At 40.6% G+C, this 119,594-nt stretch overlaps 4 protein-coding genes across 4 annotated transcripts; 3 read left to right on the plus strand and 1 right to left on the minus strand.

Annotated features, from left to right (window-relative positions):
* Positions 1-1,875: 1,875 nt before the first annotated feature.
* Positions 1,876-67,277, minus strand: veph1 (ventricular zone expressed PH domain-containing 1; the record flags this gene model as incomplete). The annotated part of the gene is made up of 14 exons (XM_083886915.1): positions 1,876-2,058; positions 2,198-2,251; positions 7,155-7,291; positions 18,688-18,805; positions 26,766-26,900; positions 27,240-27,379; positions 30,149-30,528; positions 31,856-32,068; positions 33,823-34,046; positions 41,121-41,330; positions 42,385-42,548; positions 64,391-64,565; positions 66,756-66,974; positions 67,140-67,277. The coding sequence occupies 14 exons, from the start codon at positions 67,275-67,277 to the stop codon at positions 1,876-1,878; spliced, it is 2,490 nt and encodes an 829-aa protein (XP_083743041.1).
* Positions 52,038-60,128, plus strand: ptx3a (pentraxin 3, long a). The gene is made up of 4 exons (XM_083887088.1): positions 52,038-52,233; positions 54,228-54,387; positions 55,446-55,885; positions 58,230-60,128. Exons 1-4 carry the CDS (start codon positions 52,092-52,094, stop codon positions 58,883-58,885), a joined length of 1,398 nt encoding a protein of 465 aa, XP_083743214.1. The 5' UTR covers positions 52,038-52,091; the 3' UTR covers positions 58,886-60,128.
* Positions 67,278-77,935: 10,658 nt separating the features above from the next.
* On the plus strand, positions 77,936-82,706 carry LOC310925048 (lysosomal amino acid transporter 1 homolog; the record flags this gene model as incomplete). Its single annotated transcript, XM_083886916.1, has 7 exons — positions 77,936-78,162; positions 78,248-78,377; positions 78,916-79,003; positions 79,796-79,905; positions 80,079-80,180; positions 81,700-81,885; positions 82,532-82,706. 7 exons carry the CDS (start codon positions 77,936-77,938, stop codon positions 82,643-82,645), a joined length of 957 nt encoding a protein of 318 aa, XP_083743042.1. The 3' UTR covers positions 82,646-82,706.
* A 3,318-nt stretch (positions 82,707-86,024) lies between these two features.
* On the plus strand, positions 86,025-104,979 carry golim4a (golgi integral membrane protein 4a). Its single transcript, XM_083886135.1, has 16 exons — positions 86,025-86,226; positions 96,111-96,185; positions 96,434-96,483; positions 96,676-96,729; positions 97,007-97,157; positions 97,504-97,586; positions 97,822-97,905; positions 99,464-99,649; positions 99,747-100,025; positions 100,348-100,634; positions 101,206-101,279; positions 101,375-101,451; positions 101,701-101,910; positions 101,996-102,064; positions 102,240-102,329; positions 103,960-104,979. Exons 1-16 carry the CDS (start codon positions 86,040-86,042, stop codon positions 104,110-104,112), a joined length of 2,109 nt encoding a protein of 702 aa, XP_083742261.1. The 5' UTR covers positions 86,025-86,039; the 3' UTR covers positions 104,113-104,979.
* Positions 104,980-119,594: the final 14,615 nt, after the last annotated feature.

Below are 119,594 nucleotides of genomic sequence, written 5' to 3' on the forward strand. Positions count from 1 at the left end.
GTCTGCAAATGGTTCTTTTTAGTCTGTTTTTACTGAAAATCATGAAAAGTATGAGTTTTCTCCTGTTGGTCTTTTTGTTGTTGTTTCCACTCCGGTTCAGTGACTTGACTCATTTTGATAGAACTATGTGGTCGGCTTCTTCTTCTAGAAAACAGCCAGGTTTTGTTTACTGGGTAAATGTGACAATACTTTAAATTATAATTGCTGGGAAGGTGTCGGCATGAGTAAAATAAAATAATGTTAGATTTTACATGTGGAAAACAGCACATTGATAGCAGGCCATCACACTGAGGTCCACTGTATTTTATAACAAGCTTTCAATCAGTTTGAATGAAACGATAAAGGATAACAGAATCATTTTATTGAGCAAAACTCATTTTAATTTAAAATGTCTCTTTGGAACTATAAACACAAGACTATATATGACTATAAAAACAAGCGTCTTCTCCAATACTGATGTGCAGCAGTTACTGTACCCTTTCAAACACATAGAGGACAAGAGCAATTCCTTTCCCCCTTCACCTTTCCACTTGTCAGAAAAGTGATTGCAGCTCCAACGTTGTGACCTAAAGGTTTACTGTTGCTCAAATTCAGGCCCCTTGACATTCTTCCCTCATCCTTGTTTTTAAAATTGTTTAATTGAATTAGCTCCAAGGGTTTTACCCATGGGTAATGTCTCCCTCTCCACTGGTCCTGCAGTTTAAACATGCTGTATGGTTTGAAAAGGAAAAAACAAATCCATCCCTCACACCCTCTCTGAATAACAAGTATTTATCTCAGATGCCACGTGAGACTCAACTGGAAAAAGGTAGTCACAAAGCATCTTATATCTATTTTAGAGACTCATCGTCTGTTTTCTCCAACTGCATCCAACAGAAAGAGCCAACAACGGTTCAAATCTGATAAAAACAGATTCTTTACAGATCAGATTCAATGCTTCACCTTCATTATAGTGTCTTACAACTAAACACAACTGCCCTCTCGTACGGCACACGTGTGCACTAATTCATTTTTGCATGTGTCAACAACAACAGAAAACGTCATATTTGTAAAGCAGAATACGGTAGAGCACTTTTGCTGACCATGGTAAATGAGGACAGACCAGGAAATGTGTGTGAACAGATAGAGAAAACTCGTCTGTAGCTATAGCATCTGTCAGCGATCCTCAAAAAAAGTCCCTATGACTTTATAAAAACATTTGCGAAAAGTTGGCAGAAAGAAAGTTCAGAGCAATGTTTCCCTTAATGTTTGAAACTTTGGTCATGTTTAATACAAACATTTGACAGTGAAATTATTGCAACAGATTTTTTTTAATGAAGTTTTTATGTTAACGCCTTTATTGCCAAATTTAAGTTTCTGTCGATGCTGCATTGATTTGGTGCTTGAAGCTCACAGCAGCACTGGTTTATTCAGTCAGTCTTTACCACTTAATGGACTGAAAGAAGTCAGTTATTCATGATGAAAGTATGAGAAATAACATGATGTAACAGTAAATATAGTAAATATGACCTTTCTTCTATAATGCTGGTATTGCTGGTTGAATACATTTTATTTCTAAAAAGAATATAATCATATCAAATAAAAATAAAAATACTGCATTATATGTAATAACTTTTGAATGGTGCTCCATCGTCACTGGAATAGAAGGTGTGTACCACAAAGTACACATATAAAGTTATAGTTACAGTGTTACTGGCAGTGTGTTGTAAAGTGTGAGTTGTTGAGTGTGTTTCCTCTGAGTGAAAACACTACATTTGCTTCTTCACAGCTCTTTGTAGGTTGATGCGTTGAAAATAAAAAACGCCTCACCACTAGAAAAGACATTCCTCAGTGTATGTTTGGCTGCATGAGTTTGCATCAGCGTCTGTGTCGGTCTTACAGGTACGTGGTGGCCTCTCTGTTCTCTCTCTCTCTGGCCTGAGCCACAGCCACGTTGATGCACTGCAGCCACTCCTCTGCGTGTTTCTCGTCCTGAGCTTTGAGCACATACGTCTTATTGTCGGTGAAGATCTCAAACGCCCGCGGCAGACTCCGATCTCGGCGCTTCTTGGCCACGACCTGTAGACAGAGAGGAGAGGCGGTGATGACTGACAGTGGGAAATGAAGTGTTTCTCTGTGATACCTTTAGTATGTAAGGAAATGGATGTTGTGAAAATATAGTGTAGTTGTTGTCATGATGACTTGATTAACACCTCACCTTGACACTCTGCACTTTACTCAGCTCGATAGGAATGTCGTCCAGCTCATCTTTCTGTGGGCAGGACAGACAATGAGAGTAAGGAATCCAGACTGTCAAATGACAGTGCTCATTTATCATTTGAAATTGTGTTCAGTAAGGTAATTAGGTTTCGAAATTCATTTATTCATTGTCTACCAACACACAAGGGTCGCGGGAACGCTGGAGCCAATTCCAGCTGACAAAAGGTTAACGACGGGGTCACACCCCGGACAGGTCGCCAGTCCATCACAGGGCGAACACATAGAGACAAACAACCGTTTAACCTCTGCATGTTTGGGGACTGTGGGAGGAAACCAGAGTACGAGGAGAATGCAAACTCCATGCAGAAAGATCCTTGGTCAGACCGAGTCTCGAACCTGTTTTTGCCACTATTCCACCGTGTGACCAAGATCCATCCATCCATCCATTTTCTACCGCTTATCCAAAGACGGGTCAGAGAAGACTTCCCTCTCCCCGGCCACTTTGTCCAACTCATCCGGGGAAATCTCAAGGTCTTCTCAGGCCAACTGAGAGACATAGTCTCTCGAGTGAGTCCTGGGTTTTCCCTCGGGCCTCCTCCCAGTGGGACGTGGTTGGAACCTCCCTAGGGAGGTGTCCAGGAGGCATCCGAACCAGGTGCCCGAGCCACCACATCTGGCTCCTCTCGATGTGGAGGAGTAGTGGTTCTACTCTGAGAGTCTCCTGGATGACCAAGCTTCTCACCCTATCTCCAAGGGAGAGGCCAGTCAACCAATTTGACCGTTTGTATTCATGATCTCGTTCTTTCAGTCACTACCCACAGCTCGTAACCATAGGTGAGGGTAGGAACGTAGATCGACCGGTAAATCAAGAGCTTCGCCTTTTGGCTCCTCAGCTCCTTCTTCACCATGACAGACCAATGCAGAGCTTGCATTACTGTGGACGCCGCACTGATACGCCTGTCGACCTCCCGCTCCATTCTTCCCTCACTCGTGAACAAAACCCCGAGATACTTAAACTTCTCCACTAGGGGCAGGATCTCACTCCCGACCCGGAGAGGTCACTACACCCCTTTCCAACTTAGGACCATGGTCTCAGATTTGGAGGTGCTGATTCTCATCCGAGCTGCTTGACACCCGGCCGCAAACCTCTCCAGAGAGAGTTGAAGATCACGGCCCGATGAAGCGACTACATCTACCGCAAAAAGCAGAGACCCAATCCTGAGCCCACCAAACCGGACTCCATCAACACCCTGGCTGCATCTAGAAATACGGTTATGAACAAAATCTGTGACAAAGGGCAGCCCTGGTGGAGTCTAATCCCCACTGGAAACAGATTCGACTTACTGCTGGAAATGCGGACCAAAGTTCATACAGTATATTACAATAAAAAGATAAATTCAGTAGGATAAAGAGAGAATAAAAACAAATTGCACGACTAAAAGAAACAGCACATGATGATAGAAGACGGACACAAGTTTTAAACAAAGTGAATCCACATCTTGGTGCACTGTATCGTTTGCCAGAGGGTAAAAGCTCATACTCAGTGTGACGGACATGCGATGGTCAGCCAGTGTCCTCTGTGCTCCTCTAAGCACAGACAGCTCGTAAATGGCTTGAGGGATTCGTTGTTCTTCTTTCCTTATAATTTTCATGGCAGTCTGAACAAGTCGAGCCACTGTATGGTTGGAGTTGTACTGACAAGTTATCATAATGTGATGTGAATTCAGTTCAAACCCGCTGTGAGACAGCTCTTAAACATATAACTACCGCACAATTTTAACACCACAACACTGTGTGCTCGTGTTGTTTCCAAACCATCTGCAGGACCAACAGTTAGACTTTATTGTGCTGCTGCTTTCTCCAGGGCAGGAAACTGGATTCTTCAGCTCTGCGTTTTACCCCTCTGTCGGTTGTAATTCTGAATGTGTGCACTTTTACGTCAAATTGCTCCAATATAGCAGAGTATTTTTTTTTTATCCCACATTTAGTCAAGGTTGTGGTCATAACCACATAACCAGAACTAGCTGCACGACTCGAGGCGACTGGCCACATCCTCTGTGAAGGATGTGACTGTTAAAAAGTGCTTAATGGGAGAAGACATGTTCACAGTTTTACCTCCAGGCTGCTGAAAGTCCCACAGAGAACCAAAATAGACATTATTTTTGATCAAGTATAACATTTTGTCGACACAGTCATACTAAACAAACTGTCTCATCTTTGTAAATGGGAGTTTATTCTGTACTGAGTGATTTTATAACTTTTTGTTACTAGTTTATTAACAAGTGAATTAACAATCAGAGATGGCAGACTTCACCCCATTCATGCAACAAGCCTCTGGCGGCCTCTGTTGGTCATATTGGCAAGTGCAAGTGTGGAAGCACAAAGAGCCACTAAAACAATATTTTACTCCCAGTGGAAGTGATTAATGGAATGCATAATGAACGGTCTGAATTAATTACATGGAGCCATCTGCCAACAACAGGTGTTGGTCGCAAACGAAAGACATGTTTTTGGGAAAGCTGCTGCCAACAATAAGGCTGATGCAGAGCGATCTGATCCAAGACCAGAGTGAACATCGGTGCAGCGTTTGAACGGTGGCGACAGAAAGCGAATCCGTATTCGTTGCGCGCATCTGTGCTCTGGACGCATAGCTTCGGAGGGAAGTCTGAAGAAAGGGGCTCGAACTTTGGAATTCAAACTGTAGCCTCCTCAAACACTTTTTCCAGGATCGCCAACCCTAGTGCATTTGTCAATTTACAGTTTGTAAGACCACAAGGGTTGAAAAGATTTGAGGAAAAAAGTCGAATTGTGATTGTGATTTGTTTGGTTGCAGTTTTCCTTCAACCAGTGAGACTATTAGAACGATAATGAGTAGTATTTGCTGTTGTATCACACACAGTTTCAAATTTACTTTGGAAACGTTTCACAAACTGAGTGCACGAGGACTCTCCAAAGTGCAGTATAGCATTATTCTTTGTCTGGACCCAATAAGCAAAATGTTCAGAGGCAAGCAAAATGCAGCTGAGCAAACAACACATTCAATAAGCATTCATTTTTTTAGTACATGTTTTATCAGCTGGTTGAATTCTTATTACAAAGTAAGATGCTCATCTCAGCTTTGTGGGAAAGCTTCAAAAATGGCTGTGTTGAAGCTGATTTGCATCATTCAATATTTTTTTTTGTGTGGTTCTTAATCTTAACTCTCCAGATGGAGAAAAAAGGTCTTTCACAACATTTTAACCAGCTCCACAACATGCTGGCAAAGACAAACAGAGCTGCGAGGACACAGACACAAAACCTTTCCAATGTGTGGCTGCTGTAAAAGGAAAGAGGAAATCATAACCATTCGGTTGGGAGCACAAAGACTATTGTTCACAGTGACAAAAAAAAAAGAGAAAGATACGGAGAATTAGATCTCTGTTTCCAGGTATTCCTCTGTGATGCTCTGCTTTAGTGTTTGTAAACTGAGTGAGAACAACCACACGTCTTGGCTGTGAAAATCTTAATCATTACTAATACAAAAATATAAACGCACAAACGTGAAATGGTGAACAAAATTAGAATGTCATGACATTTGCTCAGATTCTTGATGCATTTGTTTATGGAATGATTTGTTTTGCTCAAACCCAGTAGTCCAGTGTCACGGCCACTCCAAGGGCACACCAAAATGTGGACTTTTGTCACTTGTCAATATGCCACAGATCACAGTGACAAATCATGAGGGAGCGTGCCATTGGCATGCTGAGTGCTGGGTTGAGCGTTACAGCTGTGGCAACACAACTGAATCACGGCGTATTCACCAGACATGTCACCTATTGAACACCTTTGCGATGTTCTGGATAGGCGTGTCCGCCAGCGGGTTCCAGTTCCAGTTCCTCAGAACGGTGGCGGAAGGGGACAACATCCCCCAGGCCACGATCGACAACCTGGTGATGTCCATGCGTCGCCGGTGTACCGCTCTGCGTGAGGCTAATGGTGGACACACGTTATTGAAGTTTGTGAACCTGGATCATCGACCCCCATTGTGTTCTTCCTGCCATTACTCCAGGACTTTTGTTGTTATTTTTGGATAGTTTCTGTGTTTTGTCACATAACAATAACTACAAGTTTTTCTTTGTGCGTTTATATTTTTGTTGAGTGTATTTCACTCTCGATGTCTGCCGTTAACCAGGACATACACACTGTGCAGCCGTCTTTTGCACGCACGGTTACATTGTTGTGTCAGCCAGGAGTTTGACCCTGAAACATCTCACCTCTATCTTCATCCGCATGTTTTCAGGCACTGCGTGTGAACTGGCCTTAATACGACAAAAGTGCACTGAAACTTCCACATCAATCAACGTTTTCCCTTTCGTCAGCTGGTTGAAATCAAACTTGACCTCGCGTTTGCACAAAACATTGTCAGATCTCTGACCTGAGCTCGATTTCGCACACGCTGCTCACTCTCCGTGTTTTTGATTAAGCAAACTTCTGTCTTTGCAAACAGTGCTCGGCTCTGTGACCTCAGCCTTTGTTTAACCAATGAGCAAAGCAGCAGCACACAAACAGAGGGGAGCAGGAGGGAAGCGTGTGTTGTATCAGCCCAGAGGGAAATCTCCTCACCTATGCTCAGATGAGAATAATCAGTCTTTCTTTTACTCACACACACTGTACAAAGCAGTGCCTCTTTCTCTGTGTTTATGTTATCAAGGGGGACAATGACTCATGTTGCAGCATCATGCTTTGGCCCTGTCAATCCTTCCTGGGGCCAGTCACTGACACAGTGAAATTCACCAAATGCCCCTGAGGGACAGTTAAACCTATCACAAATTGGGATTTCCACTGTTTTATACAAAGGATCATCATGTTGTAAATGATACGGAACAGGAAAACATTAAGGACGGTTAAATAACTGAGAGGAAAACTGTGCGTGTGCATCTGTTAGTGAATAAGCATTTTTTTCATTGGCTACGTACTGATTTGCCTCTGCGGAAGAGGAGCTGGTTTCCTGCCAAGGTGAAGTAGCGCGTTTTCCAGCGCTTGATGAACTTCCAGCGGACTTGTTTTTCCTTCAGCTTCCCCTCAATCAGAGGCTGCCCCTCCTTGTTCACAACTGCGGGATGACGGAAACACAGTATTACAGAGGAATAGAGGTTCGAAAGAAGACGTTTGTGTCACAATACTGATACATGCATGGATGACGTCAGGAGACAGCACTGTGTTCATGAGCGAAGATGATTTAAGAATTTTCAGACACAAGCCAGTTGTGTCATAAAGCCCCCTACATGTTGAAATGATATTACTTGGCAGGAAATTTCAATTTAAATTGCTTTCTGTTGTGTTTATTACATCATAATATATATCGGAGCATTACATTGTTTTGAATAAAGCCTTATTTTAGATTGACGCCTCTGTTATTAACAAAGAAACCTTACGGAAGTGGCATAACATCTAATGCGATAATGTTCTTTGGTTAATACAATATGTAGTGCATGAGAAACACCCTGAATGCATTGTTTGCAAATGCTTGTAAAAGCAGAAAAGGTTAGTGCTCCCAAAGGTTGCACCAAATAAACAGAGCTACAATTCTCCCCACTGCTCTGACATTTCTATCACTTAATTACTACAAAGCTGCTAAATAAACCTCTCTCTGCTCTGCTCTGCACGTAGTCTCAGTCTCACGTCTGCTTCTTAATTTTGCAGTATTTTGCAACCTTGAAGCACTTAAAACTGCATTTGCATGAAATGTACTAAAACTTCTCCACTTCCAGGGAACATGGTTGTTTTTCATTTTAAATCAACAAAAGCCTTTTGTCTTTCACACACACGTGTGAGTGCGTAGAGGAGAACTCCCACATGGAAGCTTCTCGACTGCTGTGATTAGAAACAACCTCATCAACCTCCTCGACTGAGTCGGATCATGTTCCACTTTGAGTGTTTGTGTATGTGTGGGTGCGTCTATAACGACATGCATCGGTAATGTTTTCCTTTATGTATGGATGATGTGCTTGAGTATATGCTTATTTTGTCCAGTTAAATTAATTTAAATGTAATTACATTGGTAGAGTGAGCAGTTGTTTCATCATTGGTGTATTTTGGTTGGTTTTTACCCCGGGGATAAAAGCTTGATCCATGTCTACCCATGACGATGACTAAAACAGACAAGAGATTTCCACAATCTGATAAAGTGTCTGAGACAGTGTCTGAGACAGTGTGTGTGTGTGTGTGTGTGTGTGTGTGTGTGTGTGTCTTTGTGATTCACAGAGATGATTCACAGTAGTAACTGATGCCAAACTGGACAAATTAAAGTTCATCCCAATATAACCTGAGTCAGAGAAGAGAGGAAGCTGTGTTGCTTTTCTGTGTCAGATCATTTACAGTACTTACTGCTGCGTAGACAAATTAATACAGCCATTACCCTAACCTTAACCTAAACCCAATTATAACCATAAAGCCCAATTTATACTCCTGCGTAAAGTGCTCTATGTGCAAAGTGCTTACGGAGACCCCTCTACGTCGCCGGAGAGCCTCTCCGTTGTCTCCGGCTGCACAAAATATTTATTAAATGTCCGTCACTCCGTCAAGGGACAACGGAGACAGCAAGGGCTGCGATTGGTCCTCAGGACAGGCCGAGCTAACGCTGCTCTGTGCCGGCCACTGAGGCGGAGCTGATCACTGCCGACAACGTTGCTACACACAAACCACATGTTTAGACTCTAAACGGCTAATTTCTCGCCTTAAATTATCTTAAAACCTGCAACAACAACAACAACAGTCTTTCTCTCTCGGAGGCCATTGCTCACTGTAGCCAAAAGCACAACAACCTTGCGTAGCGACCCCTACTGATCGGGCAGAAAATTGCAGCACGTATCCGTCACCACGATGGAGAACTATGAAGGCTCGAGGGGTCTCCGTGGTTACGCAGTTGGATAACGTCTTACGCAGTTGTAGAAGTATAATGTGGCCTTAACTCTAAAACCAGGTCTTCACTCCCAAAAAGCACTTTAAACATGTGAGGTTGGACTTCAATGTCTTCACTTCCTTAGGTTTCCGAGTTTCTTTGGTCCTCACAAAGAGACCCATCCAAAACCTCTACTGTATATGCAGAGATATTTTTCTATCACATCCATTCCCACGCTGCCCTGACGGCTGCTGGGACTGGGAGTGATTTTTGTGGTGCAATGTCTTGCCCACACTTCACTTCAGCATGTAGACAATAGGAACCAGGGGGATCGAACCACAGACCCCCCCCCTCCCCCGTGGTTAGAAGAAGACCCGCTCTACCTTTACATTCTCAGCTGTTTGTTTTCAGGGAGTAGAATAAAGAATTGACTCTTTTTCAGCCTACAGTTCTAAATGTTTGATGTAACTTAATTAGGGTCCCACTTAATTATGTTTATACAGTACGTTATATACTTTACTCATGATTCACCAGGCTACCGAGAGTGTGACTAAAGCAGCATTCCTACCAAACAACTGTCAAACTTCCTGTCGGCCTCTTGCACAGAAACATTGCTCATTTCAAACTGGACACATGGGGTTGCCAGCTTGTCTGTGTCATCAAACAAAATATGTCTTATTTGGGTGCAGAAGTAAACGTGTCTGTTGCATAAATCATCAAGCGCCGTGCTGTCACTTTACTCTGAAATTAACACCTGGAAAGTGATGCCCGAAATTTGTGGTCAGCCTGAGGCGTGTGCTGGAGTTCACAACCCCTCATTCAACACACACTGATGTCAAAACAAAAAAGAAAAGAAAAAGGTTGCAAAACACACACACACACTGAGCCACAAACTAATGCCGTGGACACCAGTGCAAGCAAAGTAAACATACTGTATGCTTTTGTATAAGTTGTTTCTGTTTCCAGTAAAATCTTGACATCCATGAGGAGCCTGGAGCATTTTCTTCTTAATTCTAAAATAATAATAATACATCTACGACTGAGTTTTCTAATATGTTTTACAGTAAACTGCTCCGACAAGACGAGATCAATTGATGTCCATGTGCATGTGGGGCTGCTTTGCTGCCTCGGGGGCCGCAGTCAATCAAAGTATTTTACAGGTTAATGTCAACTCTAGGTAAGTGCTGTCAAAAGAGCTTCAGCGAGTTATTAAATCCCAACAGTTCCATTACTTTTTCCACCAGCGCTGGGAATTTTTAAGGTGTGTGTTCAAGTGCCATATTCAAGAGTATGGCTTAATTCATTATGATGCCGTGTTATTAACGTAACCACATTGTGTTTATGTATATATGTGACTATATATGTGCAATTTATGACAAACTGATCCTATAAGTAAACCAGCAAAGCCATCCTGGGGGAGATCCTGACTTTGTCTTATGTATGAGTCTCATGTTGTTCAATCACCCTGCCAAAACAGCCCTGTTCAGAACGCTCGGTTTAGTAGTATCTCTTTAGGTCCACCTTAACAAAAGTAAAACAAAACTTAAGGGACAGGAAATGACATCAGCCACAGAGGCTAATGGGAGCTAACAGCAGTTAGCAAGTGATCATTTGCAAGCTTGAGCAGGCACATTGCCGTCATATATAACATGTATCCACTGGACAGATAAATCCTCTGAGGCTGGAAGTTTGTGTAGAACTCTGTGCTGCACTGTGGAGCCAAGAATAGAACTTTTCGCGGACTTCCGGTTTTCGCATACCGTTGCCCTCAACGTAAACAACAATTCCAGGAATTTAGTGCATTGTGACGTCACAATGAGCGCGGAAGTCAACATCGCGTGTTTCATCTCCTGTACTTAGACTGAGGAGGATCACACTTTGGCGACTGATAGGGCCTCCAGAGTCCCAAATATAAATGATTAAAAAGTTGATTTTGCATAATATGGGACCTTTAATATCACTATGACAACAGGGACATGATATGAACATAATTCAGCTAACCTTGTATCACCATGGTAACGGGGGCTGCGCGGTGCTATAAGCAGACTTCACGCTGATGCTATGATGTCTGTGAGTTGTGAGCTTTAAGGCATAAGAATAACCAGGCCACATGGAGAGCAATGAAAATGTGAAGCTCCGCTGTCTGGTCCGTCCCTGCAACGCCTACGCAATTACTTTTTTATTGTCAGGCCGCATTTGACAAAGTTATGGGAGTCACTGAATTTCAAAACTGTAACACGAGTCAAAATGCAATACATTTACCAGAAACAGCTGTTCCCCCAAATGACACCCTCAGGTCCACATATAAAAAGACCTTCTTGCGTCATATGTGTTCAGTTGGTTGGGTTTTGTAATGTATGTGTGTAAGTGTGGATCAGTTGACGGTGTCGAATGTTTGCTTTGGGAATAACAGCAGCAAATTAAGGCCTGAGGTGAAAATGATGGTCGTAAACCACAGACGACAGTACATGTAGCCTTGTTAAAAATCAATTGTAGTTAAAAAAAGGGTTTTATTAGAAACAAGACCACCACCCACCTCCTGTTAATTAAATGTTAAGACTTTCTTTTGAAAAAAATGTTTTTTCATAGCTAGAAAAAAACGCAGTCATTAAAAAAACTAAAATGTCACAACCTCTGCTGTGAGTCCAAGTTTTTGTTTCTCCACTTCCTCTCCCCCTCTCTCGCTGTGTGTGAGACATTTTCAGACGTAAAAGACAAATGAATTAACTTATATTTTATTTTATATAATTGAAGCCCAGATAAAGTTAGTATTGATGCCAATACTAATCCTTGATATTTCATGCAGCCCAGTTACCTTTGTTTAAAGTTAGTTTTTTATTCTCAGTTAAAGTGGCGATGATTATTTTTGTAATATATATCACCATTAAAAGGTACAAATGTTGATTGTTACATGTGCAGTAATCACTGTTCTCTCTTTGACAGGTAGAGGCCGCTCAAGGGTTCAGGTCCTCTTATTATTATTATTATTATTTTTTTATGATTAAAAAGCACATTAGAAGTAATATTATGATAAAAGACCTTAAAAGAAAATGTTCTATTCTGTTTTAAATAACCAGAAACACAAGTCCACTGTTGGGTGTTGTAGAATGACAGTCCCCTGAAAGCCTGGTAAATGTGTGTGTGTGTGTGTGTGTGTGTGTGGCTGCTCCTCACCTGGCCTGATTAAACTCCACACCTGGGTCCAATCATCTCCAATCACCTGGCAGTACAAAAACCTCTACCCATTCCCAGACTGTTCAGTGAGCTCAGTGGCAGTCACTGTCTTTGGCTGCACAGGATTTTATTTTGTGAGGGTTTGGGGATTTTGTTTTTGTGTCTGCTGATACTTTTATTCCTGTGCCTAGATCTCTGGTTTTTCACCATCTCCTCAGTACATGCCACCATTGATATCCGTCCACTTTAACTCTCTACAGCTACTTACCTGCTTATCTTTCACATTTACCTTCTCCAGCCTCTGTGTTCAATTTTCGGTCCAGATCACACACATGACCCCTGTTTTCTGGTACATCAATATGAAATGACGTGTACATGGGTCAAATCATTTTGTACACATTCAGTTTGTTTCATGCTAACTGTAATCGGGAATGCAGTTTAAAAGCCACTTTTTTGGGGGACAAGGGTTGTTTTCTGAATTCCATCCATTATCTACTGCTTTATCCTCCAGTGGAGGGTCGCGGGGGGTGCTGTGCCTATCTCAGCTGGCATTGGGCGATAGGCGGGGTACACCCTGGACAGTTCACCAGTCCATCGCAGGGCCACATACAGAGACAAACAACCATTCACTCAAGGCCACATTATACTTCTCCGACTGTGTAATGCGTTATCCGACTGCGTAACCGCGGAGACACCTCGAGCCTTCATACTTCTGCGCCATGGACGGATACGCGCTGCAATTTCCTGCCCGATCAGTAGGGGGCTCTGCGTAAGGTTGTTGTGCTTTTGGCTACAGTGAGCAATGGTGTCCGAGAGAGAAAGAGAGAGAAAGACTGTTGTTGTTGAAACACTGGCCGTTTCTCACTTTTATGTGTCACGGAACACAGTTTTAAGATAATTAGAGATATGTGGTTTGTGTATTAAAATAAGACGTATTTATAGTTTGGCAGCAACATTGTCGGCGGTGATCAGCTCCGCCTCTGTGGACGCTCGGTGCGCACTGTGAGCCGGCACAGAGCAGCGTTAGCTCGCCTGTCCTGAGGACCAATCGCAGCTCTTACCGTCTCCGTTGTCCCTTGACGGAGTGACGGACACTTAAAAAGTATTTTGTGCAGTCGGAGACGACGTAGAGTATACATTGGGCTTCACACTCTCATGCCTGAAAGTTTGAATACAGATGTGATCAAGTTCCACTGAGATGGTGTCCTCCATGTAGTTTGTTCTTAGAAAAAAAAAGTTATTTTCTTGCAAAAAAAATAAACGCAGACTGAAGTAAAACCTGAACTCAATGTTGCCAAGATTAGTGTGAACATAATGGAACTTCACAACTAGAATCTAGAATTGAGCACTCCATATTTCCCTGTATTTCAACATCAAGGATGTTATTTTACTGGACATAAGAGCTTGATAGATTAAAAAATAACATTTCCTTATGACCACAACTCCTCACCCATGAGAAAAGTAAATCTACAGTGACTTTGCAGCATAATTCCTGGTATGTCCAGCATGTCTCCAGTGACTGATAGTGAAATGATGGAGAGTACTGCTCAGGGTTTTCCATTTTTACAGGCAGAGGATTTGTCTTCCAGGCATGAGTTAATGTCAGTGAGGCTTAAGAGAATTTGATTACATAAGCACATTTTGACAACTGTGTCTTCGGTGCCAAAAGTCCAGAATTACAATTCTGCTTTCCCCTTTTTATGGATATTCATAGAAACGAGTTACCTCTTAATGATTAGGGTGCTGGCAAGTCGTAGTAAAACTACTCATCTGCGACGGAAACGGTGAGAAAACTCATCCAAATGGACGTGTCAGATGTGCGTACCTTCTTCTGACATGTCCACACATACAGTACAAGCACAAACACACACACACACACGCAGGACTGCTCATTACCGCTCACTTCAAAAGCATTCCAGTAGTTAAACAGTTCAACAGTATATCATAAAGCTTCATGGGGCTGCAGTATCTACTGGCTTCACGTTGGCCTTCACAATGGAAACACTTCACCTTTCCCTCTTTCCTCCTTTATCATTAAAAACACGACTCTGAGCCACTTGCACCATGTCAGCAAGTTTTGATTATAGCAAAGGAATGTAGAGCAAGTAAAATGTTAGCTGGTGGCAGCTGGTAACTAAAAATATATACACACTTTGAACTGCTGATTAACACATATCTTGACAGCACCTAACTGCATTTAGGCATGTGGACATCGTCAAGATGACCAGGATGGGGAAGAAAGGTGATTTAAAGGTCTCATATTATAGCCTATTTTTCCAAGTTAACCTAGTTCCCTGTTCTGGGTTCTGTGACATGCTTTGGTCAAAATATAAGGATGAAGCACCACAGCAGTTCAATCACCCTGCCAAAGCAGCCCTGTTCAGAACGCTCTGTTTAGCAGTATCTCTTTAGGTCCACCTTAAAAAAAGTAAAAGTAAAACGAATCAAGGGACAGGAAATTACATCAGCCACAGAGGCTAACAGCAGTTAGCATTTGGAAAAGTGATTATTTGCAGGCTCTAGCAGGCACATTGCTGTCATATATAACATGTATACACTGGACAGATAAAGCCTCTGAGGCTGGAAGTTTGTGTAGAACTCTGTGCTGCACTGTGGAGCCAAGCATAGAATTTTTCGCGGACTTCCAGTTTTCGGATACTGTTGCCCTCACCAGCACTCTTGTGTGTTTTACGGACAAAGCGGAGCTCTGTGAGACAACAATTCCAGGAATTTAGCGCATTGTGACGTCCCAGTGAGTGTGGAAGTCAACATTGCGTGTTTTATCTCCTGTACTTAGACTGAGGAGGACCACAAAAACATGAGGGAGTCATCTTTTGTCACACTTTGCCCACTGGTAGGGCCCCCAGAGTCCCAAACATAAGGATTTAAATGATTTAAAAGTTGATTTTGCATAATATGGGACCTTTAAGTCACTTTAAACATGGCATGGTTGTTGGTGTCAGAGAGGCTTGTCTGCTCTACTGCGATTTTCACATACAACCATGTCCAAATATTCAGTGAGCAGCAGTTGTTTGAGCAAAAATTGGTGTTGGTGTTAGAGGTCAGAGGAGAATGACCAGACGGAAAACTACTCTTTACAACTAAGGTATGCTGACAAACATTTCTGAACGCACAACACATTCATCCTTGAAGCAGATGGGCTAGATACCAGATGTCCTGTGTACATAGTGAAGTAGTCAGTGATTTTTCTGTGTTGGGGGTGGTAAAAATAAAAAGTTGTGTCATCTAAAAGTCAACGTTTAAATCACCCTGGGTCTGAAGTGAAGTCGGTGTATTGTTTCCGTGCGATGAGTCATCACTGTCACTTACTGTAACTTGAGCTAAAATACTTGGTAGAGCTGGACACACTTTTAGTGGAAACTCTGACAGGACATTAAACTCGTATAATGGATATTTTCATTTTGGTGAAAGACAACACCATAAACTGTCATGTGCATGACCCATTTGAATTTGTCAGCGGTTTCTGTCCAATAAATTCACATTGCCAGATTAGGTAGGATTTTAGGGGGTGGAGAGGTGGGGGTGATCACCATTATTTAAAAGTTACACGTCAACTGTGTGATTACGCAATCGAAATCTTCCTCCAAAAATGCCATTTTCAGCACGCAGGTTGCCAGCTCGGAGGCTGTTGTTACCCGTATCCAGGGGGATTTTGAAAACAGAAAGATGCCAAAGGCAGACTTTACACACACTGTCGAGATGTCACTACCTTAAAAGTTCTGATTTTTTTTCTTCATCAAATCCAAGAACTATCTTCCACTCAATGTCTTTAAAGTTGAGTTGAAGCTCAAAATAATAGAGACTGATTTATTGCATGTGGAAAGTTCTGTATCCTCCAAGTGGAACAAACAGCCCATTAAGTAAGTGAGGTCTACTGGGACAAGAAGACAAATGACCACATTATAGGGATTGGACTATACCGAGTATCTACCGATATTAGTCCTATACAGTCATTTTAGACCATTTATGAACTGTGAAGCTGTTCACAACACATTTGTGCTGAGTCATTTCAAACTTGTAAGCCTCCAACAATAAGAAATAAACAGTCTGTGCAGAGTGAAGCATGCGACATAGGATTTTTGGATTGTATTTTACATTTTTATCTGTCCACTCATTCACCAGTGATTTTGAGCAGTACTGGACCGATATCAATACTGATATAAATAGTATGTCGAGCTGCTCAAAAAAAACACTACTTTTCAACAAGAACAGTTGCCTTAAAAGTTTTCCATTTTCAGATGGGCCTTTTGTTTATCTTGTAAACTATGACGGTTATGTAAGAAACTACTGTTTTTGTAATTTGGGTGAAGTAAGAAGGACCATCAAAGGCCACAAATGCTACACATTAAGTGTGTATCCACATGCACACACTTTCTTTCACTTTTTTATTAAGTCCTTATTTAATGAAGCAAAACTTGAGTTAATCACCTGTTCTTCTCAGCTCCCTCACTGATTATACTGAGCAGCAGAGTTGAAAGGATGGCTTTCGTTTGGCTTGTGTTCTGTTTGGATTGAGCAGCCTGATGTCTGTGTTTACTTCTGTGTGTGGCAGGGTTTGTGTATGTGACACGGGTGATGATGATGATGACAATGAAGACAAAGAAACATGGAAGACGGAGAAAATGAAAAGCTGTGAGCCAGACTTAATGACAGCTTACAGCACATCTAAGTAAACCATGTCGATGTTAATTTCACTCGAGGGGATGAAGTTCAATCCCAGATCACCAAGTTTATATCTGAAGACCTGATGACTCAACAGCTGTTTCCAACTCTGTTGTATTGTTGTTTTCAGGTATAGTTCCGTATTAGGTTGCCTACATCTACACTCCTGACGATTTGTTCTCTTGAGATGTCAAAATAATTATTGTTGTCTCATGATCTACTGTTGATCTCTAATCTAAGTCTCCCTCCAAAGCCTGTGAACATCCAGTCCACTCACATGCACACAGTAAATTTTAATGTGCTTTTTTTTTCTGTCCTGCCCAAACAATTTCCTGCCTCTGGCTGTAACTTTGAGAAATACCTGCTGCTCTCTTATTGTCTGCCAGAAAACAGCATGTTACTGTATGAAACACAGCATTTAAGTAGTTATTAGAGGCTCTCTTTTTACTTTCACAAGCTACTCCCTCTCATTTTTTATCTCTTCTTCCTCCTCCTCCATATTTTCTCACCAGAACACGTGCCACAATCTGCCTTCATCTGACTCTATAATTCTATAACTAATAGCTGCTTCCACGGAGCAGATGCACGCAGATTTAAAGCCCGTTTCACTACTGTACGTGCTCCTAAGGCTAAACTGTCACTCATTGATTTACAATACGGGCTAATTTACTGTCTCATTGCTCACCTCTCATCGCACAATTTGTCGTCTCCACGATCCTCAGAGTAGATTAATGATTGAAAAGAGCCAAGTAACATGAGGAGAGATGATTCATCGCATAAATCAACCACAGGCACTAAAGTTTGAGTAGTGAGGAACGCAGAGTATGAAACCTATTTGCTGTGTGTTGTGTTTTTATACGTTTGGTCGTGTTCATACTGTTTAATTGTTTAATATGTAAATGTTGTAGAACAGTCATCGTGACACGGTGGCAGTGACTGCAGTCATTACTGTGATGACTCACGACAATGCTCAATACTGGCAGAGGCTTTGCCCACTTTTCCCTTAACAGTTCTGGGAAAATATCTTTTGCCTTGAAGATGTTTTTAGTGAAAACAACACATGGATCTCTGCAGCATCTGAGGAACACAACTGTGCCCAAGAAAGCCAGATAAATGAATATATGAGAAAAAGACAATCTCTTGTTAGAGATGTAACTCCACTCTGTACGTCCAAGCTGATGCTGTTAATGTGTTTGCTAAGTTGTTTTTAAAGGCGTAAAAGTGTCACTTGACCAGGAAATAACAGCTTTTTGCTTAATTTCGTTTTCAACTTTTTTGACTTGGCTTTTACACATTTAAGAAAAGTGCTCTTTAAATAACATTTTATTATTGTGATTATTTTTGCTCACAATTTGTCTTTGTTTGGTTTAAGTAGGAGTTCAATTTAAGGGTACACAGAAAAAATGTTTTTGCAGTCCAACTACTTGATGATACAGTGTTGAACTTCTGTTGGACCTCTAGGGAATTCTGAGTAATTACCAAAACACTGGAGATGCATTCATGCCTGATTGTTCCCACCTTTTTGCTAACCTGCTGAAATAAGCATTTATCCCATCAAACTGCTGAACAGAATCCACTTCTGAAACACTAGCACATGAACATGAAGCATTTTCAGCTGCACTGAAACCTACTAGTGCCAGATACATGTACTCTCTTTCTGATTGTCTGTGTGAAATCAACTAGTTTATACCCCTTGAACAAAAGATCTTCAGCTGAACTGAGATTTACTTTAAGAGAAGGCAAATGTGTACCTGTGGCCTTGTCAGGATTGTTACACATGAAGCACAGCCAACCTCCCTCTTCTTCACTGTATCCAAACAGGTCAAAGAAACGCACCTCGTCCAGCTGGATCTGAAGACTGTCCAGGTCCTGAAGACAGAAGACAGACTCAAATCAATAAGCCTGTCCATGGAAATTTAAACATTAAGACATTTTTAAAGCTCCTATAGAGTGGTCCTATTGCACATATGTGAGTTATTGAGGTCTACTTGCTCCCACAAGGAGGTCAAAAACCTCCTAGTTGCTGTAAATGGGCCGTTGGAAATCTCTCCTCACTGAAGCTCTCGTTAGCCACAGTGTTTCAGACATAAATCTCACCCCCAGAAGACAGACTGTGTTGTGATTGGCCAGCCAACGAGAGCTTTCCCAACTGTCTTGTGAGTGGCCAATACCTGGAAGTGACATAATCAGCACATCCGCTCTCGGAAGCGCAGCTCCCCCCTCTGGAACGGTGGATGCACTGCTCCTCATTATCAAAACATTGTTTTAAAAATGTTTAAAAATGGCTTCATCACAACTCCCCACCACAGTCCCTTTTATGACTTTGACCCGGAGTCAGACCCAGAGTCAGAAGACATTGTCGCTCATGAAACACCTCCACAACGGACGTTATTCTTCTTCTGTGGTTCAATGTACGCAACTGGATGTGCCCGGACTAGTGCCCAGAGCAGGAGGATCTGCTGTTCAGGAGAAATGCTGTAACCATGCTGTAAACATAACCAGAACGGGTTTTTCCAGAGATGTCGCTGAGCCCGAGATTACAATACAACACAGCGTTCTCAGCAGTGGCTGAACTGTTTGTTTCGAACCTTCAGGGCTTCGTAAACGAGATAATGGCGCTACACACCAAAAAAACAGCGTTAATTGGTACTTCCGTTCTATGGGAGCTTTAACTCTCTTCTTCTAAAACCCTTAATTCAAAACACAGCAGCCAGAATTTTAACCAACACCCACATCACACTTGTGCTTGCAACTTACATCAGTCTCTCTTTTAAGTCCCATAAACAATAAAAAAGTATTAACTATATACTGTATATTATGAGACCCAGAACTGCAGGAAGGCCTGTTTTTTTTTTTCACACCACACTTGTACATAAACGAGACCTGAAAGCAGAAGACATAAACCATGGGGTGGGAAGCTCCAGCTCTGGAATGCAATAGACAGAAGCTCCCCATCAAAGTGAGCATCCAGAACAGACCGACAAGACCAGATGGGGCAACGAGTGGAGAGAAAGAGAGAGGACAGAAGATTTTTATCACCCGCTGTCAGAATTTGAGCAGAGAATTGAGACAATGAATTTAGACACAAACAGACCAATGCATAATACGCTATTGTCTTGTAGGCAGAGGGAAGTCACTGATGCTAAATATTACTTGATCCCAATAGCATTTCTGAATAATCCACGCACTGGTGTACATGCTCACAAAGATAAACAGTGGGGTACCATTATGAAATTGTTTTATATACTGTTTAAACATAATAATTTGCCTGGTTTTCTTTGTATACATTATAAAAGCACTGTTAGAGTGACACGAATATGGTGAAAAAAAGCACTAAGAGAGAAGTTTCTGCTCAACATAAACAAATCAGTGCGTGACAAATACTAGATCCCCATTAGAAACCTCGAAGGACTGCAACACATGGTAAGAGCTTTACTCGACTTGAAATACACGCTGTCACACTTAAACCCTTGAGATAATATATTTATGTTATGGTGCTGGTAAGATGATGATGATGATGGATTACTGTCATTAGTCTTCATGAAAACGAGAAGGTTTTATCGCTCTGAGCATCTACAGTGTATTGACACGAGTTTATCTATGTGTCTTCATACTGTGATTTTCTGTCATGTGATCTGCAGTTTAAAAACAGAATTCTGACTTTGCTGTCGTCCTTTGACTTTTTCTGATGATCCACTGAAGTTCAAAAGCACCATTTCTCATGTGAAAGGGGCGTGAGGGGGCAGGATCTAAATGAATGTTGTGAAAAACAGGTAGCTGTAATGGCTGAGCTACTGGTGTGTTTGACCTTTTGACTCGTGTTCCTTCAGCCTTTGATATTAATGAGCTCGGATGTAAATGTGAAAGCTGTTTCTGAAGAGCGTATTCCCCTGTGGAACCCCCGAGTCGTGGACTTAAAAAGCAACATTTCAGCGCACGTTGAATGATTGTCAGAGAATTCAGATGAATCCATACATCAGAGCTTATTTTGTGTTGTTACAACTTGGAATTATTGATGTGAAAGGGCTTTGCTTGTGTAAACGGATAAACGAGGACCATGTGTGGCTGTGACAGACAGCCATCTGTGGGTTTACATGAACATTAAGGACCCCCTTCCAATGGAAATCAGGTTTTGACCTTGTTATCATGCCCATATGGAGGTTTTTATACAGAGGTCAACGCACATCATGAGTGAAATAAGCAATCGACACAACAGCTCTCTATAATAACCCTCACATCTTCTAACACGATGTCACGTTTCATTTACTGCATTCCAAAGGAACAAATTATGTCACCTTTTTGTGATTTCTGGTTATCGTTTTGCTGTAGCGTGATGAAGGATGAGAGGATTATGTTATGGCTGTATGTGAAGAGTTTCCCTCCTACCCTTCTCACCTGCACATACTCCCTAGAGCCATGGTTCTCAAACTGTGATACATGCACCACCAGTGGCACGCACGCTTCCTCTGGTGGTACTTGGAGGAAAATCTTTTGTCCTAGCACTCACCTTTACTGCCTCCCTTGCACAATCTCCTTCTGCACTTGGATCCACTTCTACAATCTTCTACAATCTCACCCTCTGTCAGTCCACTGTTCCTATCTAGTGGATTTCTTTCCAAGACTTCATCTATGTAGCTTCTTCCTCTAATGCACCTTATCGCTCGCTCCATCTTAATCTAATTTTCGCTATATCGGTGTCTGAAGTTTATGCAAGGAAGAGGAGGAGGAGGATGTTAAAGTTAAATTGCTCTTGAGTCCAAAAAGAAGTGGAACAGGTCCCAACAATTCCTAAGTGAATAATTTAATATCATACAGTGACAGTGACAATAAAAAACCAAAAGGAACGGTTGGTTAACATTGTTTTCTCGTGACAAAGCAAAGCTCATGTGACTCATCTACACTCTTAGAAATAAGGGTTCCTAAAGGGTCCTTCTAAAAGGGCCGAGGTTCTACCTGGAACCATCTGCTTCTGAAAAACCCTTTCCCCAAATAAAGGGTTTGTTAAGGGTTCTTGGTAACACTAATGCTTCCAGTAAGAACCATTTTGATCCAGAAAACCCTTTAAAACCCCCTTCCTGAATAAAGGGTTCTTGGTGGAACCCTCCAAATGGATTCCAGGTGGAACCTTTTTATAAAGCTTCCACCTGGAGCCCAAAAGGGTTCTCTTGTGAGGACAAGCCGAAGAACCTTATATGCAGAGCTCAAATCTAAGAAAAATGAGAAAGATAACACATTTGTTTCTATTACCAGAAAACAATCTAGCCAGAGTCTGTGTGGTGCCAGGTTCATCACCACAGTGTAACCCACAGCTGACAGCCCATAATGCACAGGCTAAATGACTCGTATATGGTTTGAATAAGCCATGTTTAGAGTGACAGTGTGCAGCAGCAGAGTAACAGGGCCGACGTGAACAAAACACAAGCCCATATCGGATTTATCAGGACCAGAGCAGTCGATTCAGTAAAGACACAAAGAAACAAAGGCTGGATTATGTGCGTCTGAATTTAATCTGTCTATCCTCATGTAACCCCCTCTTCCTTTTCAGTAAACACCCCCTTTTTTTTCCTTTTTGCAACTCTCTCCATCACTAATTATAACTTGAACAAGATGCGGCTGTAACTGCTCATGACATATTCTGATTGCAGGCAGTTTGCAAATGCAGTTATTATTCAGTATTAAATATGACCTTTTGGAGATATTTAATTTTTAAATTCCATTTACAAATAGAAGACCTCATTTTAGGCATTAAGAGTAACAATTTACTTTGCATGTTGTTTCCTTTTGATTTGTTTTAAAGTACTTGATACAATGTTGATGCAGTATGAAAACAAATATATTCTAGAGTTTGGTTTAGACTTTTTCAAACCAAAGGGAGAAAGCCAGTGGGGGGTGGAGGCAGGATGAGGAGGAGAGCCAGGAAGGAGTGTGGGCCAGGAGAAAGGTGAGTGGATAAGAAGTGGAGAGGAGATGGATGAAAACGATAAACCAGACACAGTGTTTATTTATTCATGCCCGTTTTGTTTGTCTTTCAGGGCATACGTGAATGAATGTGATGCTTTAAAAGCTTTCATTCCTTCAACTTATTCTTTCCATCAACTTTAGCCTCTTTCACAATAAAATTAGTTGGGTTTACCCAGGATTAACTAACTAAACTAACTCATTTCCATTGACAGTGGTTGGTTTTTTGTTGTGTGTTTGTTTTTCTCTTCACCACTGTGTCAACTGCGTGAACGGTGAAGTCGCTGACAGGCTGGAAACTAAACCAACAAGTCCTCCAATAGTGCTTTCAGACAGGAACAGTTCTGGTTCTGGCTCTGGTGCCGTTCTGGATCCTCAGAACCTTGGTTACATCCCCTGTTTACACCAGTTTAAGAGGAACCAAAGTGGGACGACGTTAATCCGCGTTATTCAGGTGGAAGTAAACACAACACCGGCAAAATCTGAATACTTCCTCTACTCTCTGCTTGACTTCACAACCCAGAATATGACACACCCACTGGTGATGTCACGGTTCACATTGAAGAACCAGGTATTTCTTGGTTCCCACGAGAACAAACTTTTCCGGGTTCCAAACCTGTTATTGGTTGGTACAAACTTGGTTCGGGAACCAGAACAGAGCCATGCCGGTGTGAAAGCCCTACAACTAAAACTTGTAACTATGGGTCATTTTGGCAAATCCCTGAATACGACCCATATGTAAGCACATGTGTAGCTTACCAGGACAAATTCCACTGAATCTTTGAACCTTTCTTTTGCCTTTCAGAACAAAAAAGACATGCAGACATCAAGGTCATACTCTTTAACCTTCAAACTTAGACTTAAATAAGCAGCTATTATAATAAATGAAGTGATTATAATTGAAGTGATGACCTGACCGTGCTCTTTCACTTCCATCCCATCAGAAACCTGTTTTCAGAAAACTTATTTTCAGACATTACACGGCAACAAGAAAGACTTGGCTGACAGGTTACTAATTCAAGACAGCTGTATGAATGGACTACGCAGAACAATCTGCCTTAGCATCATCAATTCATAGATTACTAATTTCTGTGTGGTGAGTTTTATCACTTCTCAGCGTGAGAAATGTCATGTGTCAAAGCCTAGCCCTGTTTAAAAAGACAAGGCTTTTGACCACACCAAAGTTCAGTGCTTTCACCACTATGCGAAATGCCAGTGGAAACCTTGTTGAAGCCATCAGTGATCATTTTACTGTGGTTACTATTGTGCATCTTTTACTTTGGTCTCTCTTTAAAGCAGTTGTAAAGATGATCTAATAGATGAAATAAAGGCGTTGTCCAAAGATTTAAAAAGTACGGATTTTCTACGAACATTAACACTAACAGCTGGAAGATAACTGCTCAAAAATAGAACAGATGAAGAAGTAATGAATACCCTTTTTCCACCTATGGTCCCAGGTTGCCTCGGCACGGTTTAGGTTGGTTTTCCACTACAAAGTAGTACCTACTCAACGTGGGCGGAGTCATCACTGCACGGCTGCATGAAACTGACATAAAATCAGGTCATTTAAAAGATTTCTTCAGTATTCCTCCATGACTGCAGCGCAGCAGCAGGGTTTGTGACGCCGCTGGATCAGCAGCGATGTCTCTAAATACACCAGACTCCTCTGTTAAATATTGAGATTTTAGACATTTCCCTGGTAATTGTAACCCACATTTTTATGATTGTTAATGATCTACTGTTCGGCTTGGTTCTTGTGTCGAACGACGTTCTGACCAATCAGTGGCCGGCTTCAAATGTGTTCACCTGGATCAGAGCCAAAGCTGATTTAAAAACCACCATGTATTGCACATATTGTCATATGACTCAGGAGTGAAACCTGATCCTCCTGGTGAAAACCTGTGAAACACGAAATTAAACATGTTTATGACCAGTGGGAATTGGGTATATATATAACTCTCCATCTTGCCTGAAAATTCTTAATCTAATCTAAGCTGCAGCTCTGCCTTTAGTTAAATTTTATCTCTTGGTTTTCAGCTGTCCTTCCTCCTTCCTCCTCTTCTTCTTCTTCTATCAGACTTTATCTCCCCCATACTTGTGTCAACATATGATCTCACTATGGACAATCAAAGGGGGGGAAAAAGGTAAAAACAATGCTAGTTTAAGTATCTCCTCAGTCTCAGACTTCCACTTCTCATCCTATCTCAAGCCACATCTTTCCTCTTTTTCCTTTCTCACTTCCTCTTCCCTCGCACTACATCCTCTTTTCTGCGAGTTACTTTGAGTCAACGCTCACATTATCCTGCATTGTCACAATCTTTACATTGACATGTTCTGTGTGCTTGCTGTCCTCCAGATTTGATCTTTCCAATTCTTTCTTTTATCTATAACACTCTTTATCTGTTTTTAAAAAAATTTTTTTTTTTCATCTTTATCACCAATTTTGTCCACATTCTTGTATTCCCTTCCTACTCCATCACTCTTATCTCTCTCACATCAGCTTTCTATTATTCCTGTGCCGTAAAACTACTAAACTGACTTCTCAGAGAAAACACAAGTCTCTCTTAAACCACTGAAGCCTCATAAAGTCCTTTAGTCTGCCCTTAAATCTCCCTGTCAGTACAGATATAATTGGTAACCTTTCAGTCTCATATATATGTAACAGCTTTCACATCTTTTCTCTCCCCGTCTTCCACTACATGTGTTTCTGATTGGCTGACGGTGACAGGGGTGAACCTGTAGGTTTGATGGAGAGAGAGAGAGCAGAGAGGAAATGCAGTGCATGCGGATGGCGGTAAAGGTTGCGACCTCTCTCCTGTTAAATCTCATCTCCTTCTTTCAATGGGTTTTTTTTTAGTGCTTCATGAAAATCCAGACTGAGCTCATTTAATAAGGAAAAAAAAAGAGACATTAAGAGTAACTCTACACTGGCAAAGCACATGGTTGATGCTCAGTTTTATGCAGCAAAGTAACATCCATATATCTGCTGTTTTAAACTTCACGACTTCCTGCATGGGCTTCACAAATAAAAACACACTTAAATGGGAAAGTAGTAGGACTGTACTGTGAAATGTGACTTTGTGAAGTAATCCACAAGAGGGAAGAGAAGTGATTTGAAATAAAATAAAGCAGCAGCAAATAAAAAACAGCGATGAAAGAACTTCAAAATGCTGTTTTTAAACATATGTGGCAAAGAAAACAGTCAAGTGTTTTACGGTGAGATTAGCAGGATGTGTAACTTCAATGGTGACTTTAAAAAAAAAAGTGTCTGCATGCATACACTGTAGAGAGGGACACAGACACGTCTCATCCTCCTTCTAAAACATGTGTTTGGTTTTACATGAATGAGACTGAATGTGTGTTTGTTTTTCAGGTTCCATATGGTAACCATAGCTGGTCCATTTCACTGCAGACACTGTACAACCTTTTTTTAGAGAAAGACAAACAACAGCTGTATTATCTTTGCAGGTCTAATTACTTCCTAGGAAACACTTAGCGTGTCACATTAAGGGGAAAGCACCACCCACATCCACGCACTTACAAAAACAAAGGCAAAAAAGAAATAAGCACATGATGGAACCACATATAAATTCACACCTTGCTTTTGTCTTCTTCACCCAATCTGTTAATTACTCCGTTACACACACACACACACACACACACACACACACACACACACACACACACACACACACACGCACAGTGTCTTCGGAGGCTTGTATACAAAAATGTCAGACCATATTGAACTTTGACACTTTCCTATCCTAAATGTTCTGTTTTTCACTCATCATGACTTCATCCTCTCATCCTGGACAAACACACACACACGTGTGCAGACACACACACACACACACACACACTGGTCCAGTACCTTCCTGTGTGGGGTGGTGTGCTGTGTCATAGCCATGGGAAAACTGTGTGCTCCTTTTAGCTTCGTCTTCTCCCAAAGAGAAGCCAGTCTTTGGACACACTCGTCCCGGGTGCACAGGGGGACACTGGACTTGCTCTGGTTGAGAGGGGGAAAACAAATGATTAAAATATAAATAAAACATAAATATGATACTGTGCGAACAGAAATGAGTGAAAGATGGAGAAAGAAGTTTGGCAAACAAACGTCGGTTTTGTTTGACCTACAAAACCACGTCTTACATTCCAGGACATTTATTAAATGCCAGGAATGTTCAGTTATAACAAAGGTCTCCTTTGGAGGATTGATTCACTGCAATAATCCCTGACAGTCATGGCTCAGGAGCCAGTGTGGAGTGTTATAATGCTTCAAAGTGAAACTCTGTGACAGTTGCAGATTCCATTTTTTATCTTTTGGAAGCAGAATGTCTGGACGCACCTGCAGATGCAGCAGCATCATGTGAATCCACAGGTGAGGCTGTCTGCTGGTCAGGCTGAAACAGGACTTGGCATACAGGCAGTAGTGTCCCTTCTGAGGACATGAGAACGACAGCTTGGCCACGCAGCCTCGGTTTATATCTGACACACAAAACAAACAGATAAGTGAAAATGATTAAAATACCGCTGAGATGCAAAGCTGACGTTCAGCCTCTCTCAGCTCTCTCTCTCTTTGCATGCTTCCTTGTGTCTCACATATGGACTTGTGCAATACTGGAAACATATTTAGAGGCTGATTCATAGCATACAAGGGCAATGCATCTTGTAAAGGGCTTCTCTTCCCACTAACACCCCCCACAGACCTCCACCTCTCTGCCAAGGAGCAGAAGTCAGTGAACAGTTGCGGTGCTCCACATTGAAATCATCTGCGACATTGGGATGGAGTTCAAAATAAAATAAAGGATCTACTTTCCGAGAGCTTCATTTTAGTATTCCCTTCCCACTTATATAATTATTGAATTTCATATTGGCAAAACAAAGTTATAAATAAAATCTTAATAACACTTATTCCGTGTTCCGAGTCTGCTTGAGGTAACGAGTGTTTTCACTTTTGGGCAAAGTAGAACATGACTCAAACCACAGAGAGTGACACAGTGTACACAAACAACCTCGTCGATGTTTACACCAGCAACATTTTTGATTTACGACGGAACTCCAATTTAATACAGACCAGATTGGAAGGCTCATATTCATAAATACAAACGCCATGGCATCAGACTTACATGTGAACGAGATCTTCTGGGACATGGCAGTCGGATAACTTGCCAAGTATACATGCTGAGGAGAAAATTCATTCATTGGCCATGTACATATGACTCTGCCATAGGTGGCACTGTATCTCTCTATTAGCTGTAGAGTGCATTGAATCAGTTTCCAGTGAAAGACGAGATAGACAGTGAGATGGGTCGTGCTGTGGTTCTGTATGTTTTGAACCTGCTGCACGTGTCAATCATGATACAAATGAGATCAAACATGGCTCTGGTAGTGGTTGCTATGCTGTCCGAAGAAAGAAGCTGTCACTGTAAGATATCCGGCAACAGTAGTGCAGTTTACACGTTGTCGTCTTCTACTACGAAATTTTAGCCAAGTCCGACTCCAGTCCGACTAAGTGTATACATGCAGGAGTAATCGGACTGTGAATCACATTTCAACGTATTTGCTTTGATATAAAAAAAATAAAAAATTATTATCTTTGTCTTTGCCCATACACCCCTAGAGCTTCAGTCATTGCAGCCTGGTCTTAGTTGAGCCGATTCTAGCTGTTTCCATCCAATTCCACTCGAGGTATTTACCAGCCAGAGGCTGTCAAAATGTCTCTTTGCCAAAAAAGCAACCACACTCTTCACCTGGCACTCATCTTCTGCTTTGAAAATTGCAAAAATCTGCTCCAAATTTAAATGAATCCTAACTGCAGGCAGCAGAAGTAATTTGCAGCAAAACTCGACCATAATTTGTTTTCCTACAAATTATCTTAAATGCCTAAGTGGTTCCATGACATATTTAAGCAGTAGCTCTCAACAGGCAGTGTGAGTGGTAATAAAACTCTGAGTATGATATTCTAAAAGATCTGTACCTTCCTCTTCTGAGGCAGGAGTTGAATAATGAAGCGAACACTAGGGATGTGACAAACATTACTATGTCACAGTATTATTTTCACTCGTAAGCACGTGTGTTCTATGTCAAAGATAATTTGTTCATATACAAAAACTAATGACACTCTATGTTGACGTGTGTGTGTGTATTTGCAGTTGTATGCATGTGTATGTGGACTGTTCATAATAATCCAAGAGAGGGAGGGTCAGCAGTTTATGTGTAATCAGCCAGCAGCGTGATGACATCATGTAGCTGAGGATGTATCATCATATTCTATTTGCCTTGAATTGTATTCACATTAGGAAGCAACAGGTAGAAGTGTGTGTGTTTGTGTGGACACTTGTGTAACAGTTCTTGTTACCCAGCTTAGTGTATTTTTTGTTATCAATAATGTTTCTGCTTCACTGTACATTCACAACATTAAATTCTTAATTGTGTGTCTCATGTAAGTGAAGTTTAGCAGAGTGGTTATTACAACACACAAGTACTTATTAGTTTGGGAGGGGCTGCATCAAGTAAATTAAAAACGCAAAGTTAAATATGTGTTGACAGGCGCTGCTAAAAGATGGTAATGAAGACTTAACTCGACTGAAGCAAAATGAAATTGAGAAACAAAAACATGAGACATGATTGAAAGTAAAATATCCAGTCCCTGAGAATGAGAAGGATAAGAGGTGAAATGCAAAAGTGGATTAAATTGTAGACAATGGATTGGATTCATTAAGAGACAAATGGTTTTGATTTCATTGCTGTCTCTACTCTGCACACACTGTTGAAAAGTACGGTATGAAACTGTGAGTGCATGCTCACAAAACTGTACCCACACACACACACACACACGTACACACACACAGTTGCATCACATTCATCTGTTTCTACTTAGACCTGGTTATGTTGTGTAGATGTAACTGAATACAATGACTCCACATTCTTTGACTCTATACCTCCATTAATGTTTCCATTAACAAACACGTCACATGGGGTTTCACTCACATTATAGTTCATCCTTTCTTACTTGTCTGCAGTTCAGCCATGTTCTAACAAAGCTCGATAAAGCTTTTTGATCAGTGCCTTAAGGCTTGAAATGTTGATGTTAAGACTCGATATCACACCAAGCAGGTCACATGATCTGAACTTTATATTGGACTTAACAACACCCACAAGGTATGCAAAGTTCTTAACATAACATCCTATATAAGCCATTAACGCTGTCATCAAAACAATAGCAGTGGTGACTGACATAGACGATTACATTACCTTCTATCACACACTGATCTGGGACTGGGATCTGCTTCACCATGTCTTTACAGAAGTCTCTGATTGTTTCCATATTGTCTCTTAAATGGACGAAAAGTCTGTCGGCTTCGTCCTGCTCCTTTTTAGCGTCGTCCTTCTCTTTGCCGTCACCTCTACCTGCCTCTCTTACCGCTCTGTCCAGGGCAGCAGTGACAGGCAGCGAGGAGCCATCGCTGGTCCTTTTCCTGTCGCTTGGCGGTGCTTTCTGGTTTTCTGGCTGCTGATTAGGTAAAGTGTTGGAGGAGATGTTGTCTGGAATTAGCTCCACTCCATCACCGTCCTCCACACTGTCCGAGTTGATGTAGTGCGAGCGCACAGCGTGGAGAGTCGGGCTCTTTGACCTGAGAGAGAAATAAAGAAGTCAGTCCAGTCTGTTTTACTCCTTTTCTTGTGTTCAACACCTTACATTACTAAGTTCAGGGTTGGTTTGGTTTCTAGATCTTGTGGAAAAAATACTGACCCAAAAACCTATGACCGCTGACTTTCCCTTTCCCAAGAAACTCAAGGAACTACGGTTTGTTGTTCGTTTTTCGTGTGTGTGTCGTAAGCTTCTGCTTAGAAACCTGAAAGGCAAGTTCGAGCTAGTTTGTCTGTTTGGGCTGCTCCACAAACATGGCAGTGCAAAAATGGTAGCCTCTGCATATACAAGTCTAATTCTAAGGCTACAAAAACCAAACCATTTTTATTTTAACAGTGTTTATGCGCATATACTAACAGACTTATGGGAAGGACGTTCAGTTTATGCCAATAAACCTTCTGAAACATTACACACTGGGTGATTAAGATAACAAAATTTAAACAGGAAAAATGGCTCAACTTCAGCAGAACTGTGGCCACGAGCCATGTTTCGACTTCAGTTACTGAACTACTAAGGTCTGTGTTGCCTTTATCAGAACTTACACTCAAACATACAATCAAGTCACGTCCAAGTTAAACTTGCTACATCGATGCAGTCCAAGAAACTACCGTAACTCCTTAAACTAAGAACATGCTTCCAAATCTAATAATAGATACCAGTTCCATATGTTTGCAGACATGGTATGGACATGGTTACATAGTATAAGCAGCTTTGTGCAAGGAAAAGTTAAGCAGTGCACTTCAGCCTATATTTACACTGTAATATAACTATTGTCTATCTTTTCCATTTAAGGTTAAGGAATGTTAGAATCATTGTATTGTTAGTCAGAGATTTATTTAACGATGATCTGGATGCTGGAACACTTGTTTAGCCCACTGTACTTGATTAAAATGTTAAATATTATTATTATTACAGCACAATAGCTGTAGGCTCTCTGTACATAAGCAGATGGAATAATGTCATCTTGGATCAGATCTCTTGTTAATTAAAGCAATAAAATGAACAGAGTTATACAATGACAGTAATAACAATCTCTTCCCTTTTAAAAAAAACAAAACAAAGAAATGTCCAGGTCATTCCACAAACAAGTTAGTTAAAGCTCCTTTGTGTTGAGCAGCTGGTCACTGGCTCGACTCCCAGCCAGATGAACCATTTACTGGACGTCTCTCCCCAAATCTGCATCACTGTTCCTTGTCTCATTTCACACTGTCTATCAAAATAAAGACCTAAATGCCAAACAATACTTAAATATAAGAAAGTTGTATGTGTATTTACTCGTTAAGTTAATGGAACAAACCAACTGAGCTGACCTGTTGGAGCTCTCCACTCTGACAGCTTGGCTTGGGCTGTAGCGTCTCAGGCAGGCAGGAGAGTCCTCCTCCACCTTCTCGCCCCCCGTTTTCTCCTCAATGGCCTGGATCTTCACCTGAAGTTGTTGTACTGACCCCCGTCCTTTTTCACTTCCCTCTTCTCCTCCTCCAGGGACAGATGCACAGGGAGATGATGGGCTCGGCTCATCCATCCTGTAACAGATGAAATGAAAATTTGGTGACTGGTTTTACAATCTGTACATGTACTTAGAATATTTTAACATGGCAAACATGTTGAGCCATAGAGGAAGGATTCTTCTAGCAGGACAGATGTGCAATCGATGTTATGTGACACACCAACAGCAGTATTACGGTTATACATAGACAATAATAATAAAAGTGGTACTATGGATGGAAATATGGTTGTTGGTAACGGAGGTAGAATTTGGCATGAAGATTACATTTGGATTTCAATTTGATTCCAGTTAACTGTTCTGTAATAAACATTTTCTCACAACGGTGACTCTATTTCAGGGTCTTTTTTCTCTCTCGCTGGCTAAATCTAATCCCGCCCTCTCTCTTTTTGCATCCGTTTTTTTCTTTCCCCCCTCTGAGGAGAATTTGTTCTATAACGTTTCCCGTTGCTGTTTGTTTTTCTCCAGGTTTTGAATCCCCGTGCTCCTCACCCCCTTCTCATTCACCAATAGGCTGCCTCTCTCTCAAGCCCCCACTCTCTCCATCTTTCTTCCAGTAGACCCCAAGCAAAGCCTCTGGAAGCCTCCAATCCTGCACATACTGTTCTTATTTTAGAGAGAAATGTGTGTTTCATTCCCACACTACAGGCAGATGACTCCCATTCAACTTATGCACATTAACACGCAAATTTCATGAAAGCACACACTCACACAAGCACATACATATGCTGTTTTATGTGTTGTGCATCCATACTGTTTTTCAAGCACATTCCATGACACAGACTTATTGGGAATTAGGAATTATTTATGGGAGAAGTCGGTTTATTAGGTTTTAGCATTTAAAAAAAAAAATCTGTTTAATGTGTGGATTGCTATGGTCTATTGTCTTCAGTGTCTCCAAACTCGTCACGGCTCGATGAGGCTTGCAGATAAATCAGTCACTTTTCAAAGGAAAGCTCTGTTGCTGGTTGCAATCTGTGTTGAAATAATCTTGAAATTGTGCAACGTGCTTTGTCATCATTAAACTAAATCTCGGGTATCATATTAAGGAAATATATGAGCAATAACGTGTCAGCAGTGCTCGTGATTCCCTGAGGTGCCTCAATGCTTCGCGCAGTTTGTCGGAACGTGTGAGCCAAAGTAATAATTTAAACATCTGAATTCAACCTATTCACTCAGCAATTCCACACAGGCACTTATGAAGTAATGGTGAGCACTCAGTGAGTCATGACTGTCTATGATGACAAAGAAGGATGAAGAACAACATCTTCTGAAGACGGAACTGAATAAAGGCTGTATAGATGTCCGTATAGAGTTTTAACAACAAGCTTGAACGATCTTTATTTCTTTTGGAGTCAGCTTTGGGTTTGGAATTAGCCTATTTCAAACTTAAAAACAATATATATCTACAGTCTTAATTTAAGTGCTTTCCTCCATTCTGTTCTACTATATATCATTCACACACTGACTGAACTGTCGCTGGGAGTTAAGTGTCTTGCCTGAGGACCCATTGGACACAGGAGATGGATATCAAACCCCTGACCTTCCAGCTGTAAGACCCTACATATTGAACCACTTGACAGTGGGCGGGCCTAATGCTTGGTGCTAGAGCTGGCTATCAGGGTCAGCAGAGCAGTGTATGTCATGGCCGACTTATATTGCTCAAGTGATAATGATGTAATGCACCATTTTTGGCTGCACTTTGTATGACATGAACATTATCAAGAGGATGCACGTAACGCCTGTTACTCAGGTCAGCAGGACTTTTCCAACCTGCAGCGTGCAGTGGCCGAGCTCTCTTCCAGCCTTCTACCCATGAGCTTGGCTATGGCTGTAAAGGAGTTGCTCATCCTGTAAATGTCTTTCCCACAGCCTCCCAGTAATAACGGGTAACGGTCAGTCAGAGCACGGATCTCCAGCAGCAGGGTGTGGTGTAAGCTGTGCTCCATGCTGCCCAGCAGTGACACCAGGAAGACCAGCGAGCTGTGAGCATGAGCCTGGAGAAAGGACACAATAGAGTCAATGAGTCAACGACAGTGACGTGATCCTGATATCAACAGTAAAGATAAAGAACAGATGAAACCATACAGTTGAGTGGTTATCTCTAATGTTGTGGACGGAAAATGGGACTTTTGTTTCACTACATCTTCCGATGATGAATGAGTGAATATTTGGTCACATTACCCACACTGGCTTTACATTTGTCGGCATTTTGGGGGATTTGTTGAACCTTCTTTTGCATTTAAATCATGACAAAGTAAATACGAACACATGCAGCTGGCCTTCCGCTAAACTTCTTTTTCCAAATGACATTACCTCCCCATTGGTACATACACACACTCCATATTTAAAATATTTTAAACTGTATCCAGTATCCAACTCTCTCTTGAGCATATTTGTCCAAGGCAGATTCAAACATCTCTTTGACATATCCAGCTTCCTGAAATAAGCAATAACCATAACTAATATGGTCATGTAACTGAAACATGTACTATTATTTAATCACTATTGAAAGTGCAATCCTTCATGAGCCAAATTACATTCTGATCACATTACATTCTCCGTTACTTAACAAGTGACAGACGTGATTTAAAAGGGTGTAAATCAGTCGATACAAAAATTGTAAATGCAAATGGAAAAAGGTTCACTTGCAGCATTCCAGGGCAGACCCAGAGCCAAAAAGGTCTCACCTGTGCACAGAAAAAAAGAAAAAGGACCCTCTTTTAACCCTGTAAAAAATGACATCTTTAAAGTGCTTCCTGTGCTTCACTGAGTGAGAGACAAACTATGATGGATTGATGGGGGAGCAGAAAGATGGACACAGCTAACCTGAGTGTGCAGTGCTTAAGGACACCTTGTAATGAGGAGAGAAGAATGCAGTTACTGCACAGTTATGGCATGTTTCACAAGGTCTCTCTGCAGGAAACTTAATTTATATGACTAAAGGTGCCAGGAAAGGCAGAACGTGACTGTTTTGATGTAAACATGATTAAGAGGTTTGTGGAACCCCACAGTTCAGGCTTTTATTGTTGTGATGATTTTACTTATTAACGACTCGGCTCACTAAAACATTACAGCATTAGCAGAATTTTCATCATACACTCTGGAAGTGAGACTTGGCTTTGATTGATGTCCTAAACACTTTTTTTTTGACTCATTGCTGAATAATGAATATACAATCTTGCAAAGTAGTGAAAATACCAGGAAGTTTATGAGAATATGAACTGTTGCAGCTAATTATGTGTTTTGTTGTTTTCCAAACAAAACAGAGCAGTGGGGCAGCGATCCAACCGATTTACTGCTCTGACCAGACAGATATTGAAATAATGTGCACGTTTATGTATGGGGAAATACACAAACACACACATTTCCGCTGAGACCGACACAATTTGGCCCATTCATTTCTAATTACTTCATAATCATAATTCACACAACAATGGGAGCCGGTCCCATCTGGCAGTAGCACATGTGCCTGTATGATAGAGATATCTGTTTCAATAAATGAATGATAAATGAAGAAAACACTGCATTGGTCTATTGTCACCATGCCTCTGCTCCTCACCAACATGTCATTCTTAGACTCGCTGATCTCTCAAAACTCTCAACCACCAATTCACATCCTGACGAGACCCGTTGAGATACGGCTGAATTCACAGCTGTGTGCTTTCTTTCACGGAAATCAGTAGCGACAATACTCGTCGGAGATATAATTTCTTTGAATTTCTTGTTCATTTTCTCCTTGGATGTGTGAGATGATTTAAGCAAATTGAAGCAGAAATGATATCCCCTCAGTACAAAAACATCACACCTCCCATTATAATGATAAAACCTGATATTAAAACATTTATCTATTTAATTGAATCATCTTCTGGATGGTGTTCAAATCCCCCCTCCTCTTTATCTTTTCATTGTGCTTAATCTCTCTTGTGACACCCCGGTTGGCACCAAGTGAAGCGCTCTATTGTTTTCCAACTATGTATTGACGTCACAATTCAATGTGAGCAGCCTTACATCACTGCAAACTGAAATCCATCCTTTGATGCCTTGTGAAAAACTACGGGGAACATTTATTCAAACTGATTGGTGGTTAAAAACAGAAGCATCCCGACGGAGTTGTGTAATACGTGCTTGGATCGTTGTCACAACTAACATTTATGTGTTTTGGAGGCTCCCCAGTTTATGAGGCTTTATAATTTGTGGTGAAGATGACAGGTAGAGGTGTTTGGGTGTATTATTCATCTGACAGTGGATAAGAACAAAAACATACATCCATCATCCATCAATCCATTATCTACTGCTTTATCCTCCACAGGAGGATCACAGGGGGTGCTGTGCCTATCTCAACTGACATAGGGTGATAGGCGGGGTACACTCAGGACACCTCTACTGACACGGTCTTCAGTTCCTGCTTGTTCTTGGGGAATTTTCCCTTCAGTTTGGTCTTCAACAAGTGAAATGCATGCTCAATCAGATTCAGGTCAGGTGATTGATTGATAACATTCCACATTTGCCTTAAAAAACTCTTTGGTGGCTTTTGCCATTTGCTTTGGGTCATTGTCCATCTGCACTGTGAAGCTCCGTCCCATTTCTGAAGCATTTAGCTGAATATGAGCAGATAATATTGCTGGAAACACTTCAGAATTCATCCTGCTGCTTTTGTCAGCAGTTACATCATCAATAAACACAAGGGAACCAGTCCCATAAGCAGCCATACATGCCCACACCATGACACTACCACCACCATGCTTCACTGATGAGGTGGTATGTTGTGGATCATGAGCAGTTCCTTTCCTTCTCCACACTCTTCTCTTCCCATCACGTTGGTACAAGTTGATCTTGGTCTCATCTGTCCAGAGGATGTTCTTCCAGAATTATAACAGCTTTTTTAGGTGTTGTTTGGCAAATTCTAATCTCGTCTTCCTGTTTTTGAGGCTCACCAATGGTTTGCATCTTGTGGTGAACCCTCTGTATTCACTCTGGTGAAGTCTTCTTTTGATTGTTGACTTTGAAACACAAACACCGACCTCCTGGAGAGAGTTTCTGATCTGGCCAACTGTTGTGAAGGGGTTTTTCTTCACCAGGAAAATAATTCTTCTGTCGTCCACCACAGTGGTTTTTCCGTGGTATTCCAGGTCCTTTGGTGTTGCTGAGCTCACTGGTGCGTTCTTTCTTTTTAAGAATGTTCCAAACAGTTGATTTGGCCGCATCTAATGTTTTTGCTATTTCTCTGATGGGTTTGTTTTGATTTTTCAGCCTAATGATGGCTTGCTTCACTGACAGTGACAGCTCCTTGGATCTCATATAGAAAGTTAACAGCAACAGATTCAAAATGCAAATGTCACTCCTGGAATCAACTCCAGAACTTTTACCTGTGTCATTGAAGATGAAATAATGAGGAAATAGCCCACAATTGAAATATGAAACATGAAATAGCTTTTCAGTCAATTGTCCAATTACTTTTGGTCCCCTAAAAAGTGGGAGGCACATATAGAAAGTGTTGTAATTCCTACACCGTTCACTTGATTTGGATGTAAATACCCTCAAATTAAAGCTGAAAGTGTGCAGTTAAAGCACATCATTTCATTTCAAATCCAGTGTTGTGGTGTATAGAGCCAAAATAAAGAGAACTGTGTCGATGTCCAAATATTTATGGGCCGAACTGTAGATCATCAGATCTAAGTTAGAACTGTGTCATGAACAATCAGAAACAATATAGACTAACTTCCTTAAGGAGGTGAAGGAAGCCAGAGAGAGAGAGAGGGGGTTGTGCAATCCTGTTAGAATCAAGTGTGTATGCATGTGTGTGTGGGGGGCACAAACACAAGCCCACAGGAGGCGTTCTCCACTGCCATCACCAGGAGGCCTCTGCAGGGGCATTTCCCAGAAAAACACGGCTTATTTATCAAATAGTTCCAATGTGAAGAAAGACAGGACACTATGGTTCGACCAATTGTGCTCATGCATGTGTGTGTGTGTTTCTAAGCTGGATTGGCAGGTTTTTCGACAAGAAGATTGAGGAGCATGGGAACTTTTGGAAGAAAGGTTGCCATGGAGTAATAGAAAACTATATTATGGTTTCCAGATCCATGATTTCTGTCTGTATGTATATACATATACATTTGTGTGTGTGTGTGGGGGGGGGGGGGGTGCATCTTATTTACAGACAGATGATGTATTTTTCCCCTTTGGTGAATTTCCCAAAATTGTTGTTACACTGCCTTAAATGGACCCCGAGGAATTGAGAGTGGGAACCCTCAGCTGTGTCCTGCTACACACACACACACACACACACACACACACCTCAGAGGGTCTGTATAATCTGTGACTTCATCTGTTCCTGTCATTGCAAATCATGTATTCCATTTTATGTCTGTACAACATCAGTTAACCCGTTTGTCTCATGCTCTAAACTCGCATGGGTGTGTACGAGAGTGCTTTAACTGACAGAAACTGATGAAAAAAAACACTGCACTTCTCTCTCTCTCTCTCTCTCTCTGTGTGATGCAAAATCTCATGGACATGCATGAAATAGTTGTTGATATACTTGGATCTGTGCTGAGGTTGTGAGCCAACCAGCCTTCAAAAGGGCTCAGGTCAAGTTTATTTTCATCCTCAGAGAAAGTAAGAAGATCTGCCACAGAGACAGGATTCACTGCCTCATCCCCCCCGTATGATCGCGTGTTTTCTGAAGAACCTCAGCCCGTGTCACTCACACACAATTCCCACAGCGATGCCACCGTTGCGGTTTGCTCAAGCCATTGCGCTAATTAACCTGTACTTAGCAGCTCAAGCGTTTGAGCAGAGGGTTCCTGTCACAGTCACTGAAACACTTCTGACTACAAGAGAAGGGTAATTAGGGGATAATGAGTCAAGTCTGCAGGACAGCCTGGAGTTTGGCCAGAGTGAGGCTCACAGGACAAAGTCAGCTTTATTTAATCTAATGTTGGCTTTATTTCTCTTGAGTGTTGAGTAATGTATGAGTTGCAATGGGAGTTGTGGTCATATAAGTAGTAAATACCTGAAACACATAATAAATGCTGCACAACATAAAGCTGCTATGACACTGCATCTCACTCTCATTTGAGATTGAGTATGAGTCTGGACGAGGGTGTAGTTACCTCCCACATCCAGGAAGTGTGACCAACAGATATAGATCACAATGCCTCTGTGTGCAATTAGATGGACCTACAGCCAATCAGATAAAGGATCTGGATGATGTATGTAGAACGAGGGAAAACGTGTCAACCAATGTGCATATTGTCGATCCTAAGAGTGATGAATATCTAATAACGGTGCCTCCCAGTCTATTTTAGAATTAATTCCAATAGTTCTGCTTTTTATTTATAAAGCCTTGAATGGTCTAACCCCATCTAACCTCAGTGATCTCTTACATCCATGTTCACTGTCACGATCAGAAACATCTCTTCTCGTGGTTCCTAGGTTAAGATTAAAACACCAGGGAGACTTTGCTGTGGTGGCTTCAAGACGAAAAACCCACTACTTCTCCTTCACGTTTCCTGACCATGTATAAGATTTGGCAGTTTTAGTATATATATACATGTACGTATATATATTTTATTTACCTTGTTTCTGTGTTTTATATTCCGTCGTTATTGTTGTTTACATTGTTTCATAGCCTGTCTGTTTTATGTACCTGTATTAATGTAATGTACAGCACTTCGGTCAACTTGGTTGTTTTTAAATGTACTATAGAAATACATTTGGACTGGGCTGAATCAAAAGACAGCTGATCTTCAGTGGCCATCATGTTGGATTGTTTACAAAAGCTGCTTCACGTTGCTTCTCTGTCTCCATTGCATTAAGCCCACCTCACGTGCACCAGGGGAAAACCCATTCCTGATTGGTTTCTTTTTTAGGAGATTCTGAAGTTGATCAAAACAGCGTCTTTGCCAGACGTCTCTGCAGAGCGAAATCAAACTGCTGGCAGACATATTCACCCAGACAAGCTGAGATGTGACTGACTTTTGGTGATTTTTATTGCTGATATTCTGCCTTTGTAAAAGAAACAGTGCAACATAATGCTGTGGCATTCATCTGAAGCTTTCCTTCTTTGTGTTCACGGTTATACACCAACATTTTTGCAGCTGCCTTACTTCACTAGCATAATGTTACCGCTGTGTCCGTCTGTCTGTCTTGATGTAAAACAAATCACTTCCTGTGTGCAGCTCAGGAATGTCCCCAAACGACATGAGATCAAAACACAGAAAAGAACTGTGTGGGGCTGATAGGCTTCATCAACACTGTGTGAACTCAATTGACAATGGTTTGAATTAAACTGACATGTGTTGTACTACTACTACTGCAGTACACTGCACACAATGGTGCTCTTTGTAAGTTTGACAATGGAGCTGGCTGAAAATTAAATGACACACACACCAAAGGACTGTAGTCAATGGTTGTGCAACTAATCTGATGACTGACTCAGTTTATTCTTCTGTCAGCACAAGTTGTTCTAGTGCTAAAAGATCTAATAGTGTTATGGCTACACTGCTCTTTAAATGTTCCCTTAAATGAGATCTTTTCAGAGCAGCAGTGTGGGACTCCTCTGGTGGAGAGACTCAGGCAGCAGCAGTCGTCTTCTCTGGCTCCGGCAACGGAGAATCCAGACATGTGATGCTCTCCTCGCTCGTTAAAATAATCACTACTGTCTGTTTCAGTGTGTGAATATATGTGTTTGTATGTGTCAGACAGAACTATAACATTATTCCCATGCCATTTTTACATAATGACAGCTTGTCTTTGTTGAATCATTGCATTGGCAATACATACATTTGCAGCACAGTTCTTACTGTATGTAATTTTGTGTGACAGTGTCACCGTTTTCCTTTTTTTCTTCTTCCTCACATTCCTTAATTTGAACTTGGGAAAGAAATAGTTAATATTCTTAAAAATGTGTCACTAAAATGAACCCACATCTGTTTTGCATTCATTCCCCTCTTGCCATTTTGTGTACATTTCAAAACATTGTTCAGCTCAAAATTAACCATGCGAGTCTCAGCAGTGGCATACGATTGCTGCAAAGTGTTTTCAGTGTATGTGTGTGTTTGTACCTCACTGATGATGCCAACAGCGCTGTGGATTTTGGCCACGTGGCCCAGGAGAGCAGAGCATTGCTGTCCCACTGTCCTCAGCACAGGTAAGAAGCTGACCAGTGAGGAGGGGCTGGCCTGTGACACGTCCATGAGCACGCCCAACACGGCCTCTGTCATAGATTTTTCACCAAGGTAACCGACCAGCAAAGGCACCTGAGGGCTCAACATCTGCATTGAAAATACAAAATAAAAAAACATGGCTTTTTATTATGACAATAAGAAATTCTGCCACTGTTTGTGTTCCAGTGTGTACGGCGAACAGCCTGGTGACTAATAGGAAACAAAAGCGTGATTGTACCAGGACTGTCTGGAAAAATTGAGTGAACGAGCATTTCCTCCACATTATCTGTACTGGATCACACTAACAATTACCATCACTGCAGCTCCCCTGCTGAGCCTGCATTTGTTCTTGTAATCCTGCGAAAATCAGACACCATCTGTTCCTCAGGGAGACGAGGTTCGATCACTGGATTAAAGTTATTAAATACTGGAGTTTCTTAATTGATCACTGTCATTTTAATTCATCCTATAAATATGAAAACAATCTGGTAACTGCATGCAGCTACAATCACAACAGAAATACTGTGTGTGTGTGTGTGTGCAGTGTGTGTCTGTGTGTGTCTCTGTGGGGGGTGGAAATTAGAATAACTCCAGATGGTGAGTTTTCTTTCTCCAGTGCTTCACATGAGCGTGAGACTATCCATGTTTTATCACCATGTGCTGTTTTCACTGGTATTTGGTACTTTCCCCATCGTGTTGAACATAAGAAGCTGTGCTCGAAAAACACGCAGGTTTGAGGGAATTCCTATCGAGAGTGTTGTGTAAACCACATTCGCTGAGGTATTTACTTATGTGGAGCCGTGTTCCTGTGGATGTTTTCCAACATGTTCACACAAGCTCAACGCAAAACACAGCACAGTTTAACAGTAACATATTGAATTAATGTTTTACTTATGGAAATGCCACATATAATACGTAGCTCATAGTTATCCAAATATATCACAGGCACTCATTCCTGATTTACAAGACACAACTGTTTATAAGTCAAGGCGACAAATTATAGTTTGTATATGAATTGCTGGTAAAGTGCTCGTAATAAAATATTTCCCTTTAAAAAGGGTTTTCCCCCCCTTCAGCCCCTTTTAGCATATGTGACAGTTACTTCACCCACAGTGCATTTTGTTTTGCTTCAAACATAAAACGACAAAAAAAACCCTCTCACAAGTGGATGTTGTTCTGCAACAATTTGAATGAGTCTGATCAGGTGTTGTTGCTCTGGAGACTCCAGCTGGGGCATCATTGCAGTGAGGTTGCCTAGGTGACGGTGGATGGTATCTGGTTGTCTGGGGTAAACTGATGGCAACACTCGTAGGAGCATGGGGTTACCTGGCAGGGAGAGAAACAGAGAGAGAGAAAGAGATCAACGACACGTTAAAGTCAAACTGTACAATTTTTAAATACTGATATGGAGACGTCAATTTAGATATTAAAGTGCAGTGCCCGTGCAAAATCTGTTTTTGTGTTATTGCATTCGTCATCTGCCTCAGCTTGATGCCGCCTTAAACAAAAAACACACAAAAGTAAAACAAAACTTAAGGGACAGGAAATGACATCAACCACAGAGGCTACTGGGAGCTAACAGCAGTTAGCATTTGGAAAAGTGATCATTTGCAGGCTCTAACATAATGTGTCCACTGGACAGATAAATCCTCTGAGGCTGGAAGTTTGTGTAGGACTCTGTGCTGCACTGTGGAGCCAAGAATAGAACCTTTTGCGGAGCTCTGCGAGACAAAAATTCCAGGAATTTAGCCCATTGTGACGTCCCAATGAGTTCAGAAGTCAACATTGTGCGTTTTAGCTCCTGTAGTTAGACTGAGGAGGACCACAAAAACATGTGAGTCATCTTTTTTCACAGTTTTCCAACTGGTAGGACGTCCAGAGTCCCAAATATAAGGATTTAAATGATTAAAAAGTTTATTTTGCATAATATGGGACCTTTAACTTTTTACCCAAAGATACCCGTGGATGTGTTCCGTGTGTGTGTCCTCTCAGGTAGCCCACAGTGATGTAGGAGAGAGCGGGGGAGTGGCTACAGTAGAGCAGCGAAAGCCAATGTGTGCTTCTTTTACTGATATATTTAACGATATCTTTTGCATTACTTATCCAAACAATGTCACTTGGCACTGCACTTACTCGTGCCCGTAGCAGGACACCTGTCAAATTTGAAATCGGACCATCGGCTTGAGGAATATGCGAATAACAGACAGATAGGCATTCCTGGAATTTATAGATCAATGAAGAGTACTTCAAATATTTTTCACCCAACATAGACAACTGTTCACGGTGTCGTCAGTATGAGGATTAGGGACCAATGAAACACAGTTTTCTGCATTTTACAGATTAAACTTGATTGAAGCTCTAGTGTGAAGCTGTTCTGTAGAAAACATTTCCGAGTCAGTCTGTTCAGTCTGTTCAATATTTCTTTTTTACATTTTTTTTTACCATATACATCCTCTTCTAAACAAGTTTGGCAAACATGTATAATTGCCTGACTTCTCATATTTCTTGTGTTTTCTTGTCTGAAGCCACATTTCCAGATCTCACTAATTAACTTGTGTGACTATAATTTTACTGCTACCAAGAAAACATTGGACCCAGGTTGTGAGAGGCTGGAATTCCCTTTAATTTGTCTGTGGTGCATTTCATTTGCCTCAGAAAACACGCATGAGATTCCCCCCATCAGTGGTGACGCATTATTGGTAATAGTGGTGTTTGTTAAAAATAAAATAACACACACAGAACAACAAAACCCACAGCATTACCCAACAGCTATTGACTCACGTAAGAAACATCTTTGAATGATTCACATTGCTGAACAAGGACTGTTCAACATTTCAAACAATGGCCTTTGTGTCCTACATGGAACCAAATGCCAGGCAGCAAGAGATATTTTAAATTTAATTGTAAACTGCAGCAGGGTTTGGGAGCTGATTACAAAAGTTGCCTTGGATAAAAGCAGAAAAAATAGTAAGGAACTAATGCAGGTGGTATAGTTTAATATTATATGAAGCTACAGCCAGCAGCCACTTATTTTAGCAGTAGATGGTCTGAATTTTTATGCAGGTAGTTGATGACCACTCAATACAGAGTTTTACCCTCTAGTTTTCATTCACACATTCATACAGGACATATATAATACATCTATCACATTATCATTAATGATGTTGCCATTACAGCCGGCAGCGGCAATTTGGGATAAGATGTCTTTGGGCACAAAGACGTGTAGACGAGCAGAGTTTTGGATCGAAACTCCCACTTTGCATATGACCAATGTACCACTGAAAAGAGTTAGTCTGGCTCTGTTTGAATGCAACAAAACTAAGCTACTCATATACAGAGTGCAATAGACGGTAAACCAACCATGTATCAGCAAAAGTGGATCTGTGATCATAACGTTATTACTCCCCCCCAAAAAATCACACCTGCTGAGACACAAGTTTAACTTCTGTCCAGCCGTCTTCAGTTCAATTTTCATTTTATTACTCCCATGCACAGAATGTATATATATATTTTTTTTTTTTTTAAAGTTGCCTCTGCATCGCGCTTTAAGTCAAACAGCTCACTGTTGGAAACAAGTTAATCCAACTGCATGTGGTGCACATTTGTCATTTTTGATAAAACCTCACACAATCTGAAATAAATCCTGCGACACAACGGGGGATGCGCACACAGCCATAAATCACCGTAAGCACAGGTTGTGCGCTCAAAGATGCACAGACGGCTGGTACTGATCAACACAGAGGCCTGACTGCGCTGAGTCAAGGAGAGGAGCACGCATAAATATTTAGGAGATAGTCACTGGCTCTTTTTAAGTCCCTTTCTCTTCCCTTTAATCATAGATTATACTGTATAGCATTACACAAACACCCCTCCATCCCTTACTTATGTTACAAATCACTGTTAAAAGAGACAGATATAGTTTATGTGCAGAGAGAGAGAGATAGTAATAACCATAAAACTGAGGTTGTAGCATTTACAGGTCTGTTCAGAGGAATGTTAAAAGAGCAAGAGGAGACGGGAGTCTGCACAGAAACACGCTCACATGGATTTGAAGAGCTTACCTGTTCTTAGCCACTGGTCTACACTACCCTCAGGCACACACACACACACACACACACACACACACACACACACACACACACACACACACACACACACACACACACACACACACACACACACATACACGCATGTATACATGTGTGATAACCACTTTATTATGATAGCCTCACTTGACTCCCACCTAAATCTTCTTCTTCTGCGTGTGTGACGTCCAGCATCTGACCTTCATACCTTCATTCCACTTTCACCATGCAAAAACCCAGTACGTCTGACAAATCTTTGTTAAATATCCTGTAATGACCTTCAATCCTTCGGCACACAAAGGTGACATTCTTGAAGGGCTGCACACACATTTTCCAAGAAAAAAAAAACAAAAAAAAAACAATCTGCTGACTGATCTGCAGAGACTGTCAAACTATTGTTAACATGATGTGAAGAGGCAGACGAGGACCTGGTGGCTCTCTGTCAGTGTGCACATTTTCCAAATGTCACATTAGAATACAAATTTGAGTCATGAAAGCTAATTCTGGAGAAAGTTCACTTCAAAGAGTCCTTAACTGTTTGCTATCTTAAAGACATACTTGTTCTGAGACCAGCTCTTCCATTACACAATTCTAGCACTACTCAGCTTGACTGAACTCATTTTTCGTTTTTGCTTTTCCATAAGGGATAGTACCTGGGGCTTTTTTGAAATTTGCTCTGGTGAGGTTCCAAGTGAGCTGAGCCAATTCAAAAATATGACGGCCACTGATTGGTCAAAGATGGCCGCTTTTCCATCATACACTACTCGGCTCTACTCCTTCTGCCAATCAGTGGCTGGCAGTCTGTTGACGTTTTTAGTATAGGCTCATCTCGCTTGGATCCTCACCAGAGCAGATACTCAAAAAAGCACCAGGTGTCAGGTACTATCACTAATTTAAGCCAAGAGTGTTGTCACTGTAAGAGTCATGAAAGTGACGTCCGACACAGGAATCAAACCGAACAATGTCGAACTCTAGATCAGTTCAAAAGACTTAAAAAATGCGTTAATATCCAACGTTTAGCAAGGACATTTCTAAAACCTCAATATTTAACAGAGGAGTCTGGTGTATTTAGCAACTGCACTGTTGAAAGCCGGCGATCGTGAGGCGAATCACAACTCTTTCAGCCGTACTTTGGTTCAGAGACTCCGGTCAGGCAGGAAGTAATGAACAATTCTCTGAACAAATCTATTTCATTAACTGAGTCTAATGATTCAGTACACTGAAAACAACAGCTTTGCCCGTCACTAGTTTGTGTCGAGCAGGAGTAGTGCTAGTACGGTATGACAGAAAAGTAAATAAATAAAGCTGCACATACATATTTCATTACGTATACATTTTTTAAATATGAAGTAAAAATATTTTGACTTCTAGAGACAGTAAGATCAAGAACAGCACTAAAGGACTGCAAGAGGAGAAAAAACAGAGTTGCACAATGCAAAAAAACACACATTTTCCACACAGGACAAACAAAAACAAGAGCTCACAGCTGTTTGAAGTCATCAATCAAAGAAAGAAAGAAAGAAAGAACATTGTTTCATGCTAAAAGAATTAAAACGTATATTAAAGGGGCTGGTTCTTTTCATTATGACCTAATCGAACAATCATTTGGCCAATTAAGTGATTTCTGGACAAAGACAGGAATGTGCACAACCTGCCAAGAGAAACTCATTAACATTGAAAGTGTATGTCGGCGAGGTTAACGCACAGCACAAATCTGCAGCGCTCAGCACAAATGACATCCAGACGGATGTTTTTTGGAGGGCTTTACGACTTAAACCTGTTTTCCATATAGCGCTGATTTAATGTACGTGTGTCCCTCAAGTCATATCACGTAGCTCGACTAACTCTCAGGTGGGTGAGGGCGGAGAGAAACTGTCAAATCAAAATGCAGGAAACGACCCTCACAGAGCCCATATCTTTGGGATTCTGGGTATTTTTGTTGCATGAGCGAATCCTCCCCTGGAACACGGTGGAAATTATTTCAAGAATTTAGGCCCATATGAAACATGACTGCACTCTAACAGGGGGTCCACTTACCAGAAAACAGCACATGTACATGGGACTTGAACTGTTTGATGCAATAAAATATTTTACAGTCCATAAATCAAAAAGCCTACGCCATAGCAGCCGGCCAGATGTCAACAATGCACTTCATAACCTGACAGACTCAGTGACCATGTTTCACCAACAGTCTCTGTATGACTTTATTTGGACTTCAAGATGCTTTTTGAAAGTATTTTGTCTGAATATATTAATGCTTTCTTTGTGTTGACTCTAAATGATTTGTGTGAGATGTTTGTTGGGAGTGACCAGGATGGACAAATGAGCAAATATGATTGACAGCTCAGGTTGAACAGTTTAGAAATAAAGTCAGAAAGTGAAGTTTGAGATGGTTTGGTCACGGGAAGAGAAAGGACAGTGACTATATTGGACAAGGGTGTTGAAGATGGAGGTGGATAAAAGGATGCCAGCAGAGAAGGTTCATGGATGTTGTGAATGAGGACATGAGGACAGTTGCTGTTAACAGAGAAGGACACAAGGGTAAGAGTTAGATGATCTGCTGTGGCGAACAATAATGCTGCGGTTATTTAGTGAATTTTTTTAATTGATTGACAGCCCTCTTAATTAAATTGTCTCTGCAAGTAAAAAAAATATGAAACTTATAGCATTAACGTAACACCCTCACTGGAAACTTCTGTATTAGCGTCTTTGATCTCATCAGTCATCAATCAGTTTTTCATTTCTCCGTCTCTGACTGTTTCGCAGTGCACAGCTCTCCCTTTGGTCCAGTAACACAGAACAGACTGAGCTACTGACCACGAGGTACAAACCACTGATACCAAGTTTTATGGTGATTAGAACAGGCAGTGGAGCCGACTGAACCGTAAGGGTTCAAGTCCTGCAAGAGAACTTTCCATTTCTATGTCAGGATTTCATCAGAAAATGTTTATCCGAGGAAATCACACACGATATACTTTACATAAAAATGTACACACTGTACATGCACACACTGAAGTGATTTCTCTGCAAGCCTGATGTTTATGATGTGTCTCCAGCGGGCTCGTTGCCAATCTCAGGTGGCAGCCATTAGTCAAAACATGGAAACATTTTCATTGCTCATGCTCGTACACTGCATGCATGTACGCATGTGTGATCAGTTTCTGCTTTTCAGCGAGTATTTGTTAGCTTCATACTCTGTTTTGATGCCTTTCAAACAAATCGCTGTCTTTTCTAGCAAAAAAAAGAAAGCTTTTATTATTGTATTTTCAGTCCAAATACAGCTTTATCTAGAATAACAGATCTTTATGGCAAATATTGTAAAAAAATAAGTGCCTTTGGTGACAGACTTTGGAAGCAAATTTCAAGGAATAATGACGTAGTTGTGTGATCTACAGATTGCAACGTGCTATCAATTGAAAGATTATAACAATTATATCAGCTCTATGCTGTTTGTTTATGTATTGTGGAAAAGAGGACCATGTACCCGTTCTCTCCAGGTTTCTGTTTTCACAACTGTGAGAACTGTGGTCTAATTGCAGCTAATCGTGTGCCTCTTTTGGGATAAGTGAATAAAACTAAATATAACTAACATTGTGACATACAACTTTATAAATACAAGAAGCTTTATACAAACTCCCTTAAATTGTATAATTATCACTAAGTTTCATTTAAAGTACTGCACAAACGTCTCAGATTTGTTGTTGTAGTAAGGCTATAATGACCACAGAGTATAATTATTTCTCAATCACTTTAGTGGAACACATCCAGAAAACACATACGCAGTTTTAAAATAACATTTTCTCAGAGGTGGAAGTGTCAAGTATTTAGTGTGACCTCCCCTTACACTCATGACCCTGGCTCTTTTAAACCAGGAGTGCAAACCTGATTAATGTTATTGGTAAAACCAGCGTTTATACAACTATTTCATGTCGACAAAGATCGGTTTATTTCGCCAAGTTAAACGACCGACTTTCAGTCACATCATTCCAATCCAAACGCCAATGATCACAGAATTTGACAGGCAGAGCTGGTGGTGCCCTGAAACGTTTGCACAATACACTCCATAAATCTTAATCTCTGTGTTCATTAAAGTTTTGGAAATCATTGAGAGTGAGCAAAAACAAAACATGTTGATGACCTACACTCAACAAAAATAAAAACGCACAAAGAAAAACTTGTAGTTATTGTTATGTGACAAAACAGAGTAACTATCCAAAAATAACAGTATCAATAAAGTGGCTTTAATTTGCAAGAATTAGGATAAATTTCAAAACAAAAGTCCTGGAGTAATGGCAGGAAGAACACAATGGGGGTCGATGATCCAACTTCAATAACGTGTGTGTCCACCATTAGCCTCACGCAGAGCGGTACACCGGCATGGATGCATGGACATCACCAGGTTGACGATCGTGGCCTGGAATGATCGTGGAATGATGCACATTCAGTTGTGTTGCCACAGCTTTAACGCTCAACCCAGCACTCAGCATGCCAATGGCACGCTCCCTTTGTGATTTGTGACATCTGTGGCATATTGACAAGTGACAAAAGTCCACATTTTGGTGTGCCCTTTTAATGACCAGACCATAAGGAGTGTCTGTGTACCGGTCATGCATATTGACCACTACTCTGCCATGCTCCATGACTCTCGTGAGTTAAAATACTCAATCTGAGATTGTAGTCAATAGCAGTGGCCAAGTGACACTGGATGACTGGGTTTGAGCAAAGCAAATGCATCAAGAATCTGAGCAAATGTCATGACATTCTATTTTTGTTCACCATTTCAAGTTTGTGCGTTTATATTTTTGTCGAGTATAGTTTAATTTCTGAGGTGTCTGTCATGCCCCGCTTTCATCTAAGCCCACGCCTCCTCCTTTTTTTCTTCTGCACGCAATCAGTTCACCTGTGACGGGAGCACACCTGCTCCCAATCACCTTCATCAAGCATCTATTTCCTGGTTCTCCGGTCACTTGTTGCCAGATTGTTACAAACCTCTGTGTGGTAAAAGTCATGGCTCGCTCTTGAAGATATCTCAGGTCTCTCGGGTTTAGTTATTGCTTGTTTCTCTGCTTGTGTTAACTTGGGCCCTTAACAGTGTCTTTGCAGTGTGACCACCAAAAATGGTCACATCTTCTCACAACTATATTTCCTCCTACATCCATTTAACTCATCAAGTAAACCTGTGTGTGGATATTAATGCTGCCTACTACTGAAGTCTTCCATCAAGTGTTGACTGGAGAGATAATAATAATAATTCTGCCGGATAACGTGTGTTCAAAGGTTTTTGAGAGACAGAAACAAAACAGTGACAGAGAGACACGGGCACACAAATATGGAGAGAGGGGGGAAAAGGGAAAGGGAGGGTGAACTCTGAAATCCCATGAGGAAATCATTATCTCCATTCCCGTGAAAGTACGTACACACACGAGAAATACAAGACATTTTCACTGACATTACAGTAAATAGACACACACACAGGTTTGCACGGGTACAGTATGCTTCTAAGGACACTACATTGACTTACCCTTATCCATAACCTTGAACTAAATACAATCCAATCTTAGCCCTAAACTTAACCAGTTCCTGAGACATGAGGTTCTGCTTCATTAGGACCAGGTTTTTTTTTTTTCAGGACGACTGGTCCTGACAAGGTCAGCGTTTCTGTCAGAAAAGGTCCCAAAGACTTCACAAATACACACACCAACTGACTGAGGGTGACAAATAAATAAACAGGCAAAGCAGGAGAACAATAAACCCTTTTTGTAACTTTTTATGCCTGGGTTTCATTCAAACGTCCCTCAAATGGGCACGTAGGTGCACACATAGTTTTTCTTGTGAGGACAGTCATAGACATAAAGCATTCCCTAGCCCCTTTACCCTAACTTAAATCATCACAAGCAAATGCCTAACCCTAAACCAGGTGCTAACCCTCAAATAAACCATGATAAGTTTAGAGGACCAGCCAAAATGTCCTGACAAAAATAGATTTGGGTCCAAATTTGTCGTCAGAGAGAGGAAAAAGTTGAGCGAAAAGGGTTAAAAGGTGTACACACACAGTGTCTCTGCATGGGGCAAAAATCAGTAAAGTTTGCGTTCCTCCTCCTCCTCCTCCTCCTCCCCCCTACTATTACCGCTTTCCCCTCTCCCTGTGAGTCACAGGAGCTGCAGTTGTAACTGATTACGACATGGAGGCTACCTCCAACGAAGCATTACTCACTGCCTCGCTCACAGGAAGGAGATGCACCTCTGCCTTTTGCATTTCTGTACTTATGAAGTGTCCACAAGGATTGAAAAAAACAAAAAAAAACAATGTGTGAACGTTCTTCTTTCCCTTAAAATACACCCCATGTGTTTGAACCATTTTGTGTAGTAAATAACTAACTCAAATTGTGTGTTTGTGTCCCATGCAGTCATCTCTCTATGGCTGGACATCTCTGTAGGCTTGTAGCCAAAACATTGCTCAGCATTTGAGAAAGAGAGAGAGAGAGAGAGGGATGTCACTGAGGGGGAGGGACAAATTTGTGTGAGAGAGTGAGGGTTGAAAAAGTGGGTGGTGGACCTACAGTGCTTTAGAGAGTGAGACATAGAGACAGACACAGAGAAGCAGCAGATATAATAACACACACACACACAGCCTGACAGCATCTTCTTCTCCCACCCCACATACACACACACACAGAAAAAGTGGTAGCCAGAGTATCTTTCCTAAATCTCGCCAGATTAGTTACACATCTTTCACACACACACACACACACACACACTGAGCAGCAGAAGCAGAAGCAGCAGCATGTTTCAGTGGAAGCTCCCCCAGGCAGCGTGCATCCTGTCGCTGTGCGTGTGTCTGCTTCTGGCATACGAGGAGGATGAGATCGAGGTCAACTTTGGTGACAACTACATCGATGAAATCATAGAGGGAGACACGCCAGAACGTAAGTATTAAACTACATGCATGCGTTCATCGGATCAAGATGTGAATATGCACTTTAAGTTAATCCTGGTGTGTGTCATCAGTTTCCTGTCGGAGTATTTTATGTTTTTGTGTACAAGAGATGACATTTGATTCATCGCTGTGTATAATTTGAAACTGGAAATGCAAGCAACAGGCAATGTGTTCACCGCCAAGTTTGAGAAAGTTGTTTAATGCTTTGGCAACAACGGCTGAAAGATAACATGAAATGGAGAAAAACACATCTAGAATATATTATGAGTGATTGATAATCATGTTGCTGCTGTTCTGTGAGAAAGAAACGGAGACAAAGGGAACAAATAACAATATGCCACAGTGTAGTCTGTTGGCATGATACAGAGTTTGAGATAGATTACAGCTTGAATGACAGATCCCCATCTGCAGAAGCACTTTATCATGGAAATCTTGGTATTATCACCATTTCCTTTCATGTTTTGGACTAATATGTGAGGATTGAGATGTGGCCATCTCAGACAAATACATGAATGACAACATTCAGAGGACAAAGAAGCCCGTAAAAATTCTTAGTTGGTATTTTTAGACTAAGGAGAAAAAAAAAGTCTTATCATTTGAGTTAAGTACAGTGTGTGTGCAGGTGGGCGAGGGGAGAACAGAGGTCACAGCCTGGAGGAAGACACAGATCATTCATTCTGACTTGCTCAAATCTCACAATCTCTGGGTGGAATTTAAATTAATGAGGGCAACATGAGGGAAGCCAGGAAACGGATCATTATAAAGAGGACGGCAGGCTAAAACAAGACTTGGCTATAAAGTGTTGTGAATGGACCGTGTAGGGTCATTGGTCAATGTCCTGTTGTGGAACTCAGAGTCACAAACACTGCTGACAGAACTCTGAGCAGTCACTTCCAAACTGTCTCCAAACCCTTGATCTGCCTTCAGGAAACCCTGATTTAATAAAATTGCATATATATATATATATTATAAATATAAATTTTGAATCTTACTATAACAAAGGTTCAATAGCATGTGTATGCATTGTGCAAATGTGTAACATAACTAGTATGAATGGTTTATTCAGCAATCTTTCAGCAGTAAAACAAAATCTTTTCTCAATATTGGAACATTTCTTTTATTGTGATGATATTTTTAGCCCCATTCGTTATAGAGAACAGGGGCGTTTTGACAACATAGAAAATGCTGACTCATAGGGAAAGTCTCAGAAGCTAATTCATGTCAATGTCAGCAGCTGTTCAGGAGGTGTATCTTCACGGGGGAACGCCCATCCTCGTGCTCACTGGGCAAAACTGGCATCACAGCTATTCTTTCTTTTTGTCCAGAAACTCACAAAAATATTTCACTATGGGTTTTTATGAAATAAATACATTAAATGGATACGAAACTGGCAAAATATAATGGCAACTGAACTATACATATAGCACAATTTTCCAGTCTTATCATCCACTCAAAGCTCTCGGCGCTTCATGCCACTTTTTACGCATTTTGATGGTCAAAGAAGCAATCATATGAAATCATACTCCAGAAGCTCTCTTTTCACTCAGCTCACTCCCACATGCTTTGAAATCAATCATAAGCTACTGTCAGACTGGAGCTGCTTGTTTGGTGAGCCATAGGGAGCAGAGTGCATGGACATTCAGCCTAATTCACTTTGAACCTCAGGGACAGGCAGCCAAAACAAATCCTGTAGCCTTGTGATGATTTCCCTCTAGAATACCTCTGCAGGTATAAACAGGCTCACAAGCTAATTGGAACAGTGTGTCTGACACATTTCTCATTACTGGATAAGGTTTCCCATGATTTTGCCAACTAGAGGTTGGTAATAATACCTCCCAAAGAACTATGGGTACAATTTAGTCTAGTGGGGACATGGTGTTAAAACTCTCTCGTCAAAAACATATCCCAGACGCAGCAATGGTTTGATTTTCTGTGAAATAACTTTAACATTACTCTTTCTATTTCCACCATCATGCTCTGCAGCCACACCGAGCCCTGTGCCCTGCAGCTCGTCAGACCTGACCAAGTGGGACAAGATCTTCTCCATGCTGGAAAACAGCCAGATGAGGGAGAACATGCTCCTTCAGTATTCTGATGATATTATCAAGGTGGAGATGGGGTCACTGCGTGAAGAGATGCTCAAGTAAGTTGGACTAAATACGAGAGGTTAGAATATTTAAAAATTAGAATAAATTAGCTTTTACAGAGGTTTCCTAAACCTACTCGGTCTGTGAGGACTGAGAAGATCCCCCAAAGTATATTTCTTTCAATATCAATTTTTGTATTACCTAATGTTGAATATTCATCATATGTGATGATTATATGACAGTGATTATAAGAATTGGTATCTTTTTTTTTGATATCACCGAATGGATTGCAAAATATTAAAACTATAGTGTGCAACCGTTACATATTAACAAATGTCTGTTAGATGTAACAAACCATTGTCAAATAAGTTCACATTATGATGATTAAGCCTATCAGCTCCACACAAGTCTCTCTGTGTTTAGATCACATGCCCCCTGGCGACATTCCTGTGCTGCACACAGGAAGTGATTCATTTTATGTCAAGACAGACGGAGGCAACAGCAACATTGTGCTAGTAAACTGAGACGTCTGCAAACAGTATGACTGAAAACACAGAGACGTGCCAACAAAAACCTGAAGAACTGAATTCTACTGCTCCAAAAACTCAGTTGCTTAGCAGTTTGACAAGATAAACTCTCCTTCCCCCTTTCACACATAAACACTCCCCCAGTCAGGTCTGATAGTATTGCTTGACAGAGTGAATGGTAAACCACCTAAAGTGTTTTACACTTCAGTTTTGCCAGTCACCCATTCACACAAATGAATTTACACAATCATACAGAGCATCTATGACACATTCAGCGCTTTTTCTATCCCTATCTATCCCTTCTAACCCTATAGTCATCACAGTGCACATCTTCAGTGCCCAGGAACACATCAGCATATAGACGGAATTTGGGATTGAACCCCCGACCTTCCATTTGGACAATGACCCATTCTGCCTCTGATCCACAGCTCCCCAAAACAGCAACCATTTTCAGATGAAGGATGCAGCATATAAATCATATTGTTCACATACAAACAGAGGCAGATCATTTCATTTTAAATTCTATGATAAATTGGGAGCAATGTCAGATTCTGTTCTTAAAGAAATATATTGGTCTATTTGGTCAGATTTGTAGCCCAGTATGGAGGTTCCTGTGGAGTTGCAGTGGAGACAGCAGGAATGAGGATGGCTTCGCAACTTGAGGCTCGCCTCAAAGAAACCGTGGAGCACCTCAAAATTGGAGACCAGACCTCTGCTGCTGCTGGGAATTCTGTCGGGAATTCCAACAACCTGGAGTCGATGCTGCATCAGCTGCTTTCCGCAGCAAGAGCACAAGCTTCCCGACTCGCCAAGCTGGAGACCAGCTGCTTCGGCAGTCCTGGAGCTGGCATGAGGAGGAATACAAGGACAGGGTTCGAGCTTGCAGAAAATGGAGGGGCTGGCCACCCAGAGCAGGAGGTCACACCAGAGGGGAAGCCTGTAGATGGGGTGCTGGCTGCACTGCAACAGACAAGGGGGGAGCAGGAGGAGGTGCTGGGGTCATTGAGGCAAAGATATCTACCTGCAGGTAAAGATATCAATCTTCCCATCAGCAATCAGCATGTCTGTCTTTACCTGTTGCTTCGCGTAGCTTTGCACTTTGCCTCTGCTTCATCTTTCTCTCTGCTGTCTTCATCTTTGCTCTTCACCTTTCTCCACAGAGCCATCCAACAATTTTTCCACCTTAATTTTTTTTTCTGCGTTGACACATTCAGGTCACAGTTGAAGTATTAGAATGAGAACCCCCCCCCCCCCCCCCCGCAGTCAAGCCTCGCTTCTGAACAACTAATCATGCTTCTTAAGGTCGTTCGTAAATACCTTTCCCACTTCCTCTGTCTGTCTCCAGGTGTGTTACCATCCTCAAGGGGCAACTTATCCTAGTATTCACGTACTAATATTCGTCTCAGTCAACATACTTGAACAAACCCAAGACCTGTACAGGAATGAGTTATATAGGAACAATAAAGCCCACTTATACCAATGTATTTGTTTTTGTTAAACATTAATTAGACATAGTTTGATTATGTACCCCTGCTAAAGAAAAAGAAACAGGCCTTTTAGATCAGGCTGACAGAGATTTTCATTTTTCATTCCCTTCCTTTTTTCATTGACAGGCTTTTACAGAAGACTGTTGAGTTTTATAGAAGTATATAGGAGTTTATAGGCAGTGTTTAAATAAATAACTGTGTACAAACAGTTAGTGTGGGACTGTATGTATGTGTAAGGTGTGGTACTATATGCCTTGACATAGCAGAGCTTGTACTCAGCTTTACTCTCCACCAATGAAATAAATAGTGATTAATACCTGTAACTTTAGTGGCGTAGTGAGTAAGTGATCCTGGAATAAGTTTAGTCTTGTTAACGTGAGTTTGGTAACTTCATTTCCTTTAGTTGATTACAGACAGACTACATAAAGCATATTACTCATCTCATATGCACGGTGCAGGCACACACACATGCAGCCACTGCACTGACTTCCATTCATTTAGACAGCCTAAAAAGCATTTTCCCTACCTTAATGGAACCACAAGTCACATCTTAACTCTAACCTGAACCAATAACTTAGAAATGAGGTTCTGCCTCATTAGGACCAGGGCTTTCGTCCCTTTGGTCCCTTTGACTTGAGTAATGTAAGTCTGCCCCACATACGTAGACAGAGGTGTAATCATTTGCCGGTGGCCACAAAACCCACACCAAAGCACCCTGGGAAAGTAGAACCAGATGGAAACAATCATGGATACGCACACACGCACGCACACACACTTTCTAGCATTATTCTTTGAGTGGCAGAAACTTGAGACAAAAGGGCAATATTTGTATCCTCTGTTTTCATAGGTAGGTCGTGTGTCTGCTAACTGTAGGGAAAGGAAGGTAGTGAGGGAAGCAGATGAAGAGCACAACACAGGGAAAAAACAAAAGTATACTCGTTGGTAATGTCTACTAAACCTCCAACAGAGCAGAGAGAAAAATTAATGAACTAATGGATCAGATAACCCTGAGGGACAAAAATGACCATGATCAATGACCCTGAACTGAACTTTGACTGTCTCTCAATTCAACCAAGGGCTTTCGTATACTGCAGCTTGACAAGCATTTACCTAAATATCATATTATGTTCTGATTCTGATAGTATTTATAACAAAAGCTAGATGTAGAAATATCAACATTTCCTTCATTGTTTTGTTAAACAAGAAACTGAGCCTGATCCTCAGCTTTCATTTTATGTGGAGTCCCACAAGGCTCAATTTCAGGCCCAATTGTTTTGTCAGTTTCTTCCACTATATATCATTAAAATATTCAAAATAAATAAATAATAAATATTTCACATTACTTCATCGTCCATTAGGAAAAAGGACAAGGCAATAATTTCACATCAAAATACCTGGGAATCCCACCATTTTCTTCATCCTCAGTGAACATAGGATCATTTTTACTGTTGCTCATCTTTGGCACTGCTTATTCTCACCTGCTTCATATGCATTGTTCCATCTCTTTACTGGCTTGTTTGCTTTGCTTTAAGCTTAACGTTCTGGTTTTGGGCTTTGTTTAACTGAATTACACAACATTTGCTCAGGCTCATTTATCATCCCCAAATAAGATTAATTTCCCTAAATGAACACTCTCCCTCGATGTTCAAATCAAATTTAACCCTATGAAATGCAATCTACAGTAGATCTAAAGAGTCTACATATTATCATTTAAACGTTGGGGTGTTAATGGGTTCATTAGTTAATTTAAGCTATTCGGTATTCCCAGGACATCCATAAATATTGACCTGAAGCCAAGGACAAGGTGCTTTAATTTAATCAATTATAATGAATAATGCATTAATTCACTGACAATAAACATCATCACATCTTCTTGTGACACAGGCTGTGAGATGGGTCTCCTCTTCCCAATGCGTTCCCATCGAATCTACACCTCCGTCATACCCGATATCCCTCTCTCCATCTCTTCATTCACTATCTGCATGTGGTTGAAGCCAACGACGATCGCCAACAAAACGGTGCTGTTCTCCTACGGCAACCGCCGCAACCCGTACGAGATCCAGCTGCTGCTCGGCCAAACTTCTGCGCGCCTCACGGTCGGAGGAGAGTCTCACCTGGTAGAAGCACGAGGTGTGGTGAAACCAGGAGAGTGGATCCACTTGTGTGGGGCTTGGTCATCTGATCAGGGTCTTGCAACCCTGTGGGCAGGTGGGAAAAAAGTTGCCTATATACCTGGAGTGGCTGAGGGACACGTTTTACCAGCCGGGGGTTCACTCCAGCTGGGCCAGGAGAGGAACGGCTGCTGCTCTCCATCTTCAAGCAGCGGGGTAGGCATGGCAGGGTTTGAAGGAGGCTTCGATGCCAAGCTGGCATTTGCTGGGAAGATGACAGGAGTCAATATGTGGGACAGGGTGCTGTCCGAGGAGGAGATTACCCAGCTGGGTTTGCCAAATGGCCAAAACTGTGAGCAGAGAGGAAACATAGTGGCATGGGGCGTGACGGAGATGGTGCCACACGGAGGCGCTCAGTTTATCTACTAACTTTTTGAGATTTTATCATCACTGTTACCATCATCTTCATCATCACCATTATTGTCTGCAACATCAATGTTTTCAGAGTAACTTACAGCTGTATCATCATCATTTCTGTCTCCGTATCTACAATTTGAATGATTATATTGCGTTTAATTCTTCTCCATTGCTCCTCAGTGCTATGAATATGAACACTTTTCCTGCGAGGAACTCTACTGAACATGGTCAAATGAGAGGAAGCCAGTGCTGTGAGAGAATGAAGTTTATTTTTTTAACCTAACCTTCTGAACTAAGGCTATCGCTCTCTCTCCCTCTCTCACACACACACACACTGCATTCTTTGTCACACCTGTGCACACACATGCTCACACTGAAAACGTGTAATGTAGCAGAAAACTGCATTTACCAACAGCTTAATTTGACAACAAGAAAAACAAAGGGCCTGCTGTTAAAGTGAATGAGTTGTGAGCTGTAAACAGTGTAATCACGAGGAAAATGAGTTCTCACAAACACTTACAAATTGTCATCATAAACGTGTAGCAGGGTGTCATTTAGATAATAATGTGTTTTTCTTCTTTGTATATCCACATTTGTATCACATGTTTCCTCTGCCTTTTACTGGAGGACATTAATGTAATAAAATATTTAGTTTACTAGCTTTGCTATCTTGTAGGTACATTTAAGCTAAAGATATGACTGATTGAAAGGTTGATTGAAAGCAGAGGAATATTACGAATGCATTAATGATGTGTAGTAATGTAATGTGTAGAGATTTATGTAATAACTGTGGAAATGAAAACTGCTGTATTTGCTTTCTCTTCAAGCCTGGCCAATAGTGACTTTAAAAAAGCATCCAAATTATCATTATTTTATTATTGTAATATTATTTTGTGAAAGAGATTAAATCATTCAAGACCTTACTTTTCCCAACGTGTTTACCCATTAAAGTGTTTACATTCATATTCGTTATATAAGTCCAGGTTGTTTTGTTTTAATTTTCAATTAATTTTTGGTTTATATATATATGTCTCCTTTTTTGATACTACAGAAAGTTGTTATGTTACCGGATATTGAGAGTGTTTTTTTAAGGTGTGAAAAAGAAACTGAGGACATGTTTACACAATTTAATCATTTATGAACTAAGTCGCATTGTATTATAATTGTAAATTGCTTTTGTTTTTCTTATGAAAGGGTAAAACTGAATGTATTTTGTACATAAATATATTTTACGTCACATGAGTGGATGAATGGAGAAATGCGTTATGAATAAACATTTCAGTCTATTGTTAATCTCACTTCTTGGTGATCTGTGTTTTGTCAATAAAAGAATGAAAATAGTGTTTGACTGTAGCTGCTCAGTGTTCTCACACAGTTTAAAGTGACATCATCATAGAAGCTGAATAGTGGAAGATAACAGGCTCCTCCTGCAGCTATAATCACATCCACTTTTCTGAAACTGTGTCCTGTTATGAAAATAGAAACGCTTCCCCCCTCATCACCCAGCCTTTCCCAAAACCAAAGTACAGTACCTACACATGTTTTGCAACAGCTAGGGCAAAAACAGACATTGAACTCTGACACATGACTTTGACACTTTACACACTGCAGTGTTACCTTAAGATCAGGTTTTACTGAGAGGAAAAGGAACTCTTGCCTCCGAATCCCTTTGGGGTCAAACGCATACCAGATGTGAGTGTGCATACGTGCGAGTGTGCACACTCACATCCATGAAACTTTTCACACTTTATCCTGCTGTCAGCTTCCTGTCAACACTAGACACTAGATACACGAGATATTCTACAGCAATTAGGTTCTGCTTCGTTAGGACGAGGTTTTGGTCCCCATGAGGACTGCTGGCAAATGTGTGGGTCAAAATATTGACTCTGTGATATATATCGTCCTTCCTCGTTCAATACAGCCATCGATACACCAGGGCGAATATCAAAATCTTAGTAAACAATTAAGGCGCTCTAAAGTAGCATCACTACTTCATGTCTCCTTGTGGTGGCGCTGCTCAAATGAATGAGGGAAACTTTTTGGAAGTTACCTACCTACCTAGTTACAACAGGATGGAGATGCTCCATCCACGCTCAATACATGGGCTTTATGTTCTCTATGTTGTGAATAAATAGATAAATCCTGCACTTTTAACTTTTCATGTTTTGTTTTCTTGAGTTAGACCAAGGATCTGCAACCTTTACTATGAAAAGAGCCATTTATGACGCCACCCAAACAAAACTAATCTGGAGTCGCAAAACCCATGTGACTCATAAAATTTAGATAATATCACATACGTTTTTTAAACAGATATGCTACATACAAAATAATGATAGTTTGTTGCATTAACTAAAACAATAACACTTTTGACATTTCATTGCTGTAAGCAATAATTGGATTTTCCGTAGTTCATGCTTGAGAAAACCCGCCTGGAATACAGTAAACATGTGGATCCAAAGATGGACATGACAAGATTTGTCAGGTTTGGGCTGGTTTTTCAATATCACACTTGAGGTAGACATTGGATGTGATGCACAAAATATTAAAACAGTTTTATTAATCACCTTGATCTCCAAATAAGAGGAGCCACTGCAGGACTGAAGGGCCACATGTGGCTCTAGAGCCACAGGTTGCAGACCCCTGAGACAGATATCGTGAACGCTATATGATTGTCTTGCAATATATCGATTATCTCAGAATCGTCGTATTGTGATATTATTGGTATCATGGACCATGTATCGCGTATCTTATCGTATTGTGAGGAACCCGTGTGATTCGCACCCTAAGCGTGTGTCTTTGCGATCTTGTGTTTATTTTGAAGTTTCAGAGGAAAGGAGAGTTGTTGTTAAAATGGCAACAAGCGGTTGAAACATTCGGAGCGCAGTAGATCAGCAATGTCCAGTGGGGAATAAACACTGAAAACTTCCAGGGCTGCATTAAAAACTGGCCAAGAAAACATGAATCTGATCCTGCTATGATAAAGACCTCCAGCAAGAATTGCTGGAATCACTTTCATCCTCTTTCCACTCGGTATGGGTGCGTTTTTGAGACATAGTCCAGGTTGAATAAGCCCCACCATCACTTTAACTCAATTGCCCCAAGCTGGATCACAATTCTCCCGAATGATTTATGATTTCCTCAGTGCTCACAAACAAGGCAAAGTTATCATATTCCGTACTTTCAACTAGTGTCTTGTAGAGTGGTTTTATGTGAGGAGTAAATCTATAGGACATGCTGAAAATTTCTATGTCTAAGTTTGGAAACAAACATGATTGAGTGGCAGACACTGAGGAATGCACGACAACTGTCAACATTCAAATACGCCAATATATAAATTTCAGTGCACTGAGGACAAATATTCCCATTATTTTGTACCTTATCGGTGAGTCTGGCAGCACCAAATAAATACTGGACAACAAACGATGATGATATTTGCCAGATATTAACTTTATAGTGCTATTTGGATGAAAAAGTAAAAAAGATTAAGAAATAAGTTCAACAAGGACAAAGACGGGCTTTGTTTCTGAGGCACCTTACGGTTTGAGGTCATTCCTCCGATGCCAACTGGCAGACAAAAAGCAGAAAGAGTATATTTGTGGTCTAACAAGACCCAATTATATTTCTCTTTCTTTCAATATAAAACTTAGAATAATATTTTCAACAGAAAAACCAAAATGCACATAAAAAATAATGTTGATGTTATGACTTCCTGAAGAAAGATTGTGGTGCTTCTGTCTCTATTTGCCAGCAGTCAGAGCAACGACATTTTAATGCTCTTTCCCAGTGGCTGTAACCACATGGTATCTCTATTTTCACCCATTGTTTCATGAACAAAAGGTGCTAAGTGTCCTCCAGTTCAAACGGACACTGTATGAAGCAGAATGAAAGTTGGAATGGATGGATGGATGGAGAGGAGGAGAGGAATATAAATGTGCACATTTGTTGACAGTGTCAGTGTGCATAACCAAACATAATCTGTCGAAAGAAAGCACACCAGTGACAAGACTAAGCCGACATTCTATATTCAGATCATGTAGAGAATTAGAGTTATCTTAAAAAAAGTATTACGCAGCACACACGCAAAGATATTTTACCTGCACACAACAACACAGCCTTTTGTTCCCGTAATAAGTACCATTTATATACAGTATGTATTACCATCATGGAGCAGTCGATTAGTAATAGCTGTTATTTACCGTCATTATCGTCCTCACGAGGCTGGTAATCATTACTCTGAATTCATGATAGCTTATGATAGGATAAAGATGTAGTTTCCTCCTACAACTAATAATTACATCTGTAATTCCTTTCTCCACTTCTGTGAAACAGATGAGCCCATTGTTGCAGGTCTGGTAACAGTAAAAGCATACAAGGACGGCACAAGGCAAACCCACATGTCAGCCATCAACAACTGAATAAGCACAAATGACAGCCATGAATCCGGTTAGTGATTCTTTTTAAGAGGAGCTTCTCTGCGAGGCTCTTTCTGCACCTCCTTTTCCTTACACTCTCTACCAGAACCATACACAAACACAAACATACATTTCCCCTGTCTGGGGAGGAAGATCTGTTTCTGTCTGAGGAAGCAGAAGCGGAACAGAAAGAGGAGATTCGCTAAGTTTGAGAGGCTGAAACTTGCCAAGAAAACACTGTTGAACACTTAAACCACACCATCACGGAAACAACATGATGTATGTGTCACTTTGCCCTAATAGCACCAAATATTGAGGTTTGGTAGGACAAAAGTTTAAGGTCTCTACTCGGTTTATTTTGCTTTTCCATTAGGGATGAGTGCAACGTCCAACACAAGAATCAATCCGAACAATAACAAACTATAGATTAATTAAAAAGAATTCTGGAACCTCAATACTCTCAATATTTACATACAGGGGACTCAGGTGTATATAGCGAATCACAACCCATTCAGCCAGATCAGTGACTGTGTCAGACAGAGTTTGCTCCCCGGTCATACAGGAAGTATTGAACTAATCTTTTTTATTAACTGATTCTAATGATTCAGTACAGTTTTGGTGCAGCCGTGCTATGACGACCACGTTGAGGAGGAACTATAGCAATGTAAATCGACGTGCCTGATACCAAACCAAGCAGAGCAGAGTCGAGCCGTGCCATGCCATGCCGAGTAGTGCTACAACTATAATGGTTCATCTGAGATTTAAGTTGAATTAATGATACTGGCTTCACTGGTAACAATGATGCAGACAGTATATTCATGAAATACATTTTCATTTGTGAACCACAGATGTTTTATGGTCTATTGTGTCAATCACCTGGATATAGTAGCATTTCAACACAATGGATGCCAACAAATGGAGTCAACAAATATTATATAGGACAGTCATGTATGTATTTGTGTCAGCGTCATACTTCCGTATAACAAAAATCTGTTGTATTACAAACATCACCACCTTTATGTGCATGTTTCTGCACATGTTTAAAAACATTTTCATCACTTTCTAGTCATTCTTATACAGTGTGACTTATAGTGCGTTTACCTACCTCCCAGCACACTCAGTGTTATGGCCTCTGTGTGCTCGGCCAGCAGATCGGCCTTGGCGATGGCAGCCAGGGAGAGGTAACTCGACATGTTCCTGCTCAGCTCCCTGTTGCCTCTCTGCAGGAAGCGCACTGCTACCGGGACGGCCAGCACCATGACTGAAGGACAACTGTAGTTCTGGGGGACACAAGCAGAGATACATGAAGATGGCTGGGGAGACGGCAGCAGTAAAGAAATTCAAGACTGGAATTTTATGGTTCTTTAGAACCTTCCAGTATTGCTCCACATTATTACCAGAGGGAAATTGTTGGAACACATGTTTACTGGCATGGGTTAGTTTTGCAAAGTGAGCAAAATAGAGTTACTGACTAAATTGCACAACAACAGGATACTGAGAAACTGATGGTACTGGCAGGAGCAGAAATCCTATCCTTTCTTTCCCGGGGTTTGCAAAGTTAAACAAAATAAGTAAAGGAAGTTTGTTTTTCCTTTTTTTCTCGCCATATAGTGAGTAGCAGTAAGATAGTAAGAAGTTAAGGTTTTGTTGGTTAGATTTACTTTGTGATGTAAATGCAGAGAGTGAAGGAGTGATGCTGACACTGCTGTACGTTTGAATGAAGCAGGAGGGAAGGGGTTTGAAATGCACTAGCACCCTCAACTGGAGAAATGAGCACAAAGTGTGCTTTTCACTGCTTTTAAAACATGTTTTTGCATTTAAGCCCATTGACAGTGATAACATAAAGAAGCTATGTGCTCTTAGAAAAATCTTGAATACTTTTTCACCTGTTTACCACTGATATCTCTCTCTCCCTCTCTCTGATATTCATGTATCTACACATGCAGCATTCCATCACTCCTCCTAATCTGAACATTGAAGACATTTGGAAACAATGCTTTTACTATATTTGTGTTTGACATTGTTCTGGTCAGCTGTAGTATTGTATTGTATTTATTATTATTTATTTTTTTTAAAGAAATGTTTCTTGCCCTCTGTCATGCCTCTATTCTGCCACACGGCGGCAGTGCAGGCAGCATATTTATATAAAAGTGATCACCCCAACAGTCAAGGTAATCCATTAGTCTGTCTATTAAATAAAGTATGCAGGTAAAATGAACAGTGAGGATTATTTAATTATCACTATCAGTATCAGTGAGAACTTTGGGCTTATTGTTCACCTATGTTACATGACTACTCACTGTATCAACAGGGATAAGGTGGATGCTTGTCATTTTGCCCCCTACGGCATATTGATTTGTCTGTCCTATCTTACCAGTGAAGGTCACAGACGAAGGAGTCATCTCATCCCGAGACAGAAACGTGTTTGTATCTTAGAACCTGCGTCTCTTAAGTATCTTAGTCTGTCGCTGACTTCTCTCCTGCTCTCCGTGGGAGTTTGAGTGGAAAGATATGAAGGGCGTTTGTGCGTCTCTAGCTTCAAAAGTGACGTGAGGAGACACAGAGATCAGACGAGATAAAGAGACACGGTAAGAAAGAACAGGTGGGACGTGAGGTAAAAATAGGTTGAATGGAAGCAACAGACGAGAGAGCGAGAGAGAGAGAGAAGAGCTCCTCTGATAATTGTCGAAGGTAGGACAGTAGAGCTAAGAGCTGCTGTCAGACACTTTAGTTTCCCCTCAGCGTGTCTGTGGCATTACAATAGTATTAAGCACATGTCTCTTCCAACAGAAAATAAAGAAATAAAGAGAGAGAGACAGAAAGAGGTCTAATGGGAAAGAAGACTATTCAGATGTGCCTTTTGAAGCCTGAAAATATAAGCTTAAGCAAAACTAGAATATCCAGAATACATGCTTTTTATAGCTTAATAACTGTTTTTTTTTTAATTCCTGTGATTGGCTATGTAACGTCACCATTATAAAACAATAACACAGAGAATAAGTAATAAACCCAAGAAAGAAAAACGTATATTGACAGTACTGTGGAAATATTCATATACATTATGTGTTTGACGCAACAAAAACAGAATTACAATCATGTGTTATTCAAATGTAGGCTACACAGCCACCATGTCAACATTATGTGCTGTATGTGCAGAATATGCTCCTGTAAATACGTATTTAAGTGTATTTTTCAGTGAATACACCAGGGGTTCTCAAAGTTTTTATACCTGAGGGCCAATTTAGGAACCCAACATTGGACTGAGGGCCGCCAAAGGAAAAAAAAACAGAAAGTTAACACTTATTGGTCTGTATCCAGTAATGTCCAATAAACATTTAACAAGCTTAGTAGCTATCAACTGTTATTCACTGCGGGCTGCCAGAAATGTTTCTGCGGGCCGCCATTGGCCCGCGGGCCGCACTTTGAGAACCAATGGAATACACAATACTAAACTGTGTGTGTGTGCGTACCTGCAGGATACAGCTGGTGATGTCAGAGGCTATCTTGGCATGTGGCGTGTCCTCCGTGTTTTCACCTTGTGGCGTGAGGTTATGTTCCAGACACGACTCCCACAGCCCCACCAGTGCCATGCTGTGCCGCTCGATGGAGCTCGTCTCCCTTATCGCCGTGGTGATGCGCGTGATGCAAATCTCCACCACTGCCTGGTCATTGTCATTGGTCAAGTAGTCCTGTCAGCCAGCAGACAGTACCAGAATGCAACATTAAGGACACAATGATACATTAAGGACAAGAAGAATTATTATGGATACGATTGTTATGAATCAGGGATGAAAGTGCTGAGTTAGCTCTGTAATATTTTGCGTGTGTGTGTGTGTCCAAAAAAGTTTTCTCACCGGTGAGCAGGAGATAGCCTTAATCTGGTCGAGAGCTTGTGACAGACAGTCTTCAATCTCTGTGTCGTCCAAAGAGAAAAGATCGCCCGCTCTGGACAGATCCCTCTGGCCCAGCACCTGACTGAAGAGCTGGTGCATGATCCTAGTCCTGGTTTAGGACACACCTTTGTGGGCCTGTTGCTTAATTGGAAATGAATAAATCCAGGAAAGTCTTGAAGATGCTCCTCATATCTTGGATTTAGGAGACAATGACAGTAAGCTCCAATTGAATATAAGGAGAAAACCACGTATGGACAACACCATGGGGATCATTTATATTATTTGTGTATTGGGATGAATTCCTCTTCAGTTTAACCCAGCAGCAGTTAGATTGGAGGAGAGTGGGACCATTTTGACCCAATGTGTTTCTGGGTCTGCCCTGTTACCATGGAAACAAGGCATATTCTGTAGAAGGCGCTCTACAGCAGAGTCCTAAAGGAGAGAGGGAGAAATAGAGAGAGATCAGATTAAATTGACTATTCTAACATAACAATTTAAACCAGTAAGAGAAGCTGCCTATATATATAATATTATTATTTTTATTGTTTTTAGGCCTCAAAAAAATATAATAAAAATACATGTAAGAGTGATGCCACACTCACCCCTGTCTGTTAATTATAAAGCTTCCTTAGGTTAGCATTAATATTGGAAGGAGGGAAACAACTGCCAGCCCAAGTCTAACTCAACTGAGCTACTGACTATAGTAACGTGTTAAAATAATGAAGTGTGGGTTTCCATTTACTAAGGAGATTTTTATTTTTATTTTTTAAATCTTACAATTAGCTGAAAATAATACTGGCAGTAGTTACTGTCTACCTTCTAAATTTGGATCCGATATGGCAAAATAAAAATTATATTAATGGTTTTTAACATCATTGTAAATAATGTATAGTGTGTTTATATTTTTTTCCAATTAGAAAAAATACACTTTCCAGTATTTTGTTAGGGCTAAATTGATTTAGAGGTGTTAGCTAACCATTACCTGATGCTGTCAACCTAAATTAAACATTAAAACATTAACACGGATGTTCCCTGTTGTCCTCCCACACCCCCCTCCCCCTCCCTTGGTGTGGGCATGGCCAAATCTCCTCCCCCTTTGAAGATGTCTTCAATCAATCCTGATCACCTGTAGTATATCTGCTTTGCTCTTCTCTTCTCTTCTACCACTGTTACCATACTGTTGGCCAGCCCTCTTGAAGTGTTTTCCTGTGTTGATATTTTGATTTTTGTATTTTCTTCAGTGTCTGCCTCTGTTCAGCTCCAACACGCCTGTTCCATTAACCGGCCTCTATCTGCCCTGGATCCTGGACAAATCCATTCTCTATGCCCCTGCCTGCCCACCACCCTCCTCCATTGGACTTCAATTTGACTCTTCATAATAAATTCCCTTTTAAGACTGCTAATCCAGACTGAGGTCATATGTTCTGTAAAATTAGGTCACTAAACTGAACCTTAACACAGTGAGGAGCAGCAGGTTACACACACACATTAACACAGGTTTGCGCAGCTATCCCTGCAAGGATATGCACTTACTTCCATTGAAAGTGTTATCCCTAAGCCCTCAGAAATGGAAGTTCTGCCAGGTTTTGGTCTCCATTAAAGGAGTCATATTATATCCTATTTCTCCAAGTGAACCTAGTTCCCTGGTGTCCTAATGAACATGTCTGTGACAAGCTTTGGTCAAAATACCATAAGAATGAAGCACCACAGCAGTTCAATCTCCCTGCCAAAACAACCCTGTTCAGAACGCTCAGTTTAGTAGTATAATGTAAAATGAAACTTAAGGGACAGGAAAGGACATCAGCCACAGAGGCTACTGGGAGTTAACAGCAGTTAGCATTTGTAAAGGTGATCATTTGCAGGCTCCAGCAGGCACATTGCTGTCATATATAACATGTATCCACTGGACAGATAAATCCTCTGAGGCTGGAAGTTTGTGTAAAACTCTGTGCTGCACTGTGGAGCCAAGAATAGAACTTTTCGCGGACTTCCGGTTTTCGGATACTCTTGCCCTCGCCGGAACTTTTGCGTGTTTTACAGACAAAGGGGAGCTCCGCGAGACAACAATTCCAGGAATTTTGCGTCTTGTGATGTCCCAGTGAGCGCGGAAGTCAACATCGAGTGTTTCATCTCCTGAACTTAGACTGAAGAGGACCACAAAAACATGAGTGTTTTTTTCATACTTTGCCGACTGATAGGACCTCCAGAGAAATAAGGATTTAAATGATTAAAAAGTTTATTTTGCATAATATGACCCCTTTTAGTCACACACAACACAATTGCAATGAGACGTGCACCTGTTTTAATGTAGGAAACATGATAAAACGTGTTTCCTGTCTTGCTCTGTAAGAATTAGGAAAAGTAGGAAACGGGGTTAGTTAAAAAGCATTTTAACTAACAGTGCTTTCTGCACCTGCTTCCCTCCACAATCAGACTGTTACGATTCCACCTGCACCTTCTCCTCAATTTTATTGTTAGTGTTGTTTTTGTGGCTGCTGCTCTTTCCCTCTCCTCTGACTCTGCAGGGGGCGTGGCTGACCCAGTTCCCAGACACCGGTGATCATTTGCACCTGCGCGGCTCCTCCTCACCTGCACCAGATGTGTAATCAGCGGGGCTTAAAGGCGGAGCCATTTCTCCTCACCGGTGTCAGATCGTTTTCGAACTTACATGGGTAAAGACATGCTGCTAGTTCTCTCGCTGTACTTACCTCCCAAAGTTACTTACCCGTTCGTCTCCGCTCCAGGTCATCACGTCTCATGCTGGTCTTCAATTCCTTGGCTGTTCCGGTCTCCCTATTCTCCTGGGATCTCCTGTGCCACGTTCGTGAGTTGTTTCCACTCTGGATTTACGCCGACCTGCCGAGTCACCCCCGCAGTAGCTGCAAGGACAATTTTCCTCCTATTCCTCCATCTATCCCCTATCGCTTCCCACTTTTGGGAAGTCGTTTTATGTTACACATTTTTGTAAATAAATTTATATTGTTTTGAAATAGCTTTCCGTCTCCGTCTGCTTTCGGGTCCACGCCACTTAATCATTACACAGACATCATCTTTTCATCTAGTTCGGTACTTTTCTGGAGGATGTCCGAGCAAGACCACAGGAAAGCGCAAAGCAGAGCACAACGCAGGCAGTTATCTCTGTTGCTAAGCGTGTGATGACCATGGAAACCTGCCCATTGCCAGGATACTACATCAGGAATGCTAATAGGTCCAAGCCAGGCCATTGGGAAACAAATCAACAAAACAACTATAAACAAAGGGCAAAGAGATTTGTCTCACACACATTGCCCTTCTGAGACCAAAAAGGTTTTCTGAATCTGAAACACACACAAACACACACTGATCTACTACCCTTATTAGGCAGACAAAAGCAAAAATCACAGCTCTTTCTGATGTACAAAATATACATTCCATTCCTCACAGCATGGCCTTGGGACTATTTACATTTGTACAAAACTCCAGTATCACATCAACTGCCACTGTTTACACAAAACGCCCCTCAGTCATGACAGGGCCCATTTTAAGATAAAGGTTGCAGAATACAAATAATGAGTCTCTTCAAAAAAAGACCCAACATAGGCAGAATGATTGCATCAACAACAACAAAAATCACCGAAAGATACTGCAGCTTTCAGGTCACAGTGACCTTGACCTTTGACCACCAAAAATTGACATAAAAAGGCAAAACCTAAAGCCATCACTGTTGTCAGTGCAGGGACATAAAGCAAGACATGCGGACAAAGGAGATAAATAACAGTTAGACAGTAAAACAAGAGAAAGTAGGAGGAAAAAGAGAAAGCATGAGAAGAGCAGACGGAGACAGACTGTCGGAGAGAGAGACAGGGAAAGCCAGAAGTGGATAATGTTTCAGTGTCCTGAATTCCCTGTGAAACTTGCAGACAACTGAAATACTGAGCTTCCATTATTCTACCTGACAGCCTCCCACACACAGGTAAGTATAAGATCTCTTCACAACGGCTGGGTATTTTGGCCAAAAAACAGAAACCGGTGTCAACTCTGTCATTATCTAAATGTTCTCTGATGAATAAACAGAGACACTATTCACACATCTGAGGTAAACGATTCCATTCTGTTTTACGTGTTAATACCTCAAAGTGTATTATATCCACATTGACCTTCTATTGCAATTGAAGAAAATCACATCGCAATAACTCGTAATGTTTTATTTACCCTGCCTTAATTTACACACGCCCTCAATTCTCTCTCTTCACAAGTTCACACAGTTGTTGATTTACTGAATCCTTTCCTGCCCACGTAAGTGATCCAACTTTTGTCGGTGTGTGAGTGTGTGGGTGCGCGAGTGTGCACATGTGTAAAGGCAGACAAAAAATAGACCTGAGGAATTTCAGTTCTTAAACAATCAGCTAGTTACTATTAATCACCCGGTTACGGCTCAGCAGGCTCAGGAATGCAGCCTTTAAAAACACACACGCATGCACACCCGCGCACACACACACACACACACATGCACACAATTAATCTTTTACCTGTATTTGCACACACTGGTGCAAATGCATAAAAACTGAAGTTTATCTTTTGTCGTGTTGGGTGTCTACATAAAACTCTTCCTGAGTGAAATCCACTTGAGTCCAAACAAAGCATTGGTCACAGCAGCACCCACATGTTGCAGGAGGGTCACAGCATGCTGGGGTGTGAGGGTGAGGGGCTGTGTGAGGACAATGTGACGGAAGGGCCTCTCTGGCTCTCTCTCTCTCATACTTTAGTGTGAGTGTTACTGTGTATGTCCTGATGCCTTTTCTAGTTTGTTTCTTTTAATTTAAAGTTCACTTTTTCACCCAAAAAAAATAATATGTTAAAAGTCAAAAAAGGACTCTCACCAGTGCCACTTATGTTGTCATTCAGTGCTCAGAGAGAGAGAGAGAGAGAGAAAACACTGGCTCTTTTGTGTGACCTATAAGACAGACCACCCCTCCCTCCCACGTCTCTCTCTCTCTCTCTATGCTCATTCAGCCCTGTCCTGCAGTGTAATGTGCACCTGCTTGGCCTGCAAGACACATCACACACACACACACACACGCAGAAAAGGGTCAGGGAGAAAGGGACGCACAGAAAGGAAAAACAGCAAAAGACAAAAAGTGTCTTTCCACTGGTTTCTCAGCAAAGCTGATTAACATTTCACTGTGTATACATTCAGAAGCAAATGGGCCACAGAAGTTTTCGAATCTATTTCTTACTTTCTTTTCTTGTTTTCTACTTAATTTATGCACATAATTACAGAGTGGATTTGAGTTTGGGGAACTGTGGGTGGTGGGGGAAGTTTGGACTGGAGACAGTCTGAACTCTGCTTTTTTTTATAAAACGTAAAAAAGGACACACTTTTTCACATCTGAAAACACATCGTCTGGATTTAACGCTTCAGTCCTTACTTTAAGACGTGCTGCTCTTGCGACAGTGAAGCTACAACAGCCAAAACCACTGCAATTAGCCAATTATTTGCTGTAGGACATAATAATAAGTCAAATATCTTACTTTTCACAATGGTCAAAAACATATGAAATACACACTATAAAAGGTAGTTTACTGGACCTTGCGTAGATCCCACTGCACACATTCCCCTTAAAATACTGTTCCAAAGCGGCCTTAGACTTTTGGAATACAATAATATGTTAATATGATTTAAAACTAAACCTCGGGGCTCTACTGTTTTTCTATATATCCATTTTTTCCACAGGAATTCTTAGTACTTTATGACAGTGTGTACCTGTGTAGTGTGGACCTACTCACTCTTCTGTGTAACTTATTTGTCTTACTTATTCATGAAATGCATTGCATCAGTTACATAACTGATTGGCCTGGTTAAACAGAATTACCACCAGTGTACCATTTATTTTTCCCCCCTGCTCAGTATGTGAAAAGAAGATGCTTGACAACCAATTATAACTTGAATATAATAGAATAATGATAATAACACAAATCCTATATACAAATTGTGGGCACAGTGATAGGGTTTTGGTCTTTCATGTGTACGTGTGCGTTCTCCATTATTTATGTAGTGCATTTACGCAGTTGTGAAGAACCAGCTGGGAATTGCAGTACGATAGGAGCTGTGGAGAGCAGCCGCTGTAGAACACTGACTTAACTGAAAGAAAGGCAGAATGGGATATGGTCTTGTTGCGATCTTATCCTATAATAATCCCATTCCCAGTGGTTTATTTGTTTTCTTGTGTGTGTGTTTATATACTTGTATTGTTACCTCTTTAGGACATGTTTTAACCTTGCCAGGACCAGTGGTCCTCATGGAGACCAAAAACTGGTCAAGTTTATGGTTTACGATTTTAAATTATGGGTAGGTTACCGTTATGGTGAGGCATTAACTGGTAGTGGTTCAGGCTAAGGAATTGGATTGTTGTGTCCTAAGAAGAAAAGCTGTGCAAACCTGTGTGTGCGTTTGTAAATGTGTGGGCCTCTTAGAGGGCATAACTGTGTCAAATATCACTGAATCCAGCCTGAAGTGTGGAGAGGGCTTTTCACTTTGCCCTCGTGTTTGGCTCTGCTACAACTGACTTGTGACTGCTGTGGAGGAAGAGAGCCTGTGCTAGTTAGTGCACGACCACCACACTCAGCCAACTAACGTTTATGCACATTCCCTGAACTATACATTATTCATTACTCCCCGCTGCCTTCTGCAGTCCAAACCCAGAGTCTCGAGTACTGAGAAGTGAAAGGGAAGCATGTTCTGGTTTCAATGCACAGACTAAAAGGATCACACTCAGCACACTCAAACCTGAGCATCTTTCACATATCCTAAATCCATGTTAAATAGGTTTCTAAGTTTAGGTATAGATACCTACGTTTTCTGTGTCGTGTATCAAAAATATGTCCAACATGGAAGATGAACATCCCCTAAATGGAACACTTTTTATGTACACCTGTTCTGCTTGATAATGCATCTATTCAATCAATCACATGGTAAATACCAAGATTGTTGATGCCGGGGCAGGCTGGTATTTCAGAAAGAGAATGGTCAGAAAAAGATAACCATACTGTACCCAGTGACTGGCAGTTGTTTGGGTGAAAATGCCTTGCTGATGCCAGAGGTCAGAGGAAAATGGCCATGAAAGGCAACACTAACTCAAATATCTTCTTGTTACAAGCCATGTATGCAGACCATATCAGAAGGCACATGTCAGACTGTGAAGCAGATGGGCTACAGCAGCAGAAGACCACACCGGTGCCACTCTTGACAATTTATTATCAAGAAGCATGCGTACCTAACAAAGTGGTGGTTGAGTATAGTGTCATATCAGCTCTTTAAATGGAAAAACTGAGCACATCTGCTTGAAGTAACCTACAGTATGAAATACACAGTCCTCTTAAAGAAACAAAATCACATGGCAAATGTGAATAAAAAAATGACAAACTAGTGTAAAATACATGAAAATGTGCTCTATCTGACAAACAATTTGATCTTGACAGAATGCAGTGAAATCAACTACACTAACACAACATGTGTATGTCCAGCTAATATGTCCCTGCCCTGTGATTAAAGGTCAGTTCTGTAAGAATGAAGCTGTGTTTCCATTATGTACGGTTTGGAACAGTAAAGCCCTCGGTCAGGCTTGCATTTCAACTGAGAACAGTGCCTTTGTGCCCATGTGTAGCATGACGCACAGCTCCATAAAGCAAGCTCCCTTGCCTGAAGTACATATTACAGTTTTATTATAAGGCTAGGGTAACTGATCATACACTTGTGCAAACATATACACTCTTAGAAATAAGGGTTCCAAAAGGGTCCTTCTACAAGGGCTGAGGTTCTACCTGGAACCATTTGCTCCTGAAAAACCCTTTCCCGAAGAAAGGGTTTTTCAAGGGTTGTTGGTAACACTAATGGTTCCAGTAAGAACCATTTTGATCCAGAGAACCCTTTAAACCTTTCCTGAATAAAGAGTTTTAAAAGGGTTCTTGGTGGAATCCTCCAAAATGGTGGTTCCACCTGGAGCCACAAAGGGTTCTCCTATGAGGACAAGCCGAAGAACCTTATATGGTTCTACTGAGCACTTTTATTTCTAAGAGTGTACTTATGGGTCATACCTTCAACTTCTGCCAATAAACACACTCGAAGTATAGCAACTTTCAATACAGAACTTGATTCTTGTAGTAAAGTAGAACGTTATTTAAAACACAAATTTTCACTTGAATGAACGTGGAGGTAAAACAGAAGAAAGAAAACAATGTATTTTCCTTTTGAGTCTACATAGTTTCCTTGTCTGTGTCATAAGTCGGTGTGACCTTGAGGAGACCCCCCCACACCAATCTGTGTGCACACATTCAGAGGAGGAGCAACAGTAGATTAAGAGATGAAACGGACCAAGAAATGCACAGACTAAATGTGAGTAATGCGACTGAACTTGTCTTTCAAGCTCTCAGGACACATTCCAGTGTATTTACACCGAAACACACACACAGACTGTGACGTGAAAGTAAAGCAGGTGTAAATAAGTAAAGTCATGGGATAACAAAGTGCACATATTCACAACATGTATCTATCTGTATCTCTACCACTTACAGTAAAATGTCCTGCATACATAAACACACAGTCATCGACAATAATGAGCAAGTTCAGCCCATATTGTACATTCACAAAACAAACACACCTGCACATTCCTCTTTCAGCGGAATTAGATGCACGCATCCCTCAACTTTCCCGACATCGAGGAATGCGGGTGACATTCACACACTGTGGCAACGCGTTCGTGCCTCCTAATGAGAGAACAACATGCAGCAACTAAAGCCCGGCTCTTCTCTGCAGAGACACACTGTCAGACAGCTGAGGAGCTTACCTGCTGCTCCGCGCAGGACCAGGGCGACAGGGCGGACGGACGCTGTGACTGTGCAGCTGCGATCGGCGCCTGCAAACATCGGTCCAACGGTGCACATAGCAACAAGGAATAATCACCCAGCCACAGCTTCAAGTTCTCATCCACACACACATACACACACACACACACAGCAAGCTTGATGTTCATCCTCGACGGGCATCACTGGAATAGCGCGCCATCGTGCGGCCGACCAGAGCGCGACCACAGAGCGCAACAGGTGAATGAAGAGAGGGGAAGAGGAGCGTGTGTGTTTTAAAGTTAGGTTGGGGTTAGAATAAGGTAGTAAATATGGTTAATATGAGTAAGTTTTGGGGAAAATGGGGACATTTTGTCTGGTCCTCACATCTTTAAGCGGCTTTTTCAGGGTTAAGACCTGGGTTTAGGGTTAGAATTCTGTTTAGGTTGGGGTTGTGTGAGGGTAAGAGGCTCGGGAATGCATTATATGTCTATGAGTGTCCTCACTACGAATGATGCACACACGTGTGCGTTTGGGTGACCTTAAGAACAATTACAATTACAACAAAAAATAAATAAATACATACTGAAAGAAATAAAATTGACATTGACAGAAAAAAAGACAGAACAAACCCTCAAAATAATAACTTTAGATATATGAAAAAAAAGTAACATGGCCGACTAAAAAAAGGAAAAACTAAAAAAAAAAAAAAAGGAAAATAAACGTGCATCAACTGAAAACAATATACTAGTAAAGAAAAAAGTACACAATTTGACATACATTTATTTATTATTTACTTACTTATTTATTGGTCTGTCTGGTGTGACGTGGTCGCTAGGTGGCGGTATTTCCACAGACATCAGCCATTGCTGAGCTGGGACGCTGAGCAGCTTCCGATGATAGAAGTACTGGAGGCACTTTTGCCTTCAAAATAAAAGTGCACTATTTGTCAACAAAGGGGTGTCAAAGGTTATGCCGAGGTTATTATTGGACGGAAACTAAAAGAAAAGAATTTGCACGTGCAACACATTCATTTGTATCATTTAGATAAAGCGTATTTTTGTAGGTAAAGAAATGCTCGCCGGCACAAATATTAATTTGAATGTTTCCCGTGGATGTGGATGAGGTCATTCGCGATAACTTGACGACCGACCACCAGTGAGGGCGGATAACATTAAGAGCTAGTAGCATCATCTTCTTTATTGTAAAGGATCATGGTTTATATGTGACAATGAGTGGAGCGTTTCCACTGACCCACTTTTCTACACTAAAGCAGGAGGAAACCATTTTGTCGGGTGAGAAGCTTATTTGACCCACATTTGTTTGTTAGCATCTTCTCAAGTCTGTGCCTAAACAATGACGGTGTCTAGCTAATGCTAATTAGACAAAAAAGCCTCCTCCCATAGTCAGTTCAGCTGTTATTTATATATTTATTTATTCATTTGTTTATAGAATAGCAATAGTTTGCTAAACAATAGTTTGCTAATGATGTACAACATGCAAATCACCACTAAACTCATGTATGATTTATTTACTCCTAGTAGAAACAAATGTGTTATTATCTTCTATTGTCCATTCAATACTTCAAATATTTTATTCCTGGCATATTTATTTTTGTCTGGTGTCTACTATTAGCCAACTGATTATTCATGTATATCAAGTAGTCATTTTTGGAGCTTACATTAATCTCAGTCATTTTACAGATTTCACTTATATGTTGAACATGTTGCCTTGTCTGTTATGTATAAGCTGTCTGTAAGAAGTGTTTCAAAAGATGCCTCTGGCTTAAAACCTCAAAACCAATATTTACCCACATGTCAAGTGTCCCACGGCTTGTCTTCACAGGACTGTAGGTGTGTCAGGCCTGTTTTCATCGTCAGAATAAACAACCACGCCTGTCCATAGTTTGGAGACATCATTAGGACTAAGAGGAGGACAGAATGGCAGAGTCAGTCGGCAGGGCTGCCCCTGCTGCACGCTTCCCCAGCATTAGGATGGACATGTCCTCAACCAACTACACTGCTGCACAGCTGAGCAGGCCACTGTGTGTAAATGGGACGCAGTGGATCCTTTACCTGCTGGAGGAGTGTGTGGACAACGTGTGGGAGTACTGCAGTGTGGTGATAGGACTCGTATCCATGTTTTGTTTCCTACTGTCTACTATACCGTAAGTAAAAGTAGTGTTAGTCAGTTGCCATTCATGACATAAAACATCCAACTATGTGTATCTGTCTACCTGTCCGTCTGTTCAGGCAGGTCTATGAAGCCTATCGAAATGGCAAAGTGGAGCAGGCCATGTCTTTTGGCTTTCTTTTATTCCTCTTTAGTGGAGACATGACCAGCTTTGCAGGGTGCTACCTCACTAGCCAGCTGCCCATTCAGGTAAACACACTTTAAAACATAGTGCACATACCTCATTAGGGCTAAGATTTGAATTGTGGTTAGGTTAATGTTAGTGTAGGGTATACACTGGTTATGGTTAAGGTTAGGTATAATGCTTTCTTAAGGCTGTCCACTTTCATTAAATTCAAAGCAAGAACCTCTGAGTGTGTGAGTGGTAGACTGGTGGTCACTGACAGATGTCCACCACATCATGATTCCTTAACTACCAGTTTGCATGTTTGAGTTAACTTGTTGTATTTTTAACTTCCTTATTTAAAACAATTAAATATCCCAAATTGATTACATGTTCTCTAACATCACATTTAAATAAAACACATTATAGCACAGGATATGTGCTGTTTGGAGTTGAACGATTGTTTTTTAAATTTTTTTATTAACATTGTCCAACTTAACTGCCAACTACAGTCATTGAGACCGTTTGAAATCTCTTCATGCCACTTAGATTTCTCTACACTGCTACCACATACATTTGATCACTTAATGGCTCTTTTTTTCTCCCTCTCTTTTCCTCTTTCAGCTAGTCACCGTTGTGTTCTACATCTTCACAGACCTGATCCTCATCTCCCAATTTCTCTACTATAAGATCAAGAACAGCTCCACTCGAAGTAAGCCCTGACATTATCTCTTATCTTGAATGCAGCTGCTGAGTAATGCCTGTGCAGTACATGTAAAAGTGAAGACACTGTCAACTTTGAAGATTAAGTCATGATAAAACTCGAATGCCGTTCCCTTTAGCTGCATATACGGTATATAAAGCCACATAAACTATGCACAGGATATCCAAACAATAAAAACCTGCTAAGCTGGGCTAATTTATCACTAATAGTAAAGACATAAATGCTGTTATTAGGACGACTGTGCATATGTACGTATATATTTATATATACATACATATATACGTGTGTGTGTGTGTGTGTGTGTGTGTGTGTGTGTGTGTGTCTGTGTGTGTGTGTGTGTGTGTGTAAATGTCCTCACATCTTTAAGGGGTTTTTGTATATGTATGTGTATATGTATGTATGTATATATACATATATATATATATATATATATATATATATATATATATATATATATATATATATATATATATATATATATATATATATACCAGTATCAGTTCATCTTTCTCATATTTCCAACACAAACCAACCATCTGCTGGCTTCATAGATGACAGATGCACTTCCTGTAATTTTATGTTGGTTGTCTAACTTGCCTTTGCCTTTAAAAAAAGACAATTAACTTAATTTTCTACTGACTGTGTAAATACAGCAGGCATTAGACACTCTATTTAGGACTGTCAGATACATGTAAGCCAAAGTAAACAATGTCATAGTTGGCCTCTGTGTGCGTATTTACTGTCAGTTTTTAATTTTGCTTCCACACCTTTGTCACCTAGAGAGCCCTGTGTTGAAGTGGCTGTGCTTCATGTGGTGTGCCGCTGGTACACTGGTCCTCCTGGCTTTACCCAAGCTCATCATTGACAATAGTGTAACTTTAGACAGTCAGGTAGGTAGACGATCATATGTGATGAATGGCATGTGTTTGTTTAGTTTTACTTTTTCATAAATTTTCATTTAAAATAGACCTGTTTTACTGGAAATTGCCATTGTCCTGTTTTGTTTGTTTTTAATTATTATTGGCCAAATGTTGTTTTGGTCTGTCCTCCTCATCTTTCTCAGAATCCATCTACCTCTAAGTCGATTGAGTTCACTGGCTATGTGTGTGGATACCTGGCTTCTGTCTTCTACCTCTGCTCCCGTTTCCCCCAGCTCTATAAAAATGTAAGTGGCAAATTGTTTGACTCAACTGAAATATGGAGTCTCTTTTCATGGTTTTCTTGAGCTGTGCCCACCTCAGAGGAGGAGGCAGCAGCAGCAGCCTTGGGCTCCCATCCCAGGGGGTCAGCTGAAAACTGAACTTACGACATGTCAGTGAGTCACAAATAGGGACCTTGTGTGTTTGATGAGGGAGGTGGGATTTGTGTTTGTTTACACTGTTTGTGTTTCAAAATGAGAACCAGATGCTAGAAGACAATAGTGCTGTTGTACAGAAGAAACATCCTGGCACAGATGTTCATGACGATCACCAGAGAGTGAGAGTCCCAGTTGGCTGTTTATGATGCAAAAGAAACTTCTGGGCGTGCACACACACACACACACTGTCAATTGTAATTCATTAAGTCACATTTGCCCTGGGGAAATTTCTGCATGTCCAGACGTGTCAGCTTTTCAGCAGAAAGCCTGAAACATTTTCATTGTATCATTCCAAGGGGCAACTTGCTTATCAGATATTACTGTAGTCCAGGCCATGGAGTAATCTACAGAGCATTTACGCTTTGCCAAGCAACATTTCTATCCTTTTGGTCAGTGACAGATTGGGTATCCGTACAACAGATATTAAAATTATTTTATTCAGCCAATGAATGATGTTTTTGGTTTCGCAGTTCTGTTCTGATGCTTTTCTAAGCAGTAGTAATGGGACAATTAGGAGCTCATTATGCCTGTGCATTGCAGTGATGCAACATGCTTACTACTACTAATACTTACTACTTGTGCTTAATGACACACTGAAGGTACAAAAAACTAACTGTGTTCTCATTTCTCATCATCATTCAGTAATTTGTAACACATAAAGAATTGATTGATTTGGTTTTTGTCTTATTAGGGTGTAGTTTGATTGCAAAAGTAGAGTGAAATAACCCTAGCTTTTATCATGTTGTGGTAGTGTGTATCCATATGAAGTGCAACCAAACATAACACAAATTCATTGGGTTTAGTGGAAAACAAACCTGGCTTTTGTTCACCATATTGTACTGTCATGGCCGACTCACATGTATGCTGTGCAGGCGTCACCTGAAACAAATCTCATTCAGTGAGTAAAACGAAATCAACTGACCCACAATGCAAGTGTTGTTTTTTTGTGGGTCCATTGCTTCACTTAGTAGAAAGACATGTTATGCTAGCCAATTAAATCACATTTTTGTTTTTACATGTATCTCTAATATCACATGGCTTCAACAAAGCTCTCGGACAAGGTTGTTCTCTCCTTTTCGTCAGACAAAGTGCAGCCAACAATGTTGGACAGCAGACATCACATCACCATCATTTTACCAATGTTGCATAGTCAGCCATGATGGACACTGCTATGCCAACACCCAATAACCACCAAGCATCAGGCCCACCACTGTCAAATGTAAAAAAAAAAAAAAAAAAAAAAATGTGTGCATGAGTCTTCTCTGCAGTAACTTTTACACATGTACACCTGAAGACAACAAACGACTTTAAACTCTTTTCGTTGCAGTTCCAGCGACAGTCCACAGAGGGGACCTCTTATCTTTTGTTTGCCCTGGCCATGATGGGCAATGGGACATATGGGCTGAGTGTCATTGTCGTCCTACCTGCACTGAGGGGCTCCAAACAGACATTCATCATCAAGCATCTGGCCTGGCTCATCGGCAGCCTGGGTGTCCTCATGCTTGACTTCCTCGTATCCTTTACAAATCCAGTCACATATTTACTGCACTGATCTTAACATAAAGTGTTACTGTCACTGTAATTTCTTCAACTAGAGCTGCAACTCATGATTATTTTCATAATTGATTAATCTGTTTATTATTTTCACGATTAATCAAGTAATGGTTTGGTCCATAAAATGTCTATAAAATGTTGATCATGATGTGTTTGTCAAACCTGGAAATGATGATGTTCTCGAATGTCTTGTTTTGTCCGCAAACCAAAATGATTCAGTTTTTAATGATTTATTTGTAATATGGAGCAAAGGAACTAGAAATATTCACATTTAAGAAGCTGAAACAATCAGAAATCTTGTATTAGTCATGAAAAAAGCATCAAACCAATTCATCAGTTATCAAAATAGTTGACGATTAATTTAATCATCGCTAATTGTTTCAGCTCTACCTTCAACTATTGTAGCCGTCTTCATTACTTTTTAAAATTTGCTTGTATTCACTCCAACACTTGGGAGTACATATTGAGCATGATCTATAAATTTCAGTCTGTTTTACTGAACTACTTGACTAACCATACTGACACAATCAGTACAATCATTTTCAGTGAATAAATATACTGTATCTTGTTGTATCATGTTGTGGTTTGAGCCTTAACCTTGTCAGGTCACTGCCCAGTTCATCATGTACAGAAAAAACAAGTCCGCCAAAAGCAAAGCGCTACTCAGCGTCCCAGAGGTGGAACCTCTTCTGTGTGAGGAAGAGGAATTCTCAGTGTAATAGGACATGCAAAAGACACCACCTTGGACCACTCAGTCAAGAACGGATTGGTTAGTCTGCACTTCGCATTTGACCGTATTTTTGTGTCATCATTGATTAATGATAATTATGGTAAGCTGCGTCAGATCTTCTTCTCTTTGTAGGACACGCACAACTTTACTGCTGTACAGATCAGGTTAAGGCATTTTTCTTCACACAGGAGATCAAATTATATTAAGTACCACTTTAGAAACATTCAAGCCCTGCTACATTCGATTAATTCTTCCCATGAGATTTATTTTTGTTTAAAATGGAATAACTGTATTTTTATATTTGCGTCAGAGAGCGTAAACATCCAGAGGAGGAAGCTTTGTGCCAGATGTGTTTTATCAAATGCCAGCTTTATGGAAGAACAAAGTGCTTGTTATTACATGTTTGTGACAGGGTAAATACTACTGTAGCAGAGTGTGGTTTTATACTAAACATTCTGGTTCGCTTCCAACCTTATTTGCTATGACAGTGACGTAAAGTAAACAGTTTTTGTGAGCACAGCATTAAAGGAACCAATGTTTTTTATGTGAACTTGACAGATAGTTTGGTCGCCCTGGCTTTTATTTCTTATGGTTAACAGTGACACACAGGAATTTGTTATGAGAACAACCTCACATCGCCAGACTTATGGTTTGCATTGAATTAGAATTAGACAGAATATAAATGTCTGCTGGGACCATGGCTTCACTTGAAAGATGTTGCAGATGCACCCTGGCCTCGAGGCCATCTCAAAGGGATGTTTGAATATCTCTCTGCATTACTCTAGATATTCTTTCTTTGTGCCTTATTAAGCTGAACCTAGTCTTAATATAAATGCACTGTGTATTCATTTTTAAATCAATTATTTATAGATGAAGTCCTACTCGTAGATGATTGACTGCTGAAGGACCGTTTCACTTAAAAGCTTATATTTATCCTCTCCATTTCCAAACGACGTACCTTTTTTGTGTGTGTCTTGCGTTACCATCTTGTTGTGCAACAGTTTAGTTACATAAATAAAATAATATATGCCATTCAATCGTATGTTTTAAGAGAGATCTAAGATGTTAGAAGGCCAGTGAGATACGTGTTAAATTAATGAGCCTCTAAATTGTGTTTATACAGAGAAGCTGCTCTTGTCAGGTCACATTTATTTTTTTAAGCATTGGCTTCATTAAAGAGAAACATAAAAACAGATGAGGACAAGGATAACAAAAAACAAAACAGATAATAGTCTTCTTGAGTAATTCAAATAAAGAAAACAATACTCATTAGGATTGTTAGAAAAATGTAATTGCTTCTTAGTGTTGTGCCATATTTTATTACATTGTTTATGCAGTGTTGTCACTGTTAAACAGGATCATCCACCTCACTGATTATTCCTCTACCTCACTTTAATACAATGCTCCTGTTTGTCTCTACATGATGGGAAGATTTATATGAAGAATTACATTTCAAAACGAAATGTTTATTTGGTAACTCACTGTCCTCTATGTGAATCTGTGTATATTATAGGAGATTTTAGGAGTAAAATGTTTTATTTTTACAAATTATTTTTCTATTGCACAATTTCTACTTTGACCCTTTACGCCTTTTCCTTCAGAATGAGACTGATGCACTTTTTTCAGTCTTAGCACAATAAATAACCTTTTTTATTATTATATATCCTGTATGTCCACTATATACTGTAGAACATTTTGTTTTTGGTTTAATGGTGTCATTGTATTGCTGACATAAGTTTATTTTTAGGACAATATAATGGTAATTTGTCTCAGATGCACATGTTTTGTAAGTGAGCTCTGTGTAATGATCATGTTTTCTTCTATGTAAAAATACAAGTTACTTTTATGTATGAATAAACTTGTATAGCGTATTTAAGTTAAAATACTTGTACAATACAAATACCCTATTATAGCCATTCCTATTATATTAATTTAATGAAAAGCCTTTAAGTTATATTTAGCACTAAAATGGTTCTACTTATATTGTCCGCAAACAGTATTATAGGTTATGTTTGTGTGATTTTTTGTCTGATTATGTATCTATGAACAGGCTTAAGGAAGATAGTACATTTTGGTGGTGAAACAGTTGTTTTTTTTTAATATGAATAAATGCATAAATGTGGTGACCTTAGCAAACGTTTGCATTCTCAGTTGTTTTATCTAATGTATTTTATCATAATTTGGATTTCAAGTTTTATATACGTCCAAAATAGGGCTATGCATTTTTTAAAACATAAATATTTTTTATCACAATATCAGCATGTGCACAGCACATATCACAATTGAGCTGTGATTAACAGAGTGCTCCTCCTGCTAGTTTTGTTTGGCCAATAACTTGCATTAGATGGAGATAATTATTATATAATATTTAAACTTGTTTTAATTGTTTTACAGACATTTAGGTAGATTAATGTATTTAAATGTTTTTTTTAAAGTCTGCGTAAACAACTCACTGTCTAGGTCTATGTAAGCAATCCCAAAGCAAAAAAGACATTGACACTGTATATTATATTTAATATCTGTTCATTTATTACACGACACGTCATCATCATTCAACAATATAATAATATATCACACATCACCCTAATATGGTGCAGCCCTTTTCAAAAGTTTTTATTCTGGGTTCTATTGTTGCTTTTTAATTTAATAGCCATGAAAAAACAATTTTAAAATTGTTTTTTTTTTCTCCTTTGACGTGTAGCTTCCTGTATTAATAAGTGTGTTTGCACAGTTATCAACAACTCTATATGGTCGATATAACCTCCCAACCCACACTTATACAAACACTGTTCATCCACACTCAATTGTGTGTTCCCAGCCAATTGGTATGATTGAGTTATCTGGCAGCCAATCATTGAGCAGTTTTCAGGAGCGGGGCGGGCTTAGGTGGATTTTCTGTGGCTTTTTGGGGCAGGACTTCCGGGAGAGTTGGAGTTGGATAGCAGCAGGCAGCTGCGGGGCTGACACGTATCTAAAGTTATAGGTGAAATGGAGGCCGCGTCTAGGACTTGAATATTTAATGTTTTCCCCCCATACATCTTCTGTGGCCTGCGGGGTGGAAATAGAAGAGTGAAAGAGGACTAGGAGACGCGGGCGGCAGCCGTCAGCTTCGGTTTGTACTGCGTTTCGAGAGCCGTGAAGTGAAGCGAAAATCTGAGCGGCTCCTTTGAAGTTACAGGAGCGAGTCGTTAAGTGGCTGCGGTGAAATCATGTTAATCAAAGCTAATAGTCGTGTTTAACTCGTGTTTTTTCTCTGCGTGGAAATGCTTGGAGGATAAGAGGAGGAGGGGGGTGGGTGGGATTGTGTGCTTTTTGAAAAAAGAAAAGAAAAAGTTAAATCGGAAGTTTCCAGCAGCATAAGCGGGGAGGGGTGCGGGTCCAACATGGGTAACGGGGTGTGCTCCCGTAAGCAGCGGCGGATCTTTCAATGTCTTATGCTGCTCACCGTGGTGTGCGGGATGATGTACGGGGGCTTGATGTCCTACGAGACGCACAAACAGCTCAGGAGGACGGAGGCGATGGCACTGAAGTACCAGCAACACCAGGAGTCACTGTCGGCGCAGCTCCAAGGTAAACACCGAGCGTGAGTGGGACGTGATTTGACTGTATTAGAGTGTCCACGCAGAGGTGACAGGTGAGCGTGGCAACTGCTCTACTCTCCGTCTCTCGTCGGACTCGGCGCACACACTTGGCACATCAAAACATTAAAGTTTAAAGTCCTCTGTTATGCGTGGCTGTGTGTCAAAGGCGTATACGCACAAAGATTAAGTACATTTGCTAATAGCAAATTTTTGACCTTTGACTGTTTGCTGCTTTCTTTCTCCTTACGTCGTGATACATCAGGTTACATGACGGGCGTTGAGCATTACTTCAAGCGTTCATTTGGTGAAACAGGTTTATCTCGTGCATAGTTTGACAGTAAAGAGTGAAATCTGAGCCCACACTCCTCAGAAGTAAAGTTTACTGCAGACCACACACACTCACACACAGGTTTGGGCAGACATTGTATTGCCTTGGATTGTATTGTGGAGTTCCTTAGCCATAACCACTTAATGCCTAACCCAAACTAACCTACCCACAGTTTCAAATCTTAGCACTTAACTTTTAGGTTATGCCCTAGTTAAGACCAGGTTTTAGTCACTATGGATTACTGGTCTTGAGAATGTCAATGTTTTTGCCGGAAAAGGTCCTAAAGAGTTAAAGGTGCATTATGTAATAAATCTAAAGCAACTGGCCAATCCTCCTAATATGTCACAGAGACTCAGGAATAATGTTCATATAACAAACTGAACTCACCAACAACAACAGTACAGCCAAAATATTTGCATCAAAAAATATATGTTGCAAACCGCAAATCATGTTTATGTTTCAAAATCTTGTTGTGACATGTGGCGCCACCTACCGCCGTCTACCAATCATTGCAGTCAGTAGAGTCTTACCTGCGGGTTGCCATTTACGTCTGAGCTACAATGGCAGAGAAAACGAAACCTAAAAGACGTCACAGAGACGAATTTGAGTGTAGTAACCGTTTTTGGCCACATTCTTACAAATGGCGGCTTTAATAAATACGAGCACAGACACACTAATGCATAGCTGTCCTTGTTGGGACTTGGCATTGACTTCCAAAACCGTATACCTAACAATGACCAAGTTTTTAACCGCAGTTCACATATTATTCATTTGTTAATTAGTAATTTGTTAATTTGTTAATATAATTAGAACCTCAGAAATTAGGTTCAGCCTCATTAACCACTTCTTCCCTGACCCTCCTTTTGGAGTCCCTGCTCGAAAATTACATGCCCAAACTGAATAGAGTAAATCTCTGCAGTTACAAGCTCTATGTGGATTATCTTGGTATCACAATAAAGATGACACTTGTGAGATTCCACCAGAGGTGTAAGTTTCACTGTAGATGTCACTGTGTCAGAGTAAATGCACTTGGAACACAGCATAACTGAATAATTTTTTTCTCTCGCCTAAAAAAAATAGCAAATATCACCTTTAAAATATGCAGTAGGAGCTTAAAAACACATGGAGGTCATGTAACAACATGTGGACATGAGCTGTGCAAAGTCTGATGCTGTTGACATGAAGCAGAGTGAAATTACAGCGGTTTTAGTAAAGAGATGTCTAGGCGTTCTCTCTGTTTGGCACCATCTGTGCCATTTGAGATTTCTTATGTACCAAATTATTAAGAACCCATTTAATTTTATTTACATGCCAGTACAGATCTGAAAAAAAAAGTTTGATAACTCGCTGTAAATCGATGCTCCCTGTGCGGGTTGTAATAACAACTCTGTAACTCTGTGACTCTGCAGCGTCTTCAGTTACGCAGCGCCATAGCTCTGGCTTACCTTGGTCAATTAGGTGATTGACGGCTCGTTTTAAACCTCTAAACATGTAGAATCAGACCCTGGTCTCTAAATGCGTGTGAATCACTTCATTAGCAAGCCAAAAGGACATAAATGCGTATGACGCATTTGTGCGGACATTCGCCCTTCTCTAATCAGAACGATCTAATGTCGCTCTGTAATGATCAATCAGACCGGGATTTGTTCCCAAAGCATGCTGGAAAGTGTAGTTCTTCATTAGAAGTGGTTTTGTTCCAGTGGAAATAACTTGTTTTGATAAACAGCAAAGGTAAGACGACATTTCTGCTTGTATTTCTGCTCATATTTTGGGGCTGAATCCCTGAATCTTGGTCGTAGAGTGATAAAAAGGGTACCACTGGAATCTGTAGATTCTCCGCTGTCCAGCCGACACGCTGACGCTCAGGTGCCGCTTTTCAATGTGTGCGCTGTAACAGGTTTTTTCGCTCCTGCTTGATCCGTCTGTGTTTCGTGAACATAAGAATGGTTTATATTAGTTTTTAGTTTCTAACCTTTCTGTGGGTATGCAGCATGTCTGTTTGTTGAAGTTAGATATGGTTGTATGACGCTTTTGTCGCTGCGTCTGACACTGCCCCCGGTCCCAGGGGCAACCGCGAAGAAGAGGTTAAAACCAATCTTTGGTCACCATGAGGACTACTGATCTTGACAAAGTTGGTGTTTTTCCCTGACACACCTGTTTGTGTTTGCCGTGTCCCCAGGCTCACCTCTAACAGTACACTGATTAGTATACTTAGAAGCCATGAAATCAGACAGCACATCTGCTTCTGCAGGTTGGGGTAACAGAGTCACCTTGGTACATACATTTTTTTTTTTTTTTTATGTCAAATATTTTATCCGCCAAATCATTTAATCAAGGCACCTTACATAGTAAGGCAAAAACCTTAATAATATAATATAGAGAAGAAAAACCCAACAGTACACACAATGAGCAAACACGAGGCATAAGTGGAGAGAAAAAAAAATGTAACTGGAAGAAATCTCTGGCAGAACCAGACTCATATACTCTATACAAGCAGTAGCATATGGATTGTTGAAAATAAATTATACTGATATCAGTTTAAATCATAACAGAATAATTATGACAAAAACTACTGTTGCTAATTATAATACTAGCTTTGCATCATTTGCAACTGGATCTGGATCCTGCAGCCCATGGGTCATCTGCAAGGTGAGGACAGGAAGGAAAGGCACAAACTATTTTACAAGGTTAATGATGTCTAATAATGCCATATTCATACCCTGAGTGTCAGGGAGTAAGTGTGAGTGCCAGAGGAGTTCCCGCAGCAGCCTAGGTCTATAGCATTAGCAGCATAACTAAGGGATCCGACTATAAGCTTTATCAAAAAGGAAGGTTTTAAGTCTAACTTTAATGAGTTACAATTGCAAATACAGTACAAGCAAAGCTCAGCAGTGACACTGAAATAGGCACCTGGCAGCAAAGTTTCAGCTGAAAAACATTTTAATGAGTTAGCCTTCAGGTGTTACACTACCTTGATAATGTTCCTGGTCCTGCATACTGCCATGACACTTTATTAGGTTTTGTTTATTTCACTGTAGATACCTCATATAAAGAGTCAATCAATAATGTTTCACCTGCATATTAAAATACGTGCTCACACCCAGTATTGCATCATAAAACATTCATAGTCAACAGTAAATATAAGTAACCTAGTCACCTTGTTATTTCTTTGATATTATTTTGTTGTTTTGTTTTCATTAAAATTAGAAGTGTAAAGAATTGTATTTCTTACTTGGATCTTGCTGTTAAGTTATTTATAAGCTGTCCGGAAACATAACGACTGAAATCGCAACATCCTCAATTTAGTCCACATTTGACTGGTTTTGCTTTACTGCCATTACAAAATAGTGTCTCAACCACAGTGTTAGTACAGCTACTGTATTTATCCCTATGTATTTCTTCCTGAATGTTTCTATTCAAAACCTAACTTCAGGGACTTCTTGCAGACCACACTGCAAAAGATTTAAATGTCTTCCCTCCCTGATTTACTCCTTCTTTATAAAAACACTGTAACACTGTCTGCATTGTGGGCAGGATGTGAGGTTTTGTGTTATACCATTATGCCATGTGTTTATTGGTGAATAGCTAGTCATAGAGTCCAGTTGTACATATATATATTGCAATATTAAAAAATACAAGAATTCTCACCAGATGGGGCTCACCTGTAAAGGAAAACAAGATTGAGGGGAAAACCAATTTGTATACATCTCTGTGACTCTCTGTGTGTGTCCAACTCTCTGCCTGTGGTAAATATTGTTGGATAGATTTCTGTTGTTATATCTGTAATGTGTACAACGGCTTCTTCTCTGTGTTTGGGGTAACTTTACAGTCCTGCCATATGTACTACAGCGTTTTGAGTCGTTTCAGGGGGTTCTGTGTGGACAGAAATATTTCCTAAAACAGTGTTAAGGGGAACCTTTTGAAAATGGCAAATAAAAAGATGGTTAACATTTGGTGCAGTTTCCCTCTTGTTTATTGCTCATCTTTTAGGTGTGGTGTGAGAGGGACAGCATGTGCATAAGGAGAGGGGCTGACTGAGGAGAGCAGAGCAGAGCAAGTAGCCAGTTCACAGATGCTTTTCTAAGGAAAACAAAAGTTGACATGTTCTAAAAAATAGAAAAAGAGCAAACATCGCACATCCTGTGATGTGACTATCATAATATGATATTATGTCACGATTGATGATACATCATAAAGCTCTACATGGCATCATTGTTTCAGAACCAAGTATGTGGGCTCATCGGGGCGGATGTCAGGGTTGTAGCACAAACGGTGGCCTGGGACTGGGATGAATTAATGCAGCCTTTAATTGAACTAATCACCTGCTATCCATGCCACTCCCCTCCATCAACAGCTTGATCCGACAGAGTTTACTCCATAATGTTGCCTTTAAACTTTGACACATAAGATGTCTGTAAGTGTATCCATGCATTGTGATTTAAGTCTTTGTTTGTTGTTATTGTTGTCTGTGACAAATGTGCCTACAATGTGCACTACATTTGTTTTCATAGCCGTTAATGAAAAGCAGTGGCAAACAAGAAGGCAACCCAGTAGGAGAAATGGACACTACACAAAGTTTCTGACATTTATTTAGCTCTCCATCTTAGACAAAGGTAACGAGACAAACATCTTTCTGTGAGTATCAGGTGGCTTCTATACCCCACTTCATAAAAGATGCATTCAATCTGATACATCAAGAAACAGAGAGCATGACAGTATAATGTGACACTTTGCAGAAAGTGATATTGTTTAACTCCATTTGGCATGATTGAATTGTGCACCACACCTATACGTTCATTGTGAAGTGATGGATCATTCAGTCAATCGTAAGATTTAGCTCACAAAAGACAGATGGGTTACTGCTGATTGCTGTTTTTTCCTGTCCTATATTTAGAGGTGTGGCATAGCTTTGGGTTGTGATCCAGCCATATTGATTCAGTGTTACCCACTAAACCTCAGACTGGCAGTTGTAAGTCATTTAAAAGCATCAACTGGCACTTTGTGGTTATGCCTGCACTCTGACAAATGTGTCCCCGTGATTTAAAATCCATTTACTTCCTCACATGCACACAATCACACACTACAGTTTTTCCAGTCTCACTTGCTAAAGTACTGAATAATTGCACTGTCTTGAAATTAATTTAATATCACCAGCGTTTGTTTATTGTAATGAGCACTTTCATCTCAACTGATGATAAATGTTGTTTTTGTTCCAGCAATGAAAATGAGTAAATACTTTGTTGTTGCTTGAGATTCAGATGCACGGTCCTCTTCTTCGGTTAAGCCAGGAAATCAGTATTGGACCGGATTTGGGATTTTCTATTTCCTGATAAAAATGCAATGGACAAATATTGTCGTGCAGCAGGACATCCAAACGCTAATACATGAGATGAAAAATAAAAAGGAAAGGCATGACTTAAAGGCATGACTGTGGCGGGGAGTCGTGACGAAGCTCTTTTTAAATATTGTTAAAACAATGTCTTGATAATGAGTAGCAGTGCATCCACCGTTCCAGAGGGGGGAGCTGCACTTCTGAGAGTGGGTGTGCTGAATATGTCACATTCAGGTATTGGCCAATCACAAGACAGTTGGGAAGGCTCTACGCTGGCTGGCCAATCACAACACAGTCTGTCTTCTGGGGGTGAGATTTCAGTCCGAAACACTGCGGCTGACGAGAGCTTCAGTGAAGAGAGATTTCTATCGGCTCGTTTGCCGCAATTAGGAGGTTTTTGACCATAAAAACAAGTTAATGTATGTAAGTAGACCTCCATAAGTAACATATATGTGCAACAGGACCACTCAATGTGAGCTTTAAATAAGATAGACTCAGCTGGTGATTTTGCAACCAGCTGAGTCACCTCTTGGATATTCAGTATTCTTAATTCCTGTTTAGCATTTACTGGCAAACTGGAAGACACAAATCACAGTTATAGTTTCAGTCGGAAAGATTTATCACCCAAAACCATATTTTTTTGTCTTGTTAACGTATTCCTAATCCCTATGAAGGCTGCATTTACCAGTAGGAGATACAAAGAATGCTGCCATACAAGGAGGACATTTGAAACCACTAGTGCCTTTCAGTTGAAGCTAGTTGAATTGAAAATGTATACAGAGAGGTCCACAAGTCTCGTTTTTCCATTCAAGTAAATAAGAAAGCCATTTGATAGTGTGAATAAGTATTCTCCACAAACTAAATCCTGTGGCTCATTTCTCTGTGTGATTGATAGTATTTGTGGTGCACACACCCATGGCAAATTCTAACCAAACCCATCTACTTCCAATCTAAAACAGAAGGCCTTTAAAGGTCAACACATAGAGAACTCTCTTGTTCGAGCTCTGCTGATGCACTTTAACCACACTATAACAAAAATATGTTATTGGTCTCAAAGTGCACCTCAAACATTTCCCATGCTCAAGTTTGATTGACATAAGGGCAGGCCTAAAGTGATTCAGCAACTGTGTATGGAATGTTTTCATTTGTGTGTATGGTAGATACTGAAACATTAGCTAATGATCGTACAGAGCTTTGTATTTGAGTGTTTTTGCTTTCAGTTTACCTAAAGGATAGTAATAGAGGAATATGCATCTGATAATAAATTAGTCGTCTTCTTTAATAAAACCACATTATCAAATTACATCCTCTTACAGACTAGCCAAGCTTATCCTTTTGTCCCTTAGAGATGGTTTTTGTGTGTTGTGTGCGTACACGTGTGTGAGTGTGAGTGTTGTGGCCTGAGCTGAGCTTAGAGCTACATGCCCTCATGATCTGACAGGCTATATTGTCTCAAGCTGCAAAATAAAACCTTTCTAATCTGATGTGCAGGTCTGTGGAAAATGTCTAAGGACTTGGTATTTTTAAATCTGTCAAATTCTGTGATCAGGGGTTAGGTAAATTGGACACTCTAAATTGGCTGTAGGTGTGAGTGTGAGAGTGAGAGTGGATGGTTGTTTTTCTCTATATGTGGCCCTGTGGTGGACTGCTTGCGCATGTCTTGAATAAACTTTGCATAATAGACCTTTTTTTGACGTTTTATAGACCTGAAGCTCATTATAAATTGTATATTTATCATTTTAATATTATAATATTATCACAAAGCCATGACAATTTTGCTTGAATTTGACGAAAAAACATTGTATATGGCAAAATGGTGTATACCAACACAAATTAGACAATAAAAACATAGACATAACAGTTCCTCATGTTGTACTCATCTGTGTTTTATACAAAAAAACAGGTACTGTTATACACATACTGTATATATATACTTGATGTAACATAATGCACATTAATAGTAGTAACTGTGCAGAGACTGTAGCAGATGTTTTGTGAGAGGCACCAAGATGATTATACACTAAATCAATGCATTTGAATATTATATCCGCGGATATTATGGAATCGGTCTCGCGCGTCCGCATATTTTAGCCGTTAACGCGATAACTGGAAAGGCGTTTGAGATTACATTTTCTTATTTTTTTTATGGGTCACATACCCCCTGTATATGATCCCTATTGATTTTGAGCTGTCTACCATTATTATTAATTAGTTAGTTAGTTAATTAATTAATTAATTAATTAATGATATAAAAAACATATTTTCGCCTGTATCTTCCAAATTATTGCAGGTATTGGCTTCAAATTTTGTTCAATATCGAGTTTATATGGATACTTTGAACATGTATTAAGTGTAGTCAGCATTATATCATAATATTTAACAGTTATTTTGTTGAATTTATTAATAATTAATTAAAACAGTTCGTGGCAGGTGCGAGTGCGTATACTTTGGGTATATTGGAAAGTTGAGCATTGGACAAGTTCGCGGATATACCCCTTGCTGTCGGCCCCCGACAGCGTAGGCTAGTTTTCCTGTACAAGTTTTCTCCCTTTCACCTGCTTCTCAGGTTTATTATTATCTTGAAATTATTACCAGGTTATTGTTTGACCCACCCCCAGTGAAGGAGAGAGACCGTGTTAGAAAATGATTACCGAGGTTTTGATGGGGGCATAAAGTCTTTCTCTGTCTACTGGGTAAATGCTGTGTGGATACCATGTCGTGCCAGTAAGTGATACAGCAAATTTTATAGCTCACAATAAAAATACATCCTGTTAAAAAATTATAAATGATTAACAATGACAAAATAGATGAACACAATATCCAGCTTAAAACAAATTAAGTCATCCAGACAACCTTCCTAAAGCTTTGCTATTGTCACCCAAATGACAATATAAATCTTGACAAGAGCAAATTGCATCAACTTATTTACAGCCACATCTGATACCTGGTAAACATTTTTGATATAGTTAATTGAATAATGTTCAAGAGATGATCAGTAAATGAATTAAAACATTGTATCCATGTTATTTAAAATATACACGTATTTCTGAACTCAAATATCCTGCGACCCAACTGTGGGTTCTGGGAATCACTGACCTAAAAAGTAAAACGATAACATATATTATTAATGGCAATTTATAAATGTGTAACTGTAAGTGTGACTTGGTCTATGTACATGAGATAATAAGTGTATCTAATATGTTTCACAATTTCACAATTGCCTTCCCTTCTTTTTTGTTCATGTGAGAATAGTATTTAGTAGTAGCATATATAGTAACACACCTGCTTACTGGCTAGTTTGACTGAAAACAGTACAGAATCGACGCCACATTTCTGAAACACATGCACAGTTATTCTTATGTGAACAGCCTAAATAAAGTGTTGTACCAGTTAATGCCTAACACTAACCTAACCACAATTAAAATTTTAGCCTAAACTCAACCACTCACTTCTTCAGAATTGAGGTTCTACCTCATTAGTACCATGTTTTAGTCTTCATGAGTAGGCCCTAAAGAGGTAACAAATACCAGAACACACAAGGGCACACATGGGATTATTTGATTCATAGACCAGTTCATGGTCTATGAACTGGTGAAAACTTGAAGCTTACTTCTCTGTATTAACTCCGTCATCAAGGTCACTATAGTATGCTGCTATAGTGACCTTTCTTCCTCACAGGGATTATTACTGTTTCACTTTAATTCTGTCTAATCTGATGAAGGTGAAAAATGGAGTAAATGAAAAAAGGAGTCCGTTTAGACAGAGAGTGCAGAGTTTGGAGAGTAAGTGTTTAGGGCTTATGGATGGACACTGGGGAACAGTTATGTTTAATTACCCTTGTCAGCATTAGAACATTACATTGTTAAAAGTGAACTCCCTAAAAAACTCTTAAAAAAACAACAAAAAAAACAGACACAGAAGCAGCCTAAAACAAAGTATTTGTATATACCTTTTCCACAGCAGAGATGTGAGGAATACCACAGCTTTGTGTCGAGTTCACATTGTGGCTGAATAAATATCACACCCGGCTCTTATATCAAGCTTTACATGCATAATACTCTCTTCCTGTATAAAATGTATACCTGTGTATCAGTGTATGTGTCTGTCCTGCATTGTACTTTGCTTTGTTTTTGGTTTACCTTCTTCAACCTGGCACAAACGAGTCACTAAAACCCAGTGTTTTCTCTCTCTTCTTGTCTTGCCCCATATTTAGTGGTATATGAGCATCGCTCCAGGTTGGAGAAGTCTTTGCAGAAGGAGAGGTTAGAGCACAAAAAAGCCAAAGAAGGTGAGAAAAAACACTGACAAGCCTTGATTCTAAGGTACATGAATTAAAATTCATATCACACACTGAGACTGCTATCATGTGGTGGTAGCATAAACATGTCACTACTACTATTCGACAAAGCAGAGGTTTTACCCACATTTTCTTTCACAGTCCCACTTGCAAATAAAGTTTCTACTGCACTACAGTGAATAAAGTGTATCTCAAAGTTATCATGTTAATGATTAAGATTGATCTCTTTTAATTTCTAGATTATCTGGTTTATAAACTGGAAGCACAACAGTCACTGAACAAGGAGAAGGTAAGTTACTAAAATCTTTAATTATTATTTATTAATTATCATAGAACATTGAGCTTTGCCTTTTTCATTTTGTTTTCTTTTGGACAGTGGTGCAGATTGTCAAAAATAGAAAATAATGATTTCATTATTATCCGTTCAGTAATGAGCACAAAAAAACAACTTTTGTAATATTTTGTTTTTATTTTGAAACAGCAAGAATCCGGCAGCAGATTAAATTCTCTACAAGTGCAACACCAGATGTTAAAGGTACGAGTGAAATATGACACACTGGTGCTTACAGTGCAGCTTTCTGTATTCCTGTCATTAACACTGACACAGATATCCTCTTGTTATCACACTGTCTTTCTTTTTCACACTCTCCCTGACCTTACAACCCCACATCCTTCCTCTTCTTGGTGAGGAAGTGTATGTCCGTGTGGGGGAGGGTCAGGTTTTTCATAAAGGTTCATTATTTATTGAGTTGTCGTAATGGGATTAAAAACAAAAGACCGTATGATGACAGTGGATTGTTCTACTCCATCAGAACCAGCACGATGACCTGAAGAAGCAGTATTATGAGCTGCAGGACCAGCACCATGCAGAGGGCGAGGATCACGGTCGGCTGCTGGATGAGCACAAAGACCGTTACGAAAAGCTGCAGCAAATGAAAGAGGTGGAAGTCTCCCAATTTAAAGGTGCATATTCTCTTACGATTCTGTAGTAAAGTCATCTTTAAACACTTATTTTGTCTCCATCTTCTGACTATAATAAGTACTGCGCATCTGAGTTCAAGACTAAAAAATGTTTTGTTGTACCAGTCAGTGTGTGGTTAATAGCACCAACCTCAGTCATGTAGAACAGAAGTATAATGCCATAAGATCATAAATGGATGTAACATGAGTTAAAAAACACCATATAATTACATTTCAAAAAAAAAAAATATTTCTGTTCATGTGTGTACATTTTGCTGTACAGTGTTGTTTCTATTTCAATAGCCTCAAGCTCAATGTTTGTGTTTGCTGTTTTTTTCTGTTCCTGCAGAGAATATTTATAATCTGAGAGAGGAAAATAAACACCTGAGGAAAGCCCACCATGACATTCATGTGCAGCTTCAGGATGTGCAGGTGAAAACGGATGTTCTTTTAGCTTTTATGTGTCTTTCTGATTTGTTTTCATTTCAAACAATATAAACAGAAATGATGTGCCGTCTGACGTTGAACAGTTTTGTAAGTGATTCATGAAAGAGTGTCAGCAATATATGGACAAAGCATGCTTAAATGATACTTAAATAATAATCTAATCTAAGGCACATATATTGGGAAATTAAATGTTAATTTCTGCTCTTTGGCTCCATTTCAGGTTCAGCATCAGGACCTGAAGGCCACGCATGACCAGTTGGCACTGACGATACAAGACCACAAGAGTGCGCTGGCTGCAGCCCAGGTAGGGTGGCAGCAGAGAGATGCTGTCTCATTGTTCACTGCAGTCTGGATCATTTCAGCAGCTGATTGATGATGAGTTTGTGCCTGTTTCACTGAGGCAATCTGAGACAGTTAGTTGAATGGAGCAGTAGTCTGTCAGCAGGGTCGTTACATAGTTCAGGATGGTATAAATGTACTGTACGTTTTCCTCATAACAGAAGAATAGGTTTTTTACCAACAAAAAAATCCTTCCCTCTCCTTTCTCCTCTTCATTTGTTCCCCCTTCTTTGGCATGACTTTATTTTAACCTCCAAAGACAAGCAGCAATGTTTATTGCAAGGGGCTGTATTATCGCCAGCAGACAGGAATGAAAGATGCAAAGTGTTTTGCTTCTTTAAATCAATCAGATGAGGTGACTTGAATTACACCAGTTTGAATGCGACCCACTCTCCTTTGGTTTCCACTCACTTTCTATCTCTATGTCTCTCTATTTGCTTATGTGTTGTAAGGCATGTGCTGCTTTTCATTAGTGCATGTGGTTAGATGGACAAAAATACTTAACTTCTCTCCAGGGGGTTTGGTTTAGTCAAAGCAGTACAACGAGAGCATGTTGCAGCCAATCAGCCAGAAAGATATAATGGAGGGACTGAGACAAAGAGAGCGAGGAGGAATTTAGAATTTAATTTGGAATTCAAGCCCCCAGCCTGGTTACAGAGTAAGTCTCTGTGTGTGTAACTTAAAAAAATTGTGTTGGCGTAGATGCGCTCATGTAGAAAATTCTCAAATGCCTCAGGAATACAAAGTGTTTCCAAATGTAGGAATGTGTGTCTGTATAGTTTGTTTGCCTGATGACCACTGTTGTTTTGTAACCCAGGTGATGACAATGTTAGAAGAGTATTGTGTTTTTTAAACAGCTGAAATGTGCAACACTACATATAAATGTCTTTGGTTAGTGTAGCTTTCTCCTTAGACACAAACACTGGCTGGGGCAGAGAATTGAAGATATGCACAGTGTGTCACTTACAATATCCACTAAAATATAAGCCAACTCCTTAACTTACGGTCAGTTGTCGCTAAGGGGAAACGTAGACTTAGTAAGGTAAAGTTAGTGATGATATAACAACCAATATTGATAGAAACACTTACATTGTCTTTTATTAGTTGTTGTTTTAGTAGTTAGACCCTGACGGATTCATAGTGGCCTAAAATGAAAAAGGCATTTGAATCTGAGCACTGCTGCATCCCTCTGTGCACAGCTTTGGCTAAATTATTATTTGCTGAATATTCTGGTAATTTCTGTAGGCAACTATAGGACATCTCTGCAAGTCAAGTGTTTTGTCACTTTCAAAAGCCAACAGTCCAAAGCAGAGTTCTTATTCTCAGGTTATGACTGATCAGATCATAAGTGAACAATTTGATAACCAGTAATAAAGTTATTTGAAAGCATACCACTGTTGTTTTGTAACCCTGGTGATGACAATGTTAGAAGAGTATTGTGTTATTGTATTATATAATTTAATTTGAACAGCTGGATTTTCTCCCTCAATTATCTTTTGGTTGTTTATTTTGTTCCCTTTCAGGTGCAGGTGGAAGAATACAAGCGGCTAAAGGACTCCCTCAACAGGACTCCCATCCAAAACCCTGCTCCACAGCAACTGCAAGCAGGTGCTGCTGTAGTTCCCAAATCCCATGTTCAAGAAGACCAGAATACCATAGTGGTGCAGCCACATAAGGAACAGCCAGCATATGTTGATCACCCAGACACGGTATCATCTTTGGAAATTAATAATAATTTACTGATGTATAGCAAATAGGAAAACCGTCAAATCTAAATGCTTGTCTTTTTTGTTATTATTATTTCAGATCAACAACCATGTGGTAGTGGTGCATCCCCAGTCTGAAATAAAACCCCATCCCACTGAATCCCACCACACCATGTCGCAGAAAGAGGAGGATGATGGAGAGGGAGAGGCGGAGAGAAAGAGAGAGCTGGCAGAGGAGGAGATGGCTCAGGCAGGGCAGCCTCAGAAGCTGGAGGAGGATCCTGACCAACCACAGGACGAGGAGGAAGGAGGAGAGGAGCCAGAAGAGGAACAGCCAGATGAGAATGAAGTGGATCGACAGAGACGTCAGCCACAACTGGTTAGAAATTAATTAAATAACTAATTTCTCTAACTCGGGTCAAAGTGGCTTTACACCACATTCCTGCATCTTACTTTACTGTCACTTGATTAGAAAGACATGTGATTTAAAACACAATTAACCTTAGTGAGCAATTTCTGATTCCAAGAAGTGATCTTATTGGTAGCTTGCTCTTCATGTTTGTGCATTTTTAATGCAATATTGATTATTTCATGCTGTAATTTCCATCCATGTCCATCATTCCTGTCTGAAAAGTAGCAGCACAACAGTGTGTTTGATTTGGTCTTCTTTTTTCTTTTTTTCTTTTTTTATCAACTCAAAGGATCCCCATTTGGAGCTGCATCAGGACACCCAGCTGCAGCATGAGGCACACGCCCAGGTGGAGCGTGTGAAGTCAGCCTACGAGCAGCAGCAGGACCAACAGCGTCTGGAGGCTCAGAGGGCCGAAGAGCGAAAGCAGATTCACATGCGTCAGGAGGCTCTGCACGCTCAGAGGGAGAGGGTGTTAAAGGAGAGGGAGCAGAAGCTGAAGGAGGAGCAGGAAAGAGAACAGCAGCACCACAGGGAGGCCGACAGACGGGAGCAACAGCTGAGGGAGGAGCACCAAAGGTCAGAATTTAAATCGGCCGCAATCGCTAAAAATTGTGCTCATGAGAAAATGTAGTTACAAAATATACTCTTCCTTAAACACAGATATTAACTGTAGAGATGGCTTTAACTTCACTCGTCTTAGCTTTTGGATGTACTGCATATTTTAATGCCAGTGTAAAGGGAGCTGATAAAAGTTTATTTTTGATATTAGTCTTATTTGCGTGTTTGGTCTTGTAGCTAATGTCTGGCCAGAACACATAGGATTTTCATGATGCTCTGGCCATAGACTCTATATTATAATAATAAATACTTTATTTGTTTTAAAAAGTTTTTGAAAACATAGTTTGCTTTTTACAGACCATATTAACCAAATACAATGACAGACTAGACACAAACACAGGTAATAACAAGGAAATGTATAATTTTAGGTTTAAAATAAGAACAAACTGTTATAGCGTCAGGATATTGGTCAGATAAAAGAACAGAGTACAGGTCTGCACATTTAGAACTGTCCAACTATTGAAAGAAAGTGTAACGTATCAAGCAGCACATTTTAAAACCTGTGATTGCCTGCCTTCATTGTTCCCAGGAAGAAAACAGAGTATGAGAACATAGACAATGATATAGTTCAAGGAGAAGAGGATGGTCACACTGAAAATGAAGGTGATATGGAAAGATAACCAATAAATAAACGGTTGATTGTCTAATACTTCAAACACAGCATCACAGCTCCTATGTGTGTTCGTCTGTGTACTCAGAGAGAGATCCTCACATGCTTAATGAGGAGGAAGAAGACAAACCAGAAACTGATCACAGAGTGCCACCACATCAACAGGTGACTGCACATCATCCAGCCTTTCTGCTCGCTTTTAACTCGTTCACTCAAATCAACACTCACACGTGTGTCTCACACTGGCACCGTTTACTTTTCAGTCAAACCAAGGAATCACTTAATTATTTTGAATACTCATAATGTAAAAAAATGATCTTATCAAGTTATTAATCCTCTACCTCGCAGTTTTACCTATTCCTCTTATTCTAATATCTAACACTGTTCTCTTGCTGTGCTCCTCCTCGTGTACAGAATGGTGTAGATGGGGAACTGGACCCTGAAGACGACCCCAACAACCAGGGTGAGGATGAGTTTGAGGAGGCAGAGGATGATCAGCAGCAGCACACAGTTGCAGAAGACGCAGAGGAGGTAGTCGAGGAGGAAGAGGAGCCAGCAGCACCAGCACAGCACAAAGACACACACCCTGTCCACAAACAGCCTGCTGTGGAGGAGGAACTGGTGGTGAGTACGGAGTCAGCGGAAGACTGAGAGGTTGCGAGTTTTCGTGTCACGTTTTGAACTTTTGTCCGTTTTTGTTTGTGTTCAGATGGCTGGAAACCCAGATCAACAGGAGGACACACTGGATGACCAGTACCAGGAGGAAGTAGAGGACGAGGTCAGTAATACACCTGTTGATAGTGAAAGAAACAGGAAAAGATGTGATGGAGAGAAAACAACATGCAGGGAATTCAGATTTCAATTTAAAGTTTGACAAACATGTTCATTATGTTCACTTAGTCTCAAAATTAGTCTATCATTGACTTCCTCTCATGTGTTTTGCTGTTCTAAAGGCTCAGGAGGACATATCTGATGTGCAAAAGAGAGCGCTTGAGGGGGAGGAGGAAGGAGAGGATCCATATAATGAGGATAACATAGATCAGGTAAGTTCTTCTGTGGTATAACCAGTCGACGGGTTTTTAACCTTTTCTCCGATCATTGGCATTTCTACATGGTATTCTCACATCTCAAGCTTCTTTTCTTTGTTCTTTTACCTCCATGTGCTGTGGTGTGTGTGGGAAATGCACTCGACCACCTTATTTACTTGATATTTTGAAAGATGAGTTGTTTTTTCTTACACCTCTCTAGTTTTCCTGGATCATCCAGCATCTAGTGGCAATCAGAGGAACTGCTACTTAGATTCCTGCAGATGGTCCCATTGCATGCCGATCTGTGGCAGCAATTTTTCTTATTATTATTATTATTTATCTTCACATATTTTTACTGTGAAAAATAAAATGGAATTTTCAGCCTCTTCCAAAATTTTACATTGGTGTGTATTGTTTGGAAGGTTCACTTTTATAGTAGATGGATTGAATGAAGAGACTCTTTAAGAAAAATCTCTTAAACTGGACAAATTCTACTCTTCATACATGGTTTTCTACCAGGACACACACAGACTGCAATTTCATTTATTCTATAGTCACAAAACTCATACACCCACGAGTCTTTGGGCTAATATTTGTAGCACTCTCGTTGACGACATTACAGCAATTTGAACTACAGTCTTTGCCAGTTCGTCAGTGCTCTCTGTCTATTTTTAATGGACCTCCTCTGTATAGTACATGGTCCCATCGCTATGGCAACCACTAACTACAGGTGCCACACAGCTTATCTCAGATCAGCAGATCATATTCTGATTTTGGATTTGTTTCTTACTTCCTATCCCTCATTTTTCACTTCTTTCTAAACGCTCAGACATTGAATTAGAAACGTGAATTCATCATTTCAACGTCTCATTAATACCAATTCATAGCAGTGTGTTAGATTGCAGTTTCTTCAGCAGTTGGCTTCTCTGGTTCTTCTGTTTTGTGCTTAGGTTGTAATAATGAATGCCTTATCATACCACAGTGAGTAAAATCACTGAAACGTTGTGGTATCAAATTCGTAAGATAATAATTAAATGTATTATTATACTTTGATTGTGTAGTTTATGCTCAGAGAACAAACAGCATGCACATACTTTACCATTCCAAAAAGGTAAAACGTGTTCCTTCATGCTGGTTGTAGCACATGTGTAAAGTGATAATAGGATAATATTACACAGAATATTTTTGAACTCAAATAAGTTGAATAATCATTGACTGAAGATGAAACAAGTGGCTTCTTTTCATGCGTTTATCTGCATCACTCAGGTCAGTTCCTCCTCCTCTTGGTAAACGGTCTTATGTTTCATACACTGTCCGTCACATAATGAATGAAGATACTTGTGTGTCTGTAATCTGAGCTCAGTTTCCACCTCATCCTGCTGTGTTCATGGACAGGAAGCGGGGCAGACGTTTTCTGAGTGAACCATTACACAAATGTATCGATGCTGAAAACTTACAATTAATTATTTACAAATGGCCGTTCTGTATGTTAGTCTTGTAGACGACACACTCATTGTCCTGTTACAGAGTGACAAACCTCAGTTTTGTTAGTTTCCATATTTATTTCTCTAAATGTACGGACTCTGTAAAGTTGAATGTTCACTTTTTAAATTGTCTCCATTTTGTGCTTGTGATTTGTCTCCAGGAAGAAGTAAAAACCCAGGAGGAACCAAGAAACACAGGGGATCACAGAAAATACACACAGAATAATGAGGAGGAGAATTATGAGGAGGAAGAGGAGGTAGAGGAAGACGCGGCTGCTCGAGGCAAGGGGACCAATCGGAGGGCAGAGATGTAGGACAGACGCAGACTTGAACCAGCTGCACTGCCTTTTCTGATGCACATGAAGCCTACCATGCCTTTCTTTCTCCTGGAATCTCAAAGGAATGAACGCAGCCATTCATTCAAAATTCCAATCAGGAAAAGTGGGATGTTATGTCTGGAAGACAGACGGCTACTCCAAACACTGTGGGGCTGGAAATGATCAGCTTTTATTGTGGAAATGGACAGACTTTATAGGATGTGTACTGTAAATTTTTCTTAAAAAAAATGTTCTTCCTTTGCCACCTCACGTCGGCCTGACGTCTACAAAGAATGTATTTTTTATCGCGTACTGTTTTTGTGTAAAGAAAACAGAACAAAAATGTTATTGTAATGTTCTCATGGTCAGGCCTTCTTACACTCTATATGATTCATGCAAAACTTGGATGTTTTGCGGGTTTTTTTAAGCTCAAAGTTTAATTTACGTCCTCCTTTTCAATCACTTAGTTTCCTGTTATTTATTGCTTATTGTAACAACTCTGACAATCATGAAAATGGGACATTTATCTGTTGTTTTTGACTGAAATCCTTGAAGCTGATTTCATTTCATTTCATTCATTTCATCAAATTGAATCAAAGAGATAGTTCTGGTGAAGCAGTGTTGCTCCGTTAGTGTCAGTCTGACAAGTGCCTTTCCATTGTTGGAAACTTTTCTGGATCTAAACTCGTTTCACATTCTCTCCACATTTAGTGCCCAGAATCTTACCCATTGCTTCAGCGTTGCCTTAAAGGGGTCCGCTACATTTTAACTGCTGGTGTGAAATAAATTCACAAACTCTGATGCAATTTAATGCAACATCTTTAGTCTACTGTACAATGTATAGTAAAGTACATTTCTATGTTTCCTGCCAGTAAGATTTGATACAAAACATTTTGATTGTACTGAACCATGTTTGTTACCTGAATGGGGAGTGGAATAAAGAGGCTGAATGATCTTGGGGGTAAGTGTGACTTTGTTCTCTTCTAATTCAGCAGTTTTTCTTCCCGAGTATTTTTAGCTGCTCTTATAACAGGCTAATTATTTCCCAGAGTTTAGAAGTGGGTTGTTGTTCAGCTTTATCTTTCCATCTCATCTGCTCTGAAAAGTATTTTCCAGCCTTCTAAAGGGAAAATTATTTATCTTTAAATTATAAACTTAATTGGCTGAATGGCAGCCATTGAAACTGAAACAAGAAACATCTGCTGCATGAAAGTATTGAAATAACAAACTGACCTGCAAATCAGAAATCTGAAGATTTCCAAAAAATCACTGCACTGGTTTGGGTGTTCAGCTTAGCTGCTTTAAGGTCCAACATGATGTACATTCAGTGATTGTGTGGTTACTTCAATAACTGTTACCTTTCAGTGATTTCATATGAAATGCTTTCTTTTTGGGACCATTCTCTGTAAACTTCTTCTCATGCTTGAACTTCAACAGGCCGTCACTTTTAAACAAATGAAGTTGCTGCCATACGATTGGCTGATTTGCTTTACAGTTTACACATATTCCTTATTTGGATATTTTCTCTCCAGAGTTTTGAGAGGACGCCGTTCTGATGCTCTTCTGCTGGCCTGAATTGACCACTGATCAAATGTGAGTGTTGCAGACAGTTCACACTAACTGTAAAGAGGTCATATTATACCCTATTTCTCCTAGTTAACATAGTTCCCTGGTGTCCTAATGAACATGTCTGTGACATGCTTTGGTCAAAATACCGTACGGATGAAGCACCACAGCAGTTCAATCACCCTGCCAAAACAGCCCTGTTCAGAATGCTCAGTTTAGTAGTATCTCTTTAGGTCCACCTTAAAAACTTAAGGGACAGGAAATGACATCAGCCACAGAGGCTACTGGGAGCTAACAGCAGTTAGCATTTGGAAAAGTGATCATTTGCAGGCTCTAGCAGGAACATTGCCGTCATATATAACATGTATCCACTGGACAGATAAATCCTCTGAGGCTGGAAGTTTGTGTAGGACTCATTGCTGCACTGTGGAGCCAAGAATAGACGGACTTCCAGTTTTCGGATACTGTTGCCCTCACCAGCACTCTCGTGTGTTTTAGGGACTAAGCGGACTTCCGCAAGACAACAAATCCAGGAATTTAGCGCATTGTGACGTCCCAATGAGTACGTAAGTCAACATCGCGTGTTTCATCTCCTGTACTTAGACTGAGGAGGACCACAAAAACCTGAGTGAGTCATCTTTTTTCACTCTTTGGCGACTGATGGGGCCTCCAGAGTCCCAAATATAAGTGTTAAAATGATTGAAAAGTTGATTTTGCATGATATATCCCCTTTGAAACATGTGCCATTATTATGAAGTCAGTTATCATGAATATCTAGTGGAGAAAAGCATATGCCAAATGCTTAAATATAAATGGCTTGATACATGATACATGATAACATGAACATGATAATGCTTTCACTGGTGAGATTTTAAGCCAGACTAACATGGCAGCTCTTTCAGAAACTTTCCCTCTTGTGACAAAATGATTCCCTTGAACTGTGTGTTTGAATATCTTCTGTAGGCGCTGGATGCCTACCAGCATACCGACCTTCAGTTAGATTCAAACCATTGTCAGATGAGTTCACACAATGCTGATTAAGCCCGTCAGCTCCGTACGACTCTGTGTGTTTAGCAGTGTAGCAGTGCTTAGTTCTCATGTCATCAGGCAATGACTAAACTCTTTGTCGTCTACTGAACATTAGTCACAATGAAATCACTCTTTCTCACTGTCTCAATCAGACATTTTGTTCTATACCTCATCCTATTATCTCTGTGCTTGCTCCCCCCCCCCCTCTACCTTCCCTTCTACCTCGCCTGTCATTATGAAATGGTTGATTTTCCCAGAGCCGCTGTGAGATGCTGGAGGACTGTGAGACGACGAACAGGTGTCTCATTACTGTGCTAATAGCAAGCCGCGGGAAGAAACACGCGTACAAACACACGTGACAGCCGGCAGCAGATTTGATAACTCCTCCGCACTCCTCACATTTCCACGCTCGCTCAGTCATCCCTGCATTGGTGAATTACCAGGCATGAATATTTTGAACATGTTAACTGCCCACAGCTAGAGTCTATCTTGAGACCCGAGCCCACACTGACTGACTGCCACCGAGTTTCCAATTCAACTCCAGCGCGAGACGAAGTCGAAAGCTGTACCTCTGAGCTACGAAAAGATATTTAGATTCTTTCCAAACTGGCAGACACTGTCGCAAATCAAATGAGCTGCGAAGAAACCTCATAACAGCCATGAGTCAGTGGCGTACCGGCTTCTCCTCTTGACCTGGATCCTGATCGTGCAGTGCACAAAGATCCTGTGGGCTCATTATACCGTCTCTGCACTTTTCATCAGCAGGAGACTTTCTCTATCTGCACACACAGTTGCACAAACAATCTTCCACACTTAAACAAACCCCAATGAGGCATGTAACTGGTAGTTTGTGCCTGGCTGTGTGCTTGTTAGAGAGATATAAGCTGCTTAAAATGTGTGTGTGTGTGTGTGTGTGTGTGTGTGTGTGTGTGTGTGTGTGTGTCATACTTGATACACGTGTGTGGGAGTGTTCATACTCGCTTCTGTGTTTGCGGTCTCAGCTAACAAAGTGTGTTTATGTTTCAGGTGTAGGCTGAAAATGATACCGTTATTAAAGGATTGTATATGAATAAATCATCGTCAACACACAGAAGGGAGCCATGTCACGGTGTAACCGCTGCACCAAGACTCTGTGTATTTCAGGATACGTACGTACTACGGCTTTATTCTTTAATCCAAATCACTTTGCAATAAAATGACTTTAAGTGGGAGTTAAATCCCTCTAATGTGAGCTCGGGGGGGGGGTTACTCTTTGTGTGCGTGTACATGTTTTGTGTGTGTTTGTTTGGTTGCATGAGGCTTACGGGTCATCGCTCAGTCAGTGAGAGGACACAAGAGGCCATTATCCTGGGGAGAGTGGACACTAAATGTTTGATAAGCCTCCATAGAGGATGTCCTGTTTCTCCTCTCATAAAGGATCCAAGTACTAATTAATAATTTGGCTGTGATTGTGAAGGATTTCTGCTCAGCGGCACAGCTAAATCTAAACAAACAGCATCTATGTGTGTATGTGTGGTGCCGCCTGTAGCAGAGGACGACTGTGTCATCGCGGCAGCATCTTCAGAGCTGCTGAGTCATCTCTCAATCTGATTTGCTTCCTTCCAACGTCATAGTATGAAGAGACAGGGATGCAGATAGATCTTTTTATATGTAAAAAAAACATTATTTTTACAGTGATTTTGGGCAACAACTGAATACCAGTTGGCTTTCCTCCAACGAGAGCATTGAACCTTCAGTGCAGTGCAATGCCAACATGTTGTGATGCTTTGATGGAGCGTGATAAACTGCACGTGCGGCGTGTGAGTCATCGATCCGTGGAGGAATGTCACAAGATGTTGCACATCCTGGTGGTTTCTGGGAAGTGTAGTCTCCTAGGCAGAGAATCGTCTGGCAACTTGGGGAGTCCATCCAGGACTTGAAGCTTTGGCAAACAGGAGAAAACACTGCAGAGAGAGAGAGAGAGAGAATGAGGAAATTAATGAGACGGTGAAGAATTAAAGCACCACCAAGTAGTACAGTACAGTGCAGGTCAGTTTGATAAGGTCAAGTGTAGACTGATCTGGCTTGTGTTTCCACAGCTGGGCTGAGGCGTCGGCTACATAAGTAGCTTGACATCATACTCCGATGTTGTAATGCATAGTGTGCTCAGAAATGGCATGTTTTGTGTTAGACTGCATCTTTAAAGTGTACCTAGAGTGGTCCTATCACACATATATGTGAGTTATAGACGTCTATTTACATACATTAACTTGTTTTTATGGTCAAAAACCTCCTAATTGCCGCAAACGAGCCGATATAAATCTCTCCTCACTGAAGCTCTAGTCAGCGTTTCAGACTGAAATCTCACCCCCAGAAGACAGTCTGTGTTGACCAGGCCAGCTAATGACAGCTTTCCCAACTGTCTTGTGATTGGCCAATTCCTGGAAGTGACGTAATCAGCACACCAACTCTCAGAAACGCAGCTCCCCCCTCTGGAGCGGTGGATGCACTGCTACTCTTTATCAAAACATTGTTTTAACAATGTTTAAAAAGGGCTTCATCACGACTATGTTCTCATTAGTGGTTGAACTGCTTGTTTCGAACCTCCAGGGCTTCATAAACGAGGTAATGTCGCAGTTACACTCCAAAAAAACAATGTGTTGATTGGGACTTCCGGTCCAGGTCCGCTTTAAGAAGTAATAGGTAGGATATAAGTAGCAGTTAGCCACCAGGGGGCAAATTTGTAAATAGAACTCCAACTTGATTTATAACATCAGTAAACATTTTTCAGGTGTTCTTAAAAAGTATATGATGTCAATTCTGTAAGCTATGCTCCCATTAAGAGAAATATATAAGATAATGTTGGTATCATCCAATAGGTGTCTGGCTGCAAGTGATGTTTGTTAATTTCAAAAAATGACATGCATTGGTCACATCGCAAATCTTGAGGCTTTACAAAACACACAAAAAATTAACCAAAACCTGGGGCTAAAGACAATCTCCCCTCACCGTACTCGGTAGTCCTGAGTGAAGGTCACTGGGTTGTGGGTCAGGTTTAGGGAGCACAGCGGACTGTTCCTCAGAGCACCCAGTCCCACCAGGGAGTCAATGGCATTATCAGACAGACAAAGGTGCTCCACTGCTGGGAGCTTTGGCAGCTGACGCAGGCACACCAGGTGGTTACGGTGCAGGTTTAACATTCTGCACCTGCCCACATATAGAACATAAATCATGCTACGCTTGGTTTTTCATGTTACTTTCATACATTATGCATTGGGTCAAAAAGTAAAAACAACTGAACATAACAAATGACATAATGGGAGTGTCCAGTTAGTTGTGGTGCCAAGTTTCTGGAAGTAAAAAAGCAGCACTGCTCTCTGACAAAATAATATACATGAACATGAACATGCAGGAAAGCACAAGCTTTAAAGAATATTTAACAAAAGGAATATAACATTTAACATAATAATGTCAAGTGGATAGAGATCAAATCTAACTGCAGCAGTGACAAAAATGATTTAGTTGTATTTAGTATTTATTTGTTTTTTGTTGAGTTGGTGTCTTATTTTGTAGTTTACTTTGATTGTCTTTACTTCCTGTTTTCTTTTGTATCCGTGCTTGTGTCTTGTTTCAGTTATTCTTACTTCCTGTTGTTCCTTCTATTATACTCACCTGTGTTGTATTAGGGTGCTTTCACACTGACAGCATTTGGTGCGCACCAAACTTGTTTGGTCCCTTGGTTCGGTTCGTTTGTGTAGGTGTGAATGTAATCTTGGTACTTTGGTGTGCACCAAATCAACCGCTTTATCCGCTCTACTTTGGTACGGTTCCTCTGGTGTGAAAGCAACCAAACCAAATGGGACGAAACGGTCTAGTTTAATGCATTATGGGTATGAGATACGGGATAACCCCAGATTTCCACCAGGCGTGTCAGCACCTCGGGAACCTCAGCATCTCTGCCCAGCTTCAATCCCCGCGGGGAGTGTTACGGCCTTACGAGCCAGCCGTATTCACACAAAAATCTGCGGCGTGCAATGTTCACATTGATTTAGAGTGGCAGCGATCAGCTCCAGTGACTGAGGCACTTACGTTCCACGGCGGTGACGCGCCCGGTGGAAATCGGGGGTTAGTCCGGTTCCGGTGCCGATGTCTTCGCGGTCTATTTTGGTTCGTTTAGAACTCTGCCCATGTGAAAGCAAACCGTACCCATGTCTGTTTGCTACATTGTAACATTTTTCTGACTGGTGCGGACCAAAGCAGTCGAACTATAGGTGTGAAAGCTTAGTCGCATCCCATCAGCTCACTACATATTCTTCACTCAGCTGTCCCTTGTGTTCCCCAATGTGTTTATGACCATTTGTCTTTGCTTTATTCAATTTTGCCTGAAACCTCCTGCGAGTTGTGTCCTGCACGTAAGTCCACTTACTTGCAACTTTATGCTGAACTAATATCTTCAAAAATCAGCGGCAAAGTTCAAAACGGTGTAAATTAAGTTCTGAAAAGCTTGCAGGAAAGCTGTTTGTGAGCTGCTTGTTTTAATATTTTGGAGCATCAAACCCCACTGGTGAAAGACAGTCCCTCAGAATGAAGGAATCCCAAGACAGATTTACCAGCTGCCTCACGCAACCCCTCAATGGGAGGTTAAAGTGGTTGGTTGTTTTCTCTGTTAGCATTAGAGTTAATGGTGCAGTCTCGGTAGTGTGGTTCATACCTTGGCAGTCGTACAGAACTCAGGTCAGTAAGAGAATTGTCAACCAGTTGTAGTTTCTCCACACGGATCAACCGGCGGAGGATCCGGAGGAAATTGTCCTTCTGGAAGGGATCCCCCAAATCCTGGTAGGACAGGTTTAGCTCCTGAGAAGAACCAGTAATGGAATTGTCAGGGACTTTTGTCTCAGTGTCTTCTCTTCCGACATCCTGCCTCCCCACTCACACTTGCACCCACATCTCCTGCTAACTTACCAGACAGTTTTCCCAATTTTCTTGCAGCCTTTCCTCCCATCTCTGTCCTTCCTCTTCTGCTCTCCTTCTTCTCCCTCTCACCAAATAGACGTCACCCGCTGCTCTTTGAAGCAACTCCTCCTTTGACGGCCCTTTTTTCAACAAGATGTAGATAGATAAGTTATTAAGTAGGACGTCTTACTGTGGCTCACCGTTTCATTGGTCACACACCTTCTCTGACCCTGGGGCAGGTCAGCTGGTCACCTGTGATGTCACACTGCTCCAGGCGGTGCCACGACACAAACCGGAACTGGCTGGATGGAAGCTGGAAGAAGGAGGATAATGATGTCACTGTAACAAATTGCAGTAAAAAATACAGGACTTTTTGAACACTAATGTACCGTTCTTCATGAATGCAGTTCAATACTGTAAATGTTGATGTAGTTGTGAAATACAAATTTAACAGCAAACTACTGCAATATATTAGATAGATAGATAGATAGATAGATAGATAGATAGATAGATAGATAGATAGATAGATAGATAGATAGATAGATAGATAGATAGATAGATAGATAGATAGATAGATAGATAGATAGATACTTTATTGATCCTGAAGGAAATTCAAGATATTATAGTATAATGCAGTATTTATGAATTTGTCCGTTAAGTCTGTATCAGAATCAGTCTGATACTGTTGACTGAGGCCTGTCCACTGCTCATCTGAGTAAAATCCTGATCGATCGAGCCACACAACTGCATTTACAAGTCGACAGAATAATGTATTGAGTCTACATAGAAAGAAGAAGAAGACAGCGATTTTGAGTGGTTGGAAAATTGCCACCTGCTGCTTTGTTCCTTTCACATGAAGTGATTCATCTGGCACCTACCGAACAAGGTAATTTCAATCAAACTTACTCTGTTATGCCAGTTTGTAGTATGTCATTAATGTTATAGTCTTTTGTTTTGTTTTGTTTTTACTGACATTATGTACGCCGAAGAAAGTACAAAGTATTATTGAATGTTTCCTGTTGTTAGCCACATGTTTTCAGTTAACGTTAGCATCGTTCACATTAGCTGCTAAAGGGACAACATTTTAGAGTCTGTTGAACCATATTATTTCGCTGTGAAGGCCTGGAAGCTACATAAAGATGATAACTTGCAACATATCTACTTGAGGAATTTGAGGAATACATTTGCATAGTGGTTTTCCTGAGTGATCTGGCATGCCAAATTGGTTTGCTGAGGTTCAATATTGAGTGTTAATAATCCCCACCTAATATTTAATTCTGTGTTTTAACATTTTTAGTCACTTTGCTGGTCTTAACCCTGAGAGGGGTGCAAAGGCCAGCCAGGGGAAGGTGGTGTCCACGAAGAAACTGATCCAGAAAAAGACAACAGCAAGCTGTTCATGTTGTTTTAAGGTAACAGTGAATGTGTGCTGTGAGTGAGATTGGCTGAATGTCTCTGTATGTGAATTTGGTGTAGTCTATATATGAGCATCCCATCCATCCATTATCTACCGCTTTATCCTCCGCTGTCGAGGGGAGTGCTGTGCCTATCTCAGCTGACGCAGAGGGTAATAATGGGGTAAATCCTGGACAGTTCGCTAGTCCATCGCAGGGCTACATATAGAGACAAACAACCATTCACTCACACTCTCAGGCCTACGGTCAATTTAGAGTGACCAATTCACCTAATCTGCATATTGCATGTTTTTGTATATGTGGGAGAAAGCTGGAGAACCCAGAGAAAATCCCCACACACACGGGGAACATGCAAACTCAGAAAGGCCCTTGTTCCAACTGGGGCTCCACCAGCTGTGGTATTATGAGCAACTAGTAACAAATACCTTCTATTGACCATGATGCATCATTCATTCATTCATTATCTACCTCCACATGAGGGTCACAGGGTTGCTGGAGCCAATCCCAGCTGACATTGGGAGATAGGTGGGCTTCACCCTGGACAGTTCACCAGGGCAAACGCATGAGCAACCATTCACACTCAGTGCTCCATTAACCTCTGCATGTTTTTGGAGCATGGGAGGAAGAAAACCCTCACACACAAGCAAACTCCATACAGAAAGGCCCTCAGTTGGGCCAGGTCAACCTGAGCCTTTTTGCTGCAAGGCAACAATGCTAGCCATTACATGGCTGTGTTGCCCATGTCTCATTCAAATCTAATCAATAAAATAAATCATTTATTACAGTCAGTAAACTAGGTGGGCAAATGCAGTTTGGATTTTAAGTATACTGGGATCCTCTGAATTTTTCTAACTTTGTCGGGTGCGGCACGCTCCAACTCAATTTGTATGACTCCTCTGTCCGAGAGAACAAATTAATTAAATCGTGATGCATCATTCAAACTACCATCTGCCCTGTTCCCCTCATGTGCATACTCCTCTTCATGCATTAATCGTGCATGATCAGAAAACACCGCCAGACCTTATGTTAGCTTGCTAAATCCAACGAGACAGTTGCCGTAACATTACAGCAAAAAAGTTGCCAATGACAGGTGTTGGTTGCAAACAAAAAAATAGCTTTTTGAGAAAGCTACTGCCAAGAAAAAGGCTGATGCAGAGCGATCCAAGACCAGAGTGAACATCAATGCTGCGTTTGAATGGTGGAGACAACTTAAAGTCCAGAAAGGGCTGCAAAGTGATGCCATGGTGGCTCTGTTTCAACTGGACTGGTAGGTTAACTTTGTGAGTGTTTGATGTTTTTCATCATCACGTTGTCAATTGAACAAGTATCCAAAAACTGAAAAGTGCAGAAAGTTATAGAGGGTCTGCAGTGTTCGTGATTCTGTTCACGGTGTGTTCCTGTGCTCTGGAGGCGTAGCTTTGGAGGGAAGTCTGAAGAAAGGGGCTTAGACCTTTGAATTCAAAATGTAGCCTGATCAAACAGTTTTTCCAGGATGTCAGCCGCAGAGGCTACTGGGAGCTAACAGCAGTTAGCATTTAGAAAAGTGGTCATTTGCAGGCTCTAGCAGTCACATTTCCATCATATATAACATGTATGATGTGTTTGTGTAGGACTCTGTGCTGCACTGTGGAGCCAAGAATAGAACTTTTCACGGACTTCCAGACAGACAGACACAAACACAGACAAAGCGGAGCTCCGCGAGACAACAATTCCAGGAATTTAGCGCATTGTGACGCTCAGAAGTCAACATCGCGTGTTTTATCTCCTGTACCTAGACTGAGGAGGACCACAAAAACATGAGTGAGTCATCTTTTTTCACACTTTGCCGACTGATAGGGCCTCCAGTCCCGAATATAAGGATTTAAACAATTACAGTTGTTTTTTTCATATGTTCCCTTGAAGTTAATTCACAAAAAAGTGAGTTCAACCTACCAAAGCCATTTTCTGATAAGATGCTTGTACTTTTATTCAGATATTCCTTTAAGGTACTTTATACAAGACTGCTTTATAATGTGCATTGCAATTCATTTTTTGTGTTATCATTTATAACAGTTCAGCAGGTATTGCATCACGTTACAACCACAGTGGTTTTAATATAAGAGATTGTGTGCTGGGCATTGAATTAAAATGAATAATGTGAAGTTAGATCACTCACTTGGCTTGTACTGCAGACTTTTAGGTAGAAGACCTGAGTTATATATCTGTGTCTCATAAATCAAACTTTATATCATGCAAAGTGCACCTGGGAGTCTTTCTGTAGTGAGGGAGTTACCTCCCTACAAACATCCTGTTCACCCTTACTTTGTCTATGTAATCCTACACTTCTCTCTCTGTTAATCTAGACACAAGAATGACCCCACACTTCACCTGACCACTGATCCTCACTGGCAGGACACACACACACACAAACACACACAAAACAGGTGCCTGATTACATAATGTGAACTACACTGTGGAGAAGTTACAGGACATAACTGACTGAGAATGATGCCCTGTAAAGTGACACGATGATGAGCTGCAAATAATCAAACCATGTGGGTGACTAAAGATACAGAAGGCATTTTTTTCTTCATTATTTTGCCATTATAACACCAACATAATCTAAAAGAAACCATAATCCTTTAATGCAGGGGTCTCAAACTCAAATGACCTGGGGGCCAATGCGCATCTATTGTGGTCAAATGGGGGCCGACCTAGAGAACAAAAAGTGGGAAAAATGTATGTAATCGATTGGGGGGCCGCCAGTGTGAGACCCCTGCTTTAGTGTCAATGTAGTTACTGTAAATATAATGCATAAAACATCTAAAACATGCAGGTCAGAGATTCACGAGGACCAGGATTTAGAAACAATGCCATAGCTCAAATTAAAAATAAACAGACAACACATTAAAAATCCATACATCAATCGTGAGTCTGTCTACTTCAAGAATAAGAGACAATTAACAAACTACTAGAGGAAATATAATGGAAAAGAACTATTGCAATGACAAACCACCTTATTTATTTAACACGAGAAGCACGCATGGGTGCAGAACCTAAACAGAAACATCTATAATTGACAAGCAACAAAAAATACCAAATTCTACAGCCATTTACAACAAGAAACGCCATTTTGCATCCACATCTTAATCAGTATATGTTACACAATTATAAGTCTAACTATAAGAACCACATGTGGGGAACTCTGCATGGATAGTAATAATATAGATAAGTTACATAATGTAGATTAGTTTAGAAGCCACTTTTCATCTGTCTTTATTCAAATAGTCAGGGTGGGAGAATATGAGGATATTTGGTCAGTTCAGAGAGGGAAAGAGGGTCAAAAAAAGGGGAAGACACAGGAAGTATGGAGATGAAGGTGTCTGTGTTTAGAGGACAATAACAATGTGTTGTATGTGTGTTTGTACTCACAGGTGTAGATACAAGTCCAGAGTCAGGACTGTGGTCCACAGAGAGAGGTGTACATGTCACACGGAGTTCAGAGTTCTGAGACGAGTGGGATTTGGGGAGGCTGCCACTGAGAGTGTTCACACCTGAGGAGCTGAAGCGGACGAAATCGTGGAAACGAAAGAAAAGTCAGACAAATGGGAGGTGGAGACGAAAAGAGGGGGGGGCGACACAGGCTCCTCCGGCGCATTCCCTCATCTTTGGACACGGTGGAAGAAGACGAGTTGACTCGTCGTAACGTAAGCCCTTGCTCTGCGCTGAAACTCTGACCACCGGTCGAGTGGTTAGAGTTACAGTGAACTGGGCCTGACAATGTAGATTAGGACCCGTTGCCATGGCAGCACAGGACACCTGAGCAGGTGCTATTTGCTCATAATGGTCTCTGTGCGGAGGAGAGCTGGATATTTATATACTATACTATAACTATACTATATAAAGTATTAATTCACTTTCTGTATATATTATATATACTATATACGGAAAGTGAATTAATACTTTTAAAAGGTTATCTTATGTAACCTATTTTTTTAAAAATACACCAAATAGAGCTGAGCTGACAGTTGAGAAGAATAATAGAATAATTTCAGGCTGAACACCACATCTAACTTATTCACGCAGGTTTTAGCTCACCTTTCTGACATGTCCCAATCTTGGAGTGATAAAGTCTCCTGGCCTTCTTCAGTAACACATGGATGTCAATGCCTCGGTTTGGCCCTGCAGAGCTGTAGCTGTTACCCATGGAGCCCGGTGGGTTTGTAAGTACTGAAGTGAGAGAAAGTTAACCGCGCTGTTCACTGGCTCGGGCAGACTGACAGAGTGTGGGCCCGAGCTGCTGCTGCTGCTGCTGCTGCTGCTGCTGCTGCTGCTACTCACTGGAAGCTGCTCAGCTCACGGTTGCCTGGTAACAGCGTTCAGGTGTATCATACAAGAGAGGAAGAAAGATCTGCACTCAGGCGCCGTACACAGAGTTAAAATCCAGCAAATAAATAAACCGTGATACTGTAATTATATTAAACAAAAAGAGACTGGGGGAGCTTTTCTGTCGCCGGTATAAAATTCACAGTGGTGCTCAATAAAACACAACGTGCTCTTATTTTATCAGTTTATTCATTATACCTGTCACACACAGGCTCTCTCTCCCCTCCCTTGTTTATTTTAGTTATTTCAATAAGACACTGACTGCTGTGTTGGAATATATTGAAGGAAAAACTCCATTAGACTTTGTGCGGTAAATAAACAATGAAGCCAGGAAAGCAAACATGAATAAATATATTGTTCAAATGGATATTTACAGAAAATGACACAGGAGCAGAGGACGGAGACGATGAATACAAGACAAAAAAAGAGCGGAAATCAGACTGAAACTCTTGAAATTGTTATTCAAGTACAGAGCTGGAAAACTGATTCAACTGTGAAAGTGCTGTCTACAGTATAAATACATGACTGCATCGGCTGTATTTAAATGTTTTGCTGGCTCAAATACTAAAGGGTTGCTTAATGCCCTTTATGTTCTTGCATGTTTTCAGTATAAATCTTTTTAAATTTGGTCCCATCTGCGTGTCATTAGGTCACACTGGGACACGCTGTGCTCTCTCGTCGGTTGGCTCCTGTTAAATCCTCGGGAGGAGGGAGGAGAGAAATGGCTGACTCATATTTGCAGTGGCATGACACAGGGCACAGCTATTACACCAGCAGCTGGTGAGAGTCATTTAGATTATGAATAACATCATACACCAACTGCCTGTCGTTCTTTAGCCGTGTTATTAAGATAATGCAGAACAGAAGTACACTGTGTGACTTGTTCTGTTTTGCTGACTGATGATCTACGTGTGAATCCTGTAAAATGTAATTTGTGAATCCTGTAAAATGTAATTGGTGTTCATGGTGCCTTTTTATAAAAATCATTATTATGTTGCATGATTAAATGCTAATCATCCATATGTTAGGGAGGTCATTGTCAGAGTTTTTTTTTTTCCAATTACAGTTGTGGTATGGTTATGGAATTAGTTTTAATGTGACTGTTGTTTTCAAACCAAACTGACACAGGATTACAAACAAGGGAGGAAGTAATTAAGTACATTTACTTACCACTAGATATTTTTAAAAGACTTAAAACTTGTCTTTTTTACCCAAGCCTTCAACTAGCTCCTTTTTATTCCACCCTGTGGTGTGTTTTATTTGCATTTTTTTTTAAGTTTATTTTAAAATTAAAACAGGGTTTTTTTTACCTCTTGACTCAAGCCTTTTTCCTATTTTATTCCATGTTGTATTTTCCTGTTTTATTTGCATCTTTTGTTGTATTTCAAAGTTAAAACAAGGTTTTTACCCTTCACACTTTTTCCTTTTCATTCCACCCTGTCCTGTATTTTACTGTTGTATTTTATTCTCCTTTTATTGTGAAGCACTTTGAGCTGCAATCCTTCTATGAAAGGTGCTATACAAATAGAGTTTATTATTATATGTAACTGGTATAGTTGTTACTATTTCAATCTATCTACCCCAGTCTCTCAGTGTGTGTGTGTGTGTGTGTGTGTGTGTGTGTGTGTGTGTGTGTGTGTGTGTGTGTGTGTGTGTGTGTGTGTGTGTGTGTGTGTGTGTGTGTGTGTGTGTGTGTGTGCGCTTAATTGCGGCAGTGGAGTCAGGTGTGCAGGAGTCAGGTCACCAGCTGCAAACCGTCTTCATCAAATGCTCAGCTACAAATACCTGGTGCTTCCTGCTTCTCTGCTTCACTGCCAAACTGTTGACTGTCAGTCTTGTATCGAGCCACGTTTTGTACCTTGGGATTGTTGATTACTTTATGTTGCCTCATGTAGTGCTTGTTCCCCTCTGCCACCAGTTTTTTTATTTGTTCTATAGTGATTCTTTACACCAGTGCTTCCTGTCACATGCGTTGGCTCTGCTCTGAAACTCACTGGATCGTCAGATCCCTCTAATCAGGCTTCTCTTCAGCATTTTTGACACTTTGCTAAAAAAAATCTGTCCTGCCTCCAGTCTGATTTGTGGTTTCTCAACCAGCCTTCACACATACACAGTATATAAAAGCGTCACAACACGACTGTGATGGAAATCTGATTGTTAACTAGATCTTAA

This window comes from Microchirus variegatus (genome assembly GCF_963457635.1).
Source record: "Microchirus variegatus genome assembly, chromosome: 3".
Taxonomy (NCBI): Eukaryota; Metazoa; Chordata; class Actinopteri; order Pleuronectiformes; family Soleidae; genus Microchirus; species Microchirus variegatus.

Excerpts from the sequence above, each read along its gene's own strand:
- golim4a (XM_083886135.1), top strand. The coding sequence starts at position 86,040 with ATGGGTAACGGGGTGTGCTCCCGTAAGCAGCGGCGGATCTTTCAATGT. Across the intron at positions 96,186-96,433 it reads GCACAAAAAAGCCAAAGAAG|ATTATCTGGTTTATAAACTG; the intron begins GTGAGAAAAAAC and ends TTTAATTTCTAG. Across the intron at positions 101,911-101,995 it reads CTGTGGAGGAGGAACTGGTG|ATGGCTGGAAACCCAGATCA; the intron begins GTGAGTACGGAG and ends GTTTGTGTTCAG.
- ptx3a (XM_083887088.1), top strand. The coding sequence starts at position 52,092 with ATGTTTCAGTGGAAGCTCCCCCAGGCAGCGTGCATCCTGTCGCTGTGC. Across the intron at positions 52,234-54,227 it reads AGAGGGAGACACGCCAGAAC|CCACACCGAGCCCTGTGCCC; the intron begins GTAAGTATTAAA and ends CATGCTCTGCAG. Across the intron at positions 55,886-58,229 it reads GCAAAGATATCTACCTGCAG|GCTGTGAGATGGGTCTCCTC; the intron begins GTAAAGATATCA and ends CTTGTGACACAG.